The following is a 121,985-nucleotide window of genomic DNA, read 5'->3' as shown; positions in this document are numbered from 1 at the left end:
CTATGAGGGAAATTTTGAGTAAGACAGCTAGCTACCCATCAGGGTACCCGGCACTGTAGCCGGGCTACAGTAGACAAGACCCAATAGGTCTTAGATGTCAGGGACCAACAGGGCCCAAGCTTGTCCCGCTAGGATCACTTACTTCTCACTCACATTACCGGCTTCGGTTGGTGTTAGTGTTATGTTATAGGTTTATATTCACTCTTTATGAATCAGCCATATTGGAAGCGCCATCTTTCATGTTATTTAGCTCTTTAGTATAGACATATTTCCATTATGAATATTAGTATCTTCTTTTATTTCATATATGTCTATGAGTTGTTTTTGCTATATGTCCCTATATAACGGGATCAGTGTTGTAGAGGGTTTTTCATCAGCCATTCTTGGTCAAGACCTTTGAAATCAACCAGAGTGTAGCATCTACAAACCCTAAAGTGACCAATCCTAGTCCCCTTTTGAGCCTGTACCCAGGCACCGGTTACAGTGGTATTAATATTTTTTCAACACTAGAGAAAACACGGAGTGTAAACACCGCGCAATCAGTGTCAAGAGAGAGGAGTTACGAGAAGGGTAGTGTTACGCCGCACACTCCGCAAAATAGGACTCAGGATTTGGGTAATGGCAGAGTTTGTCTAGCATTGGTGGGTGTTATTTGCGTTTGGGGTGTCAAACCCTGGCCACATGTAACACCTTGCCGGGGTTATACACAATGTGATCAGTGCCAGGAATTAGGAGTTGGGAGGAGTGCGGTGTACAGGGGTTACAGATGATCCAAAATACTTGGCTTGAGTAACCCGCAATCTTCCAGGCCAAACAACAACACCTTTTTTCACAATGTGATAGCCTCCACCAACAAATGGAACTCCTCCCTGTAAAACAATCCAGGAAGACCAAAATTGAGGCTAGCCATCCGTTCTCCTGTAATTTTCTCTTTCAACAAAAATCTTTTATGCATAGGCGTCTTGAAAGGATCCCAACTCCACTCAATCTTCTGCAATGGTGGATTGAGATCCTGTGGCATTGCTACCTTCTGCAGTTGCACCTTCTTTGCCATTGGCTTGTATTGTCCGCCGTTAACTTGCCCAATATTTGCCTCCCAGCCGTTGCCAATTGTCCTAGTTACAATCAATCCCCTGCGCGGGTGTCTCATTTTGATCACAACCGTGGCACAAAGGTAGGTTTTTTTATACAACCAACTCAGAGGTGCACACTTGGGAGGACTTCCTTGTAGACTGCTTGCCTCCACTTTGCAGTTTCCTGTTTCTGCTTTCCGCCCGCTGTTGTTTGTTCCTACTACAGAGTTGCAGCTCACCACAGTGGTGCTGTGGTAGTGTTTTGATCCTTCCACACTTAGAGATGCACACATTGGAAGGCTCACTTTGGTATTGATTGGTCTTGCTGTCCCTTTTCCAATACCTTCCCGCTTCTTAAATGTTGACCGTCCGAGCTGAGTCAAAGCTCTCTCCGCTTGGATTGCTTGGCCAACAACTAAAAATCCTCTGCTCAAGGTTCCGCAAATTGATTTGGCACCCCCTTTCCCACTTCTGTCACCCGATCTCCGCTTTGGGGCTGATAGATGATTGTCTTGTACTGTTTGCCGTTTGCTCCTTATACCATCATCACTTCCTCTTGCCTAGCTGGGCAAAAGCACAATTGTGCCAAGAAATCAAAAAGGAAAGGCCGCCCAAGAATGATCTTGTGAGACCTGGTTACCAGGAATGACAATTTTTTAATCACTTGGGCCACCTCTACCGCCTCTGCTTCCGCTATCTTGTCCACCTCACATGTAAATCCGCCCATTGCGCAGATTTTTATGTTAGTTTTCCGCAGCACCAAGTTAGCTTCAGTGGCTAGGTCCACTGGAAGGATATTGATCATGGACCCCCATGTCAATCATGGCCCATTTTGTGATTTTCCCAATCCGCATGCTTACATATCCCAATGGACAGGACACCGCGGTAGACGGAAAAATAGGAAGCAAGCCCATAGGATGACCAAACTCCACACACTTCACCTCCACCGTTTCCGCTGTAGTGGTAGTTCCTGATGCCAGGGGCTTCCTTTCCCCCGCTGCCTCTCTTAGCACACTGATCATCTCGTCTGCCATCACCAGTGAGATAGCTGCCAGCTCCCTCAGAGTGAGGGCCACTGTGGTATCCACACCCATTGCTTGCCGAGCCACCTCTGCCGCTTTCTTCCTATTACCTCCCTTCATTGGAGGCTGATTGGCCGCCTGAAGCTTAGCTTTAGGCACAGGGACGGGATCCAGTTCCATCTTTTCCAAGCACTCCCCCAAAAAGACTTCCCCTGTCTGCACACATTTCACAATACTAGCCACCGCCAGCAGTTTCCACACAATGCCTTTGACCAACCCAATTTTTACCTTGCCTTTCACCTCTTTTCCCTTGGTGGAAGGTTGTCCAGCCCGCACAGTGTCTCTTGGAACCGGGCCGTCCATAGGGGAGTGATATGGCCAGAAGAAAGCGCGTCCCCAAGAGAAAACCTTTCCCGCAGCTTGATCTGTCTCAAAATAATTGCACTGGTTCCACATCTGTCCTGTCTCCTTGGAGTAGTTGCATACCGGCGGTCCACTTCTCCACTGTGGCATGCTGCCAGCTGCCGGTGCGTTGTTTGGCTGCAGAGCTGAAGCGGAGGCAGCCGGTGCCGCCGCCGCGGGTTGCTCCTTTGGTTGCTTATGTGCCGCTTTCTGCATGAACAATTACAATTTCAGCTCATTCAATGGGTCTGCCAAGTCACTCATGTCTTTGACCATGACTGGTACCTGCGGAGCCAATTCCTCTTTTACAGCCGCCTCCCCTTGACTGTAATTCATGAGTTCCAGCACCTTGAGCTCCGCCTTGACAGCCAACCATAGATCCTTCATACTGGGCAGCAGTTTTGGCCCTCCAAGTTTTAGTTTGACCATCAACCCCTGCTAATTGAGTTTGTAAACGTCTGGTCAAATACCTTCAGAAAAGTCCCCCTGGTCGTACCCATATTGGCTGTCACAATCTTGTTCCGCTCCAAATAGCAGATAACCTGGTCAAAGCTGGTAATTTACAGCTAACATGGAAAAGCTTGCCAAATTAGGCCTGTACAGGCAGTCAAAACCTTTTCAGCCGGCTGGTTCCGCTTGAAATGGGTGCCGGGCCAGGCAAGGTGCGGCGAAGGGCCAGATTGAGGTAAAATCAATCCAGGAATCCAATGGTGGGGCCCTTAAGGCCCCAAAGTGGAAAACAAAGAAACTAGTTTTTTTATTCTGATGACATTCCTGACATACAGGAGCCATACAGGCTTTGAGGCTGAAATCAGCGGTCCAAAAGCTGGCTGCAAGCTTTTCTGTGTTAGCTGTAAGACACGTACTCCGCTCTAGTTTGAACACCACTTTTTTCCACACGTTCCGAAGCCACTTTCTCCAGGTTTCTTTCATGGTACCTAGGTCCGCAATCTTCCCACCACTCAAGTATCTCCTCCTTAAGCTTGGTCCAATCCTTCTTCTTGAACCCCTTCATGTCCTCCACTTCCCACAAGTCTTCACCCTCCGGGAAGAATTTGACCACCTGGTACGCCTTGTCTGCCGCAGTCAGGCCCTCCTGTACCGCCACTCTTCCAAACCAGTCAATGAAGCGCTCCACCTCCTCCGCCAAAAACTTAAGGTGCGGAGAATCCCGCTGTAAAGCTCAAAAGTGTTCCTGAGAACCTTTTGCTGAGTGCTGAAAGGGATGTATGAGGAAACCTCTGCCTTTACTGGCAGCAGTGGGCCAGCTATGCTAACCGTAGCGTTAGCGTGGCGTAGCGTAGCGGAATTCCGCTAAATTTTAGCGTAGCGTTAGCGGAATTGCGCCTCCTCTGCGCTAACGCTACGCGCAAAGGGTGCGCAGCTAATTTAGCTGTTAGCGTAGCGTTAGCGCAGATGCGCGCAATTGCGCTAACGCTACACACGCAGGGCGCCAAAGAGCGCGCGCTACGGTGCGCCACAGTGCTTTTAGCTGAAAAAAAGGCCTTTTTTCCGCTAAAAGCGCTGTAGCGCAGCGTAGTGACTGTAGCGGCGCGCTAACACTAACAAACAATTGGCGCGCTGTTAGCGCCGCTGAAACGTAGCGCAGCGTAGCGGCGCTAACAGCGCGCTAACGCTACTCAAAATGGGTGGGCGCTTTTTTCCGTTACGCTAACGCTAAGTGGCCCTGTAGCGTAGCGGCCCACCGTTGTTACTGGTTCACTAGACACTAAAACAAGCCCACCAACCTCAGATTGGCCGGTTTAATGTAGTGATAGTGGAGTTTTATCAAAAGATAACTGTTGTTATGAAGTTGCTAAAATGTGTTATGAGTGAGGAGTCTGGACTTCAACCAGGTGATATTTGGCCAAAGAGGACCCCTCAGAGAGTTGTGCTATGTAATATAAGTGTTGTGTAGAGTTGTTATTTCGTGTGTAAGTGTTTGTAATGTGTGTAAAACCAAAATATAGAGTGACTGATATATTGTGGAGTGAGCAGTTGTGTACTTTGTTATAGGGGAAACTCAGTGCAGGTAGTCTGCTGGGGGAAAGTTACAACAGGGGAGGAGAGCCTCCTTTTATAGACAACAGTGAGGGATTTTAGCTCCAGAGGAGCTCCACATGAGATATTTTAGCTAGGTACATGAGGGTTTTTGGCTAGTACATGTACTGAATGGGTGAATGTGATTGGTCAGGACTGTACATGTGATTATGGGTTGTGATCTGCAAGCTAAATCAGGGGGTGTGATTGGTCTGGACAGGATGTTAGTGTAGTCATGCTGTAACCAGGTCACCTGCTGTTGTCATGCAACAAAACTCCACTAGGGCATGCAGCTAGCACCTGCATGAGTGCCTGCATTTGTACACAGTATGTATGTAATTGATGATGCAGCTGTATGTAAATATGTATTTATCTGTGTGTGTAGATGAAGTTTTGTAAATGTGGCTTGTGTAACTGATTGGGGTTGTAAGGGGTGTTGTGAGTGTATAAGAGTATGTAACTTCTGAGTGAGTGCCCTTATGAGTATCCTGTAAGGCAAGAATAGGGGTGAATTTGTCCCTAGAAGCTGAATCTTGAGGAGTATTAAGTGATTTATAAGAGGAAAAGGGAGATTAAGAGTGAAACTAATAGAAATAAGAAAGAAACACAGAAAATTTTGATTTTGGTATATAGGATACCATAAAGCATACCACACCGCGGCTGTATCTTTGCCCTGCATGGCACAGGAGCCGCCAAGCCCTTCATCCATGATCTTGTTATCAGGCGTTTCTAGATGGACACTGTTACTTCTGCTAGATAAGGGGCCTAGATGACTATGGAACCCTGATGGAAGGAAAAAGAACAAAAGAGAAATAGGCCCACTTCTGGGAATGGGGCAGAATTCTAACACTATTTGGCAAAAATCAACTCTGCACTGACAAAAATGGTAGTTGCCCTAGCAGGTCTCTTGGTCTCCCGGCTGCCCCTAACCACAATTGTGTTTCAGCAAGCCTAGAGGAAGAACCTTGCCGTTTTCCGCAGTTACTGTGTCTCTGCTTTCCAACAAACTGCATGATCCTATTTGTGATTATTTGTTGCCTGGAGTAAAGAAATGTTCTTCCCAAGAGCTCATTCACCGATTCCGCTGAGGTAGACTGAAAAGTGAAAAATCAGAAGTTTTTTCTCATACATATATTTACTCACCCTAGGCCTCAAGATACCACCAAATGGACCTCAGACAATTTTACCCCTATTCACCAAATTGTCACCAGAACCCCACTGGATTGGAAGTTACACCCTCTTGGATTCCTCATGGACACAGCCAGCCTCAGTCATTAACTTTTCACACCCCTCAAGTCACCTTTCCCAGGTATACACATACTTAGCCCCAGCCAAAAACATACTTTTCTATATCCTACATATCTCCACTGCATATGCAGGGGACCAACCCCATTTCTTCTGTATTTGACATGTCCCTGCATCAGATAACAAGACACACCAAGCTAAGCTTGGCAAGTTTTAATCAAGTGATAGGTCTGGTCTGGTTCCAGATGAAGTTGTTCAATGACAGGTAGGTGAAAGATGTGAGGGTTTATGATGAGGGAAAAGGGTGGAAGTTGACTTGATGTTTCTGCTGGGGGTTGAACACAGGTCCTCAAGAGGGTGATATGACAATTTGAGAAGAGTGCCTAGGCTGAGAAGGTTATATGTCTCCGCTGGGAGTTGAACCAGGAACTGGGTAACTCATGACAGGCATGTGATATGTCAACCAAGAGATATGAGAGTATGAGAATATGAGAGTGATCTTGGTGGTTATTGCAGATATGAGGGATGATATGATATGTTATAAGGGTTGTTGTAGAGTGTAAGGATGATGATGGCTAGGGATGGTATCTGTATAACTGGTGGGTACTGAACTGAGGGAAAACAACTGGGGGGGAGAGATCTCATTATATAGACAAATGTGAGGAATTTTAGCTACAAGAGGGACCCTGGATGAGGTATTTTAGCTGGTGGGCAGCGTACAAGTGGTGTCAGAAGATACTAAATACAGGCAAAAAGTGGGGTGACAAATGAAAGATGATCTCAAACGCATAAACAAAGTGGGAAAATGTCAAATACAGGGGTGCATGAAGGATGTCATACTAATGCAAGGAGTGCATAAACAAAGCAGGGAAATGTCAAATACAGGGGGACCTCATGCAAGGGGTGCATGAAGGATGTCAGACTGATGCAAGGAGTGCAGAAATGGGGTCAGAAGACTGTATGCAGCTTGTGATTTACGTATGAGATCATCTTTCATTTGTCACCCCACTTTTTGCCTGTATTTAGTATCTTCTGACACCACTTGTACGCAGCCCACCAGCTAAAATACCTCATCCAGGGTCCCTCTTGTAGCTAAAATTCCTCACATTTGTCTATATAATGAGATCTCTCCCCCCCAGTTGTTTCCCCTCAGTTCAGTACCCACCAGTTATACAGATACCATCCATAGCCATCATCATCCTTACACTCTATAACAACCCTTATAGCATATCATATCATCCCTCACACCAGGGGGGAATCTGTTGCACTCTCCAGAGAGTGCCGGACCATAATTTCTTTCTGGAACCCTGCTAGATTTCAGCTGTGTATTTTTTGCAATTCAAGCTTTGCCAAGGTACATGTTGTGTCCAAATAAAGCTGATATCATCTGTAACTCAATACGGTGTAAAAATAGACTTTCACCTTGACCCATTCATGACTCCAGTGCAACTCAACTTGAATCATATTTGAAAGCTTATTTGGCTCTGGGCGCACATCATGGGCTACTCTCACAGCTTGGGTATTGGAAACCCGTGATTCTGCTAGAGGATACTATCAAGGCAGATCCCATTAAATTTTAGCCAGATAAGTGCAGCAGTAGACTGAGTTGTAAATTCAGCCTGTTCCAGTGCATAGGGTTTAATTTCATGGAGGTTTGATTGAACCTCATAAAGCACAAGATTCAATAAAATCCCCATGATGAAATCTCAAATCCCCCTTGGCGGGCTGTCATATACCTATACTAGCCCGCTGAGAGTGATCCCTCTTGGCAAGCTGATATATGTATGCCACCTGCCAAGAGGGAATTCCTCTTGTTGGGCTGGTATACAGGTGGACTGTCAATCTTGTGACATTTCTGCCATGATGTTTGGCCAGACATCAGTGTGGAAAGTCACCTGCAAAGTACAGGTCAATGAGGGGAGTTGTGTCTACTCTTGATGACCAGCTGTAGCGGTCATTAAGGAGAGTTACATCACCTGGGTGGTGATGGACTGTCACTTGTGTGACATGTCCACCCCCACGTTTGGCCGAACGTCAGGGTGGACAGTCCCCTGCAACGTGCAGGTCGTCGAGCGGAGCTGTATCTCCTCTCGATGACAAGCTGTACGGGTCATTGAGGAGAGCTCCATCCCCTCAATGACCAGTACAGCTGGGTCATCAATGCGGAGGTCTGACTCCCTTCGATCACCACCTGTTTTGGTCATTGAGGGGAGTCGTAACTGCCCTTGATGACCCAGCTGTACCGGTCGTTGGCAGGAGTTGTAATTCCCCCTGATGACCAGTACTGACTGGCAATTGAGGGTGTTACAACTTGCCTCAATGACCGGTACAGGTGGATATCGAAGCGAGTTACAACTCCACATCAATGACCAAGCTGTCCTGGTCATTGGCAGGAGTTGCAACTCCCTTCGATGACCAGTCAGTACCGGTCATTGGGGGGAGTTACAACTCCCCTCAGTGACTGGTATAGCTGGTCATCAAAGGGAGTTAGAACTCCGCTTGATGACCAGTTTGACCGGTTGTTGAGGCAAGTTACTGCCCTCGATGACCTGTACTGACTGGTCATTGTGAGGAGTTGTCCCTCCCTTCAATGACCACCAGTACCGGTCATCAAGGGGAGTTGTGACTCCTTCTGACAACCGGTAACGCTGGTCATTGAGCGGAGTGGTGAGTTCAATCAATGGCCAGGCAGTACTGTTCATTGAGGAGAGTTACAACTCCTCCTGGTGACTGGCAAAGCTGGTCATCAAGCAGATATTCAACACCATTCTATGACCAACTGTACCAGTCATGGAGGGTAGTTGTAACTCCCTCCAATTCCCATTACTCCTGTGATAGTATTTTCTACAACTAGGAAGAGAGGGAAGCAAACTTAATAGAAATCAAGGCTGACCTAGTGTTGGCAGAGGGAGAAAGGTGTTAAATTCTCTGCTGAGCTAGATGGAGGAGGTGACAGATCTGCCTAAGTATGCAGTGGAGGATGAATGAGTGAAATATATGAAATCTTTGTGAAGTCCGTAGTATGTGTGTGCTTTACAAGCCAACACAAAGTTTACCAGCAACATGCATTCAGTGAAGTAGTAAATTCTGGATGGCATGATGCTCCAAAGTGAGGGTGGAAAAACCTGGGTTTGACTTCTGAGAATTTGCTCACATGGTGACAGAAATGTATCACTCCTACCTTGTAAAGGATGTACAATGGAGAGAAACTGGGGGGTAAATTCTCAATATGCTTGGGAAGGATTATCAGGTAAACAGAAGCACATGTGAGGAGTATATGAGTATACACTGCAGGTCAACATGCTTTCATCAGGTGGTATGGCTGAGTTCATACTGACTTGCAGATCAATCCATCACAAATGTGACTCAAGTTAGCAATGATTTTGGAACAAATTTCTTTTACTTGCAATTTGACATTGAACTGACTTCAGACAGGAAGCATGATAAAATTACCATCTGGCACTCTCTGGAGAGTGCGACAGATTCCCCCCTGGTGTCATATCTGCAATAACCACCAAGATCACTCTCATATTCTCATACTCTCATATCTCTTGGTTGACATATCACATGCCTGTCATGAGTTACCCAGTTCCTGGTTCAACTCCCAGCGGAGACATATACCCTTCTCAGCCTAGGCACTCTTCTCAAATTGTCATATCACCCTCTTGAGGACCTGTGTTCAACCCCCAGCAGAAACATCAAGTCAACTTCCACCCTTTTCCCTCATCATAAACCCTCACATCTTTCACCTACCTGTCATTGAACAACTTCATCTGGAACCAGACCAGACCTATCACTTGATTAAAACTTGCCAAGCTTAGCTTGGTGTGTCTTGTTATCTGATATTATAGAAGGGCAGAGTTTGCACCTCCATCATATAGAGATGGCAATTGGTACCCGGGTACCCGCCGCGTGTCCAGGTACCGCCTGCTTTTTTGGCCCAAAACAGATACCCGTACCCGTACTTGGCACCTGCGGCGGCGGAACCCGGGTCTTTCTGGCGGGTACCAAGTTGTTTTTTGTAGATATGTGCCTGCTCGCCAAGAGGGATCCCTCTTGGGCTTCTGCGAGCTGGTATCAGTATACCTGCCGCTGAGAGAGGATTTATACCTGCTCGCCGAGAGAGATTCCTCTCGGCGAGCACTGGTATACACACACCAGCTCGCCGAGAGGCATTCCTCTTGGCGAGCTGGTGGGTGTATACCTGCTCGCCAAGAGGAATCCCTCTCACCAGCTCGCCAAGAGGAATGCCTCTCGGCGAGCTGGTGTGTGTATACCAGTGCTCGCCAAGAGGAATCCCTCTCGGCGAGCCGGTCATGGTGCGTGTACACCAGCTCTCCGAACTCTTGGCGAGCTGTTGTGTGTACACCAGCTCTCCAACATCTCGGCGAGCTGGTGTGTGTACACCAGCTCTCCGAACTCTTGGCGAGCTGGTGTGTGTATACCTGCTCGCCGAGAGGAATCCCTCTTGGCGGGCTGGTGGGTGAGCTGGTGGCGCTGCAGCCGGGGATATCACACAGGACTTGCAGGAGACAAGTCCAGAAGGGGGTCGGGGACATACACAGCGAAAAATAGGTAGCAGTATTGGCGGGTATCAAGCGGCGGTACCCGGGTACCCGCCTAAAAATCACACAAAAACCAACACCCGTACCCGTACTTGGCACCCGCGGCGGCGGTACCCGCGACCCTGATGAGTACCCGCCGGCGGGTGCCGGGTACCGCCGCGCGGGTACCCGTTTGCCATCTCTACCATCATACCCTTCTCCATTCAGCAAAAGGGCTTCAGAACCACTCTCAATTCTTACACCGCAGGTATGTAGTTCCTGAGTCACCAATAACGACTCAAAGTTGGGTTACCAGCCAGACCCCCACTTGTGAGAAGAAAGGTTAGTTATTGGGTAGAAATTAACCCTTCCTGCCTTCTTCACAGATATCTGTGTCCAGGCTGAGTGATTTTTGATGTCTTGGCTCCGCAATGCTACTTTCTGCTAGCCTTCAGCACTCCAAATGAGCCTGATCTGTAGCGCAATAATCCGCAGGTGGTAAAGCTCTGCACTTTGCAGGCACAAGTCCGCAATAGCAATCCCGTAAGCAAAAGGTAAGTTCACGTAAAACTCTTCTAATACTCTTGTATGTCTGTATATTGTAAGTACCGTCCTGAGTAGTAAGTGAGATTATAGGAAAAAGAAAAGAGAAGAGAATCTGTGAACCTCCACCCGCTTCTCTGTTCACACCCGATTACGCAGATCCAACACTTTCCTGCACTATTCTGTAATCTCTGCCTGATTTGCTGCACATCATTGTCCCAGGCTCTGATCCTCTCCAACGCTTGACCTCCCACATCCTCTGTCTAGCCCCCGCCAGTCAGTCTCTCACCAACACCTCCACCCCAGCTCCACCCGCTGTTGAGGTATCCATCTAGGATTTATTCTCTTTGTTTTCCTGCTTTTGCTACTGTCTGCTTTACACATGTCACAGTTTGTTCCTCCCATTTCACAAGTCACATTGTATACCTGAGGCAGCGGGTGTGGAAGGACTTTTCCTCATCCTTCCGCATCTCTTTATCACTCGCCAGGCATTGTGCCTGCTGTCCCCAGGTACTGTAGTCTTTTCTTTTCTTTTCATCTCTGATTTCTCCTTTTTTTTCTCACTCATACACCAGGCGGGAAAGTGTGGCACTCTCTGGAGAGTGCCAGGCCGTAATTCTGTCATTCAAATGGTCTGATGTGAGTTAGATGTGAGTTGCAACTCTTTGTTCAACTTTCTTCCCAACAGATGTGTGACTGTAGGTGAAGTAGTTGCGGCATGATCTGTAACTCAATTCCAACACATGGAAATATCTTAGTTGAAATTTTCTGTTTGATTCATATCAAACAAAATCCTGGATTTGAGCTTCAATTCACAACATGTTTTGCCAAGAATGTAACTATCCTGATGCTCAAAGATATCCTTGACCAAGTAACAAGGAAGATTTTTCAGGGCTGATTTTTTTCAATCAAAACTCACATAAAATCACATAATAAAAGATAGCTGTAAAATATAGCAAAGGCTCAGCTAACTGGTAGGTTAATCCTTTTGGGATATTTCTGCCATGCCTGTTCCCTTCATCAATTGGGAGGAAAGTTATGTAAAATTAAATTTATCTTTTTTGAGTATCACACAGTGTCAAAGCCGGGAAAACCTCTGTAACCTGTCTTCCCTCCCTGTAATATGAAATGTGAACAATCAAAGAGGCCTTTTCACCAAACATGTTTACCAAGTGATGGTCCACTTATGCAGGCTGAAGTTTGCCATGCTGTCAGCTGTTCATTTGGATGGACCTTTTGTATGTGAATACACATTGCACAATTTTCCCTCACTTGACCTCCATCTGACTGAAAAATGCATCAGCTAGAGGTTAAAATTAATAAGCTTCACAGGGGGAAGAGGGAAGATTGGTGGATATCAACAGGTGCATCAATATTTTGATGATCCTGGAAACAGTAGGAGAAAAATTTCAACAGCTGGTCTGAGAACTCTGAGGTGAAAATTAAATTCTGAAATGTCCACACACATCTCAGCATGGGTCATACCATTTTTCTTGTAGATTGATCATCTTCACACCTTGTCCCTGACTGTTTTGGGCAATTTTTTCCTCCAGGTAGCATGCCTTCATCACACCTACCATTATGTCCATGTCCATTGTACAACAAAATGGGGCTTATTGCTCTTATCACATGGTAATTATTAGCACCAGGTGTAATATAAGAATGATGCTCTTTTGACCTGCTGTATCCAGAACAATCAAAATGATCATCATTTTGGAGTGACAAAAATGTTGTTCATATGTGTTGCAAATCACCTCCAGAACAATCAAAATCATCATCATTTTGGAGTGACAAAAATGGTGTTCATATGTGTTGCAAATCACCAAAAAAAACTTGTGTTCCGGGAGTTTCAAGCTGGGCACAAGTCAACTATGGTGGCAGTGGGGCAACAGGAATCAGCTCTGTATCCTCAGGTGTCCCCGGAGAGGGTGTTTTTTTTCTTGCTATGTCCACCGTCATGTTTGGCCAAACATCAGGGTTGAAATTGGCGAGTTGCTTGTTTACACGGGCTCAAAGACCCTGGTTTGATGGTTATTGAGCTGGGAAAGCCAAAAACTCATGAATGGTACACTGAATACTGTTCATTCAGCTTGGATTTTCCGAGCTTGGTGGACAGTATAGACTGCCCACCAAGCTCAGAAAGGCCCAGATCAATGACCAATAGGTTCTGGTCATTGTACTAGGGCTTCTCCGACTGGATGGCCAACACAAACTGGCCATTGAGTTCGGAGAGGCCGCGCTTGACAGGCATCATGCCCTGGTCATTGATCTGAGCCTCTCCAAGCTCAAATCCAATGACCAGTACATACTGGTCCTCCAGTGAGAAGCCCTATCCCAATGACCAGCACATGCTGTTCATCTAGTCAGCCTTTCCAAGCGCGGTAGGCAGTCTACACTGGCCACTCAGCTTGGAAAAGTGCAGCATGATGGACAGTACATACTCTCCATCAAGCTGGTACTTTCCCTGCGCTATGTACAGTACATATGGTCCGTAAAGCTGGGAGATGCCCGGCTCAATGACCAACATGCAGTACTGGTCATTGATCTGGGATTTTCCCAGCCTAGTGACCTGTGATCAAGTGGAGGGTGTCTCCACTCAATGGCCGGTAGAACCAGCCACCAAGTAAGGAACCCCTCCACTCAACAGCCAGTACACACACCAGTCATTGAGTGGAGAATTCCTCCACTCAATGACATTAAAAACCAGTCATTGAGTGGAGGATGTCTCCACTTGGTGGCTGGTAATTTAGATAAGGTCATTGAGTGGACACAACATCCAATCAATGGTTGTCCAACAGTCATCAAGTGGAGGGAATCTCCACTCAATGACTTTACACCCCATTCATTGAGTGGAGGGGGTCTTGACTTGATTCCTGAAACACACCACGAAGTGTAGAATACCAGGGTGTACCAGGCATCAAGTGGGGGTACCCTCAACTCAAATACCAACATGTTTGCCATGGAGTTGATCAAACATCAGCCTGAGTTGAACATAAGGTCAACATATTTGAAGCCTGAATTCCACATGCTCACACATTTGAAATCAGACAGTCTTCTCAAAGGAACATACAGTCTGGCACTCTCCAGGGAGTGCCACACTTTCCCCCCTGGTGATATGTGCAATGATACTCATCCTTCCACATCTCTTTATCACTTGCCTGGCATTGTGCCTGCTGTCCCCAGGTCTTGCCGATGTTGGAGGCTTGCTTTGCAAGACACACACCTGCAGCAGAGGGACTTTGTTAAGAGTGCACAAGGGGTCCTTGCTGTGCCCATGGAAAGCCCAAGGCTTCTGTGGATTTGTCAAGGTAATCCCATGGATACACCCCGGATCAAATTGGTGGTGAGCACATGGGCGTGTGGACCCAGAGCCGCTGGTCTGCCCGCTGCACGGGTTCACCTTGTAATCCTTGTGAATTCTCAGTGATGCAAACTTAACTAAGAGCATCTCCACCCGGGGTGGTAAACTGGGTTGCTATCCCGCGTTTACCAACCCAAACCCAAAAAACACCACCCACCCAGGGTGCCAAACAAGTTTCTATTTTGGCTCGGGAGCTAAAAATCTTGATTGGGTTGCTATGTATGGCAACCCACTAGCAACTCAATAGCAACTTCCCCAAGCTCATCCCCTCCCTACCCACCATCAGAAGTGTCTACACCTACCCTAGAACAACTACAAATATGTACCCTCCACCAAACTGGTCATCGAAAGCACTGCAAGCTATCGATGACTGGCTGTCCTGCTAACTGTCTGCCCGGTCATTGAGAGCATCAAAAGCAATTGATGACCGGCTACACATATAACCAACCATTGAGAATATTGCAAGCTCTTGATGACTGGCTATACTGGTGATCAAGAGCTCTCTCAATGACTGGGTATACCGGTCATTGAGAGCCCTCTTGATGACTGGGTATACCGGTCATTGAGAGCCCTCTTGATGACTGGTCATCAAGAGCTCTCTCAATTGGTATATACCTGTCAACAAGAGCTCTCTCAATGACTGGCTACACCGGTCATTGAGAGCGTTCTCTACCGTTCATCGAGAGAGCTCTTGATGACTGACTATACCGTTCATCAAGAGCTCTCTCAATGACTGGATATACAGTCATTGAGCTCTCTCAATTCGCTATACCAATTGAGAGCCTTGAAAGCTCGAGCTTTGGAAGCTATCAATGACTGGCGATGTATTCCGGTCATGGAGAGCTTTGCAGCAAGCCATTGACAACTGGCTATACCAGTCATCAAGAGCTTGGCAAGCCATCGATGACCGGCTATACCGGTCCTAGGGACCTTTGCAAGCTATTGCCGATCAGTGACTGTCTGTATTTATGGTATTCAAAATTGCATAAGATTTTTTTACATAAAATCATAAACTGCAATTTTGGCTGGGAGATGTCACTTTAAGTTTTATGCACGCTGACATCTCCCAGCCAAAATTGGTTTTATGATTTTATGTAAACAGTGACATATGCAATTTTGAATACCATAATTGTTCATTAGGTTTGTTGTAACTCCATTTGATGACTTGGTCATCTTGGAGTGCTTCTGGATTATAGCAACCACGGGTGTGTGCCAGAGCCGCGTGGGTTGCTATATGCAAAAATTGAGTTGCCATCCCGAGGTTTTAGCAACCCGCTTTTACCTCCCCGGGTGGAGATGCTCTAAGTCCCTCGAGACTTTGGGCTCCTGGGGGGTAGGCTGAACTCGCGAAGCAAGCCTCTGTCAGGAGGGACTTACACCGGTAGATCCTACACATGTAGTTCAATTGTGCATATTATCAGAAAATCCAAAAATGGATCTTCAGAGCAATGTAATTCCTTCAGGATTCCTTTGACCTTCAAAACAGATTCCTTCAATCAGTTTTGGAGCTTTTTGCTCAAAATTTTGGGTGAGGGTGCACATCAGCACTGCCAATGAAACTGTCTATTCAGTTTTTTTGTAATTTTTTTTCTGATTTTTAAATAATTATTTAGTGGTTGGGTTGAATATCCTTCCTTTCCCTGCCAGACTTCAGACATTAGGCATAAGCCTCTCCTGCCGAGAGCCCTCCGGGCAGGGTCCCCCGGACCCTCCGTTCGAGAGGCTTGGTTAAGCTAGCATGGACACATATTACACGCCACCACCCTACAACATTTTCTGACCCGATCTTCCCTTACCATATTTATCGATGGCGAATCCATATAGGTAGGTGTATCGAAAACCCGAATCGGAGCACACACGGGGAGCCATTTACTGACTTTGAATGCGCCTTCAGTTCGGTGACAGTGTTCGATGCTGAAGAAAGCTCCAAAACTGTACCGGCCGACAATCTTACATTCCAGGGTTAGCACTCGACTGCCTTCTTGATGGTTATTCCGATCATATACTAACCGAGCTTCCGCTTCTTCATGAAAGATTTTTCCCAAAATGCACCCTCTGGCCCCGGTCGTCCTGGCCAAGGAAATATCCGAGGAAACGTGTATGATCCAGACGTCGAGCTGCAACAGAGGCTGGCTGGATCACAGAGTTGGTTTAGTATAGACGCATACAGTTCGTACTTTGACGTGGTCGGTGCCCGATCTTTGAAAGTTGATTCTTGATTTATGAAGCCCTTGTTGCAATCCTGATTGAATTCCTCCAAAAAACTAAATTAATGGACACAGGAAACAAAGACTGTGCTAGAGCGTTGTTGGAGGACGATGTATCCTAAAGACGACTACGTCGAAGTCGTTCTGGCTGGTCAACCGGATTTGTATGGTGAGTATTAATCAAAATCATTTGATTTTTTCAGCTTCAAGCATTAGCATACTGAAATTTCTCAATTCTTTAGGACCTTTCTGGCTTCCAACAACATTGATGTAAGAAGCCGATACCCGTTTAAAAACAAATTTACCACTCACTAAAACTTCCCGTAACAGCTGACATTTGATCTCATCAATATAACAGATTTGTCCTTTTTTTCGCATCTTCACTTTCTGGTGCCTTGACATCTTACCTCCACTCACAATCATACGACTACGATTTCAGTAAACTTTCCCTGGCAGTTGGACTAGTATATGTCTATGCGCTTGCACTTCCAGCGTGCATTTGGGCGGCCATGAGGTATTGGGCCGGAGTGGAGGGACGCACGATCCCAGAAATCATCAACTTGTACGGCTATGGATTGACGGTCTTTATCCCGGTTGCTTTACTATCCATTCCGCCATTCCCATTCCTGCGAAGTATCATGGCTCTCGGCGCATTCGGACTCTCGCTCGGCTTCCTCGTTCGAAATCTCTACCCGGTCCTCGCCGCAGCCCCTGCCAAAACGGGACGAATTTTGCTGATCGGAGTCTTTGGACTCCATGCTATCTTCACTCTTATATTGTGGTTCGCTTATCTGAGTATCGGGGGGAACTTTGAAGATGTTATCGTTACACCTCCAACCGGCGAAGACGTTGGAAAAGTCCCTAGCCCACCATGAACCCACTGTTATGATTTCAAACTTGCGACCTCATCACAGGCTACTATAATTCTGAACTATAAAATGTGATTATAATTTGCAGCCCTACATTCCTCTTTTTGCATCCTGCAGCCATCAGATTCCATGTTCTTTGTCTCTAATAAAAAGCTGTGTGCGTACCTTTTCCAAAGACGAGGAAGCGAAGTCATTTCCATATCTACGCTTATCTCATTTCACTCAATCTTGTTTGATTACTTGTAATTTATTTACTGTGTTTCCTTCGACTGAAACTGAAACTGAGCGAAACGCTCACTCAAATCACGCGGATAAAACATGCAATGGGTGGCGCGCAAAAGTAAAAATATCGCTCTACTTGTGCCCGACTGCTAGTACTAGCAGCAGCTATGTGGTGTAGCTGTTGGGAGCTGCTCAGGGGACCTCTGCCGGTCGGTGTCCCCAGAGGGACCGAGCTATGTAGATTGTAGCCTACAAGTATCTGAACAAGACTTTTCTTGCCACACAAGTTGTCGAAGAAGACAGGGCCCATAACTCTCTAAGCACCTAGTAGATCGTAGTGGGTATTACTATTATGGTTTGCTTTTACAGAATGTTATTTGAGAAGATTGGCAATAGGCATAAATACTCCAACTCAAGCAGACTGCGATGAATCTTATCATAGAGGCGAAGCAATCAGGTAATCATCGGCAGCCTTATCCCACAGATTTTTAAAATTGGAACACCAAGCATGGAAGTCGTCCTTTGTTGCTGAATGATTGATCATGTGATCTCTCGGGATCACATGAGACGTCAGAACGAGTAAATTGGATTCTATGTTTTCGAAGGATTAGGGAAGTGGAGGACAAGTCCTATAGGGGAAAACGATACGTGTCAGACAATGGTCGTTGTGCCGGTTAAACGGATGGATTTTAAGCAGCGAATCAGGCAGTCTGTCTAACAGGTTGAGTGTCTCGCAATCCATTTCTGGATCCAGCTTAATAGGGTAGTTGTTTGTGGTTATTCTCAATAATTGCTTCAGAAATATTCGTATTAATTTGACAAACGGCCCCAGGGATTTTTTGAGCTAATCAGGCCATCGGCCGAATTTGATCAAGCTAGTTGTGGCTTCTAGCCTCTTGTTGAGTGATTCTTCTGTGTCTAACCAGGCTTTTCGGAGAATAGCAAAATCGGATTGTTGGGACCATTTGATTACGCTATCAATTAAATTGCCACAATGAGCGAATTCCCGAGATAGTCTAGGAAGCTCAGGCCAATAGTCTTCATGTAGGTTTTCTGGGGGGAAACTGGATGGGTCGTAATTTTCGATAGCTCCCCCGTATGACTGAATTAGATTCCGCAACTCGTATGCCAACAATGCACAGATTATGTTATGCAATCGGGAATATTTGAAGTGTTTCCGATCGGCGCGCTTGCTCATTGAATCAGTAAGATCTTCAGGTTCGATATAACCGAGGGTTTGATCCAGAGTTTCCAAAATTTCCTTGAGACTTAAGACAGTTCTCAGAATCCAGTCGAAGTCTGGTGTTGGACATCTTTTCTTGTCGAGTAGGCGGAGTGATAAACAGAGAGATCTGAGGTGGTCTTTCACTGAAAGTAGAAGCCCTGAATGGACTGATCCATTCAAGAGCTCATCCATTTTTTCGGGGGATAGGTCAACTTTCTCGTGGCAACAGGGTGGAAAATCAAGTCGAAAGTCGATTATATCTATTTGAGCCATGATCTCTGATGAACACCAGAAAGTCAATCAGCATCAGTTTCTCGGCATCCATCGATGGGAAGTCGCTCGAAATGTTTATGTCTAAAATGCGAACTAACCACGTCTCACGTCTGTGAAGGAGTCTGATTCCGAATCTGTAAATGAGTCTGATTCCGAATCTGTAGAGGAATATGATTCCGAATCCGACATCGTGGGTCACGCGTTCAACCCCTGTAGGGTGATGTGGTCTGTCGAAGGGAGAAGGCTTGCGCTGCGTTTGTAGGAATCAAACACGGACAAAAGCTATGATATGAGCCACTAACTGGAGTACACAGTCGCCGGTAATGCTACCGAAATCGGCGGAGAAATTTCGCTGACCTGGATGAAGTGAAAGAAACTCCCCCGGCGCTAACAACTTGTTGGGACGGAGTAGACTTGTCTTTTCCCCAGTGTCGGCTGTCCAGTCTCGGATGCCAACGCGGGAAGAGAGAGCGCCGCGAGTTGCACGCGGCCCATGACACGCAAAGATCGGTTGATTCAAAAATAAAGGCCTCGCTTGGTTTGGATTCATGTGACATCTGACCAAGTGCTGGCGGACCTTATAAGATGTCGCATGGGATGTCAGGCAAAAACACCCATGTATTCTAGCTGCGACGTTCTTTTGGGCATCATTCATCCAAACAAGAGTCAATTTAGGCCCATTTCTCGTTCTCGGCAAGCACTCGTATTGCCAATCAAACGAAGCGATGTTGGAGCAAGAAGCTAACCCAGAGGAAACCACTGGTACCTCACTGTGTTCCACCCAACATTGTTACACACCCCTTTTCAGGTCTCATTAACCAGGCGCTGGGTAACTTGGTCAAGAAATACAACCGCATCGACCTCAGGGCTGCCTCGCGAGAACCACCCTGGGACGTTGACGAAGAGGAATATGTTGATGATAACTGGAGATTTGCCAGGAAAGAAGTACTCTCGATCAACCAACTAGACACTCAAAAAGCGCACCTCGTTCAATTCCAAACGTCCTTCCTACCTGCATTAAAACAGCAACTCGAAGATCTGTTGAAATCACTAGACATAGCCGATCTACCAAAAACCCCAACTCCAAAACTTCTTGATACCCTCGAGATCACATCCCGACTCAGCCACACCTCCGATCAAATCAATAATTTCCTGCGCTCCGTTGCCCCTATCGCTGTCAATCCATTGCACACACCCGAGAACTATGATCATAATTATGGTGGTCTGAAAAAATACAGAGTCAGCCGGATCATTGACAAAACCAATGACTTGATGCGTGGTCATGTCTCGCAACTATTCCACAGATGTAGCACACTCATGCGAGCATTCGTAACCTATTCAAAGAACCCTCCGATCAGCTTGCGCAATCAACCGGATCTGATTGCTCTCGGAAAGAATGTGATCAAAGGAACAGCCCTATCCTCCGATGAAATCAACAGTATAATCAAATGGTCCGCGCAATCTGACTTCAGTATTCTCCAAGCTAGATGCCACAGTGAGGCAGAAGATCTTGGATACACTCTGGGACGGCTTACCGCTCAAATAGATCCAAAAAGACGAGTAGGGCCATGGTGTGGTGGATTCAGCGGCGAATCGTACGAAAACCCTTGGTCCACATCTGAAGACGAATCAGATGAAAATGAATCTTCGGAGACCGATCAAGCTGGAACTGAATCTTTGGATGAGCACGAGGACACTCAGTCTCACTCTAATCCTTCTAGCGAGCATGAAAGTACTCAATCCAGCTCTAGCCTTTCACCTGGTCTATCCGTCGAGTTCTCGTTCACGCCACGATTCATCAGACTCTCCAGATCGACTATACCACTTATGAAATTGCTTCGAATATTCTTCAACAAGCTATCGAACGCTCGCACAAGTAAACCACCATTTACAATTGGTACTACAATGAGTTCGACTGAGATCAATGCGATGGATGATGAAATTGGCGGACTCGCTTGCAGCATTTCAAATCTTATGAACACCTTGTTTTACATGTACGATTCTAATGCTGATATGGACAGCGCGAATGATCTCAGAAATTTGCACGGCGAAATCTCGAGGTGTTTTGATTCCTCTATGATCCTATTATGCTGTTATCTTCATCCCTTAACTCCTCAAGATGATGATCTTCCTCTCTCTGGAAATATGTTCAAAACTTGGTTTCTTGAATTAAGACAACAGACCCGCTTGGCTCTTGATCATTTCCGAAGCGCTCTATACAGCTTTGAAAAATGACATACAATTGTAATCAATCTATTTTACATAAATATCTCACACATAACGATTCTTCGAGGGCATCTTCTCAAGGCACCTCTGATTTCTTGCTTGGACGCTTTATCAAAATTGACAGTGCCATCAATTCAGACCATCCCGTTTCTTTTGCAGTGGGCAGTAAGGTTTAGCTGAGTCTGTGATGCTTTGGCCGAGTGCACCAGCCGTTGCGGCAGGTTGCGGCCCAACAGGACCCTGGAAACCCCCGATAAATGAGCGGCATGAAAATGTATGAATTTTTGCATTTTTGTGCAAAATGGTACGCATGAAAATGGTATGATTTGGCTTTGAAACCCAAAAGGGTACGCATGAAACACCAAATAAATGTATGAATTTTCAATGAAATTCAGGTAAGTTGGCCAAAACCCGCAAATCCCCGCTTAAAATTGGGTTTTTTGGGACCCCCGGTCGGATTTAAGCTCAAGCGTACGCATGAAAATGTATGAATCAGCCAAAAAAAACCATTCCCCGGTGCCCCCCGATGTATGAATTTGGGCAAAATTCAGGAATTTACATGCCGCCCATTTATAGGGGGTTTCCAGGGTCCTGGCCCAACTGTATTAGGGCCTGTACCATAGGAAATTTGTTTTTTGCTCGCACAAAAAACAAGTTCCTTTTTTTTGATATTGTGTTTTTCGGAACCGCAAAACAGCCTGTTGATAAACGCGTACCACAGACTCCCTCTCTCGACCTGATCAAACATCCAGACAAACTCGTCCACCCATCAAGACACCAACAGCCACCCGATCCCATCAAGGCACCACACAAATCACCCCGGCCATCCAGCACTTCTGAAACAATGATCAATAACCAGATTGTTGCTGCCCTGGCTGCTGCCGGAGCAGCAATTATGGAAATGGATCACATCTTGATTACACTAGCCGCCGCCGGAGTAGCTTGCAAGTACCTCGGGAGTCTGTGGAATACCTACGAGGCGTATTATGGCGATGAAGGGCAAGCTCGATACACTCGATTCCTACTGGATGAGGTCTTCCAGCAGCATATTGTGTTGCTATAAGCTCCAGCAGGGCCGACCGTTCGTTGTTTGTCCAGATGTGGGGTGGTGATTTGGATTCAACATCGTCATCGTCGTCGTTTTGGTCGTCCTTGGCTTTTTTTTTAGGTTTCTTGGGAGCAGTTTTCGTTGGCGGTAGTGGCTTTGTTGCAGGCATGCTGGATGGTACGGTGGGTGGTGGGGTGTCCATGAGGACTGCAGGATCGATATTTTGCATTTCCATGAGCTGACCGCCAGTGATGGGCAATGATGAGCGGCGAGACCGGAAATCGGGTGAAGAAACAGGGTCATGCCTGTTTCTGGAAATCGATCGTTTTGAAAGAAAAACAACATTCGGTTCTCCTCAAAAACATGTGTTGTGGTACATGTTTTTTGGTGAAAACTGTTTTTCTCAAAGAAACTTGTTTTCCGGGCGGAAAACAGTTTTCTGGACCGCTATGGTACAGGCCCTTACATAGTTCAGTTGTGTTGTTGCAACTTGCAGGCTTGTGATGGCGAAGGCAAAGTCCGTATCGGAGATATCTCACGCTGAGGGGACAAAATAGTGAAATTATCTGCCGGCCGGAAGGCCAGGCGGTGGACAAGAGCTCTCTCGCAAACCACTTGCGAGCTGAAACTTATAAAATACCACCAAGTCGGTCAAATGGCATCTCAAGAGTCGAGCAAGATCCGAAAGGTGAGTTCGCAGCCTTTTCTCTTGATGCTCCACTCCCAAGCTGTTGATAGTTTTACTCTTTCAAATTCGATGGGGTTCTTTAGTCGAGTGACCCGCCACTCGCACTCTCGCCTATCATCCTAGGGGGAGCCACCTTTGTGAGTAAACGATACATATGCTTCTCTCTTTTTAAATATCCGATCGGCAAACCGGGTTGAAGTGGAGCACCAAGGATTACCGGTCCGCACCTATCAACCATCGCTTTGAATGCGCCCGGGTAATCCCAGGATCTGCAGGGTATATGCGTAAACGAACTGATTGATCATAAACCCGTCCTCGAACAGTCGAACATCTACAACTCGGATGATGACTTGAAAAGAAATACGCCGGAGTCGACCCTGCTATTTGCACTTCGCAACGGAATCAATGCCGTCGACACCGCGCCCTATTACGGGTAATTCATACTCGGATTCCAATCGCTACATAGATGCGCACACATATCTAGTTTACTAACTACACGTCGCTTGTTCTGTTCCACACTGTTCACAGCAACAGTCAATCAATCATTGGTCAGATCACTTCCAAGCCCGAGTTCCGTGCCGGATTTCCTCGAAGGTTCGTTTTTTTTACTATCTCATGTAGCTCATCGAAGTGATCACACACAATTGATTGGACCCCTCTGGCTCTTCTTGATATATATCGATTCGTGTTACCTCGTCATTGCAGCTCATATCATCTTTTGACCAAGTGCGGAAGATATGGCCCCAAGGATTTTGATTACTCGCCCGAACGAATCAGACGCTCGGTCGAAGAAAGCTGCACCTTGATGGTAAACACGCCCCTTCCCTCGTTTCCCTTGGGATCATCTGGGATGCTGAGCAGCCTTTATTCCTCAGGGTACCGATTATTTGGACGCGGTTTACCTTCATGATGTCGAATACGTGGCAGAAGATCCTGATGGCTTCAATAAGGGTGGCCACTGTGGATCATGTTCTGATAGTCAAGATGCTCAGCTGGATCCCGCGCCGGTGACTGAGAAATATACCCAGAGCTACGGTCCTGGTGACGATACCGTGGTACTTGCAGTCAAGACGTTATTCCAACTCAAAAAGGAAGGTTTGATACGTAGGGTAGGAATCAGTGGTGCGCCAAATCCGATTGAACAGATAAGTGTGAAAAAACGGCTCATGTAAAGTTTCGGGATTTTAAACAGGTTACCCGCTTGCGACTTTGTTGAGAATGTCGCATCTCATCGTTGCCCAACTTGATTGTCCGTTGGATCTAGTGATGTCATATTCGTGTCTGACTCTTCAAAACAGCGCCTTAGACAGCTATCTCCCTTACTTCCAAGATTCTGGAGTCGTTCAAATCATCTCAGCCTCTCCACTTGGGAATGGTTTACTGACCTCCCGAGGCCCTCAAGATTGGCATCCAGCTCCCCAAACTCTTCGCCAAGCAATCAAGGACGTTACTAAAACTATTCAAACAGAGTATCAGCTATCCATCGAACATCTCTCACTTCTTTACTCGATGTATTTCCCCCATACCGTCATTGGGTTCTCATCTGTCGAGGAAGTCAAGACAGCCTTAGACGTCCTCGAAGAAATCCAGAACCCCAAAGATACTACTCGTGTCTCCTCCGCTCAAGCTGCAGTGAAGGATACGTTGAAAAAGTCCGGATTCTTGAATTGGTCGTGGCCCTCACCATCCGACTAACCCTGGATTCAATCTCGACTTTTATCATTGACTCCTATACACCGCATAACGCATGCCGAATCCAATCTCACGCCAGTCTGTCATGTTGGTAGCATCCAATAACCCATTTCCAATATTTGATCCTGTCATGTTTCCCCAAGAATCATCTTGGTTTATGGACTCAATATTTATTGTCATTTAAAACGCCAGCACTGCAACCTTTGTGGATTTGTTCTCAGCTCTAGGATCAAGTTTTTAGTTTTTCGGAGCAGATGTTGTAAATAAGTTGTTGTAACTCATCGTAGCCACTAAATCATCGAATATCCACCATTTGTGCTCCAGCATTAGAACCATTACCTTGCAGCAGGTTGTACCAATAATTTGAGGAAATCAACACGTGATCAACATCTATCTCGACGGTGTCACGTTGAAGCTTACAAAATAGTTTTTTACCGATTTTGATGAAGCCAATGCTATGAAAGTGGTATATTGGCATTGTGCTATCTGACGACATCACTTTTTCTACAGACCTTTGTTCTATGTACATCAGCCGCTCTGAATTGGATTTTTTTGTTGGAGCCTGAGGGACTTCATAGAGCCAATTGTGAAAACTCAAGTTCCAGATAGTTGTGTGTATTACATTTGTGCATATAGTCGTCAACTCAGTCTTGTCCCAGTCCTTGAGCACCTGCTCAACTTGTATGAAAATCTACACAAAATGCATGCTGTACGCTACTTCCAAGAATCTTTTCATATTGCATGCCTCATTGATCTCTTCACATCAACCGAATTCTGGCTCCCAAATGATTGGGAACCTGTTTCCTCACCGGTCATTTTCTCCATAGTGAACTCTTGAAGGGAACTTGATCCAGTTCAATTCATTCTTCTGCTGCTCAAAAGGCCCATGGGAAAAAGAACGCATCCTAGCTCTGCTCCAGCTTGAGCCATTCCATAGAAAGCATCCACCAATTACAGTGCCAGCCTAGGATGACCTGAGGACGGTATCTCCAGCCAAACTCCAAGCTGGCTGAGAAAATTGGAGGAGAATTTCTTCTCCTCTGCTCAGCCTAGGCACACTGCCAATGATCATATGATGCATACGCGCCGGCTGTGCTCAAGTGGAGAAAACTCTTTGGCCAGACCCAAACCTACTTTGATGCCCCCCCCTTGATCTTAAAACGGAATTGGTTAAGTTAGGGTGAAAGAGCTAACTTCATACCACTGGTGCAGACTGATGCTGGCGGCAAAGCCCTCCAGCAGAAATGGGATAGCATCTGCATGGTGTCCCTGCCAAACTCTATTCATGGAGCAGGTGTCTAAGTTTGGCTTGAAAGTATTTTGGGATTTTTTTCTTTCATTCTTGTTTCCTTCTAGCACATTAGGCTTACAGATATCCACCTTACAGTTGTTACTGAAAATATGCTCTAGCATTTCCTGTGTCTTGTCCTTGTCTTGCATTTTCAATAAAAAAAAAGATAACTTGAACAAGACATTATTGAGAGTAGATTGTCTGCTCAGTTGCAGCGTACCACAATGCCAATGTTACATGCACTTAGTTTGCAACCTCTTGCATATTACGTGTGTCATCACCTCAAACTTGTATTCCTTCTGGTCAAAGGGGTTACAGAACCTCTTTGACCGGAAGGAAGGCCTTCCCAGTCCTTCCTGTCGTCGTGGCAGCCTCCACCTTCCCAAACAAGAGCAGGTACCCGCTCGCTTTCTCCCAGAAATCCAGCATCCACACCCAAACACGCACACGCTGGCGGGTACCCGCCAGCGGATAGCAGGTACCCGCGACGGGTTTGTTGGGGCCATCTCTAACTTCACTCAAACCATACTTTTCACAAGTTCAAATAGACATTTGAACCATCAGAATCCAGCCTTGTCATCCCCCCACATGTGCTGGAGGGTCAATTCTCCATCTTTATTAGACAATATAAATCTGAGTAAGAATTGTGATAGCCAATTCAATTTCTGCACCACCAGGGCTTCATAAATCAAATGGTTCAGGAGTGAAGCCAATTCTAAAACAGTTCCCACCAAAAAGTAAAATGCTGTCAGCAACGCTGTAACAGATCCTATACAATACAGAATCACTTATTCATCTGTATTGTATCAGATAGGACAATACACGTTTTTTGGCAATCATGTATTGTATTGGATATTCAGATACCTGTATTTGTATTGGATTGCGTGCTGATCCAATCAAAATCACTCTGATACATCATTTATCTGTGTGTATTGGAGTTCATCTCTGTGTATTGTATTGGTTTGGCAATAGGATAAGGATACATGTATCAGCAGAAAAAACTGATACATTGCAGATACAATCCCAATACCTGTATCACATCTGTTACAGTGTTGCTGTCAGGCTCTAAGTGTGTTTAGAATTTATTGTAGTTTTTTGCCTTCAGTTGGTTTAATGTGACCAGTGTTTTACCACTAATGGGGTAGCAATGCAGGGTAGAATAAGGATGGAACACATGGGGTTCAGGTGGGGGCCAGCCTTCTCCCAAACCCCACTTTAAATACCAACTGGTTACAAAGGGATCCACCTGGGTAGCCAATATTTCTTTTTGAGACTTTGATTGCAGAATGAAAGCTACAAATTCCTCAGTTGCTCTGTCCTTTTTGCAATTCAGGTGACCCATAGGTACGTTTCACTTGCCTCATCAGAGCACTGAGGCCCAAGAAAAACTGAGTAAACCCCCCAGGCCCATCCAAGAAAACTCCCAAGCCCATCCAGGCAACCTGCCAAGCACATCCAAGATACCTCCCAAGCCCACCCAAGAAAAATCTCAATCCCATCCAAGTAGCCTCCCAAGTCCATCCAATTGAGCTCCTCAGGCTCAAGCCCTTCCAAGCCTACCCATTGCCTATTGAACAGCCACCCAGGGTTGCAGGGGGTAATCTAGCATCACCCCAACCACCTGCACCTGGGTGGTTTTACGGTTTACCTGGGGGGGTCCACCTTTGGGGGAAATACAAAATCACATCATGCTAACAGGTTTTTTGTATTTAATGAAGTGCTTTCCCAAGCTTGATTTCTGATTGTGAATGTGCTTCTTGTTTGCAGTTTCTTTATAACTTACCTTGTTATTTCCTGTAGTGTCATTCCTAACCACATCCTAGGTCTACTTTACTCTTACTTTAGCCATGCTTGATTTTCTTTTCTTTCAACAAGTTTACTTCCTCTTATTTTTAGCACTTTTTGTGTTTTACCCTGGTTTGAATCTTCCTCATCAAATATGGTTTGTTTGAGAAAGGTATCCTTTTCCCCCCACATAACCAAAACAAGCTAATTACTGGATGACTTCCTGGCAAGATCTGAAGACCTCCCAGAAGTGATCTGGAACCCCCAAATCTAGATTTCCCTGAAAAAATCTAGACTTTTGGGGGCTATATCCACAACTGCAAGGCTCCCAGATGTGACAGGCTTTCCATTGTCTGGATTTGCTAATTACAAAGGAAGCACTAAACCTTACTTGCTGATGAAGATCAATTGAGATGGAATATTCACCAGCAAACAAGGTTTAGGTTCCTTATAAATCAATCCATTTAGGCCCCGTTTGGAGCCGATATAATTGCGCGTGGAAACTTGTGACATCTGATCAAGTTTTGGCGGACCTGATCAGATGTCACATAGGATGTCATGCAAAAAAACACATATATTGCCTGGATTATATCGGCTCCAAACGGGGCCTTAGACAATGTGAATTGCACAAATAAAATTGGACTGCCTCCTCATGACTTTCCCTTGAATCTGTAGCCCCTGCAGATTTTGATTTACAGCCGCAAAATAAAAAAAAATGCGGGGGAATGTAGCACCAGAGGCGGCAAGTCTGGTTCTGCAGGGGTTGTAGATCTCGATTGGAAGTCCTCAATTAGGGTTCTCAAAGTTGAAAACATACAAATGTGACATACTGCCATACACACCATTTTTGCAGGGAAGCGTTTGACAGCTCCTGCAAATAAAGTTGTATGTTTGCATGACATATGCCGCTATGTCGCAACTTTGAGAACCCCAAATGTCATTCAATTCACAACCGGATTTGAGAGTGTTGGAATTTTGCTTCTGATTATGTTTGTCTTAGTGCAGAGTTTAAAATCTTCCAGGATGAGGTTAGGGTTTCCGATCCGATTTCACGCGCCCTGTCCACTGCCCTTTCCCTCGGCCTGCCGTGACCAATCAGATCGACTGCCGAACTCAGCCGACCGACTCGACCGAGCACCAGGACCAACTTCCGTCATCTCGAAACCCTCGCACAATTCTTCTCTCACAAAACACACACACACACGCAAACGATTCGACAACCTGCCAAGAAATTCCAGCCGACGCCTCTGTTCAGCATGTTCTTCCCTGCTCCTCTAGTCCGCCGATCGCTCCTCAAGCCCCTCCCTCGACTCAACCTTCTCAAGCCCACCACTTCATCACAAGTCCTCAGCCGGTCCGCCTTGATCACCGCACACCGAGGTGCGAAACCGGCCCCTCTCATTCCCTCTCCTCTCGAATATGCAAAACTAAAGTAAAAAGAAAATCATGCTTACTTTGGCTTGGTTTTGTTCTCGGTTTTTCCCCCTTAAAAATAGCGTATTCTGCTGGTCATGCTGCGGATGAATCATTCTCGGCCTTCAACGAGAGATACACTCAATTCTTCGAAGGCGTACAAGATTTATTCGAGGTGGGTATCGACATCAGATATCCGTTATCTATCCCTGGACATCGGATCCATCCTATCCTACTTTTTCCGATCCGAATCATTCATACTGACACAACAAAAAAACAATGCTCTATTTCTCGATAGCTCCAACGTGGCCTCAATAACTGCTTTGCCTATGACTTGGTACCCGCCGTCCCAACCGTAGAGGCTGCTCTCCGGGTCAGTTTATTTTGTTTCCCCACTTGCGCTCTCTCAGGCGTCCGCTCGTTTTCGTCTTTCACCGCCGTCTTCCCAAGTAGTCTGTTTGAGATTTTAGTGCTTACCATCTCTTGGCTCTTCCCATATTCTAGGCCGCCAGACGAGTCAACGATTTACCTACAGCCATCCGGATATTTGAAGGTCTCAAAGAAAAAGTCTGTCATTTTTGTCTTCATCTTGATCGATCACTCAATCATATCTCCGCCTCAATCCTATCAATCGCAAGTAACTGACGTGTCACTGCGCCTTTTTTTTTGGCAACCCAACCAAACCACAGGTTGAGAACAAGGGACAATACCAAGCCTATCTAGACGAGCTCAAGCCCCTCCGGGATGAGCTTGGTGTGCCAACCAAAGAAGAGATGTACGGTCAAGCACTTTAATTTTTTTCTAGAGCCCGAAATATAAAAATAGCCAAACTTCCTCCGGAGTCAGATGGGCCCGATCTGTGCATTGCAGCAACATAGTTGTAGTGTGCCCTACCAGCTGTTAATGGCTGGTCTATCTTTTTTTTGTATGAATCAAGTTTCTTTTCTGAAGAATGTTGGCACAGGAGTCCGTTAGGGGATGATAAGATATAGGAGTATAATGAATTAAAATTTGAGGCGTTGTTTGGAAACCCCATCATGCGCTATGAGTGGGCGGATTTGTAACGCCCATCCGCCGGGCTATAACGATGCATAAAGAGGTGTTTGGGACATCATACTTCAAAAAAAATCAAAGCATCATTTATGTTTTTCTTTCTTTCATAAATCCAAAATTAAAGTGTGGAAAGGGTGGCTGGCTGTGGCTGGGATGCGGGACATGTAGTTGCGTATATGTTGATGGTTAGATCAATTTCAGCAAGGGTCTCAACCAACATAATCACACCGATTCATCGGCCCGGTGGTAGCAGAACAGGAGATGAAACCTGATTTCCTTGAATGCGCATACATACAAGTCTAGTCCCTCCATAATTGACGGGGAGGCGCATTCCCGAAGGAACCCTCCTTCGGCGACGGGGGTGGTCGGCGCAATGGGCTGTGATCAATGGCTCAGGGTCGGATGGGCTCGGGCGGCCCGCTGAACAGATGCCTTCGAAACTCACCAAGTTCACCGCCGAATCCACCACAACAGTAAGACGCAGGCCACCAACTGTCTCCTGATAGTAACGATGGCTCTTCAACCGGCCACCTCATCAAGCACACCCCCAATCTCGGAACTGCCGATCACCAAGACCAGCTCAGACTCGATGCTCGACTCAATCCTGTCTCAAAAGTGCCACCTTTTCTGTTCTCTGTTTTCTTCTTCTCCTTCTTGTTCAAGATAATCTCAACAGACTATACATTTAAATCAATCCAAGTTTATTCGAAAATCGTTCGAATGTATTTTTTTCAAAGCTCAATAAACCGTCTTTGTTCTTCTGGAGTGGGTCCCTAATCGGCTTCTTTATCTTCCAAAAATTACTTTTATCGCTAGCCCATACTTTTCAGCAGGTTTCGGTTTGATGGTCAGTTTGCACTCACTACTTCCAAAAGAGACAAAGAAAGAAGATATTTCCCAAAGAAACTTTTCGTGATGCTGAGAAACGGGGTTTTTTTTTTCTGAAAAAAAAGGGCGTAGGCGTAGCACTTTCAGGCCTCAAACGATCTTCAACTCTCTTGTTCAACCTAGCCCAACGAAGACTACTGGTCACGCTCGAAATATCATCCAAAGATCGCTCATACCTCTGGTTCCTGAATTGGATGTCGAAACAAAGTCGAAAGAACTCGTCCACCAATCAACTTGCCGCCGAGACTAGTTATCGACAACTGTCGGACGGCACTCATGAGGTTGACTTTGCCCTCGTTCCTGGTCCTGGAAATCATTATTTCAAGTTCCAAAGGGCTTGGTTTCAAGTGGGTATCCTCTCCTCAATGATCCCTGCCTCCTTTTTCAGGAATATCCATAAATCAATCAATATTGATCTCTTAATATCAAACTCTTTATATTGCTAGGTCAAGCGGGAGCGAGACGGAAAATTGATCGATCTCAACTCAGGCACACCATGGGAAACGTTGATGCTCACGACTCTATCTCGAGATCGAAAGTTGTTAGTAGACCTTTTGAAAGAAGCCAAATCAGTTTCAATGCGAACAGAAGAGGGAAAGATAGTGATCTATACCTCTTCAGGTGGAGCTGAATGGAGACCGTTTGGTCAACCTCGGACAAAAAGGCCCCTGAGCTCTGTCGTCTTGGATCAGGGCATCAAAGAGAATTTGGTGGCTGATATCAAGGAGTTTATGGGCCGGGCCCGCTGGTATGGTGATCGAGGTAAGCACTCTGACTTCTAGCGCACACGGGGGTCATTTTTGGCTGAACTGCGGTGATCTGATGACCAGGTATTCCATACCGGAGGGGCTATCTATTACACGGGCCACCTGGTTCTGGAAAATCTTCGTTCATATTCGCTCTCGCTGGCGAACTGCAATATCACATCTGTGTCCTCAATCTTTCTGAACGAGGGTTGAGTGATGACAAGCTAAATCACCTCCTCACCAATGTGCCCGAACGAAGTGTGATCCTTTTAGAGGATGTCGATGCGGCCTTCCTTGGTCGTGATGGAAGGGAACAGTGCTGAGTCATTTTCAATCCTGTTATCTTCTACGCCCCTATCTATCCTGTACACTACCATGGTCCGGCTAATTCTTCCTTTCAACTATAATAATAACAACACCAGGATGAAGATCAACATAACTTTTTCAGGACTACTAAATGCGATCGATGGAGTGACATCGACGACCTCACAAAGATTGATATTTATGACGACGAACCATCTCGACAGACTAGATCCGGCGTTAATCCGCCCCGGGCGGATCGATGTGTCACTCCAGATCGGCAATGCAACGCTTCACCAGACCCTCGAATTATTCCAAAAGTTTTATGACGAGTCGAAGTTAGTAGACGAGATGGAGAAGAAAGTCATCGAGGTTTTTCGGAAGGGTGGCCAGTTTAGTATGGCTGCTTTACAAGGCCTGTTCATTCGTTGTCGGGAGGGTAAGGAGGCTATCAAAGATTTCGATCAGATCGTTGAATATCCTCAAGTACTTGCTTAGTCTGTGCTTGATCATCTTGTCTTTAACATGAATGATCTCTTGAAGATATGACTGGATTCCACACAACTTTGGAATTTACTGTTCCTCTTAATCCAAATATATTCAAGTCAGTGAATTATGGACTGAAAGATCAAGGGTTTAACACTACACTAAAAACTCTAGAAACTGCAAGGAGTTGGCATGTGGCATAATCCAGTGTAACTGCCATAGTAACTCCACATAATTACATCATGCCCTTTCATGCACAGTCACTGTGCATTCAACCTTGCTTGAAATAACCTTTGAGAAAGGCTTGAGACCATCTGCACCGGGCACTAAGTTAGCCTGGATTAGGGCACTTAGTTTGACCCCGCACCTGCATTGGGTTGGATCAGCCGGGGATCAACTTGACCCGGAGCTCTGTTTGGAGCTAGTGGGGTCTAAATTTAGACCCCACTAATCCTGGGACTAATATCAAATTCAACATTCATCATGCTTTCCAGCATGAACTTTATGTGTTTAGGTGCCAAACACATAGCATATAGGCACCTAAACACATAACAATGAACATCCAACAGCTTGGACCTGCTAATCCCCACCTATGCGGATGGCTGATTGGAATAGCCTATTCTGATTGTAATGTAATCCAAGCTAGGTTAGCCCAGGCTAATCTAGCGACGGATGCGGATGCTCTGAGCATCATGTCAGCCTTAGAGTCAACACAGTTGACCTCAAACTGCCTTTTACCTCCATTCTATACCTAAATGTATTTATATTGTTTTAACCTTAAGACTTAAGGTTGTTTTAACTTCAGATTCTGATTCCTCATGCTATTTTGACCCTAGTGTTCACTGATTATTTCCCAATATCTCTACTCCTTGAGTTTGTGGTTTGAGACGTGCATGTGCAGCAGCGCCATGTAGGTGCCCCTGAGCGCTCCAAACCACATGTACATGTGTGATTATGTCATCCAAATTTGAAATTTTTTGAAGTCAGGATCCCCCATGCAGCTGGAGGATCCACAGACTTCAGCACACAAGAACCACGCCCCAGACAACCCAGGATCACCAGCAGAGAGATTACCAAACTTGCAGTATACCTACCATCACAGTTGCCTAGTAATATTGACAGTAAGTAAAATCAGATCAAAAGGTTATCTCTGGTTAAGACCTATAAAACCAGAGAAGAGTAGTAAACCTACTTCTGAATCCCACCAATGTTTCCTTGTTGTGAGTGGAGTCTGTTGCACTCTCTTGGCCTGACACAGCTGTAGAGATGGCAATTGGGTACCCATTTGCATGTACCTGGCACCCGCTGTGAGAACTCCTTTGGGATGGGTTGGCAGTCCTTTGAGGGGGAAATAACAATATTATATTCCAGCTCAAGTAATACTACTGTTACAGGTTTTTTGAAAGACCTGCCCCTCTATTATACTACACAGAATTCTGACAACAAATTTATTTATTGTCGTGGTGTGACTTTTCACTTTATGACGGAGAAAACTTGTATGTAGTAGTCTCTATTTGACCTAGATCAGTTTTTATCAAGTACAAGATGCTTATACAACCTCTATATGGTGAGGTGGGCAAAGAATATAATCAATTGAGAATCTGTTTTGTTGGGTTTTATGGTTTTAGCAGAGAGAAGTGATGGTGGAGTGTGATATGAGATTTCTATGTTGATGTCTGATCACTTGATGTCTGTTTGACCACTGAGCTGGGGTGCCTGGGTGATGATGGTGAAATGGTAGGAGGAGGGCCTCTTTAGTTATTTTTGCTGGTGAGGGCTGCCTCAAGGCATTTCTGCTGGTGGTGACCCTGTGGATTGCACTGCCTTCTGCAAGGGGTGCATAACTTGAACTGATGTTCCACATGACAATGTGTTCTTTGTGCTTTTTGATGCAAGGGCTGCCAAGATGGTTGGTTGCACTGCCAAAGTGGAGGCTTTATGACTGCATGCATCAATGTCAGGTCCGCACAAATCTGTTGAGTTGTTGAGTGTAGGCCTATTTGCTGCAGTTACCAACATGCAGGTTGCACAAGGTGATCTATAGCCAATAGTGGAAGCATTCCTAACTAGCAAATCTACCTATGCTCTTATATATATATACATGCTTTTAATAATTGTATGAATTTATACCTAGATATGGCCTGTAATAAACCTATAATTGTAAATGCCTTCTAAACTAACAGAGCTAGCTGGATAGTTGAAGTGAGAAACTAGCAACAATGGGAAGTTACACTATCCGTAACTAGAAGTAACCAATAACAAAACTTAATTGTTGCGCTAACAGCAACAATGTTTAAGTTACATTTTTTGTTTATTTTTTTCCTGATTTATTAGACCCGTTACGTTATCCCCCGCAATTTAGGGGGATAAAATGCGGATAACACAGGTTTTTTGCCCATTTTACAGTGTTTTTGCACCAGATAACGCAGTTAGTGCATTACTGGCATTATTTTTTGCGGTATTGAGGGGGAAATCACCCTCTGTTGTGTTATCCACACGTGCGCAAGCACATTTTACCAGATAGCAATAACACTTTATCTGATAACGGTGGGAAGTTATGTTACAAAAATCCCTCTGGATAACATAATGTAAATAACTTCCCATTGTTGCCACTAGGGTTAAATTTGTATATAGAGTCTATTTCTGTAATAATATTGTAACATATGCAAGTGTTTAGGTTGGAAGTTGACGTTTTGGCAGTTTTGTTTTGCAAAACAGATCTGGATCCCCACACAGCCAGCAGGTACCTGGAACACCGCTCAGCACCCGCCTGCGGGTGCTGGGTACTGGTGTGGGTGTTCAGTTTTTGGACAGGAAAAAAACAGGTACCCGCCCATCATGGTGGGCCAGATGCATTGGAGGGATCTCCTTGGCCACAAGGATCCCTCAGGTCAGAGAGGTGTACACCCCTCCTCAATCAGAGGGATTCCAAGAGGTATGTGCACCTCTTTGACTGGAGTGCCGGAAGGAATCCCCAGGCCAGAAAATATATTGATGAACGGGAGGATTCCTTCCCAGTGTAAGACTCAAAAGATGTCGTGAGACCCTTTTGCACCATGGGAGTTTGCATGGCACTTGCACCAGGAAAAAAAAGTAGTCACTTGATGGCAAGTGACATGACACAGCTTTGGTTTCAGCTCCAACACTGCTCCAATGCTGCTCCTCTCCACCAGCACATCTAGGGCTCACATGATAAGGATCAAAGCACTCAATGTGAAAAAACCAGATGATGCTCAGCTTTGGCCCTGGCCCAGCTGATGCTCAGCTTTTACCCTGGCTCAGCTGATGCTCAGTTTTTCCCCTGGCCCAGCTGATGCTCAGCTTTGGAACTGGGCACCTGATGATCATCTTTGGCCCTGGCACAGCTGATGCTCAGCCTTGTCCATGGCTCAGCTGATGCTCAGCTTTGGCCCTAGCCTAGCTGATTTTCAGCTCTGGTCCTGTCCAAGCTGATTCCCATCGTTTTCCCTGGCCTGGCTCAGCTGGTGCTCAGCAAGCTGAGCATCAGCTGGCCAGCTGGCCCAGGACTGGGCCAAAGCTGAGCATCAGCTGGGACAGGACTAGGAGAACGCTAAGCAAGGACTGGTACAAAGCTGAGCATCAGCTGCGCCAGGACTAGTACAAAGCTGAGCATCACCTGGGCAAGGAATGGTCAAACGGCTTTTTTCCAATTCTGAGAGTGAGCTGCGTGAAAAAGCTGAGTATGAGCTGGGCAGAAAAGCTGAATATGAGCTGGGTACCAAAGCTGAGTATCAGCTGGAAAGAACTGAGGATCAGTTGGGCTCATCAAAAACTGAACAGGACCTCCTTGGTAAATTTTGGAAGTTGAGGAGATGGTTGGGAGATTGGGGTAGATAGTGGATAGATATTGGATAGATGGTGGGTAGCTGGCTGGAGCTGGTGTAATGTCACTTGTCATCAACTGACTATTTTATTTTCCTGGTGGTGTTCTGTGTAGTTTTGGCCGTAGAATTCAGTGGTTTTGCCGTATTGGGTGATTTGTGAGTGTACATATGAGAAAAAAGGAAATTTTGAAATGGGCTAGATGGGTAACCATAAAGCATACCACACCGGAGTCGGTAGTCTGTGCCAGCATTTTTTGGTACAGTTTTTTTTTGCCAAGGATGGATGCTATTGGCCGTGCGAGCAAAGATCCAAGATGTTTCCATGGGATCATCTTGAGGGTCAGATGGCGCACGGTATACTCCCAATTGGAGTTGATATAAGCAACCAAGGCACCAATGAACGCAAATCTGTTCCCCTTTGTTGTCCACACGTTGTGGATTCGGGTGAACTTGGTGTCAAAGTTCTTCCAAATTAAAAAAGGAACCATTTCAGTAATCAAAAAAGGGTGGGGAAATCATCAATGGCAGTAAACTCTTACATGTAACTTGTCAAATACATTTTTCTTTAGCATTGCATAGAGCTTAGTAGATTCATTTGCCGACCACTTCTGACCATAGAGAACAGCCTTGGGATTTGTGTACTGAAAAGCGGCTCAAAGAGTCGGATCTTCAATACGCGTCCACGGAAGTGCCTGTTGAATCTGCCAGATCATGATGATCTGGTTGAGGACACGATTGACAAAAGGTGGCTTCATCTGAAAAAAACCTGTGATGACAGTCTGCTTAGGATCCCCCCCACCATTAGCTTGCACAAGATTACGTTCAGCCACTGGGGGGTAATTTTGCGCCCGCCTTCTTTGCTTGCTCTCGTTTGGGACAACCGTGGCTTTTGTTTTCGGACTGGGTTGAGCCATTGCGGTGCACCTTCAAGTTCCCATACAAAGTTTTGTGAGCGCAATAGTGGTTTCCACACCACTTGCATTTATAGTTTATCTGAGTGTTGGGTGGGTTGTTTTTCTTCCTGAAAGGCACTTCAAAAAAATCAAGGAGATCGTTGCACCAGGAAAAAAAAAATAGTTACTTGATGGCAAGTGACATGATGCAGCTTTGGTTTCTGCTCCAGAGCTACTCCAGCGCTGCTCCAAGTCTGCTCCACCAGCACTTGTAGAGCTTGCAGGACTGCACCAGAGCACTCAATGTGGCACAGTCAGCTGATCCTAATTTTTTCCCAGGAACAGCTGATGCTCATCATAAGCTGAGCAGTAGGCATTGACTGAGCCTGGGCCAAAGCTGAGCATTGGCTAAGCCTGGGCCACAGCTGAGCATTGGATATTCCAAGCCTGATAAAAATCCAAGTGTCAGCTGGACCAAGAATATTCCAAATCTGAGCATCAGCTTAGCCAACAATGGTCCAAAGCTGAGCATCATCTTGGAAAAGGTTTGTGCAGAGCTTAGGATCAGCTGGGACAATACTGTTCCAAAGATTAACACCAGCTGGGCCAAAATTTTTCAAAAGCTGAGCATCGGCTGAGACAATGCTGGTACAAAGCTGAGCATTGGCTGAGCCAAGGCTGTTCCAAAGCTCAGTATCAGATTTTTTGAGACTATTCAAAAGATTAATATCACCTGAGCCAAGGCTGTTCCACAGCTGAGCATCAGCTGAGCCAAGGCTGGTCCACAGCTGAGCATCAGCTGAGCCAAGGCTTGTCCACAGCTGAGCATTGTCTTAGCCAAGGTTGGTCCACAGCTGAGCATCAGCTGAGCCAAGGCTGGTCCACAGATGAGCATAAGCTGTTACAGGAGTGGTCAGACTCAGAATCTGAGCATTGGCTGGGCCGAGATTTATCCAAAGCTGAAAATCAGCTGAGCCAATACTGGTCCAAAGCTGAGCATTGGCTGGGCCAATGATAGTCCTAATCTGAGTCTAAGCTGAGCCATGACTGGAATAAAGCTGAAAATAAGCTGGGCCAGGACTGGTTCTGATCTGGGCAACAAAGCTGAGCATGAGCTGGGCACCAAAGCTGAGCATAAGCTGGGAGCTAAAGCTGAGTATCAGCTGACCAGAAATGGGGATCAGTGGTGCCCAGAAAAAACTGAGGATCTCCAGTGGAAATTCTTAAGCTGGTTAGATGGTGGGTAGATGATGGGTAGATGGTGGGTAGATAGTGGGTAGCCCGCTGGAGCTGGCATGATGTCACTTGTCATCAAGTGACTATTTTTTTTTCCTGGTGTTGTGTGCAAGTGCCATCACAAAATATTGTTTAAGAAACCTGTTAGATATAACCTGGAATGTGAGCCTCAATGTATGCTGAATTCATGATGAATTTATGTTTAACTTATGCTCAATTGAGCTGAAGGCACTTTGGAAAGGAGTTGAATTCAATTGAAAACCAGCTCCAACTTGAATCTAGTTATTACTGGAACTATCTTAGAACACATTTTCAACTACCTTCCAAAGCAATATCTAATACTTGGCAGAAACAAGGGCCCCGTTTGGCTGCGGCGTTATACGTGATAAATGTGCAAATTTATCATGCGCGACCCAAATTTTGCCCCCGTCTCCACCAAAAACTTTGAACCCCTGGGGGTTGCCCGTGATAAATAAGCCCATTTAGCACGTATAACACAGCAGCCAAACGGGGCCAAGGTATACACCAGGAATCATATATTTCTAGAGGTGGTCCCTATCATTTGTTGGCGGGTACTTGGCACCCACAGGCGGGTACCTGTGGCAGTGCGCAGGTATCCTCCGGTGGGTGCGGGTGTCCAGTCTGGGACCAAATTCAGGCAGGTACCTGTGCACAAATTGCCATTCTGAAAAGCTCTGCTTTCCCCTAGTTCCAATTGGCGGGTACTAGGTACCTGTGGGTGGGTACGTGGAAGTACGGTGTAAGACTCAAAAGCGGTTGTGAAACCCTTTTGCTGAATGGTGAAGGGGATGATGGAGGTGCAAAACTCTGACATTCTGCTATCAGATAACAAGACCCACCAAGCTAAGCTTGGCAAGTTTTAATCAAATGATAGGTCTGGTCTAGTTCCAGATGAGGTTGTTCAATGACAGGTATGTGAAAGATGAGATATTTTATGAGGAGCGGGAAGGGTGAAAGTTGACTTGATGTTTCTGGTGGGGTTTGAACACAGGTCCTCAAGAGGGTGATATAAAAGAGTTCAGTGGTTATTGCAGATGAGAGGGATGATATGGTATGTTATATGATATAAAGTTTAAGGATAAATATAATGGCTGATGGGTGATGTCTGTATAACTGGTGGGTACTGAACTGAGGGAAAAACAACTGGGGGGAGAGATCTCCTTATATAGACAAATGTGAGGGATTTTAGCTACAAGGGGGACCCTGGATGAGTGATTTTAGCTGGTGGGCTGCGTACAAGTGGTGTCAGAAGATACTAAATACAGGCAAAAAGTGGGGTGAGAAATGAAAGATGATGTCATGCTATGCAAGGAGTGCATAAACAAAGCGGGGAAATGTCAAATACAGGGGTACCTCATGCAAGGGGTGCATGACACCTGGGGGGGATCTGTGGCACTCTCCAGAGAGTGCCAGAACGTAATTTCTTTCTGGAACCCTGCTAGATGTCAACTGTATAGAGTTTGTAATTCAAGCTTCAGCCAATTTTGATTTTGTGTTCAAATTAAGCTGATCTCATCTGTAACTTAATACAATAAAAAATAATTCTTTCACCTTGATCAATTCATGACTCCAGTGGCACTGCAACTTGAATTGAACCTTAATTGAAAGCTTAGTTGGCTCTGGGATCAAATTAATGATGGGTTAATGTCACAACTTGTGGATGGGAAAAAATGATTCTTCCACGGTATACCCTGAGTTAAGATCCCAAATCTTAATTGGATCAGTGCAGCAGGAGAATGAGTCAAAAATGCAGCCTTTTCCAGCGCATAGATTTTAATTTCAGGGAGGTTTAATTGGACCTCATAGAGCCCAATTTATATTAATTTCTCTGTAATGAAATCCCAATACCTCTCAGGTGGTTAGGGTAGGCTTAATGTTTCATCCTGCCTGGAACCAGGCTGATCTGTGAAATACAATAATGGAAGTTTGCAGCTGTGGAGCATGTACAACTAATATTCTCAGTCCTTGGTTTCTCATCAGCCCCCCTGTGCCATTCTCATACAGGTACACCTGCTCCGGACTGTTGGTTCATGGTCCAGGGTAGCCCTAGTCTCAGAGTGCACTGGTTTCTGATTCTGCTTGTCAATGTGGTGAAAAGTGTTGGGGGTAGCAGCTTAGAGCATCTCCACCATGGGTCTTATATTTGGGGCCCTGTGTGGCTCAACTAGAGCCCGGAAGAATGACATAGGGCCCAAGAGGATCATGTCTGTTCACTTCAGAGGCTTTATTGATGGGTGAAAGATGACTCATTGGAGTTGTGGTGTGCCTGAGAGTGAGTGAAAACCCTCTGGGGGGGGGGGGGGGGGGGATGATCACACAGGAGAGGGTAACAAGGCCAGGCCCCATTGAGCTGTATATATATGTACAGCTTGATTGGGAAGTTCAACTCTTTTTACTGTTTTAGGGCCCCACAGAGGGACTGTGCTATTTTTTTGGGGCCCATGGGCCCTACCTGGTTGTATGACTATGGGGCCGAAGTGGATCTTAGCTGGTGTAAGTATCACGTCCCTGTCACTTGTGTGACTGTCCACCCTCACGTTTGGCCAAACGTTAGGGTGGACAGGCACATTCTTCCCTGTAAAACACAGGTGGTCATGAGAGGAGATACAACTCCTCTCAATGACCAGCTGTACCACTCATTGAGAGGAGTTGTAACTCCCCTACATGACCGGTACCGGTGGTCATTGAAGGGAGCTAGTTGCATCTCGATGAACACCTGTACCGGTCATCAAGGGAAGTTGTAACCACCCTTGATGGCCGTCACCACTATCGAAGGGTGGTACTACTTGTCTTGATGACCAGCTGTACTTTTCATCTGGAGGAGTTCTGACTCCCCTTGATGACCGCTATGGGTGGTCATCGAAGGGAGTAGTAACTCTACTCAATGTCCAGCTGTACATGTCATTGGGAGGAGTCACAAGTCCCCTCGATGACTGGTAAAGCTGGTCATCGAAGGGAGTTACAACTCCTCTTGATGACCAGCTTACCGGTTATTGGGAAGACTTCCGACTCCCCTCAATGGCCATTGTGGTGATCTATACCTGTGTCAACACCAAGAAGAAGTTCAGATATGTTTCACTAAAGTTACAATAGGAGTCGTCAGGGAAACTTGTTTGGTTACTACGGAAGATTGGACTACACAGCAAACTGGTGACATCATGGATACGGAAGATTGGACTACACAGCAACCTGGTGACATCATGGATACGGAAGATTGGACTACATAGCAACCTGGTGACATCATGGATACGGAAGATTGGACTACACAGCAAACTGGTGACATCATGGATACGGAAGATTGGACTACACAGCAAAGTGGTGACATCATGGATACAGAAGATTGGACTACACAGCAACCTGGTGACATCATGGATACTGAAGTTTGGACTACACAGCAGATATCATTGTACCACATACTATGGCATGGTTACAAGGGTCATTGTTAGGTTACCACCAAGAAGGAGGCTTAGACAAATAGCAACAGAGAGCAGGCACTTAGCAACCAGAATCTCACCAGCAAAACTGAAGCACCAGGAGACAACCCCTGCAGCAAAAATCCCTCACCATTTAATATAAAAGGAGGCCCTCTCTCTGCTTGTCTCAGCTTTTTCCCACCATCATCCTACATAGTCTCCACAAGCAGTAGTTGGTCCTGAGCTACCATAAGCGTTTCTGGAGTGTCAGTAATTAGTAGTAGTCATTAGTAGTTATTGGTAGTAGTCATTATTAGTAGTAGTCAGTAGTAGTATTGATTAGTAGTTGCAGTAGTAGCCATCAACAACAATTATACACATCACTTATCAACAATCAGTCCATTAGTTTATTGTTGAAACTCGCGATCCTCGGCGCGCTCCGCTCTCTAGATTTGCGCTCCTCAGCGCGCTCCATTCTCTCTCTGTTCCGCGCTCTTCTCTGCGGCGCATACCTTGATCACCAATCTTAACCTAAACCTTCCCGGTACCCCACCGAATGCTCGCCTTCTCGTATCCACTCACTCGACATCGATCAAGAACACAATTCTCCGAACGATTCTTCGACTCACATCGATCCGCTGCTACCTCAATATCAAGATAACTTGACGACGCTCCTCTCTCTCGTCTATCGAACAAGTACGGTGAAGCTTTAACTCGGACCGCCTTCATTAGCTTCCAACTTGGTGAGAAATGCAGCCAGGCATTTCCAAACATCCCTCTCTCATCTTCAAATCCTCGATCATCAACACTAATCTTTATTCCTTTCTTCATCAGTCTTATCTTAGATCTTTCAGCGCATTCTCATTCTAAATCCTATTTTCTCTTGTTTCCTATCACTATAGGGTTTGTTCATTCTTGTCTTCCATTTCACAATTTCCTCAACTGATCTTTTCTATTCCTCTCCTCCAGACTCATCAGACTCCTCACAATTCATTATCAATATATATATTGTTAGATTTATAGTGTCATCTTCAGGGTTGGTTTTATTATTTCCTTTTCTTTTTTCTTGTTCCATTCATTGTTCTCACGTTTATGTTTCTTTCAGCTTCTGGTCTTATTCTTTAGTGAAATTCAATCTTAGGTTCTTTACGATTAACAGTCGAAACGCGACTACCGAACCTCGTATGTCTGGCGATTCCAAATCGGAACCGCAACAATCAAATCCTATCATCACTAAAGACCAGAAACCTGCGATTACGACCAAAACCATGGACGACATCATTCAGTCCTCGGTGATCAAAACCGTCGTTGAAGGCATCCCTCTCCTGACTATGGACAACTACACTCTTTGGAGACAACGAGTATCTAACTTCCTCGATGTCGTAAAACTCAAGGAAAATCTCACTACCGAAAAAGGGGTACTCAGTGCTAATCATAATGTGTATCTCAAAGCCATCCTTGTCGCCAAATTGGAATCCACTGTTCAGGCTAATGTTATCGACTCCGTCAATGAAGATAACGCCAAATTAATATGGAACTCGATCGTCAAATTCTTCGCCTCAAATCAAGCCTCCAACAAGTCACGAGTATTTCAATCGTTTCTCCGAGCTCCTTACACTCCTAACGATGTTTTGGGATTCATTACCTCGATGAAAACGTATCAAACTCAATTAATTGAAGTCGGATGGACTTTCTCCGACGATGCTCTCGGTCACATGGTCCTTCATAAATTCCCTGCCGACATGAATGATATTGTCAACCAGATCACCCATTCCGACAAAGAGCCCTCTATCAATGTCGTTTTCGAACACCTTCGAATCCATGAACACAACTCTGAAATTCGAGCTAGCGGTAGTGGATCGAAATCTAATCCAATCACATTATATACTGACGAGTCGAAGAGATGCAAGAAAGAGTATCATAATCCAAATGCCGACCATCTCAAGGAAAATTGTTGGTACCTTCACCCCGGCAAGCGCACCGCCTATTATGAGAAGAAAGCCGCTGCAGCCCAGAAAAGCGAGTCCTCAGTCAGTAGCTTTCACACCTCTCTATCCAAATCGCCTCATCTATTCATCGTCGATTCAGGATCATCTGCTCATATGACTTCAAATTCTCATTTGTTCCACACCCTAGAACTCAAAGAACTAGGATGCGTACAAACGAGCTCGTCGGCTGATCAACTCAAGATAAAAGGGATTGGAACAGTACGGTTAAAAAACGAATACGGTGAAATAACTTTAAATCATGTTCTCTATATTCCCGACATCGTTGTAAACTTGCTCTCAGTTCGATGTCTTCTTCTTCAAGACTATGTTGTCCACTTTCATAAAAACTCGTTTCAAATCTTAAAAAACAATGAAATTAAAATGAAAGGCAATTACATTGGAAATCTTCCGAGTCTAGACTTTGAAAACATTGAACACTCGAGTCATCTCTCATCCGCCGAATTCCTGCATAAATCCTTAGGACATGTAAGCTACCACAGATTGAGAAAGAAACTCGGCATTCCATTGAAGATAGTCAATGACTGCGAATCTTGTGCGGTTGGAAAGATCACCAAGGCTTCCTTCAAATCCGATCACAAACCTGCATCTAGGCCATTCGAGGAACTGCACTTTGACTTGATAGGCCCGATCTGGCCTCCTTCTCATGAAGGACATAGATATATCTTAACGGTAGTTGATAGTTGCACTCGGTTCTGTGCCGCCATACCTATAAAACTCAAGAGTGACACTCCCAACACCATCTCCTTTCTGGTCGACGTTGAAGCTAAAAGGTTCGGTCATTATCCATCCACATTTCACTCGGACAGAGGATCTGAATTCTTGAACTCCAGCATGAGCGAATACTGCGTGAATCATCTGATTAAGCAACGGACATCAGACGCATACACTCCTCAACAAAATGGGTTAGCCGAGCGCTTCAATAGGACTATCCTCGAATCAATGAGGACTATTCTCCAAGATACTGGCATTGATAGAAAATACTGGAATGAAATCGCTCAAGTCAGCTCTTTAACCTTGAACCAAATCCCGACGCATCGCTCGAAATCTTCCCCATTTGAACTATTCAAAGATCGAACACTTCCTCTCAGCTACTTCTATCCAATCGGAAACCGAGTATCCTTCTTAATTCTTCCTGAGCAATCCTTCTCCAAACTAAAACCAAAAGGAAAACTCGGGATACTCATCGGATACAAGGACGAACTAAGATCATATCGAATTCTAGCTGATGACGGAAAAATTGTCGAGACTAAGAACATCAGATTTCTGGATTATAGTCCTCCCACTTCCAAGAATTCGGACTGGGATATCGCCATTGGGACAGATGATGAAACTGAAGACACAACAATATCCGATGAACACACACAGTCTGAAGGAGATAAAACGTCCGATGAAAGTGACGAAGAGATCGAAGCCAGCTTAAACCCTGCACCGATCGTCAGTCGAACTCTCCGTGATCGTACGTCTCAAGTTAAACCGGTCAAATATTCGTATCTTGCGTCCGATCCTTCTTCTTTCAAAAATGCGATGAAATCCTCCGAGAAAGAACACTGGGCCAAGGCAGCTGACGAAGAACTTTCCAACATCGAGCATCACGAAGTCTGGGACGACATGTATGATACACCCGACTCATTCTTGCACACTCTATGGATCTTCAAAACTAAGCCGGCAACATTATCCGCTGAAGAGAGAAAGAAGGCTCGTTTGTGTATTCAAGGTTTCCTGCAACGAGAAGGTGAAGACTATGGCAATACGTTCGCTCCAACCGGTAAATTCACCACGATGCTAGTGATTCTCATGTTTGCAATTGACAAAAAACTCCCCATTCGACAATTTGATGTCAAGAGTGCTTTCTTGTACGCACCCTTGAAAGAAGAACTGTACATTAAGACTCCCGAAGGATCAAAGAGGAAAGCTCCCTATCTCCGGTTGAAAAAATCCCTCTACGGTCTCAAACAAGCACCGGCAAATTGGTACGAGACACTTACCTCGTGGTTCGGGGAAATCAACTACAAGCAATCCACATCGGATCCGTGTCTGTTCATACATCAAGATAAAATATCATTCATCTTTTTTCATGTTGACGATCTGGTCGTAGTCGGCAACGTGGACGTCTTTGAGAGCCTGTTTCTTCTTCGGTTTCCAAACTCAACAGCGCATGAACCCGACACTCTGCTCGGAATGGATGTCACGATCTCAGAAGATGCCATATCCCTATCGCAAGAAAAACTCATCGAAAAAGGCCTTAAATTGATTGGACTAACTGATTGCAAGCCGGTGAATACTCCTCTGTCGGTGGCAGTTCAACTCAAACCTGCCACTCAAGCAGAGAAGACAGAATTCGCCAAATTAAACATCAACTATCGCACCTTTACCGGAATACTCAATTACCTGTCGTGCCGCACTCGTCCGGATCTAGCCCCCGCGGTGTCTATACTATCCAGCTTCAACAATGACCCAGGCATACATCACTGGAAAGAGGTACTTCACTGCTGGAAATACGTTCAAGGCACCAAAAACTTGCATCTTACTCTTCGGCCAGATGCAGCGCAATCAAACGCCCTTCAACATTTTACAGATGCCACGTGGGCTGATGACCTTGAAACTCGCCTATCTCGAAGCGGATCTATCTGCTTCTGGAAAAATTGCCCCGTTGCATGGAACAGCAAACGGCAACGGAATATAACACTCTCATCGACTGAAGCCGAATTGAACGCTCTAGCAGACGGAGTCCAGGAGAATCAGTGGATTAAGTTTTTAGTAGAAGAACTCTGGGATGAAACACTGGAACCCTCAAACTTTCACATTGATAATCAAGGACTCAACGAAAAAATCAAGAACTTCGGCTCGAATTCAAAAACCAAGCACCTAGACATAAAAATGAAATGGTTGCGTGACCTGAAGAACAACAACGAAATCACGGTCACACTCATTCCCTCGGACGACATGATCGCCGATACCTTAACAAAATCCAGCAACGCCGAATCCCTCGACCGTCTTCGAACAAAATGCTTCATGGTGCATTACTCACCAAGTTGAGGGGGGTGTTGAAACTCGCGATCCTCGGCGCGCTCCGCTCTCTAGATTTGCGCTCCTCAGCGCGCTCCATTCTCTCTCTGTTCCGCGCTCTTCTCTGCGGCGCATACCTTGATCACCAATCTTAACCTAAACCTTCCCGGTACCCCACCGAATGCTCGCCTTCTCGTATCCACTCACTCGACATCGATCAAGAACACAATTCTCCGAACGATTCTTCGACTCACATCGATCCGCTGCTACCTCAATATCAAGATAACTTGACGACGCTCCTCTCTCTCGTCTATCGAACAAGTACGGTGAAGCTTTAACTCGGACCGCCTTCATTAGCTTCCAACTTGGTGAGAAATGCAGCCAGGCATTTCCAAACATCCCTCTCTCATCTTCAAATCCTCGATCATCAACACTAATCTTTATTCCTTTCTTCATCAGTCTTATCTTAGATCTTTCAGCGCATTCTCATTCTAAATCCTATTTTCTCTTGTTTCCTATCACTATAGGGTTTGTTCATTCTTGTCTTCCATTTCACAATTTCCTCAACTGATCTTTTCTATTCCTCTCCTCCAGACTCATCAGACTCCTCACAATTCATTATCAATATATATATTGTTAGATTTATAGTGTCATCTTCAGGGTTGGTTTTATTATTTCCTTTTCTTTTTTCTTGTTCCATTCATTGTTCTCACGTTTATGTTTCTTTCAGCTTCTGGTCTTATTCTTTAGTGAAATTCAATCTTAGGTTCTTTATTTATCAATAACAATTATACACATCACTTATCAACAACCAGTCAATTATTTCATCAACAACAATTATTAGCTTAGTCAACCAACAACACCCAGTAGAATTAACAACAACCATATCATTAGTAGTATTAAGCCAGCATCAGTAGGAGTAGTCATCAACAAAATATTACCAATACTAGTCAACATCCTTTACTATTAGTAGTTATCATCACCAAAATTCATTCATAGTAGTCATCAACAGAAGTTATTCATTAGTAGATACACCCTCTACTATCCTCACCCAACCTCAATTTCACATAATCAACCCCACTGGGTTGCTTTATCCACCTTGTTACAGTTATAAAAAATCTGCAAGCATATTGATTAGTTGATCTAGGTCTGATAGAGACTGCTATACTTAGTAAATCTATCTTGAAATCTGCCACCCTTTCTAAATATTGATTTTAAGATTCCTTACATATTTGTATAGTACTATAGAGGGGCAGGTCTTTCAAACCACTCTTCAGTTGTGATAGCCTTTCAACCTATTCCACAATTTATTTCCCCCTCACGGAACTACCATCAAAATATATTTCATTTGTCCCACAGGAGTCCTACATCTGGTGTCCCAACAGTGGCCAAAACCTTCATCAAGATCATCTATTCAATCAATTTCTTCAATAGATCAACTAATAACTTCAATCAATTGTGGAAGACATACGAGGCATCAATCAAAGTGAGGACGGCACGGATAGGATTGTGGACGGCGAGGATAGGATTGCGGACGGCAAGGATAGGAGTTTGAGCAACAAGGAGAGGATTTTAGAGGAACAACGGTTGCGGGAAAGAGAACTGATCAGCACCAATCATCAACCTGTCACACCCCTCAAGTCACCTTTCCCAGGGATACACATACTCAGCCCCAGCCAAACACATACTCTTTTCTATCCCTCTTATCTCCACTGCATACGCAGGGGACCAAACCCATTTCTTCTGTATTCGACATTTCCCCACCTTGTTTATGCACTCCTTGCATAGTATGACATCATCTTTCATTTCTCACCCCACTTTTTGCCTGTATTTAGTATCTTCTGACACCACTTGTACGCAGCCCACCAGCTAAAATCACTCATCCAGGGTCCCCCTTGTAGCTAAAATCCCTCACATTTGTTTATATAAGGAGCTCTCTCCCCCCAGTTTGTTTTTCCCTCAGCTCAGTACTCCCCAGTTATTTACATAACACCTTCACACTTACCATCACATGTGTACCTCACCACAACCCTCATATTTGCAAATAACCACTGAACTCACTCTCAACTCTCACATACCTGTTGTCGAACAACTTCATCTGGAACTAGACCAGACCTATCACTTGATTAAAACTTGCCAAGCTTAGCTTGGTGGGTCTTGTTATCTGATAGCAGAAGGGCAGAGTTTTGCACCTCCATCATCCCCTTCACCATTCAGCAAAAGGGTTTCACAACCACTTTTGAGTCTTACACCGGGCATTTTGCCTGTTGAATTGGGGACGAGCGGTTAGCTTTGTCCTTGTCAGTTATCTGGTCGGGAACTCGAGTACTCACCAGAGGTGTCTCTTGAGATCCTTTCCAGTAACAATGGTCAACAGCGGTTATCTGTTTTTTTGACCTTGCTGCTTGTGTGATTGGTACCTGCTTTCATCAATTCAATGCTATCAGTTTTCCCGGTCTCGCAAGCAGCTTGGACTGCAGAGGGAGTTTCGCTTTGCTTACCTTGCTCCGCAGCTGAGGTGGGTCGCGCCATCCTTCTCACTTTGTGAGTCAAAGGCCGGTCTCCCTGGTCTGCATTCTTACACAAAGTGTGTGTCAGAGCGGCTGCCATTCCAAGTCCAAGATCCCCACGCTCCTCCATCTCCAAGACCCGCAAAGACAGCCACTGCACTCAAAAACCATCAAGAAGTTCAAAAAAACTCCGTAGTCAGCATGTCAAACCCAAAAAAAGACAACCCCGACAAACCAATTGAACAAGAACCAGCAAACAGTGGTACTCCATTGACCACAATTGTGACAAAATCTCACCAGGGAAGAAATTGTGGCACTTAGAGAGTGCCAAACCGTGACTTTCTTCTGCAACCCTGTAGTATGTCAACTGTTGTAGCATGTGTAATTCAAGCTTCAGCCAATTTTGATGTTATGTCTAACTGAGGCTGATTGTATCTGTAACCTAATATGGTGGAAAAAAAGTTTTTCAACTTGGCCAATTTGTGACCCCATTGCAAATCAAATTGAATTGTATTTGAAGGCTTAGTAGGCTCTAAGCTCATGTCATGGCCTACATTCACAAATTCTGGATTTGAAAACAGTGATGCTTTTGCGGGATCCCATGAGGTAAGACCCCAAATTCTAGCCGCTTAATTGAATCAGTAGACTGAATCATAAAAACAATATGTTCCAGCAAATACATAGATTAGAATTTCAGCAACATTGATTTGAATCTCATAGAGCCCAATATATAATGATTTCTCTTTAATGGCATCTCAAGACCTTTCAGGTGGTTGGGTCAGGCTCAATGGGGAATCTTGCCTGGATCAATGTTGATCTGTGATAGAGATGGATATTGGCACCTGCTGGGAAGTGCTAGCCAGCAGGCTTGGGGTGTTCAATTTTGGTAAAAAGTCAAGCATGTAGCTTTGCACCCGTCATGGTTGCCTGTAGGGGCAGATAGATACCTGCTAAAGATTGGCGGGTCGCCAGCGGGTGCCAATGGCCATCTCTAATCTGTGAAGTATGATGGTGGAAGATTGCAGTTGTGGAGCATGTTCAAGTAATATTATCTCTTGAGTTATTTCTAGAGATGGCCATTGGGCACTCATTGGCAGGTATCTGCCACACTTAAGCAGGTACCTGTGTGCCCTGACAAGTACAGATGGGGGGTTCAGGGTGTTGCAATTTAGTCAAAATTCAAGAAAGGAGCTCTGCACCGGCCATGGGTACTGCAAGGGCTCACAGGCACCTTCTGAAGGGTGGTGGGTAGCAATTGACATCTCTAGTCCTTGCTCCCTGACCAGCCCCTTTGCAACATTCTCACACGGGTGCTACATCTGATCCCATATTTTGACTCATGATCCAGGTTAGGCCTGGGCTCAGTCCGCTTGTCACTAGCAAGAAGTTCTGGGGGTGAGTTTGCTTGGTGAAGAGGCATCACTTACCTTTCACTGGCGTGGAGCAACCCAGTCATTGAGAGGAGTAAATATTCCCCTTGAGGACCGTTAATCTGCACTGCATGTGTGTGCTGGCCAGTCATCAGGGGAGTGTGTAGACGCCAATCAATGACCGGGCTGTGCCGGCTATTGGTATGGCAGCAGGAGCTTCTGCCCCTCAAACTTTGATTTTGAGGGGCTGTGTACCCATTATTTGGCAGGTTGAAAGCCCCGGAGGAGCGCTCCTGGGGGAGTGGGAGCCTGCGCTCAGGTTATTTTTTGTGTTTCTTTTTCATCCTTTTTTTGTGTCCAGCTGAGGGCTCCAAATCCTCCAAGAATTTGATGGAGGGGCAAGAAAAATCCCCTCTGCCGGCTGGCAGAAAAAAAGGTGAGAATTTCATAGTTTTGCGTTTTCAGTGCGCAAAGCGTTTTGAGCTACCGCGCACTGTGGCCGGGACGTTGAGTGGACACCCCCTGCAGTGCGCAACAAGTTTTTTGAAGTGCGCAAAGTACATCCAATATTTGGAGTGCAAAGCCCCATTAATCCAATTTATTTGGAGTACCCTGTAAAGACAGCCAAAATATTGGGGTGCAGAAAGTAATTTTTTGGAGTGCATTTAGGCAGACCCAAAAAAATCACAAGTACATTTTCTAAGAATAATTTCAAATTTGTAAACTAATATGTTTTGATGCTTTTCTGTGGAAATTTTCTAAGAGTTTGGTTTTTTCTCACTGTATACTCTGACAAAAGTTTCAAAATCAGAAATTGTTCTATCACCAAGTTTACGATTAAGAGGAGGTATGTCAGGGTGGATTGGATTCTTCCAAGGGATCATCTTGTAATTTTTAAAATTTCTATAGCTCTTTGTTCTTTTAGGTTTGCCAGAATCATGGTTGAAAAGCTCAGTGCTCTTGTTGGTTAGATGTGTGAAGAACCTTTCATCTTCTCTAAAAGCAAAATACCATTTTTCAATATTTTGATTCTTATAATAAGATCCAAGTAGATTCACTGCAATATTTGCTATTATCAAATCCTCCTGTACATAAACAGATGAATTAGAACCTGTTGTACTTGTGTGATCAACTTCAAATTTCTTCTCCTTCCCATCTTCTGAAATCAATAAAGTTAATGTCAATTCTAATATTGCTTTCATTTTACTTGTGTAGAAAATTCCAGGAATATTTCCCTCAATATTTTTATCTTCACTCAATTTGGTTCTATTGATTTCAAAAATGCAAAACAGGTAGTAAAGCTGGACCCATTTTTGCTCATTAATATAATCATCTCCATCCACTTCAGCACCAAAGCATTCAACAACTTTTCTATTCAAATTCCAAATCAGATCAAATATTTTACTGAATATTCTTAATATCTCCTTGTCAGATGTTTCTTTGAGTTTCTGATTGTGTGCCGGAGACTTCTCCTCTGCATAAAGTTCAAGGCAACATCTGATTTCATTCATATTTGTGGACGAAGTAGGCTGGAACAACTTGTCACATTTGTTGATTAGACGAGCTTGAATGCTTGATATCCATGCCCATGCTTTATTGTTCTCATTCTTGCATTCAAAATTTTTAAAAATGAAGAACTCTGGTATTTTCTCTGTCAAAATGGGTTTCACGTAATCTTCAAAATCCCTTATCTTATCATTGAGAATGTTTTTGTGGCAATGCAAGACTTCAGTTGGGCAGTCAGAGGTCCAAGGAATCAGAAAACTGAGATCTTGTTTTTCATTTGAATCTATTTCAAATTTAGCAACTTGAGCCATGAAAACGTCATCATTTTCAAAAGCATTTTCCCACTTCATCTGATTGTAACTTTTGTAGTAATACCTTACAACACAGACACTAACTTCATTTCTCATCATTTGTGGTTTTGATATGAAAAGTGGTTGGGTTGTTAATCCTTGCTGGTATATTTGGTAGGCATTCATGTCAGAATTGGCATGAAGTGTTTCTAAAACCTTTTGATAAATAACTAGGGTTTCAGAACTGTGCCCAAATCCTTGGCTAGTGAGATTTTCATTATTTTGGTAATGTATGTAATGTCTCTTGCACCTTGACATGAAACTAAAAAACCACTTTTGAACTGCATGTTGCTCTGTGAAATATTGTGATTCTGATGGTGCAATACCCAAACTCTTTAAAATTTGATGATTCACAGCCCAAATAAAAACTGCAAACTCATTCAATCTTTTTTTTAAGTGGAATTCATATTTGAATCCTTGAATGAGTTTTTTTTCATTGTCAGGGCGGGTGTCGTAAGGAAGGTAATAACACATGTTGCTAGGAGGCTGTATGTGGCTTTTCAATTTGTGACCTAGTTCATCATCTGAAAGAATGAAACTGATTGAAATCCAAGCCCAGAATTTAGAGTTCCCATTTTCCTTGATTTTTTCCATTGTGAGAAATTTGGTTGGAGTGTTTTGGCTGGTTTTTGAGGGCTCTATATTACTGCTCCTGTCCCCAGAAACACACTTTGCACCCATGTCAAATCCCAAATCATGGTGTTGAGTTTTTGTCACAATTGCATCTTTTGACTTGGGATTGAAGTTACTTGATTCATTGATTGTGCTGAGATTTTCTACATGACTTCCTCCTACATCAAAATCCAATGGTTTTGATGTGAATTTGTTGGAATTAGGTGGACTTTGAATACACTCTGGCCCTTGGGAGACTTTATCCAATTTGTGATTTAAGCTCATAGGAGGAGTGTAAATTGGTGTGTTTGATCCTGTAAGATAACAATAATAAATCAAACAGGTAGGATCAGTTGGGGGTAGTTACAATACTCTACAATAACATCTAGCATCCACGTAGCATAATTATTTCTGTTAATAAGTAAGCTCAGTTATTATTGGTACTAGAGGCCAAGGCGGCTTCGCCGCTGGAAGCATAGTCCCCTGCTCAGATGGCCTCCTGCCTTTGGTAGCCAAATCTTTGGTTTTTATCTCTCTTTGCCAGTGAAGGGATTTTTCTTTGTTGAAATCCCTTCAATTAAAGTTTGATGATGTGCTGAATTTATTTATTACTCAAACTTCATCCACAATAAATGAACAAAGTATGCATGATAATCCAATTCTTGTGGATCATAGGAGCTCATGGAGAAGTTGAGTTACAAAAATGTTTCTCATTTCCCAGGAGAGATTTTATAAAGCACTTCAAGGAAGCTTTGACCCAAGCTAAGCCATAGAATAGGCAAGAAAAAAGGATGATGACAGTTCATCCCTGCAGCAGAAAAACAAAAATAGCAAAACTGAGAGTAGGAGTCAATCAAAATCACATACTTGACTCAATCTCAGTCACTCATACTATCCAACTGTTAGATGATCTGCCTCTCACTGCTTGTCCCTCCACCAGTAAGTAATATGCAATATTCATCACCACTCTTAACTCACCTCACCTCATTAGTATCACAACGCATTTGCATTTTGCATTAAACAGACTGTTTTTCACATTGACCAGTGGCGGCGGCTACCTCTTTGGGATGAGAGGCTGCCGATTAATCAAGTTGTGAGTTCTGGGTGTGGGTCAAGCAAGCTGGTCAAGGCTTCATCAGGACCTGTAGGTGGGATGACTGGAGGCAAGGGATCAGCTTCGCTTTGGTTAGTCGGGTGCATTGGGATTGGTGAGGGAGGGTTGTCTGAAGGTTCGGGTGGTGGAAGGTTGGGGATGAGGGGGTTGATAGCTGAATCTGTTGGACACACAGAAGGTGATACCTGAAGGGTCGCGAAGAGATATCGTTGGCCATCGCGAGGAGGGGAGCAGCACCAGGAGAGATACTGGTGAGGCTGGGGGCGTGGTCTGGATTGATGCTCAGACTCCCTGTGGCGTCTATGATGTCCGCAGTCGGGTGCGCGTTCTCAGTGCGCTTGTTCAAAGGTGATTGGTTGGTCTGTCGGGCGAGCCGGGCTCAGATGTTGCTGAAGGGGAAGGGCATTGTATGAGATGCAAAGGCCGCGCCAGATCAGTACCAGCGTGGGTGCCAGTTGAGTTGGTGGGCTCGATAGACAAAGATGATGACAGTGACACGGAAGCGGCCCCTGCGGGTAGAGGAGGGCGATGGGTTGGCCAAGGAAGGTGCTCAGGCTGAGGGGTACAGGTGCTGTGAGAGACTCGGTGGGGTCGCTTGCGTCCTGCTTGAACTCTGAGTTGACGACTTTGAGTGATGAAGCGAGCAAGGCCAAGGGTTTGATGGTCTTGTCCAGGGGTCTGGCTAGCAGGCACGCAATACTGTCAGTTAGAGAAGTGGTGGGGGGAGGGCATCAAGCTGATGCCACAGAACAGACAGCAGGCCAAGGTAGATACAACTCACCGCTCTGGTTCTGTAAACTGACATTGTGGGGGGTGACCGGGAACACCGGAGGCGGACTGGACTGATCTTGGCAATCCAGATGGAGGTGGGGACAGCATTGGGTGCCTCGCGGGAGATAGTCTTGAGGATGGAGTTCGGCTCAAGGGAGCTGATCTGGATGGTGGCCTTTTCAAGGCCGATGGCCAGGATGGTTTCAGGTGGGAAGAGGAAATTTGACGTAGCTCGAAAAACCAATTGTGATGGGATCAAAGTAATTGTGTACGGTTGCGAGGGCCGCGGGGGGGTTTGGGTCTGGGCAAGGCCAAATATGGGAAATAGAGTATACAGGCATCTTGGAATTCCGAATGACTGGCATGGTTGCCGTAAAATCAATTACAGTTACAACGGCCACGGCGTGGCGTTTGCGTGGGGGGAGCTAGTATTAAGGTTGAGATTTGAGTCGAGGGAGAGCTTAAAAGGCGGATAACTCATAGGTGTAGTTGCTTCCCCAGGCAATTGGAGATGCTGCATTTCCAGCTATCCGTTGTCCTCAACCCCTCCGCTGTTGCACGTGCGCAGTCTGAGGGGCAAAGAGTGGGCCCCCCACGGGTCTGCAGCCTTTGCTGCGGGCCGGGGGCCTTCATGTCCATCACTTTTGACCCGTGCGTTTGACACGGGCTGGGTGTTGAGCCTGTGGGCACGGCTTTGCCGCTGTTGGAAGGCTGGGTTGAGAAGTTGCTTGTGTTTTTATTGTGATGGGGAACCCCCCCCCCCCCCCCCCCTTTTTTTAAGATTTTGTTAATGGGGAAACCCATGTTTTTTTTTTCTTCATTTTGTGTAATTGTAAGGGGAAACCCTTGATCTTGATTTTTTTAATTTTGGCAAAACTGTGTCTTTAATAAACTTGGATGAGTCACAACTGATTTTAAGCCTGGGATCTCCACTGTAACCAGGTGTTATTTTACTAGCATTAATAGTAACAGAACACAGAAACCACTGGATAGCAGAATAAAGAGGGGAAAATTGCTCCCTCTGGCTAATATATTGTCCAACATCTGACCCTCTGCATGGGAAGCTATTGTAAAGGATTCAAAAAAATCCTTCAGTTGCATATTTTAAAGGATTCAAAAAAATCCTTCAGTTGCAGTATTGTAATTCACTTCTGCTACTGTCAACAGTATTGGTAAGAAGCATTTTTTTTGGCAATATTGGAATTTTACCAATAAACATACCATGCCTAAACTTTGCTGGTTAGATGTTTGGGGGTATATTGATCATATGGCTATTTCATATCATTTTCAAGCTTGGGCCAAACCCTTCCAAAAATTGGAATAGGTAGAAGACTTACCACTGGAATTCCAATTTGATGATTTGAAAATTGAAGCACCAAATATTCTGACTGAATTTAGTTCTGAATTGGGGAGGGTCAACGATAAACTAAGATCCAATCTTGCTTTTTTTAGAGCTGGATGAGGGACTTCAGTATCTTTGGTTTCTCCAGGAGCTGATGTAAGGAGTGATGGCTGATCCCTGCTCTGATCAATTCCTGTTGAAACAGACTCATCTGGAAGAAATCATCAAAGAAGAGACTTTTCAGCATTACTATCATCTTGGAACATTCAAAATCTAGAATAATCAGAAAAGGCAGAAAGTTCAAGCTGACCAAATAGCCTCAGGGTTTTTGGTGCATTGTGTCCTTCTCTGAGTGAAATGTAGCCTGTTTTAATAGTTAGCAAGAATTGTAATAGTGAGAGTTATTTTAAAAGGAAAAAAAACTACCTTGCTGTAATTGAATTGTTGAATAGGGTTTATTCACACTAATTGTGTCATCTTTCAAGCTACTTGCTTGAGCTTTGATTTTTTCCATTGCCAAGAGAAGTTTAAAGTGAAACAGAAATATCACAAGACTCAATTCAAATATCTTTTGCATCTTCAAAGAGTGAAATGAACACCAGGGGAATGATGATCAACTTCAGATGTGACCTTCTCTTATTGAATACAATTTTTTTTAAATTTATAACAACAGCCAGGTAGAAAAAGCACCACTTCCAGATTGTAACACTCCAATCATCATCAAAACATGTTTCTTGCCCATTTGTCACAAATTCTGTAAAAGGGCAAACAGAAACACTGTCAGGATCCAGACTCAAAACATTGGGCAACTTCCTAAGGGAAAGCTATTCAGGCTCCTGTGTTGCTGTATTTTCATAAGATCTGTCTTTGTCTCACATTGGTATTAGCAACGGTGAAAAAATACAATAAGGGTGTTCAAAGTTGAAATCATATTTTTTTCAAATCATAAAATCATAAAATCATAACACTTTTGAGTGATCATTTTTTATGTACCATTTTAGAATTGTTGCTCTTTTTTGAGTGATTGGGTGTTACACATTTTTTTCAGATTAAAATTTTATGAATTTATGGTGTTATAATTTTATGCAGTCAACTTTGAACACCCCTAATACATGTACGGACCTACTTTGCGCAGCAGCAAAAAACTCTTCGCGCACAGAATGGACCGTCCCCCGACGTCGAGCCTGCTGTGCGCGCAAGCCAAAAAACACTTCGCGCACAGCGACTTCCCCCGAAAGAAGGAGAGAGTTTTTCTGGATTTTTTTTTGATGGATCAAAAGAGGGGGTCTTGCTTGCCCCCTCCAAAAAGTCTTGGATTTTTTGGAGGTGTCCTCCATCATGTAAATTTTTTTATAATATTAATCCAAAAAATAAGCTCCCCCTGCCCCGATAACCCACCCCGGGGAGTTTTGACCTGCCAAAACTCAAGCGGTCGGGTATGCAGCCCCTCGAAAAGAAAGTTTGAGGGGCAGCAGCTCCGGCTAACTCCCAGCCGCCGTGCCGTGCCGATGGCCGGCACAGGCCATCAAGCGGAGTTACACGCTCCCCAATGACCGGCTAGCACAGACTACCGGTCATTGAGGGGATCATGTACTCCTCTCGATGGCCACTCTGTTCCGGTCATCAACAGGAGTACAAACTTCCCTCGATGACGTTCCGGTCACGAGGGGAGTGTTCACTCCTCTCAACAACTGGAGCAACTGGGCCGTCAAGGGGAGTACGTACATACATACTCCTCTCTTGATGACCGGAACATTCCGGTCATCGAGAGGAATAAATCCTTCCCTCGATAACCGAGTCCGTTCCGGTCATCGAGGGGGGTGTTCACTCCTCTCGATGACCGGGTCCGTGCCGGTCATCAAGAGGAGTACATACTTCCCTCGATGACCGGGTCCGTTCCGGTCATCGAGGGAAGTGTTCACTCCTCTCGATGACCGGAGCAATTGGGTGATCGAGGGGAGTATGTAATCCTCTCGATGACCGGGCCCGTTCCGGTCATCGAGGGGAATGTTCACTCCTCTTGACGACCGGAACGGACCCGGTCATCAAGGGAAGTGTGTACTCCTCTCGATAACCGGAACGTCCCGGGCATTCTCGGAGGAGTACATACTCCTCTTGGTGACCTAGTTGCTCCGGTTGTCGAGAGGAGTGAACTCTCCCCTCGATGACCGGAACGGGCCCGGTCGTCGAGGGGGTGTTCACTCCTCTCGATCGAGGTGAACCGGAACGGACCCGGTCATCGAGGTGAACCGGAACGGACCCGGTCATCGAGGTGAACCGGAACGGACCCGGTCACCGAGGGAAGTATGTACTCCTCTCGATGACCGGGTCCGAGTGAACACCCCCTCGATGACCGGCAATTTGTGCCACATACACACAGGTGCTGGCCGGTCATCGGGGGAGTGTGTAACTCCGCTCGATGGCCTGTGCCGGCCATCGGCACGGCGGCTGGGGGATAGCCGGGCCCGGAGCTGCTGCCCCTCGAACTTTCTTTTCGAGGGGCTGGGTACCTGACCGCTGAAGTCTTAGTGGTGAAAAGTCCCCGGGGTGGGCTATCGGTGTAGCAGGTGCCTTTTTTTGGATTAATATTATGATTTTTTTTTTACATGACAAGGACACCTCCAAAAAATCCAATATTTTTTGGAGAGGGCAGTTAAGACCCCCTCTTTTGATCCATCAAAAAAAATTTGGGAAAAATCCCCCCCTTCTTTCGGGGGAAGTCGCTGTGCGCGAAGTATTTCTCCGCTTGCGCGCACAGCGGGATCGACGTTGGGGGACGGTTGATTCTGTGCGCAAAGAGTTTTTTGCTGCTGCGCGAAGTAGGTCCGTACATGTATCTGTATCTTCCTGTATTTTTATCTGTTTTGCACCCAATACTATTTATTTGTATCACATTCAAAACCAATACTATAAAAATTTATTCAAACTTTAGTATCTTGTTTCAAATACAGCCCAATACAAGATACTGTATTATTACGTTTTTTGACAGTTTTTCTGTATACAGTCCACAGCGGCCAAGAAAAAAGAAAATCAGGTTTCGATACTTTACTAGAGTTTAAAGCGGCTACGCCGCTGGAGGGCATAACCCCACCACCCAATCTGACCCCCCCCCCCCCCCCCCCTCCAATTGCACCCAATCTATCCCCCTGGCACTGGCAGCAATATTAACCACATCACATTAATGGTAACTCATATGAATTTCCATCCCATAAGAAACTGCATTTTTATGTTGACTTAAGTTGGTCCAAAATCAAAAACTCCATTGTTATGCACTTAGCATTTAGTGACAGTGTAAGGAAATTTGGCACCATTGCCATTGGCATGGGTTATTGTGCTTTGATATAAATTGATAGGACTATTTCTGATTCACTTAACCTCCAGGGAGCAACAGTCAACTGCAGCGCCCAAGAAAGGGTTGGTTAAATTGAGATCAATGAACCTCTGCCTTCAAACACAACTTGATGAGCTCCACAAAGGCTAAGCCACAGGCATGAATAACTCATTCCATTTGGTGTGTTCAAATTTGCTGAGTGTGCTAGACACAATAGGGATGAGTAATCAATGTGAAAATTTCAGAAGTCACAAATCTTACTGTTCCACCCCCATATCACGTTGGGTAGCAAAGATGTCAAAGATTCACAATAAATGCAGTACTGCACATGAACAGGCACCCCCCAGAGGTTAATTATCCTCCCTCCAACTTTCAATTTGCCACAAAATGCAGCTGACCAAATCTCAAAAGGCTTTGAGCAGATCCAGAAAAGCTTGTTCAACAAAATTGCAGTTGCAAACCAGTGGACCCTTACTCTTGGGCCATTGATCCAAGCTATCCAAAAATTTATAATCTCCTCAGTTGCGGCATCAACTACCTTCACTTCAAATATAGCTTCCTCAAATAAGTTGTTGTGGTGTAACAATCAAATACATACATAATATATACATTGGAATCAAGAATTTACAAGTCCAGCATATTCCCAAAATAGGCAGTCTACATCCATGTTCATGCAAGTCCAGCATATTCCCAAAATAGGCAGTCCACCCGCCCAACCAAAACCTGAATATGACATCAGCTACAATAAACAAATGTCAATTTAATCAAGCCTTGCCTTGACCACAATGAGCAGCCCCATCACAGAGCTTGCTCCATCCAGCTCTACCCCAAACCAAATTTGATTTCCTATTTCAAATATCTTGCTTGAATGAACCATGCAGTATTTTTTGCGGACCAAATATCTTGCAAAGGCCTCCACTGGAGTCCACACCCTGTGTCTCCTGTGTGGCAATTGTAGTTGCAAATTCAATCAACATCAATTGAACTAAAGATGGCACTTGATACCCGGGTACCCGTGGCGGGTGCGGGTACCTGCCCAGAAAACCTCATATTGTGGACACCCGCACCCGCACCCGCACCCGTTCAGGGGGCATGGAGGGGGTACTCGGGTACCTGCAGCAGGTACCCGCGGGTGTGGAACTTTCTTAAGGCTTACAAAGTTGTTACTTGACCCTTGCATAACTCATGTATATATAAAATAACTAAATAACAAATAAATGAAACACTGCATCATACTTTTCTTGCTGATTTGCCTTTACCTTTGTGCTTAGTCTCATTTGCCAGATTTACCTTCCATTTATGTAACACTCCGGGTTTCATTTTCCCGTTCTTGGAGTAAAATGCCACCGCCATGCCTTTTGTGACTGACGAAGCACTGAGCCGGTGCCTCCTGAGGGAAATGTAATCCCTGCCAAAGCTAAATGATCGCTCTACATCTACCGTCGCTGCTGTGGTAGATAGAGGTAAGCTTGTTAGCCAAGTGGCGAGCCAAAAAACCAATGAGGGGACACAAAACTCACCAGGACAGCTCAAAACATCGAGCGCCATTTGTAGTAGACCCCCGTGAGTATTTCCTGAGCGGTGTTCTTGCATCCACCATTTGAGAGGATTAACGGGTTGACCATCATCGGTCAAACTTAAGCCTCCGGCAAGCCACAAGTGTATTGGATCGGTCATGGTTTTCCCTCCTCGAGCTTCTGAGGCGCCTACCAAGCCTGCAAGAACCCCTTTCTGGGGCTGGATTCCAGTAGTTGAAGGAGGTGAGCTGGTGTTTTATGATGATGATCTGCATATTCAATATACTCACCTTTGGACAGCTGATTGGTGGTTGTGATGAGGACGGCTGAGGTGCGGGTTTGTAGTAAGATTCCCACATTTCTCGAGTGAGCCGGATTGATTCTTCGATCCATTCTGGTTGCCAATTGGCGAGTTTGAAGTATTCGTCTTTGAATGAAGGGTGCAGGACTGTAGATGTCGAATGAATGTCAGTAATTTGATGAAAAGCAAGCATTTAATGTTGGAAAGCTTACCCATAGCAACCCGATATAATGGGGAACAGTCGGTCAGAGTATAATATTTATTTGTGAGCTTGAGTCCAACTCGGCAGGCGTTCCTTAATGCCGGGGGGTGATCGTCGCACTTATCGGAGATTGCAGAAGAAAGATGGGCAGTGATCTGGTCAATAAAGACGACCACGTCGGCGATTCGAGCGGCGCGGCGAATTGGGACCTGGAGAGTAATGTCATAGAATGGCTGAAGTATCTTGACCAGGTCACGGGCCAAGTCGAGATCCTCCTGGTTAATATGATATTGTCGAGCGGGACCGTGTCTTTTATCTTTCTGCCATTCAAGGCTTAATTTTTAATTCAAAGAATAAGAATTTTTTGAGGTTGGGAATAGGAAAAGAGGGAATAGTTAAGAAAAAGTACTCACATTGCCGCCGAGCATCGTACTATACTTGATAGTTGGTCCAAGGTGGAATTCCACCGCGTGCGAACATCCCGCCCTACATTGTGTGGCTTTGAGCACTCAAGATCCTGACAGATCTCCCGGAAGAGAGCCTTCAAATTGGGTGACTTATTTAACTTCCTCGAAATGGCTTGGAACTGATGAATTTTTATATATAAAAGTCAGTAAGTGTTGTTCAAAGTCATTGTTTGAAGAGATTCCATCTTACCTTTGCTAAGGTCACCTTGCAAGAATTGGAAGTGTATTGATCATCCTCCCCTTCGTCGCTCATCTCATTCAAATCTTTGTCCTCCAGTTTGGTCTCATCGTCATTGATAAGCTCAGCAGCCAACATATCTTCCCACTGGGTTCCTTGTTCGTTGTTGTCATCATCCTCAAAACCAGGACTAGTGGTGGTAAACCTGAGAATAAATGTACTGATCAGCAGGTTAACCAATGAAAACAATCGGGAATACTAGTACTTGCATTTGAATTTGATCATTGGGATCCTCCATATCCTCATCCTCTTTGAGATCATCGTTGGAATCTAGGTCTTGATTGAGCTCGACTCGATCATTGCCGGATTTCTTGTGGCTTCCAAACGGTCGGAATATTACCTGGGCGATTAAGTTGAGGATGTGCGCGAAACATCGAATCCAGTGAGCTTCACCTCTGAAACAAGGCCACTTGAAAGATTTGATCGCTTCGATCATTGACTTGTTGTTTGAAGCGTTATCGGTGACGATTCAATGTATCTAGATATCCGCGATAAAGATTATGTATCAGTAAAAAAGGCATGGACAAGTCAAAAAAAGGAGTGAATAATCAAAGAAATTGGTACCTTTTCCTTCACGCCAAACTTCTCAACGATGAGCTGGACTGTTTCAGCCAGATATAAACCTGTGTGGCTTTTATGAAGCTTGACAAAGTCAAGTGGCATTGAATCCAAGTGAAATCCATCTGGCCCTTCTTTGACAAGCCGGTATATCACTGTACCTAAAATATCAAACCCATTGGGAGACTGCCAGGCGTCTAGCCCCAAATACATCGCACCGTGATGATTCTAGATCAAGAAAATTGTTAGAGTGGCATAAAAGTGGATTAGTAGATGGAACAAGAAGTAGAAGAGAAGCTCACCTTAAGTTCTTCTATGCAGGACTCCTGCACAGCTGTATACAACCGAGATATGTCGTCGGATACCGTCTTCCAAGCTGGTAGATGCTTGAGCACAACCGGGTGCAATATGCCCCTGTGACCCAATTCGCCAAGTGCTGAAAACGGTCGGGCACCCTCAGCGCACCAAACGGCACATAGCTGGGGTACCTGGGAAAGGTTTGCCATCAGTAACAATGCAAGTAAATAAATAAAAATTCTCATGATACTTACTTCGTGTGGATCAATGTCGCCTGTTCCAGATATCCCAAGGGCTGACAGTTTTTGAGTATGTATGGCCTCGCGTTCTCTCTTGGCGCAGCTTGCTACATGCTTTGATAGGTTCGTTGGGGAAGTGTCGTAGACAGGGCGATGAATTTTGCTGCCGCAGCTGAAAAAAGTAAAAGGTATTAAATTTAATAGATAAGGAGGACCGGAAGAAAGAGATGACTTACGTTTTACATGGATAAGCGATCATCCTTCAACCGTTCTTGTCAAGTAGCTCGGAAAGCTGAGGTGTTTTGAATGCAGAGTAGCACGGGCTGAGACACTTTGCGTGGACTTTCTGTGCCTTGCCTGGAAGGTTACCGAGTCAGATGTCAGTTATCTGGTGCTTTTTAATCTAGAGTGAGTGATTAGGATTAGACTTACTAAGCTCTTGTTCATCGGAAAGCTTTTGCTTGCTTGCCGGTGATTCTGAGTTGTTGTCTTCATCAGATTGGTCAGGTACGTCAACAACTGTGTGGCTTCGTTTCTTTGGGGTTGATCCTTGAGTCTTGGTTGGATTGGTGGAGATGGAGATAGAAGAAGTTGGGGATCCGGTTGTCTGAGGTCGCTTCCTGCTTCTGCCCATGGTGGAGGCCGAGGGGTTGACAAGGGATTCGAATCAGATATTGAGTTTCCGGTAACGGGGTTGAGGGACAGGGGTGGTAGGGCCTTTGTATATAAGCATATTTGTATGTATATGAACATGCTTCTATGCATATATAAACATATGTAAGCACACGGGTGTATGGCGGGTACCTGGTCCGGGTACCCGCTGTAATTTCTGCCTCAGATGTGGACACCCGCACCCGCACCCGGCACCCGTTTCTAGGTACCCGCCTCCCAAAGGAGGTACCCGGAAACGGGTACCTGATGCCATCTTTAAATTGAACTTGTTAGACTCACTGGCAAGTGTCCTACTGTCATTTCATGATTCCACCTCCTGCATAGAAAGAATTGTAAACTCGCATACTCCATATGATTCAGACAGAGTTTAAAATTACTGGATTTCTCTTGTCCAAGTGGTGTTTGAGTTGTTTAGCCATAGATCAAGAAACAAGGTGTTCAGGGACTCCAATCAAGTATTGATGCGGAGGCCAAATTATAAGCAGAGAGGGTGTTTTTTTTCTGTTTTTTGAACAGATTGTGTGTGTGAAAAACAAAAAAACAAAGAATGATGATTGAATGGGCAGTTGAGTGGCGCTGAAATGGAACAGTAAGGCTGGGCGCAAAAAGGAGAGACTGAATGGATGGATGAGGGAGTGAAGGAAAGAGAGAATTAAAAGGCAGAAAAAAAGATGAAAAGAAGGGCAATCATTGAAGGTGTTGCACAATTTTTGTCAGGAATTTTATTTTTTCACAATTAGGAAAAGTTATATATCAAGATATACATCACAGGCGCGCGGTGGAGCCCCGGAGAATAGGACACCGAATGAGTTTTTTCCACTGGATTTTTCGGCTTTAAGCCGAAGAAACAACCGGCAACATCTTTGGCTTGAAACCGTATGGCATGCAGAGCTGTGTGAGCTCATGTGAAAACCAGCTCATCCAGCTCACATTTGCATGGCTTCATCAGCACACCCTGCATGGAAATTTTCAGCTCACCCAGCTCATTTGGCATCACAATTTCCAGCTCACCCAGCTCACTTGGCAGGGCAATTTCCAGCTCAGCCAGCTCATTTGGCAGGGCAATTTCCAGCTCACCCAGCTCATTTGGCAGGGAAATTTCCAGCTCACCCAGCTCATTCCACAGGGAAATTTCCAGCTCACCCAGCTCATTATGCAGGGAAATTTCCAGCTCACTCAGCTCATTCTGCTGGGAAATTTCCAGCTCACCCAGCTCATTCCGCAGGGCAATTTCCAGCTCACCCAGCTCATTTGGCAGGGGAATTTCCAGCTCACCCAGCTCATTTGGCAGGGCAATTTCCAGCTCACCCAGCTCATTCCGCAGGGCAATTTCCAGCTCACCCAGCTCATTTGGCAGGGAAATTTCCAGCTCACCCAGCTCATTTTGCTGGGAAATTTCCGGCTCACCCAGCTCATTTGGCAGGGCAGTTTCCAGCTCACCCAGCTCATTTGGCAGGGCAATTTCCAGCTCACCCAGCTCATTCCGCAGGGAAATTTCCAGCTCACCCAGCTCATTTGGCAGGGCAATTTCCAGCTCACCCAGCTCATTTGGCAGGGCAATTTCCAGCTCACCCAGCTCATTCCGCAGGGAAATTTCCAGCTCACCCAGCTCATTCCGCAGGGAAATTTCCAGCTCACCCAGCTCATTTGGCAGGGGAATTTCCAGCTCACCCAGCTCATCTGGCAGGGAAATTTCCAGCTCACCCAGCTCATTCCGCAGGGAAATTTCCAGCTCACCCAGCTCATTCTGCAGGGAAATTTCCAGCTCACCCATCCCATTCCGCAGGGAAATTTCCAGCTCACCCAGCTCATTTGGACTCGGAACAATCCAGACAATCTGGCTGTTGAGAATCCAGTCTTTGAGGGGAGTACACTCCTCTTGATGACCAGAACAATCTGGCCATTGAGGTACACTCCTCTAGATGACCAGAACAATCCAGTCTTCAGGGGAGTATTTCCAAAACCAACAGACAGCACTCCAGTACATACAAAAACCAGCAGCAATCACCATCACTAGATTTGAACTGTTAATAAAACCAAGATTGGGAAAGCTACGCCAATGGCATTAGTGTGTCCTAAAGTAGCAAAATTCTGATCTGACTTTGTAGTGTAGCAAATTTCTGCTTGATCTGTGCTAGCCCTACATGCACAGGCCAAAGAATAACAATAGCTCCCTCTCAGCTTTTCTGTAGAGTTATTCAGTGGTTTTTCATCACTCAAGGTGCTTGAGAGTACCACAAAGCAGCTTAGAAGCTCTAACACTACAGACTCACAGGTAGCTATGCTATCACTTGCCCCTGTAGGATAATGTAGTGCAGAGGCCCAGGGGTGATACAATAAAAGATTCCAGATATTTGTGTGTTCAACTAGGAAATAAAATCCAGGTGTATTGTCTTGCTATTGGATAAAGTACACCCATTTCAAGTTCTTGTATATTGGCAAATCAATACAGTACCAATAATTGGTCCAATATTTTGTTGTGTTGTGTCAGTTTTGCAATTGAGTGTTTTGAAATTGAGTGTAGCAACTGAGCCTGGGATTTGCAGCGGCGAAGCCACCTTGGCCTCTAGTTTATTCTATTAAATTATAAGCAAGTGTGTGTCATTATAGAATGACTTATAAGGGGTGCGCGTAGGGCTTAGTAGGAAAATGACTGCCAACTGTATATCTTTTTTTTGTTACTCACCCAAAAAGCCCAAAATCTTCAGGAATCTTTCCATGATGCATATATTAGGGGGGTTCACAATTGAATTTTACTAAACTTTGGAGCCAAATTTAAGGCCTTTCTGAACAAAATTTCAAAATTTTGGAGAAATGCACAACAGCAGGTGTTACTGATCCCCCAGTGCAGTTTATCAATTTTATAAAAATATGTTCATAAACACCTTAAAATGGGTCCTAAAGTTTTGTAAATTTCAATTGGGAACCCCCCTATTTTGTGCTACCAAAATATTAGCAATACACTGCCATTGTAGAATGACTTCCTGGAGGTTAGTAGGAAATTGTCCACCAACCTTATAAATTTTTTGTTACACATGGGCTGCCAGAAACCACAGCAAAAGTGTAGTGATTTTGACCCCACTTTGCTGGGCCTTTAGTAGCAGGCTGGGGGCTACACCTTTTGCTACTTTTATGAAGTGCAAAAAACACACAAAAACAGCCAGCTATTCTCAGCATCAAGCAGTGTATTTGGGCTAGGTTGCAGCTACAGTAGCCGAAAAACAATAGTTTAGTAATTCTGTGCAGCCACTATAGCATTGTTGAAATTTGAAACCTCATCATCAAGCAAATGAGGATTGATGATTTGTTAGCATTTATAGCTTTTTACACAGAAATGCCCACTCTCCTGCAACATTTTGGCACAAAAGCATCCCCATTTGCCCCACTTCTGGCCTGAAAAGTTCCAAACACCAATTCCGCTGCTATGCTAAAGTAAAATAAGAAAAAACTCTGCTTTGCTATACCCAGTTAAAATTTGCATTAGCTGTGCCGGTGCTTTCCTACTTGTTCTAAGCAGTCTTTTTTGGCTATTTTTATTGCTACTCTGGATCTAGAGTAGCTGTGTTTTGCTTGGCTACACAAAAGGACTGAAGCCTTGTGAAATTCCTTGCAGTCCATAACAGATCCTGAAGACTGAAACACCCAAGGCCAATCAGCCTTTTTAATATATTTGGGTGGTCTTGGAGTTTAGGTGCAAGCTTTGGAGTGTAGGTGTGGGGAGGGAAGTTGAGCTGGGTTGATGCGGGTTAAAATCCGGACAGCCTGCTGGGCCTTGGGTGTTAAGCTGGAGTCTACAGGGGGCTTGCAAAGAAAAGTGGGTCAATCCGGGGCTGGGCCAGTCGGAGGGCCGGGTCCACCGATTGCCCTCCACCCCGAGGACAGAGACCCGCAAGCTCCGACCCGATGGATTCAAAAAACCACGTTGGGGCCGGCAAGCGGGACGGAGCGAATCGATGGCGCCGTTCAAATAACTCGGTCGGGGCTCAGGACGATCTGAACAATTCCACCATTCAAATAATGTGGTCCAGGCCCATGCACGTCGTTCAACAAGCCTCGGACCCGATGGATTCAAATAACTAGGTTGAGGCCGGCGAGCGGGACGGACGCAATCAACCGCGCCATTCAAATAACTCGGTCGAGGCCCAGGGTGATCTGAACAATTCCACCATTCAAATAACGTGGTCCAGGCCCATGCACGTTGTTCGAAGGTCAAGGGCAAGGCAGATAAAAGCCGGGAGCGGACGGCAAAGTTCAACCGGATGTCCGGCGGTTTAGTGCCCGAGAAGAACTGCGATTGCAAGGGCAAATCAACCTGTGGGTCCCCTCACTGCAATCATTTCCTACTCCTTTGTCTTGATCTGAAACTGATCTTCCGTTGCCTCTTTGAAACACCCTGTCCAGGGGACTCTGAGCGCGCAGTTGATAAGGCCGAAGATCCGTCACAGCCCAGCACCGCTGTCAATTTTCACTTCATTCAGGATGGCGGTAACATGCTCTGGTCCACACTTGTCTACTGCCACCAGTTCCCCATTTCCAGCAGGAATCGGAAAGAAAGCCAAGTTAAGGGACCGAACTGGAAGAAAACTAAAAGGCACGATCGGGGGTAATTTCAATTTGGTAAGCCAACACTGCTAATGGCAGCTCACCCTTTTACATTCCAATACACCTCAGCCGACCGCTTTAAATTCTTCCCACCCAAGCGCCCAACTAATGATCATAACCCTGGGCAAATGCGCTGCATGGTGGGGGGTGAGGCGTATAAGTCAACCCGCCATCATGTTGTGGGACCCATGCAAACCAGGCGTATAAGTCGGGGCGCTTGCATTCCTGCTTTTCCCAGGTGGGCTTGTTTTTATTCAGGGCTGCATCAATTGGGACCGACCCCATTGGGATTTGGATTTTGGATTTGCAAAGATAGTGATGGAACTGCAACAAAAGTAGATGGCTTTTACACCAGGTCCATTTCATTTTCTCCCAAGCCATCCATTCCGCCATCAATTGCGCCGTCCATTCCGAAAGGGGGCTGTAATTCTTCCTGCTGTAAAATCTCCCCCTCCTCGTAATCCCCATCTTCCTCCAACTCCATGAAATCAGATAACAAAAAGCATAGTGAATCAGTATCAGATCAGCTTAGATATCATGGCTCCCCAACAATTAAATGTGAGATTTGGATTGAAAAACTGTATTGGGATTGACAAACTGTATCCGGATTGACAAACTGTATCCGGATTGACAAACTGTTTCTTTTGATTGGGACAAGAGTCAAGTGGGGATAAAAGAGTAGAAGAATGGTTTTATTTTGAGAGGATGATATAGGTGCATTCAAAAAATCAAATGTGATATCCAGTCCAGAGGAGGAAATAATTGTTTTCTCAAAAACATGTGATTTGAGCAAAAGAATGGTTACAACGTCTAATTCTCAATGGGTAGAATCTGGAATGCTCCGCTTTTGATGTCGGCAAGCCATTGTTTTCTTTTGGGGAATTGGAGGCCATCAAAACCAGCCATTAATTCTTCAGCCTTTAGCTGAGAACCTTCGGAGAGGACTATCCTCAAGTGTGGATGTTTTTTGCGTAAGATAGAAACCGGATCTTTTTGTTTTGGAAATATGCAACCTTCCACCGAAACACCAAGGGCAGTTGCTAAGAAACAAACCATCAACTGATGAATAGTTTTTAGAAGTTTTTCTTGCTTAAAAGCTCACCAAGGGTTTTGTTCAGAGCTGCTCGAAGGTCAGTCTTCATCTTGTCAGCCGGTTTTTTCTTCTTTGCCATGCAAACTCCATTTGCCTCCTCCACCGCATCTTGAATATCTTGTCCATGACTATACGCCTCAAATTGCTCCTTAGCTTTCCACTTTTTCTCAGCAAGAGTGAGCCAAGCTGCATTGTTTGACCACTCTCGACAAAAACTGTTTGCACCGGTTTTTCTGGTTGCTGTGAGGAGGTAATAGGTCGTATTGTATAAATTGGAAGCATTAAATAGCTAGTAATGTTAAATCTGTTAGTTCAAGCTTACAAAAAGATGATAAAAGTTTCTGATTGATACTGACTTCTTTGTTTAAATTTTGCATTCGCTTCTCCGCCTGTTTGAATGCTTCAGCATTGTTGATACCGGAATTGGATCCCTTCAAAATTATCAAATCAACTTTCTCCTGGTTTACCAAAGCTCTGTAGAGGGGCTCGTAGAGTTCAATCTCGTATGGGGTAAGCTCCATTTCTTCCTCATCGTTGTCATCGTCTTCTTCAACCTGGCATGGTATTTTTGAGAAGTATTGAAAGACCGCCGCGCTAAAAACTGATTTTTCATCCTTAGAAAGGCCCGACCACACATTCCCGAGGTGGGTGTTTCTTTCATCCCACCCAACTGGGCATCCCCTTGGGGGGACTAATGGGAGATAGGGAATTAGTATTAAACATGATTGCTAGGTTTGTGAGGCTGGGTGAGGGTGGGAGGAAACTTACCAGGAGTTTTTGCACTCTCCAAGCTGAAGGCCAAGAAGCGATTCCAGGAGCATTTTCGCCTTGGGGGTTTATTTTTGCCACTATAGGGCAGAAGGATTTAAATATGTAATGCACTTGTGCAAAAAATGAGCGGACTTACAGCGATTTATTCACAGTTGCTTCACTAACATGTCCAATCAATGCAAGCATGAGCTTGCTTTTTATATAATTTTGTTTAAGCAATGTAAGTGCGTCTTGAACTTCGGGTGGAATCCAATTAGAGTGGATATCTTTGTTTTGCTGAGAGGCTTGGCGAAGTTGTTGTATAGACCAACTGTCCAATTGGCTACCAAAGTTTTCAAGGGTTAAACCGACCAAGTTATTGTGGTGCGGAGGAGATTGATTTCTTTCGGTTTGGGGCGGATCGTTCGGGCCCGGTTTGGACTTTCCAGTGCGTACCGTTTCTTCTTGATTGTTGCTTGAGTTGTACTCGTCATCTGTATCCAATTGCAAGTTCTTCCTAGTACAAATTCTAGGATTCTTTTTAGAAGAGTTAGCTTTTCCTCCTACCCCGCCCTTCTTTGGATTGGTTGCAGCCTGGGTTGAAGTTGAACTTTTTTTCTTGGATTTGCTGCTGGTTTTGGCGGATCTTGCTGATCGAGTTGCTGCCATTGTGGGGTTTGGTGAGAGGGTACTGGCTTGGCCGTTCAAAAATTAGGTTGTGTACTGGGTTTGGATGCGTCAGCTGTAGGTTACAGAGAGCTGGAGCTTGATGCAGCAAACTTAAAAAAGTCCCTCCGGGCTGCGGTGCCCCTGCCTCCAAAGGGGGGACTTGGAAACAGCAGACTTTTTTGGGGTGACCAGTTTTTCACATTTGGCAGAGAAAAAAAAATCTAATTCTGCAATAGCTATTGTGCCATGGAAAATACAATGAGAAAGGCCTTGCTCTTACCTTTCTCCTCATCCATTTTGTGGTTCATCCCTCACCACATCCCCAAAAAATTGGCATCCAAAGACCAATGCCAGATGAGCTGGGTGAGCTGGAAATTTCCCTGCGGAATGAGCTGGGTGAGCTGGAAATTTCCCTGCGGAATGAGATGGGTGAGCTGGAAATTGCCCTGCCAAATGAGCTGGGTGAGCTGGAACTTTCCCTGCCAGATGAGCTGGGTGAGCTGGAAATTGCCCTGCCAAATGAGCTGAGCTGGAAATTTCCCTGCAGAATGAGCTGGGTGAGCTGGAAATTTCCCTGCGGAATGAGCTGAGTGAGCTGGAAATTTCCCTGCGGAATGAGCTGGGTGAGCTGGAAATTGCCCTGCCAAATGAGCTGGGTGAGCCGGAAATTGCCCTGCCGGATGAGCTGAGTGAGCTGGAAATTTCCCTGCGGTATGAGATGGGTGAGCTGGAAATTGCCCTGCCAAATGAGCTGGGTGAGCTGGAACTTTCCCAGCAGAATGAGCTGGGTGAGCTGGAAATTTCCCCGCGGAATGAGATGGGTGAGCTGGAAATTGCCCTGCCAAATGAGCTGGGTGAGCTGGAAATTTCCCTGCGGAATGAGCTGGGTGAGCTGGAGATTTCCCTGCGGAATGAGCTGGGTGAGCTGGAAATTTCCCTGCGGAATGAGCTGGGTGAGCTGGAACTTTTCCTGCCAGATGAGCTGGGTGAGCTGGAAATTGCCCTGCGGAATGAGCTGGGTGAGCTGGAGATTTCCCTGCGGAATGAGCTGGGTGAGCTGGAAATTTCCCTGCGGAATGAGCTGGGTGAGCTGGAACTTTTCCTGCCAGATGAGCTGGGTGAGCTGGAAATTGCCCTGCGGAATGAGCTGGGTGAGCTGGAAATTGCCCTGCCAAATGAGCTGGGTGAGCCGGAAATTGCCCTGCCGGATGAGCTGAGTGAGCTGGAAATTTCCCTGCGGAATGTGCTGGGTGAGCTGGAAATTGCCCTGCCAAATGAGCTGGGTGAGCTGGAAATTTCCCTGCGGAATGAGCTGGGTGAGCTGGAAATTGCCCTGCCAGATGAGCTGGGTGAGCTGGAAATTGCCCTTCCAAATGAGCTGGGTGAGCTGGAAATTGCCTGTCCAGATGAGCTGGGTGAGCTGGAATTTTCCCTGCTGAATGAGCTGGGTGAGCTGGAAATTTCCCTGTGGAATGAGCTGGGTGAGCTGGAAATTTCCCTGTGGAATGAGCTGGGTGAGCTGGAAATTGCCCTGCCAAATGAGCTGGGTGAGCTGGAAATTGCCCTGCCAAATGAGCTGGGTGAGCTGGAAATTGCCCTGCCAAATGAGCTGGCTGAGCTGGAAATTGCCCTGCCAAATGAGCTGGCTGAGCTGGAAATTGCCCTGCCAAATGAGCTGGGTGAGCTGGAAATTGCCCTGCCACATGAGCTGGAAAATTCCATGCAGGGTGTGCTGATTGAGCCCTGCAAATGTGAGCTGAATTTGAGCTGGGTGAGCTGGTTTTCACATGAGCTCACACAGCTCAGCTGAGCATACGGTTTCAAGCCGAAGATGTTGCCGGTTTCTTCTTCGGCTTAAAGCCGGAAAATTTAGTGGACACAGGTGCACCGAATAATGCCCCTGCAGAGAGATCGAAAGCCATCCAAAAATTAACTTTTTGGTCCCTGGGACTGGGCTGGATCTGTGGCCCCTAAGGTGCACCCAAGAAGTACATCCTCCGCAAAAAATAAAAGATCAATCAAAGTTGAGTTCCTTTAGAATCCGACGAGCTAGGTAGACCGATCAAATCCCAATCCCAAAAAGTTCAATCAAGCCTCAATTACATGAACGCTAAAGAAGGAAAGAAGGGGGGTCAGAGAGAGACAAATCACCAAAAGTTTGGTACTGCCCAGCGTTACCCAAAATTCTGCAAAACTGCAAGCCTGAGATGCCTGGGAGCAAGGTCATTTTAACGATTAAGATCTCAAAGCGGACGACGAGGTCGATTTCCTTGACCTAATTACAATGCTGGTTGAACGTGCGGTGAAGTTTTGATGCAGCAGAGGACGAGGCAGGCTTCTCAGATTTCGACGACGATGCAGTGATAGTCCGTGTGCCGTTAGCGCCGCTACCCCCAGCAGCCAGCTCGCTTAATTCATTCGACGCCGCGCCAACAATTGGCGTGGGTGCCATCGCAGGCCTGCCCCCGAGCACCACAGTTTCGGTACCTGCAAGCGACGGAGTAGGTAGATTATCATTGCAAGTTCAGTTTAACAAGGTATCAAAAAAGGACCATGTACAGTTAGCTCACCAGTCTGACTCCCGCCATTCAACAAGGGTTCCGAGCGACCAACCGGGCCCAAATGAGTGATGGAATCCAGCTTTGCCACCCGTTGATGATCCCTGAAGATGTTGACCAGTTTGAAAAGATAGATTGGCATCCAAGTCACATTTGGCTCCAAACGTAGCCATTGGGCCTGATTGGCCGCTGGTCAAAGCAACTCAAAGGGATCACATTGGTGGGGAGATTTTCAAAGTCTTCAGCAGCTATATGCTTTTGGGCCTGTAAACCACCTGGGCTGAACGGGGGCAATAAGCCGGTGGATTGCGTGAGTTGTGGCAGGGCGCCCAGCATATTTAAGCTCTAGTCCGATACTACTTTGGGGACGATTTCTTTTGTAATCGGGACTGTTGACCGATGCGGAAGTCCCAATAGCAAGCCAAAGCGTCTGTCAAGGCCCGAGGGCGAGCCGAGTAACGCCGGGGTGGTGGTTGTTTGTTGAGGCAACGGTAGTGATGGCAAAACCTTGCGCGTGGCATCTGGATCAGTCGAGATGAGGAGACAAAGGTCGTAGGCTAAATAGAGTGGACCCGGGTGAGCTGGAATGGTCTGATTGAGGGCGCATGTGGCAAAACAGGGCTGCAAGTGGTGGTTGTGGAGGACATGCTGGGTGGCTGAACAAAGGGAAAGTTGGTGTGCGGGGTGACAAGGCGGGGCAATGGTGACAGTGACCTGGCAAAGGAAAATGAGCAACAACCGGCCAGAAATGAGTTCCGCTTGTTGGTGGGTATTTAAAGGGGAAGAGTTGATGAAGCTGTTTGCCCCAGGGGATACGGTTTCGTCCTACCCCCTCCCTGGGAGCCCCCTAATTGCTTGATTAGGCCCTTCCTGGACTACTCTAACAACCGGCCCTTTTTTGCTCGTTGCTGCGGCACAGCTGGAGGGTCATCCATAGGGCCTTTGGGTCTTTGGGGATTCCAACTGGTGCTTGTGTTCAATTGTTGTGTGCTCAAGCTATTTTTTGTTGTAATTCTGTAAATAAAACACCCCAAAACTTAGATCCAGAATTCTAGGATTCTGTGGATTTAAGAAAGTGGGATTGATACAATACTATGGTATTTCAGGCAGATACAATACATTTGTATTTACAATTTTTTATTTTTCAACAGATACAATACACAAGTATCTGAAGATACTGTATTTTATAGTATCTGTTTGACCGTTGGTATTAGATTGGTAATAAGCACATTTTATCTCAAAAAAAATGTATATCACCTCACATGTGTACTCCAGGATTTGAGATTTGACTTGGAGAATATACATCCCAAACAAACTCTTGCTGATCAACCAAACATATCAATAAATCTATTTTGAAGCTGTTTCAATGAATGATCTGAATGTGACAGCAAGCTTCTTGGTATGCTGTCTGATGAGATACTGGTCATTGCATCAGCTATGATAAAATTAGAGTAGATATGGCACTTGGCCACACCTTCTAGCGGGTACCAGTTTACTCTCACAGGTACCCCTACCCGCCAATGGGTGCTGGGTACGGGTGTGGGTGTTGAGATTCAGGAGAAAAAAAACAAGGGTAACCACCCAGGCTGGTAGGCCCCTCCATGAATGTTGATAACTCCTATCAATGGCTTCTTGATGACCTCTTGATGCATCTTGATGCCAGTGTGAGTACACATCAATCTTGATGATTTTTCCTTGGACATTGATAAGAGTACACTACTACACACTCCTCTTGTGAACTGGCACAACTGGTTTTTGTTAGCTGGTCAACTGGCACAACTGGTTGTTGTTAGAGTACAAACTCCTCAGCAACCAGGACCAGTAATCAAGGGGACTGCTCTGTGCCATGCACCTTTGGGATTGGTCCTTTTGTAAATTTGACATTACAAATCAATTCCACTGTGAGTCATGAGTAGTAGAGATGGCATATGGCACCCGGGTACCCCCTTTTTTTTCACAAATTTCTCACACCCGCACCCGGGTGCAGAGGGGGAGGTACCTGGGCTTGCTAGGCTTGAGCGTTTGTATCCTCTTTGATGACCGGTTTACCAGTCATTGAGAGATTGTAGCCTCTTCAATTACCGGTGTGGTGATTTATATAGGTGAGCAGTGTAGAATGTCTGCTCACTGCAGCACATGTGGGAATGCAGTGGGGTGGCTGAGCAAATTCTCAGTCTACATATCCAAACCAGACAATAAGCATGTGTGCTTATGCGTCCCATATGTAGGCTGAGGGAAACCTTGAATGTACAGCTTACAAAAGCACGTGGAAAGTTGGCAAACAGGGCAAGCTGCGGGGCCGGGGTTTGAGCCACACTCCAGACGCGCGGACTTAGCCAAATGGTTGGAGTAGGCCTTTGGCGGGACTTTTGGACAGACTGAATAGTGCGGACCGGGTGGACCGGCACCAGGTGAACTGGGGCAGCAGAAGCAGATGATGTTGGGGCGGACGCGCCAGGTAGAGACTGAAGTTGGAGGCTAGTCAGAGGATGCGGGAGAACAGGTGTCAGAGATGTACTAGGCTGGGAAGTGATGCATGCGGAGTTTTGGCAAGTGCGGGAAAGGAAGGATGCGGGCGACGTCAGCTAGGAGTGTAGTTATGCAGGTGGAGGGAGTGGAGGAATAGGGAATTTTCTCTCACTTCTTCATTCTAGCATTCTACATACTACTCACTTTACGGTATTATTGTAGTTACTGCTATCTTTATGGGACTTTTGCGTATTGCCACACTACAGAGAGTTTTTTACCACCTAACTTCTTACTTGCGGATTTTTTTGTGTGTGCAATCAGAGAGGCTGAACATTGCATAGACTAGACTGTTATGAGCTGCGCAGCGCGCCTTGCACTAGCCGGGGGCCCAAAGACATGTTACACGTTGTATCCACATGTCACGCGTCTCTACTACATAGAGACGCCAGGGAGAGAGCATCACACTCTCCCCATCTAGCAATCTACTTATTACAGCTAGACACCCGCAGAAGAGACGATCCTCCCTCTCCACCTCACGAGACCCAACCCAGGCCATAACATAGACAGATTGTATCAGGCTCAACGCGGAGTGCTGAAGAGTATTTATGTTGCGGGATTCCAGAGTTGGTAACCATACAAACCCGGAGTTATCTAGAAAGGAGGCAGAGCATCGCTTCTTATCAGGTGGCACACTTTTATTTCAACACCATCTGACCGTTCATTGAGAGTTTTTATCCCCTGCAATGACCGGTTAGAGAATTTGTAGCCTCTTCAATGACTTGCTAACCGGTCATCAAGAGGTTGTTGCCTCTTTGATGACTGGCTTACTAGAGATGGCACTTGGCACCCGTCACACTTCAGCACATAATTTTATACGCCTGCAGGCACCCATGGCGGGTGCCAGGGGTTCCATTTTAGTAAAAGTATATTCAGGGAGCTGCACGCGCGAAATGGGTACAAGCGCATGGAATTATGTGCTGAAGTGTGGCGGGTGCCAAGTGCCATCTCTACTTGCCTGTCATTGAGAGGTTGTATCCTCTTTGATGACTGTCTGACCGGTCATTGGGAGGTTTTATCCTCTTTGATGACCGGCTGACCGGCGCCGCAGGTACCCGTCCAGGTACCTGCCGTCCTCCCCACCAGAATTGTGGACACTGGCACCCGCCGGCGGGTACCTGTGGTGCCAATAAGTACCTGTTTGCCATCTATAATGAGTAGAGATGGCTTTTTTGCGCACTCCACGGTTATTGACTATCCACTCAGGCCAGCGGATGCGGATTCAGATGTGGATTTCTGAAATTCTGGGAAAAACCAGCGGGTGTCCGGATATTTTTTGGCCACATCCGCTTGCTTACACAGGTTCTTTTTTACCCCCATCTGCGCCACACTTCAGGATGCAAATGGGTCGTGCTCAGGTCCAAAAACCGTGCCCAAATCCAACCCAATGTCTAACTTGGGTTGGGTTGGGTTGGATCAGATTTGGAAATAGCCTACCCACATCCCTCAACCCTTCTGCATACATTATCATCCGCTCAAATACATTGATTGCCCATCAGTTCTGTGTGTTGAGGGGAACTTGAGTGACATGAATACTAAGTGAGAGATGACAAGATGGCAAGGACATAGTCCAGGAGAATTGAGTCAATATATAATAATCATTCAGTGAAGTAAAAGAGAATACAACTGAGACAGGGACTGAAATACATAAGATGGTACATGATATGGTCCAGTTTGTGGGTGTATGGAGTAGAAGCATACAACTCTCTCACTGCAAAAAAAACTTGGTCAACTGCTTGCAGTTGACATGCAGGATACTCAATCCAAGCTGCCATTGTAACTCCACCTGAATGCACAAGTGCCTTCATTGGCACATTCACTGTTCAAGGTGCATTGAAGCTTGGGTTGAGTCAAACCTTGAGTAAGGCTGGTGTAACACCACAAGCTTCCTCAGAGTTACCGCAGGTCAACTGCTCACAGTTGACACAGCTTTTTATTTTCAGTGTATAAGAATAGGATACACTACTTTAACACTGTAATTTACAGACAGTATTAGGGGGGTTCAAAATTGATCCAGTAAGCTTTCCAGGTCCGAAAATCCAGGAAAAAAATCAGACCTGGAAGCTCTCCTGGGGACCTGGGGGCCTGCTTAGCAAGAGGCTCCAGGAGGGTCGTTCCAGGTCCAGGAATCAGGCCAAAACAACAGGAAACAACTTCATCAAAGACTTTTTCCACACCCCGGCCACCCTCGACCCACAAGTATAGTGGGGCCTATCCTCCTCAACCGTATACACATGACAGAAAGAACCGGCCATTGGGGCAGCTCACTGCACCCTTGATGGCCGGCACAAGCCATTCATTGAGCGGAGTACATACACACTCCACCATGACCAATGGCCGGTCAGTAGGCTGTATATTCTTAATGGCTGGCCTGGTCATTGATAGTAGTGCACTCCTCCCTTAACGCCGGGTCCGTGCTGGACATCAATAGCCATTTGCTATAATCCTTGATGACCGGTTTGTTCCGGTTATATATGTACTCCTCAAGATGACCGGAACAAACCGGACATTGAGAGGAGTATGTATGTACCTCTCAAGATGACCAGAACAAACCGGTCATTGAGGAAAATGATTACTTCTCTCGGTGGCCATGACGGGCTGGTCATTGAGGGAGTATTTACTCCTCCCAACAATCAGAATGAACCGTTCATCAAGGGAAGTGATATGAGTAATCACTTCCCTGTATGACCGGCCCGTTCCGGTCATCTAGAAAAGTGCATACTCCTCTTGATGACCTGTTTGTTCCGGTCATTGGGAGGAGTACATGCTCCCTTGATGGCTGGAACGAACCGGTCATTGAGAGGAGTAAGTTCCTCTAACTTGCTGGAAATAACCAATCATATTGAGGAGTACATGAGCTCCCAATTATGAACAAACAGACCAGCGTACTCCTCCCAATGAACAAATGGACTGGCCATTGATGGGAATATGTTGCTCCCGGTGGCCCGTGTCTACTGCTTTGGCTGACCAGCCAGTGCTGGTCAACGGAGGAGAGTGGTGCTTCCAGTAGGGTATGTGGTATACTACATACACCCTTTTGAATGCTGTGGATTCTGATTATGACTGCAGGGAAACCAAGCCGGATTTTTTTTTGACAGAACTTCGGGACCCCGGTTGTGGGAGGGGACTTCCTGAAACCCCAGACTGCCAGACCTGATGCTCAGGAATGCGAGTACAGGTGGCTTTTGACCAACATGGGGCATTCAAAGTTGATAGCCCAGAACCTCTTTTTTGGCAGGGGATTTTTTTCCTGGAATCTGGGACCTGCGCGAGCTCCTGGAGAACTGGATTTTAATTTTGAACCCCCCATTGATCTAAGGAATCCTTTGATCAGGCTTGGCTACAACCTACACCATGAAAAACATGAGGGGACTAGGTGGTAGGTAACGTGAAGCTAACTCCAACCTTAACTCCAAACATACAATGATGGAAAAGTGGTAGAACCCTCTGATGATGACAAAGGGTTCATTTTTATTCAAGGGGAGTAATGCTGGAGTACCACTGGAATTTCAGCATATTTTACTGAATGTCACCTGACACCTCACTTCCAGCACAATTGGCTGGGTTGAGGTTATCCCAGTTAAACTGGGATGCACTCAACCAATTTAAACTTGGGTGATCTGAACTGATGAAATATAAATCCAAGGTACCCCCCTTGGGTTTATATTAAATTGGTTGAGATCAACCAAGTTTAAATTGGTTGAGTGCATCCCAGTTAAACTGGGATGACTTCAACCCAGCCAAATATGCTGGCAGTGCCTATTCACATCAATTTTTTCATGGTGCTAGCCCACTGGGTGTTGAATCCAAATCCGGGTGGATGGTTTTTGACCATAAGTGCTTGTTGTCCATTAGCCACTTTTGGTGGGCTTGGTTCTTTGTGTAGAATGACATGTTGCTTGAGAGCATCACGCTTGCCCCACGGATAGCTACTAATTCTCCATCAACACAAGTGTTGAGTCCGAGTAGAGCCCCGTTTGCTTTCTGGAACAGGGCCCCACTGGGCACATCATTGAGGGTTGGATTGGCGGTGTTTGAGTGTATGATCATGTGTTTTGGTTTCAACAAGGCGATGACCTGAGCAGGGGGGGGGGGTGTCTTTGGTGTGTGACTGGAACCATCAAGGTTTGCCAAGGCAGCGGCCGCAAATGATTTGATTGTGTTAGCGGTGGGCTTGTGAACGGGCTGGGCAGAGAGTCTTGAGCTGGTTTTTAGGAGGGTTTTGACCTTGGCAAGCCGTCTGATCATAGGGTCTATCTTGGCGTTGAGTTGGTTGAACGTGGACTCCAAATGTTGCAACATCTGGTCATTGTTCGCCAATAGCTCCAGGAAGAGATCTACAAATCTGCTGTCTAACAAAATCGTGTCATTTGCGTCACAGGATGTGTCATCGAGCACCTTGGTCAGCAAGATGTGCAGGCTGGACAATGGTGGTTGGACAGCCGGTCAAGGAGGTATTTGAATCTCCAGATTATCCATCATATCCAACTTGTCTGCGGGGGGCGCGCCGGGTGGTTGAGATTGATCAGGGGGGCAGTGAGGAGGGGGCATCTGGCTGCCCAGGGAAGAGGGCGGGGGGAAATTATTTTCTGATGAGTGAGAGGGGGGTGAGTTTTGTTGTGTCAACACGTGAAGTGGGGTTTTTGGTGGTTGCAGACAGAAAAGTGAAGCTAACAAATTTGAATGCTCTCACAGGAATGGCCATTGAGCAGCAATTTTGCAACAAATTTAATTGAAAAAATATGTACAAGAAAGCTGAGAATCAGGGCTACAACATGGGTGTAAACAGGTTGGGTTTGGGTTGCAAAACAGCACCCAAACCCAACCCAACATTTAGTGTGGGTTGGGTTGGGTCCAGGCAGATTTGAAAATATGCTGCCCAAACCCAACCCAACATCATACTATTTTGGGTCTTGGGTTGACACAACCTATTAGGCGCCAAAAACCCCCAACTTGACTGTTGGAAGAGTTGGGTCACAGGCTGACCCAATAGGCTGCCCAAACCCAACCCAACAATTTTACAATTCAGGTCTTGTCATTTTATTTAAGAATGTGCCCAAACCCAACCGGTCTTGGGTTGGTTTTGGGTTGGCCCAACCCATTTACACCCTGACATGGTATAGGAGGCTTTGAATTACATGCTGAGAGAAATGAGTAAAAGAGATGTAAACACAAAAATCTGAATTTTCTGTGTAAATGTCTCTCAGCCTCAGGCAAAGATTGGAGGACTTCCTATCGGCTTCAAATAAATCTGGAATTCCAGATTTTGCAGGGGAATCTGGAATCTGGAAATCTGGATCCCTTCGGGGAGCTTCGGGGACCGAGGTTTCACTGCGAAATCTGAAATATGTCGGCTCAGATCTGGATTTCCAGATCGACGGGAAGTCCTCCATTGGGACTTGAAAGGCTCTCCTTCGGAGACGCTTTGCGCCTCCTTGGAGAGGCTTGGAGTCTCGCTTCGCAAGTTCAGCCGGGAGCCCGAAGTCTCGAGGGACTTTGTTGCGTGTACCGATATGCAGAATGAACTGGATATAAACATAATGCTGCTCCAATGAGAGGCTGCGACACAATGCTTATATCAGCCACTAGCCAGTGTCGTCTTGCACGTGCAAGTCTCCCATCGCATTCCAGTGAACACGCCACACACAACCAAGGTCCGATGACGCTGGCCTCGCTAGGAAGACGGACGTTCTCGATTGGGAGAAGGATATCAGGACGATCGATATCCACGTCCGAAGCACTCATCCCATCCAGCCAGCCGGCAGTCATCGTATCAACATCACGGAACGAACGGACGGGGAAAAAAGAGACCCGGAAGACGACCGGCCGGCGACCTTCACTAGCAAACGTTAAGGAGGCCGAGCAGCCCGTCTTGCGCTCTCCAACCAAGCCCGCGAGAAGCTACCCGATCCGGAAACAGTTCATCTTCGAATCCTATCTCGACCTCTTCACCACCAACCAGGTCTGTCTCCTGTTCAGACACGAAGGTCTAACCTGCCGAGAATGGAACTCGATCCGCGGCAAAGTCAAAAACTTATCATCCTCGTCATCCACGATTGATCCGACTCCCATTCCGTTCGGAGAGTTCAAGTTCGAGCCCAGCGTCGATGATCCCCTTCGGAGTAAAAGCGCACCCCGAATACAAGTCTTACGAACCAAAATGATCTTACCGGTCTTGAAGAGTTTGCTGAAGCAATCTAAGATAAGAAGGCAGACGTACGACTCGTTGATATACTCGGCAGGATCCCCGAAGCCACCAACGTCCAATCCGGCATCCAAATCTCTTTCGGCAGCGGAAGACAAGAAGAAGCAGATGAAGGAAAAGAAGAACCTAACCGGCTCGCTGTTCTCCATCAGTCAAGCCGACTTCGACCCCTCTCAGATCAAACAAGTCCTTCAAATCATTGCCGCCCATGGACCCGATCCGAGCCAACAACAGGAAGCCCCTAAGAAACCAGCCGGTACACACGACCCAAACCTATCCAAGGAGAAGATCAAGTTCCTTATCGGTTTCATCGACCGTTCGATCTGCAAAGACACCTCTGACTTGCAAAGATTCTCCAACCTTAACTCCCTCGATAACTCTCGCTCTCAAATCATCGGCATCATCAGTCGCTTCAGTTCCGACCTACTTTTTAATCTTAATCAAGCCAGAGCTTCTCAATTAGTTCATACCCTCAAAGGCTTTCAGAAAACTCTTGAAGATCAAGCTCAACAAGATGCTCCTGCCCCGGATCAATCCTCTCCTGATCAACCCACTCCTACAGAATAACAGTTGTAATCTGAATGCAAACCCTTTTCTGTTTTTACAACATTGTTTCTTCACTAGAAAAAAAACTCCCAAATTTATCAAACATTGCAGAACTTTTTTTTTTTCGAACAATTTTCTTCCGGTGTTCCCAAAGAGGAACAAGAGGTCTTGGCAGGCCATGTGTGCGTAAACAAGAAGAACCATATTTCTGGTTGAGGGTCGTCATAACAGCGTGCAAAAGAAGATTGTAGAGCAAGATCCCTAGATTGAGACTTGAGAAAAAGAGGAAACTAGCATGGGTAACAGATATATTTTGGAGCAAGAGTGGAGACAACATGTATCATGAGATCTGAATAAGACAAAAAAGAGTGGAAATGGATTTCAATGGGCTGCCGTCCTACACATGTATTTTCTAATTTGATTTCGTGTAAGACTAGATAGGCCCAAGTTAAGCTTTCAAAGCTGCTTTGAGAGTCTAGAGAAATTCAGCAAACCAGTCAGTAGATGAACATCAGCAGTTAATTGGTTTGTGGTATCGGGGCGACTAACTTTCTCCATATCGTCGAAATCTTTGGTATCTACTTTGACTAACTGCTCATCTGAGATTTGTAACTCATCTTTGATCTTCATCATGTCTTGATAGCTTCTGGGGTCATGAATAAAATTCTTTAGAATCCATTCAGAACCAAAGTGAGAAACAAGGTGGTTAACATTTTATCAATTAGATAATCAATTGGGTTATCGCCAAACAGAAGCTACAATCAAGAGAGAGAGAGTAGAGTGTGCGTGAATGAAGGTGGAACTGACGATTGAGATTCCCTTGCGCCCGAACCTGCCAGTTCTTCCAATCCGATGCAAGTATGTTTCTGCATCTGCGCCTTTTTGAGGATCTTTAGGTAAATCGTAATTGACCACCAAATTCTACAAAGCCAAAAAAAGAGCAAGATGAGAAAATATGTCCAGAGGCGACAAGGTTAAAATAAGTTAGGGAGAGGGTAGAACTCACGACTTGAGAGATATCGATTCCTCTGGCAACGACGTTAGTCGTCACAAGCACTTTACTTCGGCCTTCTCGGAAATCGTCAATCGTCTGGTCCCGCCCTTCGCCCATCTGCGCTCCATGCAGAACGGCGACCTTATGCCCATCTTTATTCATTCGGTTTGCAATCTCATCGGCCGTCCGCCTCTCCTGCGCGAAAATGATCGACTGGCCGACGGTTAATAAGTGGTATAACTCCACAAGGACTTCGTACTTATGTTCCGCATTGTTACAATCTGGACCATTGAAAAATTTGAGGCCCTTCTGTCAATATGCACCTGCCAACCCTGGGGGAAAATGAACTTGCGGTTCACAAGTATCTGACTGACCCATGTAGAATTGCTTGATGCCTTCTAGTGTGAGCTCATCTTTCTTCAGCTTGATCTCATTAGCATTGGGTGCAAACTTCGAGGCATATTTCCGGACATGTTCTGGGAAGGTGGCAGAGAATAAGACGATCTGAACGGTTGTGTTACTTCGAGTGATCGCACTGGTGTTAGGAGATAGAAGTATGGAGAGTGGACCATGATGTGTCAGTTCCAATCGAAGGCTTAATCAAGATTTTGTGCATACTTCTTTACTCCAATAGTTTGTTCACCCAATGAACCTGTTCCAACTAGAACATCAGCCTCATCGGCTACCAAAACTTTAATCCCACTAGGGTCGATCACCGAATCTCGAGTTCCCGAAACTCGATGGGAAGTTAAAGCCTATGGTGAAACTTGTCAACGAAGAGTTTTTTTATAGAGCAAAAGGAGAAGGAATAACAAACATCCTTGATTGTCCCAGGAGTTCCGACGATGATATGTTCAGTGATTCTTTCACCACGTTCGAGGGTATCTTTACTAGCCAATCGTTTAGTTAATCCGGTGACGTATTGACCCATTTGCTCGGCCACATCGATGATCTGACGCGCTAATTCTCGCGAGGGACAGACGCAGATGGCTTGTGGGCATTTTTTAGAGACGTCGACTCTCGAAAGCATCGTCAGTACAAAGGCTGCCGTTTTACCTGTCCCGGATTGGGATTGACCGATCATATTCCTGGGACTGTATTTTATTGGATTGAGAAGATGAAAAAAAGTTCTTTGGTTAGTCAAACAGAAGATGACATGGTGGGTTCTTGCCCTCCAACCTAGGGTGCGCCACTCACGGATTTTGGAGTAACAATGGCAAAGCACGTTCTTGGATCTTGGAAGGTCTTTGAAAGCCCATTCTGTAGAGACCCTTCAAAAGTGCCGGATCACTGATCATCATTGCGACCATCCCAAATAAACCGATTCTTTAGTCACAGAAGATAGTATGGAGATAAATCAATCAGGAGGAGCAAGAAATGGGACTAACAGCTTGAGATCTTCGAATGATTGGGCTGAATAGAGAGGCGAGTTCGGGTCGGCTTGTTGGTCTGCTAGTTTTATCTGAAATGAACAATTCAAGGGTTGTAATAGTAGATGTGATCGTCAATACGAGACACGCCTGGGGATAAAATGTCCTTGATTCAAGTGCTTACCTCAACTTGATGCGATAGGTTCTCGAGCAGCTCGGAGGCTTTCAAAATAAAATCGAGCAAGCGTGAGTTTTGGATGTTTTCTATAGTGGATGAAGAGTGATTGGAGAAGTAGTCGGACCTTTTGATTTTTGTTTGGCATCATTGGCTTCAGCGGTGGTAGCATCTGGTTCGGCTAAGGATACACGATCAAGTCAAGCAAAGAGTTCGATCAGCAGTTGAACCTTCCCCAAGTCGAAATGATTTCCTCGGACGAACTGGTCTTCTCAGCTTTAGCCTCGTCGACCGGGGCTGGCTTGAGTCCAAGGGATTCGACCTGCGCGATATTTTCCTTGGTGGCCTGGGGGTCGAGTGCCGATAGTCTGGAGACCAGGCTGTCGAGTTCCTCTGCGAGAAGCTTCGTCAGTTAGTAGTCTGCCATGGATAAAAACTGTTGTGATTTGGATGACTTACTAGAGTCTGCCATCGTTCGGTGTTGTGGAAACTGAGCAGTCGATTCTTGTTGACGGTCAATAGCCACTCAAGCTGGCAAGCCACCTCGACCTTAACTGAAATTCCAGTATTCATTTGCAACCCGACTCACTCCACAAGCACCACACCCATCAACTCATCCATCTTTACATTTAAATCAGGGCTGCAGGTCATCCTCATTCCCCTGGATACCATCATACATTTTCATAAGAGAAGAAGGCTCAAATGATCTGTCTAGGAAAGGGGAGACCTATCACCTCTTCTATGAAACCATGGCACATTAGGAAAGATGATTTGGTATTGATTAACAGTGAGATAAAACCCTTGAGTTACACATCACTAGACCCATAACTACACTGTGTAAATGATGAACATTTTGGAAGTCCTTGTCCGTGATGAAATTTTTGTTTTCCCTAAATAATGCAGCCAGAAAATTTAATTCAAGCTCTCTGTCCCTGGTCAGGGAGGGGACTTAGATAAAATTGGGAAACAGGTTGCAAAGGAATATGGCTGCACTCTGCTGTACTACAAGAAAAATTTGTGGAACTGCCATCAGTTGACATGCCCAAACTCAAAGGCAGCAGGTGTTGTTTAGCTGAATCATTGTCATAAGTTCCTTCAACAAAACTTGCACAGTCATTGTGCATGATGCATAGTCACTGTGCAAAGAAACATTGTTATGTAATTTATTGGAGTTTGAATGGCCATTATCCTGGAGCATCTCGCATGTCAACTGACAGCAGTTGTGCAACTTTTTCTTGTAGTGCTGGTGGTGAGATTGAGCCTGGGGGTGGAGGGTTTTCATCAGATATGTTACAATTCTTCTCTTCTGCTTAAAGTCAGTCTCTTGATCTCTTTCCTCAAAATTTGTTTTTATCATTCATTTTTAGAATAAATCCCTACTATTGAGAGATGTAGCTCTCACAAATTGGAGGACTGGATGAATTCCTGTTGGGCTGGCAACTTGAGCCCTCACAGGTTTCAATCACCCTGACTACTAATTTTTGGTGAGAAGGATATGTTTTCCTAAGCATGGGATCCATTGCTTCCATATACACTGGTTATGTGATTGATAGTTGTGTTCATATAGGATTTAGTGGGGCATATAGAGGTATCTAAATGCCAACAGGAAGTGCTCTGATTCCCATCTACCTCAATTTGCTCTTGAGAAAAAAAAACAGTTTGATACTCTTCTAATCCCATCAGAGGGAGAAAAATGTGGTAGGCCTTATTTTTTTGGGATACAAAATCTGGTGCAGTATTCTTTTTTTCTTTTCTTTTTTTCCAGATCCGGGTAAATGATATCAACAAGTTGAAATTTGGCTCAGGTTGAGCCATCATCCTTCAATTGTGTGATTTTGGTTTCTCTCAGAAAGTAGGGAAGTCAGGTGCGGGCCAAACCCAAGCTTAATCAGTCCCTTGGAGGGCTTGCCTGCAAGCAGTGAACTTTGGCACAGGAAGAACTTGATTTTTCAAGAAAAAAACTATTTTTTCAGTAATCTCTCATTTTCTCCTTCATCTTACCAGTTTTTTCCCCATTTTTCAACAGACTGAAAGCTCTCCGTGTTGTGGAGGGAACCACAGATCAAAAGTTTCATTCTCTGGTTTTTTTCATTCTGTAATCAGAGCAACACACCATTGAACTCCCTCATGAGGCAATTTTTTTCCCTTTCAGAGTTAGACAGCCACCTGAAATATTGTATTCAGCTAGCCTACTGATCTCAGCTTTGTAATTCAAACTGCATGTGTGTGTCAGTGAGTCTGTGAGAATAGGGTATCTTGGGATTTTAGAGCACTCTCCACACAATTTTCCCTTTGGTGAACCCGGACGGCCAGGCATGTAGAGATGAGGGAATAAGCAATGGAGATGAAGCTATTTTTCCGGTGAGACTGGGCTGCCACCCAGACCCGCTCTGACTTATCACAAGTACCTGGCTTTGGAGGGCCCTGGTAGCCTGGGCTGGCACAATGTGCCCTTGCACAAAGCCCAACCTCTGAAGGAGGGACTTGCAGGTAATCACAAAATTTTGGAGTGAGGGATTCTGCCCTTTTGGTGGGGGTATTTCCCCTCCCCCCTCTCTGGTGTTTTCCCCTGAAAAATACTTCACGCCTGTGGTGCCAAATTAAAGGTCTAAAATTTCTCTTCCTTTTGGTGCCAATCAGAACAGTTTCCCTCCTCACACTGTCCTCCCTTTACCCTTTCAACATTTCTCATTTTTGGGTGTTTGGCCAGAACGATGTGGATTCAATTGAGATACAGAATTCTATCCTCTACCCACCTCAACTGTTCAGCAAGGACAAGAATTCCCCTCTGGTGTTCCTTCTATCATTTGTGGAGTACAATCAAGCTGAGATCCTCAGCTATCCTCTGCACTTCAGCTTGCTGTCTCACAATGAGTGTGTGCTGTGTAATTTCACTTTGATTCAAAAAGTTGGCCAAAAGCCAATGTTGCCAAAGCTCTCACACAAAAAAAAGGCCAATAACTCACAAGCCTCCCATTGGGAATGGGAGATGTTTCGCATCGGGGTGCTCTGCACCCGCAGTCCCAGGAGGCTTAGTTAAATCAGGACCTGCTCACCACGAGTGGCTTATTTAAGCTTGGGGTCACCCCTGGCCAGCCTGTTTAGCAAGCGGGTCTGATGGGCCGGGCCAAACCCTCTAATTCCTCGGAGAACCCGGCCCGGACCCGGCCCGGCTCAGGTAACCCGATGGGCAGCCCACCCAGTATGTAGCATCCTAGGAGACATTAATAAAAAGGCCAGCTTTAGGAGAAGATGATCACAAAACAGCAAAAATGTCTGCTCATTAGTGAGTCCCTCCCTTGAGTCTCCTGTTGAGTTGTAGGTAGCATGCATTTTGTGCCAAATAAGCTGAGGTAACTGCCAAAGGCCACCAAATCAAGCTCACTAGGTGAAAATGGCGGGAAAAAATGGCAAGCAATTACTGCTGTACATTGCAAAAAATGAGTGGACTAGCAAAAATAAATATATACAATTTAAGCTCAGTTGGTTGGGCTAACGGTGGATGTTGGAGTGTCGACAAAGATTTCAGGGTCGGGGAGTTCGAGAGAGCCGGGTGTTGTGAGCTTGTCTCTTAACCAACAGAAAAAATTGAACGGTCTACTAGATTGAATATACCCGGTCACTTGGAGGAATAAATGGAGAAGGAAGATTCCCGTGGAGCTCTCTGGACATCCGATCCACGGGTAGCCGGGAGGTAAGATGTGGACTGCATCCATTGGGCCCCTCAGCAGTTCTTCATAAGCTCTGAAGGCGGCCTTGTGATCGGTTCGGTGCTCCACAATCTTACCTGCCAGAACGTATGCGCCCACGAGTCCAACTGTCGTGCCCATCCCGGTCAGAGCGGATGGACAATAGCCGGAATCGCCGACCAAGACCACTCTTCCTTTCGACCAAGTTTTACATTTTGTTTGGACCATTCGTTGGAAATATAAGTCATCTGCGGCCTTGATTGCCTCGATGATCTTTTCCGATTGCCATCCCGTTCCCTGGTACAAATTGATTAGGTATTCCTTCTTGGTCTCTTCTGAGATTTGGGAAGTGGTCAGCGTTTCTGTCATCTCTCCAGACCACATGCCAAGAACCATCACCCTCATTTTACCATGCCCATCTGGACGGATAACCACTGAGGGACAATTTGGAATGTGGTACCAGTGACCCCATGGATCCATAGGCTCATCAGTTTTAGCCTCGTAGGAGAAAAGGCCTAGCCATTCGTCAGAGAGCTTCAGAGGGGCCCCTATTTCCTCTTTGAACACTTTTGAGCGGGTTTTTGAGTATGTGCCTTCAGCTACGATGAGGATGTCGTACTCCATGATTCTTGATTTATCGTTCTGTAAAGTGACTCGGATTGAATCTTCAGATTCATCGATAGTGTCAATCGCATCTCCAAATATGTATTCAACGTTGTCGGATAAGGAGGCGTCATAGAGGAGTTCGGCTAGTTGGGCACGAATGATTTCAACCTGGCTGGTAAAGTTGAACCCGTGTTGACCTAGAGGGAACTTTGCGCGGAGTTGATTGCTATTGTTGAAAAATTTGATACCGACTTGGTTGGTCATGCGCTCTTGAGCTGGCTCAAGAAGTCCCATGAGTTCCAGTACTTCGACTCCTGGTTCCGCGAGACTGATTAGGTGTCCTCCCTGGCGAACATTTTCCGAGCGCTCGAGAACGGTCACTTGGATTCCGGCCTTGGCCAACCAGAAAGCTATCACTGGCCCACTGACCCCGGCACCAGAAATTAAAACTTTCCGAATCTGGGCTGAAGATCCAGTGGAAGGTGTTGTTTGACTGTCACTGAACGAGTTTGTTCTGGCCATATTTGCGGTCGGTAATCTTGGGTACAAGCAGGAAACGAAAACGAAATGTTAGACAGCCAAACGGTACTTGTTTGGGGAAATTGTACTGTACTCACCTTTTATCGCTTGGTTAGTGTTTGTTCCCGTTTCTTGAGCTGTGGAATTGGGGATTAAGTGAGTGTGATGTGACGGAAGAATTGGGTAGAAAAATTGAAAGAGAAAATCGCGAGTGCGCCTGTTGGAGGGAAATAAGTATGCTTAGTACTAGTTATCCTCTCTGTGTGAGGGATTGATGAAATGAACGAGTGCTTGATTCGAGGTGTGCGAAATATGGAGGAAGAAGAGTGAATAATTTGGTAAAGCAGAGACGACTAGAACCTGGCTTTGTTCACTCGGCATCACTCGCTGAGCACCGTCCAATTCGAGAATGTCTTTTGTTTCTACCAGATCCGGTAAACACATCGAGATGAAAGTGCGACGGAACAAAAGCAACGGCTTGTTCCATTCCAGAAGAATGTACCCTAATGCATCCCGTCCTTGATTTTGCGACATTTTTTTCGCGAGGGCAGTGATATCTTCGGAGGAAAAGTGGCATTTGGACGGGCACTTCTCGCGGGGGCTCGCCAGCGATAAGCCAGAGTCCGAAGGAACGGGGCAAAATTCAAATGGTCTGCTACACTACGGCTCCAGTTGTTGAGCGGTGCCGACGTCGTTTTTGCCCCGGCGTCGGATTATGGTCAGGCCGACCGGGCGCGACGTCGGACATGCCAAAGGGTCAGCCTGACCTGTCCGACCAGGGTAAATTGACGCCAAAGTACCTTTGCCGACGGGAAGGCCAGTCCGACCATGCCGATGCGCTGGTCATCAGGGTCGGCCCGACGCATGGATCGAGCCGACAGTCCCGACGGGTGGGGCACGAGCGTCGGCTCGCCCGAAAGGTTGTCAGACAGTCGGCGGTCTGAGTAGACAAGCCGACCTGTCTGACAAGGCCTTCAGACAGCTCAATCTGACTGGTTCCTGCTCAGTCGGACCGACCTGTCCGTCGGCAAGGTCAAGAAATCACCTGAAAAAAGTGACCCTTGACCTATACCAAAATGATCTGCAAGAGTATCGGCAGATCATACACAGAAAGAAAAAATAAAAAGAAAAAATAAACCAGCTGCTTTGACTTTACCACAAATTTCAGGAAGGTTTTGCTCGGTAAGGGGTTGAAGTGGGATTGTATAGTATTATACAGGCTTATATTTTAAAGTGTTATGGGTGCAGTAGTATCCGTGCAGGTCTTGTGTTGTGCGCATTCCATGGTTCAGGTAGGGAGTTCGACCCCCGGGCGATCGTCTTTTTTGCATGATGCGACATCGCTGCCGTCGGGGTCAGTACAACCCACCCGCCCGATAGGTCGGGTACACATCGCACTTGACGTCGGCATCGAACCGACTGCTCAGTTCGACGCCGGGAGCCATCCGACTACCCCTTCAGACGCCGGGATCATCCCGACGCGTCCGACAAATTTCACCCCAGCGTCAATCCCACGTCGGCTTAGTGCGGGGTCGGCAGGGTGCTCACCGACGCAAGCGCCGACGTCGGCTAGACGTCAGAGTACACCCGTAGTGTACGCCCACTCTTAGTCTTTAGAGCATGATGGAACGTCATGCCCAGAGACGACGGCCTGTCATATATGAAAGGCCTCAGAAAGAGGCAACGAGGCTCCCAAATCCAAGCATCCTCCCCTCTGTAGCTTATCGAACCTTATTTTCAATATTATGCGTGCTGACATCTACTTCCCTAACATCATGCATGGTGCTCGAGAAAAACACTACCAGAGCTTTCGCGAAACGAACGGACGCGGCCATTTAGTCCACAGACGACCCAACGGCTGGGGGGCGTTTACACCTACGAGGAAAGAAGCCGGGGCAAGTCCTCGAGCGATCCCGGTTTTTCACCGTCTTCTTCTTTCAATCGAATTCTCTGAAGCCAATGGTACACGCTTATTTTGCCGTTGATCCATCGCCCGATAAACCACATAAGTCAAATCAGATCTTCACGGAGTTTTCAAATCTGCGGAGAGAGGCGTTGCAAAAGCATCCATGGGCTCGCGTATCCGCCAGAGTGGTCTCAAACACGTTCGCAATAGACTATCACTTCGCGCGACGTCCATGACATGCGACGGTTTGCGAAGAAAATTTCTTGCGTACAAGGTCAACTGTGATCTTATAGCCGACGATTTCGGCTTCATGACCACTTTCAGACATTTACATGACAATCCGCATGAACACATTTGCTCAGGAGAAATCTGCTCCTGACTATGATGTCTCCAATGGCGGCACCGTCTTTTGAAGCGATTTCTCCTGAGGAAACGCGGTCACGCGACTTGTCATATTGTATCTGAAAGCGGGCATAAATCCAACGTCATCGGCTATTGAAGTTTTTTTACAAACCACCCGTAATCGTATCATACGCGTCACGCCAAGGGAGGCAGGACAACCGATGATTCATGTGTTCGGGACCACCACGGTGGATGTAAGCTCGGTCATTATCGCCCGTTTGGGAAAGCTTGATGCGCTAAGATTGCTTTCTTTTGCCATTCTACTCGAATCACATGCAAGATGTTTATGTATGTAACAACATCGTCGAGAAACCAAGACTACAGATTAAAATGTATATTTCTAAATTCTATGGGATCACTCAAGAAAATCATTGTGATACAGATTCTAGAAGGTTGTTTGCTACAGAGCACACCTGCCGCATTGGCAAGCAGTATGAAAAATAAAAGGAAAGGATTGAGAGAGATCGATGAGGTTCAACTCCACTCTCGATACCCCAATCGAAAACGTATCGTCTCTTGTGGAAGTAAGTTGAACTCATTCGGTGACCAGCTTGAAGAGGAGTATGAGAGGTAAGAAGAGGATGTTCAAGATCCAGTGGTTCTCCTTTAAGTCTAACAACCACGGCTTGGACATCTTGTTCATCATAGTCGTTCGGCCGCTGGGATCGGTGGCCGGATCAACGGTGATCGGCCTGTTGCTGCGCACAGTTAGGTCCCAAGGAATATCGAGATTGAGATCTTTAAGGACTTTTTCAGCCGTCAGCTTGGAGCCACATGCAACTACTGGCACACCTGTCCCGGGACTAAGGTTTTACAAAAAGAAAAGAAAATGTTAAGCACTTTTCACCAATTGACGAGGGGGCTGTGCCTTGCTAAACTCACTGCGTAGAAGCTCCAACAAAATACATCCGCTTGATCGTATCATGCTTGATGTGAGGACGGAAGTTGATGACCTGGAAGATGTTGTGCGAGAGTCCAAGGATACTGCCTTTGAAGAGGTTAAGATCCTTCTCCCATGTGTGAGGTGTGTTCATTGATTCAGACTCGATCAGGTCTGAAAAGCGTTCACCCTCCTTGAGATCACCAGGCTGTAGGATATTGTTCTCCATCGTATGCAGAACAAATTCACGCGCATGGCTGATGATTTTTTCCCAATTCTTGGAGAGGTTGTTAGCGTGGAGATGACCGATCGGGACGAGAACAATCATAGCATCCTTGCCGTCAGGAGCCGCTGAAGGGTCGATTCGACTGGGGACATTGACGTAGAAACTCGGCTGATGAGGCATCGAATGGCCATCAAAAATAATGTCAAAACTTTCGCGATACTCCTTGGCCAGAAAGACTTGATGAGTGACGAGGGATGGAATCTTGCGTTTGATCGACCAGTAGAAGGAGATCGAGCTGCATGTCAACTGGGAATTTTCGAGCTTCTGAGTGTACTTGGTTTGTGGAAGCAGGTTGGAGTATGTCCAAACCAGGTCCGCATTCGATATAACCACATCGGCCTCAAGACGAGTTCCATTCTCTAGTTCAACCCCACACGCCTCACGCTTCTCGCCGTCTGATAAGATGATGCGCTTGACAGGGCTTGAGTAAAGTACTCGACCGCCATTCTTTTTTGTGATCGCTTCGAGGGATCGCGGGAGGCGATGGAAGCCGCCGACTGGGTACCATATCCCTAGAAGATGACGTCCCTGGCTGCCGTCAGTCGACCTCGGCAAATGGACGTGCTGCAGAGATGATGGGCACGTTACCTTGAGCCAGCTCGGTGTATTGAAGCAAGTTGTAAGTCGCAGGTGCCCGGTATGGAGACATGCCCACTAATTCCAAAGTAAGTCAAACGTTAGCAAGAGCTACGCCCAATCCATGGGTTGACGTGCTGAAACAAAAGTTAACTGACGGTACATGCTGGAGAAGGTAAATGCTCTGCGGAGACGTTCGCTCCAAAAGTAGTCCCTTGCTCTCCGATGAAGCTTATCAAATACGTGGATTTTCAAGGCCATCCTAAATCCCCGACCTTTTCGTCAAGAGCTGGTAATCATACAATGGCCGGATCATCGTTCTCACTTACCACACAAGCTCGAGTTTGAGAATGGACAAGAAGGTCGGATAGTCTTTGAGCAGAACCTCTTTGATCGAAACCTAGACAGATGTATTGATCATGAGACATGTTATTAGCCTTGGAGGTTGGTAAGTTCAATCCCAGTCACAAGCAGTTATACCTCGTAATGAGTTTGGCCCTATGAAAAGTAAATGTCGGTTTCAATAATCTGAAAGTCAGTTACAATCTCTTCAATCCGCTCTGGACGGGGACCGACCTCAGACATAAACCTCAAGAACCTGGCCCAGCCATCCTTGCCTTCAAACCGCTCAATTTCACTTTTCAATTTGGGCATGTTAGAAGAGAGCGTTACGGTTTCTTTGTCGTCAAAGTGCACCCTGGATATCGAGAGAACGATGAAGGGCCACAAAGTTTTGGTCAGTAAAAAAATAGACGAGAAAACCTGATCAAGGAAGGGCAGATAAGGGATGAAATACTGAACACATAGTTTGGATCACATCTCTTGAGCTGATACCATTTGTCAACTCGCTCGCCAAGGTCATCGAATAAATCTTCGAATATCTCGGGCATGAGATAAAAACCTGGTTAAATGTTTAGATGGGAGTGAAGCACAAGATTAGCTCGACGGGCTCACAGCCATCCACAGAATATTTCTATCTTGGCCAAATACCGGTGGAAATCAGTCGAAGGGGATATCAACACACTTGGACCGCGGTCGAACCTGAACCCATCCTTTTCGATTAAACTACACCTTCCGCCGCTGAAGTTATTCTTCTCCACGACGGTTACATCCAAACCAGCTTTTGCTAACCTGGCAGCAGTAGCAAGACCACCGACACCGGCGCCTATGTCGAAGAATAAAGTCAATCATCAAGTGTTCAGTTTTCGCACCGTCTTTCTTTTTGTAGCGGAAATACCACGAGCTGACCAATAATGATTACTTTCTTCTTGTCGGCTTGATGGTATGAATTTTCTACTGGCTTCGAAATAGATTTCATGCTGGACTCGGTAATCGAATGGGTCTTCAAGGCTGGAGGGGCTGATTTTTCTACTGGCTTGGGTACTGAGCTCATGTTGGACTCTGTGGTCTTCATGGCTGGAGGGGCCGACTTTTCTACTGGCTTCAATACTGAGCTCATGTTGGACTCGGTAGTCGCAGTCGAATTGGTCTTCATGGCTGGAGGGGCTGGCTTTTCTGCTGGCTTAGATACTGGACTCATGCTGGACTGGGTGGTCTTGACGGCTGAAGGGATTGCAGACATGGTAGACTTGGGCTGGGGCGCGATAAGCAAGTGGTATGCTCTGGTTGGGTATTCACCTGGGCCAATATAAGGAATGACCTTAAAGAAAATTATGTCTCAAGGATAGCAGGCGATGGCGATGGCGATGGCCGGCAGACTGGAAGCAGATCGTACAGGGTATTTGCGTGGATTGTCAAGTGCCACCCAGGTTCAGCCTGTTTGACAGAGGTACTTATAGCATATGTAGGGGCAGGGGGCACGGAGTAATGATGCAGCTACAACATGAATCTTGTGCATAGGGTAATTGCAGCTCGAAGCAAGACAGCCAGACGTGGATATGCCATCAGAATCGCTTGGGGTGGCCGATGGGCGGAGCCATGGGGGTGATGAGTGTTATCATTCGATTTTCAGTGAAGGTCGATGGCCATCGAACCCTGCGATTCTCAGCAGCCGCTTATCAGCAAACGCGTGACAAGTTCCCAGAATAAAGTCCGCCCATCGTCGATCTGGGCAGGCCAGGCTGGTGCAAGGTCACCACCAGAACATCAGACTTGCAGGCAAGATTATGTACCAAGTCCGGCTTCCTTTTTTGTACATATACAGTTCCTCGTTTACCTTTGACCCGCTTGGATATGGCTTCGCGTTTGTCTGGCAAAAACCACAAATCCAGCCAGATTTAGTGGTACAAAGTCAAGTAGACTGTGGCACAAGGATGGTTGGAACTTAGTACATGACTGACCGGGCGATAGATGGGAAACTCATCTCATCAAAAGTTCTTTGCCCAGAAGCAGGAGGTTGAGAGGCAGTCCGGAGACATGAGAAGCGCAAGTGGCATACTGCCAGAGGAAAAGTTGCGTCAAGTGGAGAGGGAAGATGGATGAATCATTGATGATCGAGCGTCAGTGAACCCGCGCCGCGCCTCTGGTCCGGGAGGGTCGGGACATCTCCCTCTGGACCATCTGGATCCGACTTGAGCTCAATGGTACTCTCAAGATTCATCACCCGGCCCAAACCATCTTGTAGACTACATCAGTGGAGTCCGATCCAACTACCAAGCCAGTCGGACTTCTCTACCTGTGCATCTTATCAGCAGAAGAGCCCTCCCGAGCCGAAACCGACGTCCGCAATCGCCGCTCAGCCGGCCAGCTTACTAAAAATAATCAACCAACAGATCCTCGTAAGTTTTGACGTCCACATCTGATCACTCGTTGATACCTTCTTATGCAAGAGTCCTATCGAGAGCGAAAACTCACACTAATTCTTATTTTCAAAGGCTTCCGGACCAATCTCAGTCCCGGTGTGGATGAAGTTATGTTTACATCATCCTACACTCGGTTATTATTCCAGAACCGATCGATCGAATAAATCCGATCCATTCGGTCAACAGGGAGACTTTATCACCAGTCCGGAAATCAGCCAGGTCTTTGGAGAGGTTTGTCGTCCTTACTTCAGAACGCTTGGAATTGGTCTTGTACTCATTGTCCTCCTGTTTATTCATTTATTTTCTAAATGTAATCTTTAGTTAATTGCGATCTGGTTTATTAGTCGATGGCAAGCTGCGGGCAGCCCAACACGGACCCGAATCGTTGAACTTGGTCCGGGGAGAGGGACGTTAATGGCAGATATAATCAGAGTGAATGACACATTCCTCTCGCAATCTTACCACAGCAGGTTTTCTGATGAAGCTGTAATGTTTCTAAGACTTTCAAATCAATAAGAGCGTTTGATAATGTAGATCTCTCGGTTCATTTGATCGAAAACAGTCCGTTCATGCGAGCACTTCAGGATCAAAAACTCTCTCCCTTCGATGATCTCAAGGAGAAAGTTAGTTGGTCTGATCGGATTGATGAGGTAGGCAAAGGTATGCTTGCATACCCCCCCCCCCCCCCCCACAAAATCGTATACCCTTCTTTTTTTAATCAGTTGTTTGACTGCCCGGCTGAATGATTATAAAACACTCGTCAACTAGTTGATGACCGATGGACAATGGTGATCGCCCACGAGTTTTTCGACGCTTTACCCGTGCATATCTTCCAAGTTTGTTATTCGCCCATTATTTTTCGCTTTTCAGCCCCAGTCCAAAGGGAAGAAAGAAAAGACTGATTTGAACTCCTTAGCACACGTAGAAAACGGCGATGGGATTTCGAGAAGTGATGATCGATCTCAACAACGCAGACATGTCTCCGACAGATAAATCGCTCCGATTCGCGCTTTCTCCTGGGCCCACATTGGCTTCTCAAATGTTAATTTCAGAAGAACATCAGAAGCTGCCCGTGGGTGCCAAGTTGGAGGTATCACCCAGTGCCACCCAAATCGCAGGTGGGATTTCACAGCTGCTGAGATCCGAGGGAGGTGGCACTGGATTAATTGTCGATTACGGAGCCGACCGCCATTTCTCACACTCCATACGAGTCAGTCTTTCCTTTTCGCTTGTCGATCCTGGCGTGTCCATGTCCACTGAGTGGCTGAGGATGGCTTGTGGATCAGGGATTCTACCAACACCAAGTTGTCGATCCACTCAGTCGGCCAGGGTTGACGGACATCACAGCAAATGTTGATTTTGCCAGCTTGAAACGAGCACTCAATCCAAACGGTCTGTGAAAACCAATCCTAGCTTGCGGGGGAAAAAGAGGAAGGACTGACAAAGTGTTATTATGCGCTTGGGATGCGAATCTAGTGCAAACGTATGGACCAATCACTCAGCGACAGTTCCTCTTATCGATGGGCATCGAAGTGCGAACCAAGCGATTAAAGCAGTCTTCATCCCTGACTGAGGATAGTTCCCAGCGACTGATTTCTCCCTTGGGGATGGGAGAACAGTACAAGTTCTTGGGATTCGAAAGTCTTCCTAGTCGTTTCTCGTCAACCGACGCTCCTCAGGAAGTCTACCCTTTCGTGTCCTGATGACCGGGAGTGTTGGTTGACCAATCATTCCCGTGTCACTTGGGTTCTTCAATTGGCTCTTCTCGCTGCTTTTACATTAAGAACTTGAATTGAGGCATTCTCTGTTTCTGGACGTCCAATTGGCTTACCCCAATACCCTCTCTCAGTGTCACCTCAATTCTGATTGGGGCTTAACGCGAGCTCGTCCATCTTCTCTATCGAACGCACGAGGTGCGGGAGATCGCGAGTGACTGCCCCGCAGGTCATGATAGGAAACTCCTCCATGTCGCTCTGATCTTTACAACCCTCAAAAGTTACTACATCGAGAAACACACACTGGTCGATATCCAGTTCGTTGAAGAAGACAGCAAAACGAAACAAATATCCGAATATTGTTCTTCTCGGCAGGAGCCGGATGCTGAATGTGCACATATCTGCATATGAGCAATTAACACCTTTCAAGAGCCGAAGAGCCGACTTGACAAGCAGTGAAGATAAATATTTACATGTGCCAGCTACCTAAATATTTAGATATATACAAAACAATTAGTGTCAATCTATCTGTGTGATATTCAGATATATATTTGGATAGTTTCGATGGGGACGAGTCACCAGATTGGCATTCTTTCCTATTCCCTCCCACATCACACATCTTTATGACTTCCATACAGGCGAGTTCATACCACACAAAGGGTTGCGTGTCAGACAGAGTGCGGGCTGTTGGGTGAAGAGAGTTCAAGCCGAGCAGCCTTGTATTTACATCTTTTGTGAGGTTGGGGGCTTGGTTGTATTTAAGCTTAAAGTGGTGATATTCTGAAGGGGTTATCTTGTGTGATGTGGGATGGATGTATGCATGGTTTGGTTCCGATCGGGTTCGGATTTGCAGGGCTCTGTATTGTGTTATGTAAGCCGGGGGGTGGGTTTGTCAGCCGTCGACGGTTTCCTGTCGAGCAGCAACCATCGCCAGATGACTGAAACACCGGCAGACGAACACAGAACACGATAATTTAACAAGCAGCAGCCAGCCGTTCATCCGGGAAGACACCAACTGAGGATGCTCAGCAGCAGCACCCGAACGAGCTCACCACCCTCAGCCAGCCCACCAAACTCAGCCATCCAGCCCCAGGCCAGCAGCTCCGAAACACCCAGCTCACCCAGGACAAACCTCAGCTCATCAGCCAGAGCCTGCTCACCAGCGACCACCGATCGAACCAGCCTGCCGATCGACCAGCTCTCCCCCGCCAGCAACAGCCACCACCACCCCCACAAACGCACCCTCACCACACGCTCCCAATCCTCACAACTCAGCAGCATCCTCTTCGGCACACCCTCATCCACAACCGATCAGTCATCAGACCGGCCCCCGAGCAGCACCATGTCCCCGAGAGATGCCGATCAGCCCCAGTCGACCAGCAGACAGAGACTGCCCTCGTTCAACTTCACCCCGGATGACGAAAGCATCGAAGAACTACTGAAAACACTGGGATACAGCCCAGGACAGTCCAGAGCAAACTCACTCGCCCTCAGAAACCACCCCCGGACCGATCCCACCCACCAACGCGAAGCCGAATCCCGCGCACCGTTGGTCATGCTGGACATCGATGGCCAAGAATTCTCGGTCCATGAACATTCCCTAAGCCCTGTTTCGTCAGTCCTTCATCTCTTTCTACATAGAAACCCCAATTACTGTCTGTCGAGCTGACTGAATACTCTGTACTCCAGTGAGCGCACCGAACTCGATACCGAGTCCTCAAAGACGAACAGCAGCAAACGGCGGCCATTGGTCCAGAGCGTGCTCTCCCATAGATTCCAGTCTGGCATCCAGTCCACAGCTCCACTCACTCTTTCACCCAAGCCAAAACATCTCTCACCATCCCCATCCAGCCCTCGTCCATCATCCACCTCATCTCTACCAGCCGGTTCCAAGCAGATCGACCATCCCAGTCACTTCAGCCAACCCGTATACCAAAACAGGCCCACCTCCTTCGGAAACCACTCTCCAAACTCTCTCAGTCCTGTTTACAACACCAAGTCAACCCATCTCCTCTCCTCGCCACCCGCCCCAGGAAACAGCAGTCTTGGCCACCCCTCCCTCAACCGACTACCCAAAAAGACTTCACAGCTCATCCAACTCTTCGAAAACACGACCAACCGATCTCCATCAAACATACCCACCTCCACCCCTCCCAACAAACTGCATCCCATCAATCGGATCCAATCTTCTCCGAATTCAAGAGTACCACCCGAAAACCATCTTCGCGCAAAATCTCCTCAAGCACCAGTCCCCCCAACCCAAACAAGAGAAGCTTCAAACTTCAATCTCACCGATCACCTCGCAGGCAGATCAAACTCCCCACAGATCAAAACCTCAGTACCACATTCACCAGCCGCGGGATCAATCGAAAGTCTGAATTCACCAGCATCACTCGGACCGAGTATGACAGAACAAGAGTGCTTGCGGTTGCGGAAAGAGCGTCGAGAGCGGATAGCGATGGCCTCCAAAATTCATGCAGCAGCTTCCCGGACAAAAGTTGATAGTCAACCAGCGTACTTGGAGCCCCCAAGTCCAATGTCCGATCAGTTCCTCAAGCATCGCAAATCAGTAGCATCTTCGATCACGTCAAGGATAAGCGACGTTCAAGTCCTCCATTCCGGTGCGATCTGGTATCGGAATCCACAGACGAATCAGTGGAGACAGACCCGAGGGATCCTGACGACAGAGGCCGTCTATCTGATGAATGAGAATGGCGAGGTCGATCAAAACTCACCCGATCAAGCCATCGAGCTCAGACTCGGTGGCTGTATATCCGTCGAAAGTGTCAGAAGCAAACGCTCCTACGGCCCCGATTTTGATGAACCTCATCTCCATATCCTCAGAATCGCCTGGGCCGAGTTCGATCCTCGCTCAAATTCTCGCACCGAATATGAGGAATTCCTGGGTTGCAGTCGGGCTACCCAGCGTGCTGACTGGGTAGGGGCAATTTGGTTTGTTCTTAACCCTCACTATCCGTTTTTTATTTCTTTGTGCTTGTCGAAGTGGCTTGCTGATTGATCCGACTTCCATTTGTTCATCAGGCAGGCTGCTCACGATCTAGGTGGATTTGTCGACCAGCCTGATATACCCCTCCGAGGCAATCCGTCTCCTCCGAAGTCTGGCCAACCCAATAATCAACTCGCAACCAGTCAACCGGCTCCTGAAACCGGTCAACCTAATATTCCTGCCCTAGCTCTGCCGCCTCAGCAGGAATGCAGCCCCAGACTGGATCCGGTCTCGCTCGTGGACCGTGCAATTTCAGTTGGTCCTATCGAAACTCGCCAACTTCAGCCTTCTTCGCCGGCTCAACTCCAACCGCCTCCGTCCTCTGCAGTCAGCAGTCGAACATCTGAAGCTTCTACTGGCACGACTAACTTGCAAAGTGAACTAGATCGTGACTTGGTTGCCTTTCAACAGGCTCCAAACCCTCAAACCCATTCACCCGCTTACCACTTGTATTCCGAAGAAACTGGGCCCAGAGTGCAAGAAAATTACAACGAAATCAGTGAACTAGATCGTAATTACCCAATCAATCCCAATCTGGAGCAAAACTACATGCGGCCTCGATCACCTGAACTGGATATCTTTGCAATGCTGGATAGGATGAGTGTCAAGGGCTCAATTCACCGAAACACGGCGGAGTTTTACGACCCTCCCAAGCCCGATTCCCCCAAACCGCAACAAGCTCAGGATATGCACGTTCCCCAACCGATCGGTAGCAGCGGCCAAGCAAACATAACAGCGCTTGAAGAAACTGCAGCTCAGAGTCACCGCAGCCCTTCGCGCCATTCGTATCATACCATCCGACCGACATCTGCCACCGGAGTTCACGAGCAACTGCTCGATTCACCCCGCTCATCAGCAGTTGGGTCACGGTCCAGTCATAAGGAGCATCTTTCAGAGGTCAGGTCCACGACTCAACCCACACACGCCAGCCAGAATGGACATTTGAGTGTGACGCCCTCTCTCACCAACCAGCGACCGTCTGGCTCGAGCCCTCGCGAGCCTACAACTGCACGGCAAGCAAGAGGGGCCTGGTCAGATACGGATCGATTATCTAATCAAACTGATAATATCCTCTCGGGATCCAACCCGGCTCGAGCAGTACAGAGAGATTTGCGCAGGATTCTGAAGACTATCGAGCGCAATGATTCTTACCGGGCTGCTGAATCAGACTCATTGGGCCATTACCTCGATAGCATTCAAAATCAGCTCCAAAACGTCGCGGTTAAGCTCCGTGGTCACCAGGCCGAACGTGAACCCAATTATCCCGTGAAGGAGAGCGATGAACCCACGATAGCAGATAAGGTAGACTACATGCTGAGTCTGTAAGTCACCTTCCAATTACAGTGTTCCTCTATTTTCTGTATGGCTGATCGCTTCCAAAAAAAACATCAGGTGTAACATTTTGCTCGAGAGTCAACACAAGGTCTCTAGTGCAGTTGAGAAAAACCTGCAAGCTCACGGTGTTAGCATCAGCGGTCGATCAGCCCACACGCGATCTATGACATCGAATGCAAATCCCAGTCGGCGTTCCTCGCGTGTGCCCACCGAACCCGGGATGCCAAGGCCAGCGCCACTGACGCCTCAGCCTGAGGGTAGTTTAGATACCGATCGGATACCTTCAACCGATCGGCTCGACTCACCGCCCCTGCCGCCCCTTCCTGAGGCGAATGGAGGTGAAGAGTCTATCCCCAATATTCAAGAAGACCCCTCCGAAAGTCCCACCGAGCTACCGCCCCCAGTAGCAATCCAGGAAGCTGGCCTGAGTCGGATCGAAAACTTGTTGGTCGAACTACTCTCTCGAGTGGATGAGTCCGCCCAACGACAGCAGAAAGAACCACCGCCTGCGGTACCTGACAAGGATCCCGGCGGCGATGGACAGTCCACTCGCTCAGCTCGATCGCATGTCGGCACTGAGAGTGAGACGCTGGATTTGGACGCCGATGTGGCCCTCTGGAAGTCGAGGGGCAACGGTGTCTCTGCCAGCCATCCTGCGGGCTCGTGGAATCATGACTTGAGACGTCGACTTGGACAGAGCGTCACCAGCCACACGGCTAGTGTCTACCCTCCTACCGAAGCAGAAACTCCCTCGTCTTCGGACCAACCTGCTCCGCAAGTGATTCCAGTAAGTTTTTTTTTCTTCTTGATTACTCTCTTAGTTCTGGATGGCAGTGATCTATGGAAATCCTAAGCTTGTTGATTTGTCTAAAAACACAGGATTATAACCTCGCTTATGAGGCGGAGGAACAAGTGGCGCGCCGGATTGCAGATGAACGTGCTCGGGCTGCTCGAAGGCTCGAGGGAGTCTCGACGCCATTCGGCTATCGACAATCGATCGGCCAAGGATATCCTGCATCCGTCAAACCTCGAGTGCCCAGTCATCTCTCTCAGCCAGCTCCCACGGTCCCTCCTAATCAAGACCAACAAGCCGATGATCCCTACTTGCGCTCTGCTCAGAATGACCCTCGTCTGTCCCGCCCTGATCTTGAACAAAGTCATTGGTCTTCTACCGTACGTATCGTTCTTGGTGGCCTTGAAGTAAATTATCCAGATTGGAGTTTTTTAATAAGCGTTTGTTTGGTACTCTCTAGACGCCCACGGCTGAGGAACCGGTTCGTGTTGTTTCTCGCCCTGGCCGTTATTTGAGTCTTCTTCATCAAGTGTCCTCAAGCTGAGAATGTTCCTGCTTCTACCACTGATAGGATGATTCTGCGCCGCCACCGCCGCCTCCGAAAGATGACCAATTCGTGTCTCAGCCTCCAAGTCAACCAGCTCTTTCAGTCCGCACACCCAGTCGAGTTGCCTCCAGAGCGATCTCACACCAGTCCACTGCACGCCCTCTTTCAGTCGTTTCCAGTCAGCCAGCTCCCATCCCTGCTCCCCCTCCGGTATCAACAGAGGAACTGCGGAATGTTGTCAATGAAGCTCTGCAACACGTCAGTTTCCTCATTTGCTTAAAATGTTTTTTTTTTTTTTCGCTGATGGGGCTCTTCGGGTCGGTTATTTTTAGCATTCCACTGAGCAGGCGCCTGTCCTCGAAGAGGTCGTAACCTTGTTGCGCACTCAGGATCAAGGTAAACATCCATCTTTTACACTCTGATTTTTTAGACGACTGAAAAGGGCATTCTTCTTCTTCTGCATGATCAGTCAATCAGGCCTCAGTTCTTAATCAAGCAGAAGTGTCGAGGTATTTGACACAACTGAATACACATCTAGAGGGAGTACTTCATAAAAAGAATGACGAGATCCTACAGATCGGAGAGAATGTTGGACGGCTAGAGAAACAGTTGGCTGTCCTAGTCGAGCAGTCGCAAGAAATTTCAGCCGTTATCCCCCTCATGAAGTCGGCCGCCTCTACCTCAGCACCGCCGCCCGAACAAGCCCCGACCTCGATTGATCAGCCCGATGAGGCTTTCAGCAGAAACATGGATGCTGAGCCTCCCACCGAGCCCCAGATGGATGTCGATCCCGGGCCCGATGGCCCTGTTGACGTGTCCGTTCATCCGCAAGAGGGTGACCAGTTGGATGCCCCCTTGGAGGATGGAGAACCCCACGGTATGGCATGCTCCTCCGACTAAATAAGCAAAAGCCACACCACTGATCGATTATTTGTTTTCAGTTACGCTGATGAGCAAGAAGCCCTCGGTTGGGTATCGGATCACCGGCCCACGGGCACGAAAGATCAGCTTCAGCAACAAAGGCCTCAAGGGACCCCGGATGCCTTCGGGGCTTGCGACAATGGGCAAGCTGTGGGGCGGGCCTGTGCCGGCGGCCGACCGGGCCTCCCGATGGGGCACCGCCGCCGGCGGATCTCTTAAGCGCGTGCCCACTAAGTCCAGTCATGTCTCTGAGAATCCCGCGGCCGTCGAGGCCGCTCTCTCGGCCGTCAATCCTGACGACCCCGTCGGGCAGGAAGCGCTCAGTCAGATGGACAACATCGATGATGATAGGGCTGGTACCATCGCATTAGGGTCAGTTCTCTCGAGCCCCATCATCCGGATTATCTCCCTCATCGTCCTGAAAACCGGGGGTGTTATTTATTATTATTGTTTCTGGGTTAAAGGGTCTCGCACATCTTGAAGTTCTTGAGAGAGAATACCGAGAAGGAGGAGCTTCGCCGGCAGAAGAAGGAGGAGGAAAAGGCCGCCAAGCCCCAGCCTGCTATCCCTGATGAGATGGAACAACGCAGGGCGAAGATCGAGGAGCTGCAGCTGAGGCGAGAAGCGACTCTGGCGGAAGATAAAGCAAAACGTCAGTATACAACACAACACATGTTTTTTAAGCGAGTGGAATGTTCATCGGTGTGTAATTCTTTCATGGTTTGTAGATATGGAGGCGATGATGCAAGCAATGAAACAACAAGCGGCCGAGCATGACCGACTGTTGAAGAAGATCTCAGAGGAACTCGAGGCCAAGAACTCCCAGCTCCATCCCGAGGTGGAGGAAGAAGAGCGCAAGAAACGATACGACGACGCGATGGCGGATGTGAATAACGTGTTGACTACCGTTGAGAGCGGGGTGATGGCCCATCTTGAAGACTTTAAAGCCCAGATGCTGAACGAGGTACGTCTGTCCTGCCCTCCTCCTCTGGACCCCCAATCAATCTTCCGCGGCTTCTTGTCTGGCCTCTGATCGTCGGTTCTCTGCGGCTACATTCTCTCTACAGATGAAACAGACGTTTGAGAAAGTGGGCGAGTTGCGCGAACAGAAGCAGCAGATCCAAGCCGACATCGCGGACATGTTATCATACATGAGCAAAGTACGAGGCGGCGGGCCGGACGTAAGTGATCGATCAACCACGAGAAGAAAAGATGCACGAGCTGATGGGGATGTGTGTGTTTTTGGTAGCCTCGATGGCAGTACCCGAGTCCGGTGCCGAGTCTGGCGGGGGGCCCGGAGGGCTCGACGGTCGGCGGCCCCGCCGGCACGCCCGTCGGCCCTTACGCCCACCTCTCGCCCATCCCCGAGAGCTATCCCAGCCCCCATACCGACTTGCCCGAGCGCGACGGCACCGAGGCCGGCGTCGCGCGCAGCGTCGTCGGCTTCGGGCCTCGCTCGCCCGGCAGACGCTGATGCCCCTTCCTCTTCCTCGCTCTTTATACCCCCCCCCCCTTCGCTCTCATACTATGTATCCTTACGCTTGATATACCGGACCTCTCTTCCTCTCCCATCCTGCTGTTTATACCTCGCACATATCTTCGGGCTTTCTCGGCACTTGGCCTGTTGGTTTTTTTTTCTTTTCTTTCAAAAACACCTGAGTGTGGATTTTTTCCCGGGTCTTCTTGCGTTCTCTAGAAGTACTCGCCTTTTCTCCTTTGAACGACCATGCTCATCTACCTAGATACATCTATATATCATTGTTCCGGCCCTCAGATTTGTAATCGACCCGGCCAGAGTTCCTCCGCTACCATATTCTTTCCCAATATATCAACGAAAATATCTGTCCTTCTGAACGTTGTTACTTATCTTGACATCCATTATCTGTTTGTGTCTTGGACATCTTTATATATCCATCCATTAAAATGTACATCCATCAATAATCCCATCTAAGTACTTTTTTTTTGCTTTTCTTTTTGAAGCGGAGAAGGACGTTTGTAATTCTTCTTGATCACTTTATACCAACTAGATGTCTATTCGTATATATAAACACATATTTAACTAAATATCTGGTTATTGGCTTTCTTTTAGCCGGTTTGGATGGCGCGCTTGCAGGGTCTGCTGTTTCGTCTGCAGAAGCCAGATTGCTGACAGCGGACAACAGGATAGGGCCACATTTGCTAGAGCTAAAAACTGGATGGGGTGGTCTTGAGTAAAAACTATCATCACCATTGCAGCAGTACCCAAGGCCCAAAAGTGGAAAAGAGAGGGTCTGGCCGGGAACTGAACCCGGGACCTCACCCAAGATAGGCCAGTCATCTCGCCTCGACGAGAGCTAGAACCCTAAGGGTGAATCATACTACTAGACCACCAAACCTCCCATGACGTAAAGGCGTGTGTTGACCGGTTTTGACCCTCCCCCCCTTGATCGAAAGGATATTCAAAGCCGAGGTTTCCTCCAACTGAGGAGACAGAGGGTGGTTGAGGATGGGCCAGCTGTCATTGTATTTCCCAAAAAAATAAACGAACTAGTCTGGTCATCTCTGTGTGTCAATGATCAGCTCAACATGATCATGCGGAGCATAATCTGATCAATCCTCTATGAATAGCAATGGAGAGAGTCTAGAAAAGAGTTGTTGGATCATGTATTTTTGGTTGGAAGCTGGTTGCTGATGTGTGGAAAACTTCTTGTGCGTGGAGGTCTTCTTGTGGACTCTGCAGCTCTTGCAGATGTTGATTTAGAGTCAGAGTCAGAAGATCATTTTTTTTGGATTAGCAGGGGAATGCAGTCCAGATGAGGCTCTGTAGGGTCTGTAGATTGTCTGTAGATCTTGGGTTGATTCTGTGGGGGAGCATTAGGATTGCTCACATCCTGCTGATGTTGACTCGTTATGATTGGTTTACATGCTGGCATATGCAGCGTGTAGAGACTATTAGTCAGAGATGGTGATGCTGGATGAATGAATGGTGTGGATTCCCAAGGCTTTTGTGGAGAATACAGTCCAAGAATATAGTCTATTCCACCACAGACAGAGAGTGCCAATCAAGCATCACTGTGGGCCATGGCCAAGGTCACAACACAGCTCAAAGCCGTGAAAATGACACACAGATGACTGGCATAAGCAAAGAAAATCCGCAGGACCATTTGCATTCCCTGCCGCAACTTGAGCAGGTGGTTTTGTAAAATTTATGATAGAACTGGATGACTTCCCGTGCAATCTGGGACCCTTGAAGATGTTGCTTTGGACCCAAAAAAAATCTAGACTTTTGCAGGGAAATCTAGCTTTTTGGGCCCTAGATCACTTCTGGGAGACCCGCAGATCTCAATGGGAAGTCATCCACTTGGCTGAGCAAAAAGCAAGTAAAAACAAGTGGTGATATCTGAACTGCCCTGGCCCCTAAGGGAGGTTCACTATTGTATTGTACAAAATTTTGAAGCTAACTTAATGAAGACCTTTTGCAGCAAAATTTCAGAATTTTGGCAAGATGTGCATGATTGGTTGTTGCCAATAAATTTCAGGGCCTGTACCATGGGCCTCAATCTTGAAAAATTTCAACTTTTTTTGCCCTGTACACAAAAATTGAAAACTAGCAGAGGGTTCAAATGTTGAAATTCTTCACATTTGGGCTCCATGCTACATTTCTGCCAGGCTCAGTTTTTGTCCCAAGAAATTTGGAAAATTTCAATTTTCATGCCCTATGGTACAGGCCCTTAGTGCAACTGGTCAATTTTTTCAAAACAAACAATAATAAATGACTTAAAATGTGACCTGAAATTTTGCAGATTTGAATTGTAAACCCCTGAACAGATGAGCAAACATGCCTTGCTGACAAAAATAGATTGAGTCTTGTTTTGTGTACTGCGGTTTAATTTCTTCAACTCAAACAGTCTCAAACCTCTTGAGAACTCAAGGGGAAGAATTGACATACATACACAAATACACATGGTGATCAGGGTCTGTTTTTTTTGGAACTCAGTCTTGAGGCACCTCGGTTAGACAACGTTTGTCAGCATATTTACATGGTTCAGATGTTGCCAATGGCTTGTCAAAACGTGTTTAAAACTCTTCAAGGATAACTCACAGGGTATACCTGCCCTAATGAGCCTAGCACCGGCTTCATCTCTTGTCATAGCTTCAAAAGCCTTGCTCAGTTCTTGATTCATATTTACATCTGGTAATTCCACGTTTTTCAAGACCCACCACAATGAAGTTGGCTTACCACCCATGTTTACTTGGCACGCATCTCATCTTAAGTTCTTACTTGAAGTCATCAATCAGTACTCTTCCCACACCTCCTCACTTTGAGCCTCAGGCACCGAGTATTAGTGGCATTGTTGAAGAACATGACCCAGGCGTCAGTTTTAGTCAATTTGAACCTCTTGAGTTTTCTGATTTTAGGCCCTTAGGCTTTGGTCAAACGAACAAGCCAAAATATGTTATGTCAGACTCTGATGAGTTGTCAAATACAGTAAATCCGGGGTGGTACTTTGATTCAGAAATAGAAGGTAAGCAGTAGTGCTATTATTATTAATGGTCTGCAATATGAAGTTACTCAGCTGTTTGCTTGGATTGCTTGTTGGGACGGGCCCTGGCTTTGCGCTATATAGATCGTGAATGGTGGATGGAAGTGTTGGGAGACTATTCAGGCAGTGTGCCAAAAAATCAAATTGTGAGCCCATTCAAGGGTGCTCAAGTTGAGCCGGAAGGCAAGTTATGAAACTTGTGAGAGTAGAGCTTTGTCTGTCAATTGGACTGATTTTTTTTTGTATTCCAGCCCTACCTTCTCAACCTGAGTTTGTAGTGCCTAATGATCATGGCCAAAGTACACTTCAGGTCAAAGATGCCTTGGCTTCAAAAAAGCAATCAAGAGATGGCCATGGAACAGAAATTCACCGGGAAAACCCACCCTTCAAAAGAACAAAAAGAATTGGCGAGTGGGGTCATCCTACCTCAGCCAGCTCGATAAACCAGGCAAATGAACTGAGGAAGTCTGCATATGACCACAAACCTGGTGATTTTGAAATCATGAGCTCAGATCCTAAATGGGACCCGCTTTTTTCAATAGCAAAAAAGATCACTGGAGATACTGACAATTCAGGACGGATGAAAGAATTTCTTGATAAATTTGATGGAAGATTGAAGGAAATTAACTATCTGTTAGCTGATCCACAAAGAAATTATAAAACTATTCGAGTAAACAGGAATCCAATAAGTATCCTAACTTATCAGCTTTCTTCAGATCCTGAAAACTATTACGTGATTCAACCAGTAGAAGTAGCTCAGATGAAAACATGAATTACAAGAATTTTTGAACCGTTGGAATATTTTCGTAGATTGGCCAGGTTCCATGGTGTAGAGAGCAAACTTTTGGGATGCCGGATGGAGGATACTGAGTTGATGAAATGGTTGGAGCGTATTTTGTTTGAAGAAACTGAAGATGGCCTCCCGCTGCTGGGGTGGTTCAAGAGCACCTCATGGACAGCCACACTAAGTAGGACACAATTCGGTAGGATCCAGAAAGTCCTTTCAATAGTACTGGTTGAATGGAAACTCCCCACTCCCTACAACTATTTTGAAGTAGCTCTCTCCTTGCTAGGCGGTTTTTATGAATCAGTCGGTTTGAAGCTTGATAGTTTAGACCTCAGACATCAAGATCACCACAAGATTTACTGGGACCTAATGGCTGAGCTGAGTGAAAGCCAACTAAATCCTGAGAAACATAAGGTTATTGTCAAGTTTGATTATCCAGAAGATGATTTTTTTACTACCCATCAAACTTGATTCTCAACAATTCATCACCTTGAGAATCGGCGACTATTTGGCTTGCTCAATTCATTTAGAAGTCGTTTTGCATTGGGTATCACCAAGGAAGTAAGGGAGAAATTCAAGACCAACACCAGGGGAGATATGTTCCCACTCCCCAGGGAGTGCCCTACCATAACGTTTTTCCATAACTGTGCTGGAGGCCTTTGGTAAATAAGAATTGGATAGGTATGAAAAAGACTGGAAGTCAGCTGTGGAAATCAGCTGGAAATCATCCTGAAATAAACCATAACTTACCAAGAAATCATCCAGAACTCATCTAGAATTCCACCAGAATATAGGCCTTTCTTGGCTCTGTGACCAGTGTGTCCTTTTTGTGGAGATGTGAGAGGTCCAGCCTCTGATATTGTCCCCCTCATGTACTCGCGTACATCAGGGGGACAATTGGTGTCTCAACGCAAAGCTTTTACTTTTCATGTGGCCGTGAAAGGCCCATCCTGTGATATTTCTACATCAATTTACGCGCGTACATCAGGGTGACTATTGGCAAAGTGCAAAAAAGTTCACTTGCATGTGCACATGTGGATTTTGAAAAGCAAAAAAAAGCAAAATACACCAGATCATTTTTGTGAGGAGGCAAGGATATCTGGTCAAACTGGAGTGGCACTGCAGTCCAACCTTGACTTAAATCAGAGTTTCACCCTATTGAAAAAGTTTTTCACCATTTTTTTTAGCCAAATTCAAATCAATTCCCGCATTTCCAATAAAATGGGTTTCACTACTTTTACCGCAACATTATAACCACATTCCAAAATTCTAAACCCAATAATACCAAGTTGAATTTTACTTTAATTTTGTACATCAGGGCATATGATGTGAATTACAAGAAACCCATTTTTTCAGAGGAATTACATTTTAGAATGTCAATTTTGCTTTTCTATCCTTCAACATCAGCAAACAGGAGCAATTGATGAGTTGGATTTGGGTAAAATATCATTTCATCATATTTTTTCCTCCAGTTGTACCTAGAAAACAAGAGAATTCCACACAACATTGTGTTGAGTCCCAAAACAATTCTGACTGACTTCTGAATCAGTTCTACATCCACTTTACAATTCATTTAGTGATGCGTTACTAATCCACATCAGGCCCACATCCAACCAAAACTCACATAAAATTCAGCTCTGGCACTCCCTGGGGAGTGGGAACATATCTCCCCTGGTGCAATGTCAGAGAGCTTGTTAAAAGAAGTCGCTTTGATTTAGTTCCTGAGAACCAAGTCGTCTTGAAAGGTTCACCAATCCATCTCATTCCCCTTTCCAATGGCCAAAGCAGCATCAATCGTGAGGTTTTGATTTCATCCATTGAGCTTGAGAATAGTAAAAGAGAAAAGAATCATCAAATTCAATTCTTTGAACACCGTATCTTTCAGATTGTAGAGTCTCTCAATGTTTTGCAGATCATTGCCAGTGAAATTTTACAAGACAAAATTATCCAGAATAATAACATATTGATTGAATGGTTTCTGGATGTTTTGTTTAATCACACTAAATATAGTTTACCTATTTTTGGGTGGGTTAAAATCCCATTTCCACCTCCATCTTTTCAGCCACCTGAAGAGCTATTTGGGAGCCCTCAGAAATACTTATCAAAGCAATTTGCCAAATCAGAAAAACTATCAAAGAACAGCGCAAATGTGATTTCACTGTTACTATTTGGGTACTGGTATGAAGAGATAGTGTTAGAACAACAAATAATTTCGCCAAAGAGATATCAACCTGACACCTTTGATGACTTTCTAGATGAAATTGAGATGTTCCTCAAAAACACACGGAAAAATACAGGAAGAAAAAAAGAAGAACATTGAAAATGTGCAATTGAGGTGCCACATCCTCCAATCCTAAAAGAATATCCTTTTCATGTTTGATTGTTTTCCACAATGTTATAGTTTGAACAGATATGACTCTCCTAGTCTATAACATGCCAGGGGGCTTCACCCAGAATAATTATACAGAGGTGTTTCTTAACAATTTTTTTGATTCTTTTTACCAGTTTGGGTACTCCTGAGCAAACAGAGTAACTATTTCATATGGAAAACGTTGGTTGTAAACGGCTCCAAAGTTCTTTAAATTTCTACGGTGAAAGCTACTACTGAAATTGATAACAATCAGAAGGACATATGTAGCTTGATGTACTGGTATCCATCAATCTTTAGGGCTGTTGATTCAGGAAAAGCCATAGGAGGCTGATGGGTCGTGAGGACGGCATGATGGATGACCAGATGAATATGCATATGAGCCTGTATTCAATATGGCTGACCCACAGTAGGCCGCCGCAACGGTGAGGTCCTACACATTCCACACTTGGCGCAAACAATCGGGAAATGGCAATTGAAAGTGGGCAGTTTGACGATGCTCCTGAGGATTTGAAGGAAACCAACAGACAACCATCCGATCCTCCAAAACATATACAAGACTCGACCACTACCCCTCTCGCCACGAATGCTCTAATTTACCACCTCGAACATGAGGCCTCTGAAGACGAGTCTGATGCCTCATTGGATGATGATGAGAATTGCGAGGACGAATTTTTCGAACAGGACTTGGATGTTGTCAACGGGCAAGATTGGGAAACACTCGCTGGAGGTAAGCATCATGCCAGTTGAATTTCCGAGAAAAGACGCAATTTTTCTCACATCCCTACTCATGCCCGTTGGGAAAACAACCAACCAGATCTCACAAAGAGGTATAACCGTCTTCGACAAACTGTCACAGTCACGACTCAAAACCGTCATTCTCAGCGAACGGCAACGGCACCGACAGTATTACCGGCAACCAATCAAAAGAGATTTGCAACTGCACTTGATCCCTCTACCGTCACACCAAACACCACTGTAATCCGGAAAGACAAAGTGAATGATCAGCTATTATCGTTATCCTCGAAATTTGCCGACAAGCTGAGTCTTGGGGACGTGAATACCACCCAAACTCGTAAAGGTGGCTTTGAGAGACTCAATCATGTCGACCGAGCCGACCGAGCTACCAACGAGCAGGTCCTCGATCCACGTACCCGTCTCGTACTATTCAAGATGCTTGGACGTGGCTTGGTGGACCGAATTGAAGGCTGTATCTCCACTGGGAAAGAAGCAAATGTATACCATGCAATCGCCCTCGTTGATCCGTTTACCGCTACGCCATTAGAGAGTGGGATCAGTCTTGCGATGAAGATTTACAAGACCAGTATTTTAGTCTTCAAAGATCGAGATCGATACGTAACCGGAGAATTCAGATTCAGGTCAGGATATGCTAAACGAAATCCGCGAAAGATGGTCAAACTATGGGCCGAGAAAGAGATGCGGAACCTGAAACGTCTGTATGAAAAAAAGATCCGCTGTCCTCGAGTGGTAGAAGTCCGATCGAACGTGCTAGTCATGGAATTTTTAGCTTTGGAAGATGATGGTGGATGGAAGCCAAGCCCACGTCTCAAGGATGCCGCCCTGCCTGGCTTGGGGGAAGGATTAGAACAGCTTTATTGGGAATTGTTGGCCGTGGTCCGGATTATGTACCATCAATGCAAACTGGTACATGCTGATTTAAGTGAATATAATATTCTGTACGTCTTTATTCCTCGCACTTTCTCCGCAGACCGTCATATGACTGAGCTATTGTGGATCTTGAACTCGCCCTTTCTTGAAGATATCACGATAATCATCTTTTCATAATCGATGTCTCCCAATCAGTCGAACATGATCACCCCTCTGCTTACGATTTTCTGCGATCTGACCTTACCAACGTGGACCTGTTTTTCGCCCGGCTGGGTGTGCCCACTTTAGGCCTCAAGCGTACCTTCGATTTTGTCACCGACAAGTCCATCTCACTCCAAACCGAAGGCGAGTTAATCGAGCTTGTTCAGCAGCTGATATCTGCACCTGAGCCGCAAAGCGTCCCTCCAATGAGAACTAGCGTTGAAATGGTGAACGGTATCCATGAAGCCACCGAGGCCACTTCAGATCATGGGCAATCCGCACAAAATAGTAACGACGAGGCCGTCTTCCGACATGCCTACATTCCTCGAACGCTTAACGAAGTCTACGACGCTGAACGAGATGTCGAAAAATTGAGGAAGGGGGAGGGCAAGCAACTGATTTATGCAAGCCTCGCCGGGCTTGCCCCATCGTCCCAACAGAATATCCAACCAAAGCAAACTAATCTAGCCAAGGATAATCATCCCGAAGACGAGGCTGTTGACGATCGATCTTCGGATTCTAACTCCGGGGCCGATCAGTCGGATGGGCAGTCCGATGAGGAAGACGACCCTTCTCTATTTGACTCTAAACCTCGCGGACATCGATTTGAATCCAAAGAGGCAAAAAAGGAACGTAAACTGTTGGTCAAAGAGCAGCAACGCGATAAACGAAAGCAGAAAATACCCAAAAGTACTAAAAAACGTTTGGTCGCCAAGTCTTCTGGTAAAAAGTAGTGCATTATCAAAGCCATCTTTCTTTACACCCCCGCACTTTGCCCTCTGTAATGATGAAATATCAACTCTACCAATTGTGTATACTTATTCTGTGACCTGACTTGCTTGCGACTTGAGGAATGATCTAAATGACAAGGCACACCGACCAAGCTGTTGAAGCCAGTTTCCTTCTCTATTTGACTCTAAACCTCGCGGACATCGATTTGAATCCAAAGAGGCAAAAAAGGAACGTAAACTGTTGGTCAAAGAGCAGCAACGCGATAAACGAAAGCAGAAAATACCCAAAAGTACTAAAAAACGTTTGGTCGCCAAGTCTTCTGGTAAAAAGTAGTGCATTATCAAAGCCATCTTTCTTTACACCCCCGCACTTTGCCCTCTGTAATGATGAAATATCAACTCTACCAATTGTGTATACTTATTCTGTGACCTGACGTGCTTGCGACTTGAGGAATGATCTAAATGACAAGGCACACCGACCAAGCTGTTGAAGCCAGTTTCAGCAAAGATTGGCTTTTTGGGCAATAAGCAACTTTGAATTGTCCAATGGATGTTGGCTAAATTGTCTTGAACTATATACGCAGGCAGTCGAGGCAATCAATTGTACAGGCCGTCTGTGGCACTTCAGAACACGAGACATACATCGAGTCAACCCAAATAGATGCACAAACACCTACCTAAATGGCAAAGTCAATCCGCAGGAATTGAGTTGTTGTGAACAATGAGGGACAATTCACCCTTCTCCTTGAAAGCCCCAATTCAATTTACGCTGTACAAGCTGTTCCTTCAAAACTTTGAAACAGGAAACAAAAAATCTGCTTTTTATTCTGATCTCCTGAATCTGGCACCCAGGAAAACAAGGTGAAAATTGTGAGATTGCAGACCAAGGCATCAGGTTTTTCTTCTTTTCTTGAATCTGTGCTTCTGTTGCTATATTTTCCTTAGGTGGCCCTGGGTATGGGATACATGCTGAGCAGCTGAACAAAAGATTATCTAAGGTGAAGGAACATACTGCCCTGTGTGACTCCAGTCCCACATTGGATTTCTTGATGAGATCTGGATTTCCAACCCCAGTGGGTATGTGACCTAAATACTGTACAGGAATCAGTCCAGCTGTTGCAACAATATTCTACAAATGACTGTGTACTCCTGGCACTATTGGAATCACCATTCCAATGTCTAATGATCAAATTTTTATGTTACATTTAAAGTATTGTTCTGCTGTATATTTTGAAGACAATGTGCCAAATCAACAGGTTAAGTTAACCTCAAATGCAGGACAATGTGATGTTGATATAATGTGGAAAACTTCATCTCATCAACAACAGGCAAACACTGATTTTGGCAGGTGTGGCGCGCCGGTAGCACAGAGACTCTTTCAGAAATCTGGCCTGCATTAATATCAGCCCTTCCTGTAGGCCTGTTGCAAAAAAAAACTTGGAAGTTCAGGGTGGTGAAATTTGAATTGAAAATATTCTAATGATGTGGTAAGATCAGAAGGAGAGACATTTGATATCACAGAAACAGAAGGGAGGAACAGAGAAACAGATGGAAGTAGGAGGAGAAGGAACAGAAAATAGCATAACATAACACATAAAAAATACAACAACAGAAGCCAGCTTGGCAGTGAGGACATACAGAATTTTAGGATCAATCTGAATCCAATAAAAGTTGATGGGTAAATGTTCTGCAGCTGAAAATGGATTTTAATTAAATGTTTGAAGAATAGATAAGAAGGGTGTCCAAATTGGTGTAAAATTCCAAGCAACTAAGAGCAGAACAGATTTTTTGCTTCTTGGCCAGCTTAAGATAAAATGTAATGGTTGACTGAGATGAGGGAGTTTGTTTAATGGTTGACTGAGATGAGGGAGTTTGTTGAAAAGGGTTTTGGGAGAAAAATGATAGAGAGAACAAAGGAAGATCTGTGACCAATCTTGACAGTTGATCCCTCCAGGTCAGCCAATCTAATTCTTTGTTGAGAACTGGGGTAGGTTGATCTGCTCACCTCAATGATGGTTGACAAGAATGGCTGGTCCAGTGGTCTCTTTTGTTCAACTAAGCTTGTTCAGATGATGCTATCAGTCAATGCCTGCAGTTTGCATTGGTCATGCATTAGCACTATTCTTTCTAATCATCTGGGCATCAATATCTATGTACCTAATTTTATTAAGACTCAGTCTGGTGGTTAACACTGGCAAAGTACTTCTTTCTGCCAGTAATATAATGATTGTGTTGAGATGACCTGTTAGCCTGGGGAGTGGTCTGATGGGCTGACAGTGCCTCCTTAAGTACTCAAAATGTGGCCTTTCCGCCCATCTCATGTGCCTTGGTCTTGCCTCTGCCTTCAGTGGGTTGTGAGGCTTGGGCCTGTTCCCTCAGATACCTGTGGAAAGTTTTGCCTGGATATTCCAAGGAAGAGGCTGAGGTTAGTTTCATTCCTTGGATATTCAAGGAGCTGAAACTCTGTGGATTACCAGGCTGTGCAAGGTAGCTTGTGTCATGTTTGAAATGCTTCACACTGCTGTCTGCAACAGGTTGGAGAATCTGACAATTGGGGCCAATTGATCCACATTTTTCTCCTTTCCAAGAATTGCTTTGAATGTTCCCACCTTGTAATTTTGTGGTGTCTGGCTATGCATGACTCAAATATCCTGGATTGGAATTCAATGTTGAAGAGCTCTGGCTGTGAGATGTCAAAGTTCTGAGGATGATTACTTGAAAAATATTTCTTTAAAGGTGTTTCCAGCAATTGCATCATTGGCAGATGTAGAGGGTTGTTAAGGTGGGGTGAGGGTTATTTCATTTAGATCATTGAATGAGATTGAAGTTTCTGACTCCAAGCAATCAAGCCAGTAGTTTCCAGTAGAGGAGAGGGATTGGTGTCCTCCAGAAAGTAGATTGGGAAGACTGCCTCTGTCATGCATTGGTTCCAAGACGGTATAGGCCAAGCTCAACCTTTGCATGTTGGTATTGATTGCACTGGATAATTGGATTGACTGTGGCAGTGCACAAAAATGAAGGCTCAAGTGGGGTTGAAAGAAGGGCAACTTTGTATCCAATTCTGGTTTTTGGGATCTGACTGGCTTCAAAAATAGTTATGAAATCACTTGTGTTGAGCAAAAGCAAGCTCTTTGGGGTATTGAGCAACATGTTTATTTATTCAAGAGAGAAACAAAAAATACAGGTGTCAATCTGTTAAACAATCAAGAAAGATCCAGCTATAGTATAGAGAAAGGAAAAACATTGTTTGATTAATCTGGACTCCCTGTTCTTTTGTATTGGCAAAGCTTAGAAGGCTCTGATTGTCCTTAATATGCTGCTACCTTTGGTGAGAAAAACTTATATTGGAATCATGCCACGAGGGCCAGAGATGATTTTGCTTCTTTTTTTGGTGGACTGAACATAGTTCTGGAGGGTTTTGATGCTGATGGGATGTGGAGTTTGAAAGCAATAGCAGATGGAGGATGGAGGAGGGTGAGGACCGGAGTGCTTCTTTTACAGGTGTCCGAAGTTGAGAAAGATGGCCGGTCTATCCCCAAGACCATCTTTATTTCCGTCATGGTCCACATCAAAATGCACCAGAGCTTGCCGTGATTTTGAGAAAGATCTTGAGTCAGACTGATTGAATACCAGCCCACCTGAATGACTTGGACACTCTTGCAGCTTTGCGGATTTTCTAAGCGCGCCCACCCATTCATATGTATTGTCTTTTCTAGAATGCTTGGATTGCGGGCCTTGATTGGCCGGCGGATGCGAGTAGCAGACGCGAGGGGAAACGCGATGCGTTTGGCGGTAAAGGGACGCGTTCCGAGATCTCATTATACATAGAAAGCCAGGCTGGCGCGCCGCAGTAATAAGAAGAAAATAGCCGAAGCATCACGCCACTGGCATATGGGTGGCTGGGTAGAATTCAGTTATCAGCACCCCGCAGGAGAGGTTCATTCTGATGGAGACAAGCCTGGTGCTGTTAGTGCGAATTGCTGTAATGGCACTGGGTACCGGATTAGAATAAATATGTACAAAAATGAGTTGTTGAGAAATCTAAGTGGACACTCAGTGGATATATCATTGAGATCTCGAGCTCAATCCGCCATCCGGTTATTTTCACTCCCATCAAACAAGCTCACAAGAGTCTCTCCGAAAAGAATCTCCCGGAGACCACCGCGGGTTTGATGCTCGAAAAGAATATCCCAACCCACACCCTCTTTCACAACATACTCAAGTGAAAAACTGTATTATGTCATATATTCACATCTCAATATTCCTACTTTTGACAGGCGCGGCGCGCCCGGAGCAGGAAGGCCCTGTCGGAAATGCCTCTTGCGAAATCAAACTTTGGAGCTCAGGAGGATGAAAATGAATTTATGGATCAGATAACAAGGAGAAACACAGAGACAGAGACGGAAAGCACAATGCATATATGAGGAAGAAAGAAGACAGAAACTGAGGAACAGGAGAAGAGGCAGAACAGAACATAAAGAGACAGAGACAGATGCTGAAAAATACTGGCATTAGGGTGCAGGTATGAGGGAAGACAGAAACTGAGGAACAAGAAAAGAGACAGAAAATAACAAATAGAGAGACAGAGACAGATGCTGAGAGACACTGGCAATGGCATTAACGATTTAAGGATTGTTCTCGATCCGATGAAATTTGACTGATTCGTAAATTCTCTGGAGCCGCGAATCGTTTTCGGAGACTTGATTTGATGCTGAAGAAACAGATAACGAGGATTTCCACAATCGACGGGCTTGGAGTTCAAGGGAATGCGGCTGTGGTCCGCATTATCTCTCCTTCCTGAGGCGTTGCATGTCCCCTGCATGAAATGTTGGGGCGCCTGGGTACGCAGCACCCAACAATTCAGGATTGGAGTGCAATGTCGAAGGGCTCCGAGGGTGAGACGTTTTGGGTCTCGGAATGATTATTTCAAATCATTTGCTTTAACGGTATCGCCACCAGTTCTTGAGCAATTGCATCATGGGCAGCCGCGGAGGGTTGTAAAGGTGAGAAGGTATTTCATTTGGATCATTGAATGAGATTGATGTTTCTGACTCCGCGCAATCGAGCTAGTAGTTTCCGGTAGAGGAAGAGGATTGGTGTCCTGCAGAACGTAGATTGGGAAGATTGTCGCCGTCTAGCATTGGGTCCGAATCAAGCAGAAGGTATAAGCCAAGCTCAACCTTTGCGTGTCGGTAATGGTTCCGCTGGATGATTGACTCGACCGGGGCGGTACGCAAAAGTGAAGGCTTCAGTGGGGTTGAAAAAAGCGCGGCTTTGGATCCAAGTCTGGCTCTTGGGCTCTGACTGCCCTCTGAATCAATGATGGAATTGCATTCTTTGAGGAGAAGCAAGCTCTGCGGGGTATTGAGCAACATCTTTGGGTATTCAATAGAGAAGAAAATCAGTAAAAACTGTAAAGCAATTAAGAAAAAATAAGTCAGTTATACAGATCACTAGGAAGGAACATTGGTTGATGAATCTGAACTCACGGTTTTGTTTTATTGATCAAAATCAAAGAATGCTCTGATTATAAGCTGTTAGCTTTGGTGAGGAAAAGGCAAAATATTGGGATCACGTCGCGTGTGGAGAAGATTTTGATTATTTTCGGTGGGCTGGAGATTGTTCTGGAAGTTTTGGATGCTGATGGGATGTGGAGTTTGAAAGCGATAGCTGATGGAGGATGGAGAAGGGTGGAGGGTGACGACCAAACTGCTTCTTTTATAGGCGTCGGAAGCCAACAAAGATGGCTGGTCTATCCCAAAGACCATCCGAATTTCCATCGCAGTCCACATCAAAACGCACCAGAGCTTGCCGTGATGGCAAGAGATATTTTGAGTCGGACTGATGGAATA

The 121,985-nt window shown here is 46.0% G+C and overlaps 18 protein-coding genes across 18 annotated transcripts; 10 read left to right on the top strand and 8 right to left on the bottom strand.

Annotated features, from left to right (window-relative positions):
- Nucleotides 1-16,037: 16,037 nt before the first annotated feature.
- PtA15_8A435 (uncharacterized protein) lies at nucleotides 16,038-17,312 on the top strand (the record flags this gene model as incomplete). Its single annotated transcript, XM_053171865.1, has 6 exons — nucleotides 16,038-16,054; nucleotides 16,125-16,192; nucleotides 16,265-16,416; nucleotides 16,513-16,606; nucleotides 16,680-16,707; nucleotides 16,796-17,312. 6 exons carry the CDS (start codon nucleotides 16,038-16,040, stop codon nucleotides 17,310-17,312), a joined length of 876 nt encoding a protein of 291 aa, XP_053023086.1.
- Nucleotides 17,313-18,372: 1,060 nt separating this feature from the next.
- On the bottom strand, nucleotides 18,373-19,215 carry PtA15_8A434 (uncharacterized protein; the record flags this gene model as incomplete). The annotated part of the gene is made up of 2 exons (XM_053171864.1): nucleotides 18,373-19,031; nucleotides 19,125-19,215. The coding sequence occupies 2 exons, from the start codon at nucleotides 19,213-19,215 to the stop codon at nucleotides 18,373-18,375; spliced, it is 750 nt and encodes a 249-aa protein (XP_053023085.1).
- Nucleotides 19,216-19,519: 304 nt separating this feature from the next.
- On the top strand, nucleotides 19,520-21,261 carry PtA15_8A433 (uncharacterized protein; the record flags this gene model as incomplete). The annotated part of the gene is made up of 2 exons (XM_053171863.1): nucleotides 19,520-19,536; nucleotides 19,725-21,261. The coding sequence occupies 2 exons, from the start codon at nucleotides 19,520-19,522 to the stop codon at nucleotides 21,259-21,261; spliced, it is 1,554 nt and encodes a 517-aa protein (XP_053023084.1).
- A 1,694-nt stretch (nucleotides 21,262-22,955) lies between these two features.
- PtA15_8A432 (uncharacterized protein) lies at nucleotides 22,956-24,683 on the top strand (the record flags this gene model as incomplete). The annotated part of the gene is made up of 7 exons (XM_053171862.1): nucleotides 22,956-22,988; nucleotides 23,072-23,125; nucleotides 23,312-23,421; nucleotides 23,517-23,582; nucleotides 23,694-23,796; nucleotides 23,864-24,110; nucleotides 24,181-24,683. 7 exons carry the CDS (start codon nucleotides 22,956-22,958, stop codon nucleotides 24,681-24,683), a joined length of 1,116 nt encoding a protein of 371 aa, XP_053023083.1.
- Nucleotides 24,684-29,012: 4,329 nt separating this feature from the next.
- PtA15_8A431 (uncharacterized protein) lies at nucleotides 29,013-29,963 on the top strand (the record flags this gene model as incomplete). Its single annotated transcript, XM_053171861.1, has 5 exons — nucleotides 29,013-29,136; nucleotides 29,253-29,344; nucleotides 29,468-29,542; nucleotides 29,674-29,736; nucleotides 29,859-29,963. The coding sequence occupies 5 exons, from the start codon at nucleotides 29,013-29,015 to the stop codon at nucleotides 29,961-29,963; spliced, it is 459 nt and encodes a 152-aa protein (XP_053023082.1).
- A 770-nt stretch (nucleotides 29,964-30,733) lies between these two features.
- Nucleotides 30,734-32,654, top strand: PtA15_8A430 (uncharacterized protein; the record flags this gene model as incomplete). The annotated part of the gene is made up of 6 exons (XM_053171860.1): nucleotides 30,734-30,837; nucleotides 31,039-31,069; nucleotides 31,176-31,457; nucleotides 31,557-31,872; nucleotides 31,941-32,172; nucleotides 32,279-32,654. The coding sequence occupies 6 exons, from the start codon at nucleotides 30,734-30,736 to the stop codon at nucleotides 32,652-32,654; spliced, it is 1,341 nt and encodes a 446-aa protein (XP_053023081.1).
- Nucleotides 32,655-54,537: 21,883 nt separating this feature from the next.
- Nucleotides 54,538-55,406, bottom strand: PtA15_8A429 (uncharacterized protein; the record flags this gene model as incomplete). The annotated part of the gene is made up of 3 exons (XM_053171858.1): nucleotides 54,538-54,888; nucleotides 54,968-55,209; nucleotides 55,331-55,406. 3 exons carry the CDS (start codon nucleotides 55,404-55,406, stop codon nucleotides 54,538-54,540), a joined length of 669 nt encoding a protein of 222 aa, XP_053023080.1.
- A 13,315-nt stretch (nucleotides 55,407-68,721) lies between these two features.
- Nucleotides 68,722-69,069, top strand: PtA15_8A428 (uncharacterized protein; the record flags this gene model as incomplete). The annotated part of the gene is made up of 2 exons (XM_053171857.1): nucleotides 68,722-68,776; nucleotides 68,864-69,069. 2 exons carry the CDS (start codon nucleotides 68,722-68,724, stop codon nucleotides 69,067-69,069), a joined length of 261 nt encoding a protein of 86 aa, XP_053023079.1.
- Nucleotides 69,070-69,874: 805 nt separating this feature from the next.
- Nucleotides 69,875-70,678, bottom strand: PtA15_8A427 (uncharacterized protein; the record flags this gene model as incomplete). The annotated part of the gene is made up of 3 exons (XM_053171856.1): nucleotides 69,875-70,104; nucleotides 70,167-70,397; nucleotides 70,480-70,678. The coding sequence occupies 3 exons, from the start codon at nucleotides 70,676-70,678 to the stop codon at nucleotides 69,875-69,877; spliced, it is 660 nt and encodes a 219-aa protein (XP_053023078.1).
- A 194-nt stretch (nucleotides 70,679-70,872) lies between these two features.
- On the bottom strand, nucleotides 70,873-71,576 carry PtA15_8A426 (uncharacterized protein; the record flags this gene model as incomplete). Its single annotated transcript, XM_053171855.1, has 2 exons — nucleotides 70,873-71,005; nucleotides 71,065-71,576. The coding sequence occupies 2 exons, from the start codon at nucleotides 71,574-71,576 to the stop codon at nucleotides 70,873-70,875; spliced, it is 645 nt and encodes a 214-aa protein (XP_053023077.1).
- A 2,275-nt stretch (nucleotides 71,577-73,851) lies between these two features.
- Nucleotides 73,852-74,307, bottom strand: PtA15_8A425 (uncharacterized protein; the record flags this gene model as incomplete). The annotated part of the gene is made up of 2 exons (XM_053171854.1): nucleotides 73,852-74,063; nucleotides 74,190-74,307. The coding sequence occupies 2 exons, from the start codon at nucleotides 74,305-74,307 to the stop codon at nucleotides 73,852-73,854; spliced, it is 330 nt and encodes a 109-aa protein (XP_053023076.1).
- A 7,922-nt stretch (nucleotides 74,308-82,229) lies between these two features.
- Nucleotides 82,230-83,432, top strand: PtA15_8A424 (uncharacterized protein; the record flags this gene model as incomplete). Its single annotated transcript, XM_053171853.1, has 1 exon — nucleotides 82,230-83,432. The coding sequence occupies one exon, from the start codon at nucleotides 82,230-82,232 to the stop codon at nucleotides 83,430-83,432; it is 1,203 nt and encodes a 400-aa protein (XP_053023075.1).
- Nucleotides 83,433-83,859: 427 nt separating this feature from the next.
- PtA15_8A423 (uncharacterized protein) lies at nucleotides 83,860-86,422 on the bottom strand (the record flags this gene model as incomplete). Its single annotated transcript, XM_053171852.1, has 13 exons — nucleotides 83,860-83,886; nucleotides 83,961-84,077; nucleotides 84,219-84,332; nucleotides 84,418-84,686; nucleotides 84,780-84,940; nucleotides 85,024-85,160; nucleotides 85,223-85,499; nucleotides 85,603-85,695; nucleotides 85,794-85,867; nucleotides 85,960-85,997; nucleotides 86,078-86,131; nucleotides 86,215-86,343; nucleotides 86,410-86,422. The coding sequence occupies 13 exons, from the start codon at nucleotides 86,420-86,422 to the stop codon at nucleotides 83,860-83,862; spliced, it is 1,503 nt and encodes a 500-aa protein (XP_053023074.1).
- Nucleotides 86,423-89,429: 3,007 nt separating this feature from the next.
- Nucleotides 89,430-90,767, bottom strand: PtA15_8A422 (uncharacterized protein; the record flags this gene model as incomplete). The annotated part of the gene is made up of 1 exon (XM_053171851.1): nucleotides 89,430-90,767. One exon carries the CDS (start codon nucleotides 90,765-90,767, stop codon nucleotides 89,430-89,432), a length of 1,338 nt encoding a protein of 445 aa, XP_053023073.1.
- Nucleotides 90,768-93,607: 2,840 nt separating this feature from the next.
- On the bottom strand, nucleotides 93,608-96,396 carry PtA15_8A421 (uncharacterized protein; the record flags this gene model as incomplete). Its single annotated transcript, XM_053171850.1, has 10 exons — nucleotides 93,608-93,875; nucleotides 93,955-94,750; nucleotides 94,827-94,892; nucleotides 94,973-95,076; nucleotides 95,144-95,214; nucleotides 95,295-95,312; nucleotides 95,391-95,511; nucleotides 95,616-95,715; nucleotides 95,839-95,979; nucleotides 96,063-96,396. The coding sequence occupies 10 exons, from the start codon at nucleotides 96,394-96,396 to the stop codon at nucleotides 93,608-93,610; spliced, it is 2,019 nt and encodes a 672-aa protein (XP_053023072.1).
- Nucleotides 96,397-97,354: 958 nt separating this feature from the next.
- PtA15_8A420 (uncharacterized protein) lies at nucleotides 97,355-99,279 on the top strand (the record flags this gene model as incomplete). Its single annotated transcript, XM_053171849.1, has 8 exons — nucleotides 97,355-97,552; nucleotides 97,649-97,807; nucleotides 97,898-98,008; nucleotides 98,077-98,236; nucleotides 98,345-98,412; nucleotides 98,502-98,786; nucleotides 98,863-98,968; nucleotides 99,053-99,279. 8 exons carry the CDS (start codon nucleotides 97,355-97,357, stop codon nucleotides 99,277-99,279), a joined length of 1,314 nt encoding a protein of 437 aa, XP_053023071.1.
- Nucleotides 99,280-100,312: 1,033 nt separating this feature from the next.
- Nucleotides 100,313-107,368, top strand: PtA15_8A419 (uncharacterized protein; the record flags this gene model as incomplete). Its single annotated transcript, XM_053171847.1, has 15 exons — nucleotides 100,313-100,488; nucleotides 100,567-100,905; nucleotides 100,981-102,243; nucleotides 102,334-103,620; nucleotides 103,691-104,420; nucleotides 104,513-104,806; nucleotides 104,887-104,907; nucleotides 104,998-105,231; nucleotides 105,306-105,369; nucleotides 105,443-105,850; nucleotides 105,915-106,266; nucleotides 106,359-106,546; nucleotides 106,623-106,858; nucleotides 106,962-107,075; nucleotides 107,144-107,368. The coding sequence occupies 15 exons, from the start codon at nucleotides 100,313-100,315 to the stop codon at nucleotides 107,366-107,368; spliced, it is 5,931 nt and encodes a 1,976-aa protein (XP_053023070.1).
- A 6,672-nt stretch (nucleotides 107,369-114,040) lies between these two features.
- PtA15_8A418 (uncharacterized protein) lies at nucleotides 114,041-116,136 on the top strand (the record flags this gene model as incomplete). The annotated part of the gene is made up of 3 exons (XM_053171846.1): nucleotides 114,041-114,302; nucleotides 114,390-115,269; nucleotides 115,353-116,136. The coding sequence occupies 3 exons, from the start codon at nucleotides 114,041-114,043 to the stop codon at nucleotides 116,134-116,136; spliced, it is 1,926 nt and encodes a 641-aa protein (XP_053023069.1).
- Between the last annotated feature and the right edge of the window lie 5,849 nt (nucleotides 116,137-121,985).

Source organism: Puccinia triticina, chromosome 8A (genome assembly GCF_026914185.1).
Source record: "Puccinia triticina chromosome 8A, complete sequence".
Lineage (NCBI taxonomy): Eukaryota > Fungi > Basidiomycota > Pucciniomycetes > Pucciniales > Pucciniaceae > Puccinia > Puccinia triticina.
The sequence above is the reverse complement of the archived record's forward strand: the minus strand, read 5'-3'. Positions and strand labels throughout refer to the sequence as shown.